The sequence below is a fragment of the Amphiura filiformis genome, chromosome 18 (genome assembly GCF_039555335.1).
Source record: "Amphiura filiformis chromosome 18, Afil_fr2py, whole genome shotgun sequence".
NCBI lineage: Eukaryota > Metazoa > Echinodermata > Ophiuroidea > Amphilepidida > Amphiuridae > Amphiura > Amphiura filiformis.
In genome coordinates, this window is record NC_092645.1 from 49,672,771 (window position 1) to 49,785,695 (window position 112,925).

The window sequence follows — 112,925 nt, forward strand, 5'->3', positions numbered from 1 at the left end:
TTAACAGAAGGTTTTCTCCAAATTCGTTTCCTAATGATATTGGCCCACACTAATTAAAACACCCAGTACCAGTTCTTAGCATCCAGAAGCAGCTATTTTCACAATTACATGTTACTCATTTCGGCAACAAATGGACGGTTAGGGACCGTTCACAAACACTTATAAGGGGGGCCTGATGCAATTTTTTTCGGCCCCCCTTTACAGACCTCAAAATTTTCAGGCCCCCCCCCCCCCTTTTTTGACATGGAAATTATGGGTCAACCCCATAAAAAGCATATAAACTTAATTTTTCCAGGAAAATTTGTGGTCATTTTTCAGGCCCCTTAGCGGGGTCAAAAACTTTTAGGGCCCCCTTTTGCATCAGGCCCCCCTTACAAGTGTTTGTGAACGGTCCCTTAATTCTGGCCGCTATAATATAATGTGAGGGACTTTGGGGGTATGGTCACTTGCGTTTAACTAACCATGCTAACTGTTAAGTGACCATGCATATACCCCAAAGTCACTTGCATTTATTATGGAGAGCAGCATTAACCATCCATTTGACAAATGCATTGGCAGCTGCATTAGCCATATGACATTGTTGATAATATGGACAAGTAGTGATAGCATACTACATTATAGCTGCATGATCTTCTAAATAGGCACAATTTCACGACTTTGCCTGACACGTAAGGGACTGTTCACAAACACTTGTAAGGGGGGCCTGATGCAAAAAAAAATTCATCGCGAACATTTTTCGGCCCCCCCTTTACAGACCCCAAAAATGTCAGCCCCAATACATTTAAATTTTATTAAAAGGTTTTGAAAAAAATATATATATTTTAAGAACATTTCTGTGTTTGCTGGGTTCAAATATTTTAACGTAATGTTATTTAAGTATTGACACAATATTTGGCACAAATGTTTACAAAAATAGTTTACAATAACATTTTTTGAAAACATTTACAAATATTCTTGTAGTGTGTTTTCATACAAAACGTTTTAAAACGTTATCATGGTTATCATGACCTTTATATAACCCGACATTTTAATGTTATTAAAACGTTTTTACCTAAACAATTGCTTCACCACGTCTCTGGAATACTCTGCCAACCCACATTAAACTAAGTACATCTTTAACACAGTTTAAAAGTTTTTTAAAAACTCACTTAATGAAAGAAGCATTTTACTGATGTGCATCACCATATTTTGTTCACCTATTGATTGTTGTTCATGTGTAGATTAAGTTGTAATGAAAATTTATTTTTATTTTGTAGTTTAAGTTAATCTTTGTATCGCGCCTTGAGCGCCATTGATTTGGTGCAGATGTGCGCATTAGAAATTCACATTATTATTATTATTTATTAAACCAAAAGCCAAAATATAACTTATTTAAAACGTTTTTAAAACGTTTTTGTGTTTACTAGGATGTTTGTTTATGGCAAATTTCAATACAATTCTTCGCTCAGGGTGTTTTTATTTGATTAAAATCCTCGTTTAGGGTTAGGTTGACAAATTTTCATCATCATAGCTTAAGGTCATTCTAGAAGCATAATTTCCTAGAGGTGTGCTATAGTATACAAAATTTTGCACTGATTACAAAAATAAATATATGAATACTGCTAATTGTGCAGAAAATTATCAAATTACGTGAGTTAAGTAACAAAGTACCAAATTGGAATAACTCAAAACAATAAGTACCAGTGACTTAATAATATGAATATGAGTTACATCAACTTACATGTTGAGTTACAATAACTCAACTAATTGGTTCTTTGAACCTTGTTTATTTCTAAGTTCCCTGAACTTTAATTCAGAAGTTGGCATTACTTAAAAGGTTGACGCAACGACTTACATCAACTTTCTAAGTAATGCCAACAAAGTTGATTAGTTGACGGAACTTTTGAGCTTTTCAGCATTTCTTAAGTTCCGATAACTAAAATGAATTTTGTTTTGGTCACTTTTACACTATTTTTAAATTGCCCAAACTTACTCCTTTTGAATTGCGCCAACAAGGCGAACAAGTCATTTCTATGAGTGTAACGAATGTCCAAATCTCCGCCAACTGCTCATTTTATGAGTATTTATCATCAATGTTTCAACATCGGATTTCGGGCAAACAAATAATACTTTTCAGTTGGCCTAGCCAGGCCAGGCCAGGCCAGGCCAGGCCCATGTTTTGTATATACCCGTTTATGTGAGATCATCCAAAGTATTATGCAAGATCAGGCCTGAGCCAGAGAAAAATTCAAATATTACAGTTCACATGCAAAGGCTTTTAGAGATGAGAGAAAAATTACAATATGCTCATAACTATATCTGGAAGTGTGAAACTGAATTACAAGATTACAAGTGTTTACATGGTAATTTTGTTTTGTAGTGCATCATCTTGTGTACCTTTTTCTCCAGTAAAAATAAAAGTATCGGAAAATGAACTGTGTGCCCCTGCACTGATCAGCAGATTACAGATAAATGTATATAAGCTCCCTAAACACTGCAGGCACTGGTTATACTAATTGTGTATTTAGTAGATTTAGAACCATTCATCTATACAAATTACAATTCCATAATGGTACCATGATATTTCTGGTGCTCATTTACTCTCAAATAATTATTTACCGGTGCAATTCTGACTGGGTATCAACAGATCAGTTTCAGATGAGCAATACATGAAGCATGCTGATTTTGGAGGAAAATCCAAAATATCTATCACAATCAGGATGCATAGTAGTATTTAGACCTGCATTGTATATACTCGGATTGTGTAGATACTGCAACCTGGAATAACAATTATTGCAAGCAACTATCATCATAATGAATTATTTGTCTCAAATCATTGGCTCAAGTGTGGATGGAAAAACAGCATTCTCTTAAGATATTATTGGCATTAATAAAAGTTTGCAACATTTTTCATGGAATTTAATTGAACAGTGGGCAGGCAGCCTGTGCTTGTATGTTTGTTCGCTGTTTGGACGTTTTCATTTCCAGTGGTGCTCCAAAGTTTGGAGGACCACTGGAAATGACAAATCACTACATATAAATTATTTTTAATTGGCATTTTGTAAGCGATTCAATGCATGATTTTGAGAAGAAATGTTCCGCTTTAAGTTGGCACCAAAAAAACCAAAACAAAACAAAACAAAAAAACACCTAAGAAATCTACAGATCCTTTCACTGAAAAAGGGTGAATTTTTCAAGTTTGCATAATTTTGGGGCCCTCTCCATAATAAAATAAGAAGCTATAAGAGGATTGTCCAAGCAGTATCATTGATTGTAAAAGTATTAAAAGCATCTTTCTTTAAGGGATCTGGAATGAGTGTTTTGAGCGTTTGGACAGTATTTTTAGGGGACATGAGAGCACCTCAGACGTATCGAATTGCATTCTGAAAACGAAGCATGTATATCTGATATCAAATAATTTTTCATTTTTGGAATATCACGATATAATACAAATTTTATGACAAATTACAAAAAAATTGCTATTTTTCAAATTTTTGATATATAACAGTCTTCGAAGTAAATTTTATAAATCTAATGATATATTCTTAAAATGTATGTAGCTGGGAGGAAAAAGCCGACGATCAATTGAAAATTTTGACCTTTCATATTGAAGATATGGATTTTTTTCCCCAAAGCCCTAATTATTTTTGGTGTTTTGGGGAAAAAATCCATATCTGCAATAAGAAAGGTCAAATTTTTCAATTGATCGTCGGCTTTTCATCCCACCTACATACACTTTAAGTATAAATCATCAGATTTATAAAGTTTACTTCAAGTACTGTTAAATATCAAAAATATCAATTTTAATGATTTGCCATAAAATGTGTATTACATTGCGAATTATCTAAAAATCAAAATTATTTGATATCAGAAGGACATTCTTCGTATTCAGAATGCAATTCGATATGTCTGATGTGCTCTAATGTCCCACAATAAATACTGTCCAAACGTTCATACCCCAGCTCTTAAGAAGATGATAACCTTTCCAGAATGCATGTCAGCTGCATTTTTTTTATTTGTATAGATTATGAATCATATTAAAAAAGATGAGGTTTGCTACTTACTCTACTCTCGCAGATAGTGTTATTGTTTATATTTTGTGTATTTACTAGTAGTCTCACCTCTATTCTCTGAAATGTTAATATTTCTCGTTCCACTAAATAATTGGCTTGGAAACTGCAATCATGATTCTATCAATCATCAAGGCCTATTTTATAAGTAAACTTTTTTAAAAGCTCACAAAAGAAAAGCTGCCCTATAATTCACCATCTTTAATTTGGGGCCAAACTTAACTTGAGCCAAAAATGCTGTCATCATAAATATAATATGACCAGATTGCCTTAAAGCTGACATTCCCCTTAATTTCTCACCATGTATCAAGAAGACTATTGCGACTCTGACTGGAGATGATTTTAAAATACTGCGATGCATGTGCATACCTATATACAAACATAATTAATTAATTGGATTTGATACAGCTACATAATGCTTTACAAATCTGTTTCGTAGGGCCACGGGGCATCACAGTGAGGCCCTCACTCGTCAGAAGCACATAACCGGATGAGGTAAGGGACGCGCCATTTGATACTAAGGGGGGGGTTAGGAAGTTAGGGTCGGGGAAGAAAAAATTTTCGCCGCCGAAGGCGGCTGAAGTTTTTTTTTTTTTCGCTGCCGAAGGCGGCAAGTTTTTTTTTTTATTTCATACATTATACACAGTTAGGTGGGGAAGGTTTTTTTTTTTTTTTAGTGTTGGTGGGGAAAGTTTTTTTTTGCTCATGTAGTGGGTGAAGTTTTTTTTTTTGAAAAACTTCCTACCCCCACCCTGAGAATCTAATGGTGCGTCCCTAATCACAAAAATATACACACTGCCTAGCTATCATGGTGTCACATGATACAACTTAAAATTAAAAGGATTGCATAAAGTTACATAACAATAACAATAACCAGTGTACTAGACCATCATATTTTGAATGGATATACTTAACATAATATTTTGAATTGTCATACTTGACATTGCAGACAACTTAATATGACGAGTCAATACTCAATATAATAGATGGCCATAAAAAACACTTGACTGGCAATTTGGCACTTCAGATAATATGATGCCCATTCATGGGAATTATAGAGAGTCTGTAACATTAACAGTCACTTAATCAATAACGTCAAACATATAAATTAGGCTCAACGCATGCGGATCAGATCTGGTCAATATTCAGTTTTTTTGTAGTAGGGTGATTAACCATTGAGAATGCTGATAACAACAAACAGATGAATGTAATAATAGAAAATGCAATCAGTATGCCAGAAATCACATTTATAAATTTTAGTATTTAGATCTGTAAAATTTATGAAACATGCATACCCACAAAAACTACATCAGTTGTATTAGGCCCATCACAATTGATTCTTAGTTTCCTGTTTCATGGTTGAAAACAAGGGATGAGGTGACTTTTAATTATTAATTATCGTCTAATTTCTTTATTTTAAAACACATGGTCGTCAATCCATTTTGATCAGGAACATGTATTTAATTATTTTACAAGTAGCAAATGGAAGTCATTAAAAGTTATTTTAAAAGAGAAAATCCCAAATAAAAATAAAATAATTAAATATTTTGTAATTCTCTACTTTGGACGCGGGCGGAAAACAGGAAACTAAGAATTAATTGCAAAGGGCCTTATGTCTTTCAGCATGTTCAGTGGTATGATTGCCTAAAACTACATGTGGAGTGATAAACATGACATCCATCTGTGGATGGATGTTCAACCTGAAAAGCTCTAAAACTTCACTACAAAAGACTTCTATTAGGCCTATGCAAAAATAAATAATTGCCTGCATTATGCAAGTTCATAATATATAAAATAGTGTAGTAATTTTCAGTCCATAGTAGGCTACATAAATTTCAATCATGGCTTGTAGATAGTAGATCAGTCCCTCACTGCTCATGCCCTATTTATTATAATCATCTTTTAGGCCGTGTACTGAAAAGTCACAGCTACAACATGCATGACCAGTGAGAGTTGGTGTGTGGCATATGGAACATAATAGTATAAAGAAGTAACTATTTGTCCTTGTAAAAGTTAAATATGAGCATATTGGTTTGGGAGCTTTATTTACTTAGTCATTGCCCCAAATCACTACAATACACCAGGAAAAACATCATTTCTTTAATCTGACAAGCTAATATTGCATGGGTGATTGGTCAACAAAAGATCCCATCTTTCCCATATATGGAAAAGATGGGATCTTTTGTTGACATATATGTCCTGTGTTAAAGGGTTTTTGTTAGCTGTCCAGTGACTAAGTATTAAGTGTGCAATTTAACTAGTACCTGCACGTAATGCATTTTGCACAATTTTTCACATTTCCCCACCCCTCAGATACCCACTGCGTATGAACAAACAAGTCGCCCTTTTCGCTTCTGCTTTGGACACCCGACACTTTGTATTTACTTTACAGCAGCAATCATTTGTACAATAAGAACCAAAACTTGTCACGAAGAGCTTCAATTGGGCCTTAATTTCACCAACTTTCGACTTTTCAAAACTATAATTGTATACAATAATAGTACCCAAACAGCCCACCAAATGACTTCAATTGGGCCTCCATTTCACCAACTTTCGACTTTTCAAAACTATAATTGTATACAATAATAGTACCCAAACGGTCCACCAAATGACTTCAATTGGGCCTCCATTTCACCAACTTTCGGCTTTTTACAACTATAATTGTATACAATAATAGTACCCAAACGGTCCACCAAATGGCTTCAATTGGGCCTCCATTTCACCAACTTTCGGCTTTTTACAACTATAATTGTATACAATAATAGTACCCAAACGGTCCACCAAATGGCTTCAATTGGGCCTCCATTTCACTAACTTTCGGCTTTTTACAACTATAATTGTATACAATAATAGTACCCAAACGGTCCACCAAATGGCTTCAATTGGGCCTCCATTTCACTAACTTTCGGCTTTTTACAACTATAATTGTATACAATAATAGTACCCAAACAGTCCACCAAATGGCTTCAATTGGGCCTCCATTTCACTAACTTTCGGCTTTTTACAACTATAATTGTATACAATAATAGTACCCAAACGGTCCACCAAATGGCTTCAATTGGCCTTCATTTTACGAAAGTTTCTCACTTCTGTTTTCACTCAGACACCCCCTGCGTCGTGCAAACGTAACGCGATGGCCGCTTCAAGCGAATTTGTTTCCTTTAGATACACTACTCCTCCCCCTGTCACGCCCTTAACTTCAAATGCTGGATCCGCGTCTGTCCGTAATAGCCCTAATAAAAACTCTGCCCAATGATACCGTCTTATGTGCGCTGCTGTAACGTCTTTGAACCCATTGTATTAAAATGTCATATCAACGACGGCTCTTACATAAAAATATTATTACATAAACTCAGTTCTCAGTCCCCCTATCTGTGATAGCTCTTACCTTAGTTTCATTATATGGCAATTGTGGGCATTGAAGACAATGTTCCGTTGCATTTCTGGGTTCACTCCACGGCTCTGGTTCCTGAGGAGGAGCCCACCTGAGGTCTCCCACAGGAGGTGCTGCGTATGGTATGCCAAGGAACGCACGGGCCTCGTCCAAGTAGATGCCATGTACTGTACCGTACGCGGTGTCCACTGCAGGCTGAATATTCGACTGACTATCCACTCTCTCCTGAAGATGGTCATTTTTATCACTTTTGAAAAGTGTTGCTCCTGATTTTCGTAAACCATTATCAGCAGATATTGGCTTGTTCATGTTTAGTACTATACATATAATAACATAGGTTATCAACTCGAAGTACATGTTGCCTTTTGGTTGGTTTGCACCCAAATGCGCACACCTAAATGGGAATTTATACTCCACCGCTGACGGGCGATTGATATGGTATTTGACCAGCGAGGTAGCACGATTTTCAAAACGGCGTTCTAACCCCGGGGGTCACTGCCATTATGGCCTGTACACCATCCGCGATAATCAACTTTTGAAAAGCACCCTAAACAAGGATTTAACCCTTGGCTAAAATGACACCCTAAACAGGGATTTCATTCCTAACATCAAATTTCATACCCTAAATTTCATTTCCGCGTATTTAGCAATTGCAATTTTGCTACCCTTTTTTTCAATTTTTCCTGTTCTTGACACCCTAAACGCGATACGCGCGTATCGTGCCTACCCACGAAAAACTACCCTTTTTACGCGTTTTCATTATCGCGGATGGTGTACAGGCCACAATGGGAGTGAACCCCCCGGGGTTCTAACTCATTGGCTACAAACCAATCGCTCGCCGCTCAGCAGTACAAATTCAGTTTTACCGGCTCTTCGCGCTGACCTAGCATGACCATGATGGTGACAATTTTTGTGTATAATTATCTTTTGGTCATATTGAAATTGCCTTGAACTTCAATAGTCATGCATGCATTGATACAATCTGTTCTTGGACAATTCACTTTTGTTTACCCTGCCAGCGCACAAGTAGAGAAACTCACTCGGAATCAAAATATAGCTGGAAAAGCCTGGAATGCATGGACAACTCCAGTCTTAAAATTCTTCCATTGGCTATACCCATTGAGATTGAGGACAGAATTATTCAGAATATAAAACTAACGTTTGTTCATCGGTTATCTGGGGATGGGGGTCTTCCTTTTGTCAAAAGTACCCCTAAAAGCGCCCAGCTAGTGCCAATTTGGATGCTTTTTGTTTTGGGTGTTTTTGTGCGAAATTGGTAATAATGGGTTGCAGAAACAGCAAGCAGTAGGTATAGAGAAAGTTAGCATCCCAAAGTCTGCGTGGCACATCCCCGTTCACAATTTTTCGAAGAATCTCAAGACACTGCCTAATATTATATTTGTCTGATCGGAGACCGGTTTGATTTATTAACACTATGGACCACGAGAGCCTCATCCCAATGACATAGTCCAATAATCTCAATTACATAATCATAGTGCAAAATTTGACCTCAAGTTGCAGAGTATGAGTTTTTGTACCCAAATCATCAAAGGTCATTCAATGAATGTACAAATGTATTTGGGGTTTACGAACTGTTCCCTGATAGATGAGCATGTTGTGGATCCTAGTGCTTGTTAAACAAACACCTCGTACATTTATTGTTCCGCAGGAACACATTAGAGAATGAATTTGGAGAAAACCTTCTGATGATTGCAAACACTCGCTGAGCAGCAAGACCTTCCCTCTAAGCTTTTAATCCGATAAGCTGATTATCTATTTGTTTTCATGAATTGGAAGACATTCTTTGATGTATTACTGAGCTCAATCATCTGAAATTACTGGAGCGTAAGCCACTCAGGCTGGTGGCTCAGCATAGTATTTTATTAACAGAAGGTTTTCTCCAAATTCGTTTCCTAATGATATTGGCCCACACTAATTAAAACACCCAGTACCAGTTCTTAGCATCCAGAAGCAGCTATTTTCACAATTACATGTTACTCATTTCGGCAACAAATGGACGGTTAGGGACCGTTCACAAACACTTGTAAGGGGGGGGCCTGATGCAATTTTTTCGGCCCCCCCCCCCCTTTACAGACCTCAAAATTTTCAGGCCCCCCTTTTTGACATGGAAATTATGGGTCAACCCCATAAAAAGCATATAAACTTAATTTTTCCAGGAAAATTTGTGGTCATTTTTTCAGGCCCCTTAGCGGGGTCAAAAACTTTTAGGGCCCCCTTTTGCATCAGGCCCCCCTTACAAGTGTTTGTGAACGGTCCCTTAATTCTGGCCGCTATAATATAATGTGAGGGACTTTGGGGGTATGGTCACTTGCGTTTAACTAACCATGCTAACTGTTAAGTGACCATGCATATACCCCAAAGTCACTTGCATTTATTATGGAGAGCAGCATTAACCATCCATTTGACAAATGCATTGGCAGCTGCATTAGCCATATGACATTGTTGATAATATGGACAAGTAGTGATAGCATACTACATTATAGCTGCATGATCTTCTAAATAGGCACAATTTCACGACTTTGCCTGACACGTAAGGGACTGTTCACAAACACTTGTAAGGGGGGCCTGATGCAAAAAAAATTCATCGCGAACATTTTTCGGCCCCCCCCCCCTTTACAGACCCCAAAAATGTCAGCCCCAATACATTTAAATGTTATTAAAAGGTTTTGAAAAAAATATATATATTTTAAGAACATTTCTGTGTTTGCTGGGTTCAAATATTTTAACGTAATGTTATTTAAGTATTGACACAATATTTGGCACAAATGTTTACAAAAATAGTTTACAATAACATTTTTTGAAAACATTTACAAATATTCTTGTAGTGTGTTTTCATACAAAACGTTTTAAAACGTTATCATGGTTATCATGACCTTTATATAACCCGACATTTTAATGTTATTAAAACGTTTTACCTAAACAATTGCTTCACCACGTCTCTGGAATACTCTGCCAACCCACATTAAACTAAGTACATCTTTAACACAGTTTAAAAGTTTTTAAAACTCACTTAATGAAAGAAGCATTTTACTGATGTGCATCACCATATTTTGTTCACCTATTGATTGTTGTTCATGTGTAGATTAAGTTGTAATGAAAATTTATTTTTATTTTGTAGTTTAAGTTAATCTTTGTATCGCGCCTTGAGCGCCATTGATTTGGTGGAGATGTGCGCATTAGAAATTCACATTATTATTATTATTTATTAAACCAAAAGCCAAAATATAACTTATTTAAAACGTTTTTAAAACGTTTTTGTGTTTGCTGGGATGTTTGTTTATGGCAAATTTCAATACAATTCTTCGCTCAGGGTGTTTTTATTTGATTAAAATCCTCGTTTAGGGTTAGGTTGACAAATTTTCATCATCATAGCTTAAGGTCATTCTTAAATTTCAATTCACGCGAATGCTTACAACTTTTATACATAAATGCCGGGGGGGGCAAAAGTTACCGCTCCCAGAAACGATTGTAGCGAGTGCGCTTAAATCTTCTTCCGCGGTACCCAATTTCATCCCAAAACTTGCACTCTGTAGACCTGTAATCCAAGAACAACCCGTTATTTGGCTGTGTGAATCTCATACTAGGCCAGTTATCATTCGTATCATAAGGTGGCCATAAAGGAAAGTCCTTAGTCTCTGCTCTTCAGTCGTCATCATCAGGATTTCCCGTATGCGCAAAATTAGTCCAGTAGTAAATCATGCTCTCAGTTAGTCTCTCTTCAGTCGCATTATATGTGTAGTTTTGTAAGATCGCGTTGTTATACCTGAACAAAGAGTCCCCATTATGGCAAGAGTAATCAACACAGAAATCCAGACTTGAAAAATTTTGTGGCAGAGGATTATCGTAAATGTAGTGGTAAACTGGAATATTAGAGGACTTTACTATACCGGATACAAATCGGCTGGAACATACAGCAGAACAATCGGTCAACAAAACACCGAGAGTGTCGCGGTTATCACCTCTTATAAACGGAGGGTACTGTTTGGCGATTTTGGCGGCCTTTACAGCGGGAAAAAAATCTAGTATATGTCGTAAATATGTATGCAAATTCAGTGGTTTTTGGTTCATAAGAAATGCAAACAACCGTGCATCATCTCGGTTAACTCCAATAATTATCGGTTTACGTTGAAATTGCTTCGTTTCAAATGCATCCATAAGCTGCATAGGCACTATATCACCATCTACAACTGGACTCCATCGTTGGAAATATTGTAGAGGGCTTTCTTCAGCAACATTTCCTATGTCACTATACATCATTAAACTCTGAGTACGTATTATATCTTGAACAGGGAGTTTTCTGAGACACGCCGGACTAGCCATTATACAACCTGCGTATCGAGCAAACTTCTTCCCGAAACGAGGCGCGTCTGCATCAGCTTCACGGAACGTGCTAGAGAAGTATGCTAGTCATGATTGCTTGGTGAAAGAGATTATCGCTGAGTGGGGAGATTAAATGTATTGCTATCATCTCTGATGCAGATGATGGTCCCATCAATGTGACCTGTAAACGGATGAGAGCAAATAAGATGGGTGATACTGAAAATTTAACAATAACCACGATAAACTTCAGGTACAATATGGGTACATCAAGGAATCGTGGTTGCGGTATGTCGACGATACTCTCATGATTGACACGTACTGCTTTCTTGGACTTGAAGATCAACCTACCGCATCGACTTTAAAGCCATATTGTAAGGGAACAAACCAAAAGATCGATGACGTCCTATAAACGTAACTGGTTTCGTTTCTCAGCAGACCCCCTCCCTCCCTGCCAGAAACGTAATAAAGAAATGTTGAGAATTTTGACATAATAATAATGACACATTCTTCTGACCGATGTTTTTGTACAAACGTAATCGAGTATTTTTACCCCCTCCCCCCTAAACGAAACTAGTTTCGTTTATAGGACGTCATCGATCTTTTGGTTTGTTCCCTAACATTTCCATAAAAATATATTAGGATTTCTTTTACATAAAATATTAGCTTTTACTGTCAGATATGTCCACTTTTAATTTTGAGCCGAACAAATAGGTTAAAGCAAAGAAAATTGGAATTTACTACCGGCGCAAATGCGTGTTACTCCTGCGGTTGTAATACGGTACGATCCTTTGTGTGTGTATTACCGTCCCGCGCGCCATGTACGTACCGTGTTATGAACATCGCATATACGTGTTCAACTAATATTTTCATCGTAATAATAAAACGTCTTATTAAGACGGTTTATTCAAAATCTCGGATTTTGACAAAACTACGGCACCTAAAGTCTTGATTTTTGCAGGGTATCTTTGTTTACTAAACTACATTACAATTGTGTAAAAAAACAGTATTTTAAAAGTTTTTAAGGGCGTCCTCCTCAGCAAATGTTACAATATGGCTTTAAATTCTTCACCACCTGTAATTTCATCCTGATCCCCCCGCCTCAACTTTCTATTATTATTGTCAATGTTACCTTGCTAGGGTCACCTCCAAATGCGGCAATGTTATTCTGTACAAATCTCAGAGCAGCTTGCTGATCTAGAATGGCAAAATTACCGAGCATTGTGTCTTCCCCTGTGTATAAAAAGCCCAGAGCGCCTACAAAACAAAACACACACAAAAAAAGAAATCATTACGTATAGACGAATCCAATTTAACTCATTCCTACACCTCAATGGCAGCCATAACTGGGACCCCCCTTAGGTCTATTCCACCTAAAATGTGAAATGATGTGGTCTTGGCGGCCGGGGATATTAAGCTGCATTCCATCACCCGTGTTACACGTAGACAACAGAATGATGAAAGTTTACAACACAAGACAATTCAACATAGATTTTTAAGCGGATTTAATACACCCAATTGGGCAGTAACAACACCAGTTTTGTGCAGACGGGACCCAGTAATGGCCGACTGAATTCTGACCATCACTTGGCTTGTTGGATTCGTCTATAGGGTAAACAAATTTTCTACGTATAACACGGGTGATGGATTGCGGTGTAATGTCCTCGCCAAGGCTGCATCATTTCACATTAAGGGGGCTGTGATGGGACCCATCCCCTATGGCTGAAGTGTAGGAATGCGTGAAATTGTATTTGTCTATTATACTATATAGTACATTTGGCAATTTCTGCATTCTATATTGTACCAATCTACAAATACCATAAAACCTCGTCTACAAGCATATAAAATACTTTTGATGAAAGCTAAATTAACCCAGGCGTCATCCATCGACAATATTATAACATTATGCAGTTTGAGCACATGAATTACCGATACAAGCATACAAACAAGTACTATTGTAAGACCAATCTATTGTATTGGCATATTTAGTTTTCATCAAATACACTCTATATGCTTGTAGACGAGGTTTTACGGTATGTCACATGGCAGCTATTGCAGACTCTTGAATTAAACCCTCGAATTTATTGTACATCAAGTAATAACTTGGATAAAGAGTTACACTTCAACACCAGGCCTTGCCGTCTAGATTTTAAAGGCGAGGTGGTCAATCGCTCGCTAGCATGATGTTAGGCGAGTGGTCAAAGCAGTCTCTAGTAGTAGAATGTGGTCGAATCACACTCTAGGTCTGAAAGATCATTCATGTTGAATGTATACCCTCTCTATCGTTTTCATGAATATGTAATAAATACATTGAAAGTGCTGAAACTTGAATGTAAATTGGGTGATCATGGTGATACGCAGCGAGCGATATTTAGTGTCTATGACGAGTGGAAAATCGCTCACTAGAAATTGAGTTTGGGCAACACTATAATTTTTTTCGCTCACCTGGAACGTTTTCACTAGATCGACGAGCGTTTTCAGCAGATTGTGAGGCTGTGAGGATATCTTGTCTACAATCGAGATACTCCTTTCTGATGACGTCATGTGATTGACAGTATGACGTTATAAGGTTTTGCGATGTAGCCCCCCCGGCATCAGCAGATTGTCCCAAATAGGATCTATGTCTAGTCCTTGGTCACGGTTCAGTCTTAGTTTTTCAGTCCTTTTTATGTGTATAGCTTCAAGAACTCTCCGGAAAAATTCTTATGACGTCATACTATCAATCACATGACGTCATCAGAAAGGAATATCAGGAGGGTGAAAGTGCATAGGAACAATGACGGAAACTACGTCACGCTATTGTTCGACCTAGGCTACATATTTTTTTAACGCATGCGTGTTTGTCAATACAGCTTTAGTCTCCTCCACCTTCGCAACACGGTACGTGGAGTGTCTGGAATCACACTGACGGCGGAAGAGAATACTAGCTGGTCAGACAATTTAATTCTATCAAGCATATAATACCTGAACAATCACCGTCATTTGATTGATTTACTACAGAATATATTGTATATTTAAAATGTAATTTTAGTATTGTAAACCTGTTAACTTATATATTTGTGTACTAAAGTATAAGGACACGTGAATAAAATCATGTAGAAGACAAAATGGCCGCTAATCCGCCTATTGCCTAGACCTAGGATACATATTTCGAATGAGGGCAGCAGACTAGGATGCCTATCCCTTTGTCTATTATTCCTGGGAATATCCCGATTGTAGACAAGATATCATCACAGCATCACCATTTGCTGAAGACGCTAGTCGCTCTAGTAAAAACGTTCCAGGTGAGCGCAAAATAATGTAGTGTTGAAGCGTAACTCTTTATCCAATATTTATCTACCACTACGTATGAATATACACTCGTATACCATGTATACATAAGAACTTTCTGCCAAAACTACACCGAATTGCCCTTAAACCACATTTAGTTTATTGTTACCTATGCGAAAATTTGGTGCAACTGTCACTGCAGAAGAATTTGCTATAAATCGTCCGTCGAATTTTGGTACTGAGTTAGAATTCTGGATAAAAAATCCCCCATATAGCATGACGATAACGGGATACTTTGTCGTAGGGTTGGCGTCTAGTGGCGTATAGATATTGACGTACAAGCAATCTTCACTCATCTGAAAACAAAGTTGCATCAATTAAAACGAAATAAAAAAACAATAATTAGCTGATTAAACTGGTCGGACACTCTGATATTAAACTCGAGGGGTAGTGCGGTATCGATCATTACGACATGCCAGCATTCGGGGTTTCAGTGTGGACATGCACTAGGATCCACAACATGCTCATCTACCATGGGCATAGTTCTTTAACCCCAATACATTTATACATTTATTAAATGACCTTTGAAAATTTGGGTACAAAAACTCTGCAACTTAAGGTCAAATTTTTCACTATGATTGTTTAATTGAAGTTATTGTTGTCATTGGGATAAGGCCATTGTGGTCCATAGAGATAGACTGCTACAAAATGTTAAAAATGCATTTTTCGGGAAAAGAATGAAAATTGGCATAAATGTGGCTTTTGATGTGCTGAACATATCTATAAAATAAATTACCGAGTTGGACAACTTTTCGTTGGAATGTATGAATTCCCCTTCATACACTCTTAGATAGTGAGAACCAATCAGAACACACGTTAGTAAATAGCTAGCCGTGCATAAATATCATGAATATTGTATAGACCTTTTTCTGATGACGTCACCTAATCGATATTAGGGTCTCAGATGTAAACATACAACACGTGCGTTTCCCACATGCCTACAATATGAAAACACCAAATATTGCGTATTTTCTCCTTTATTTTGTCATCAGACCCATTCCATGTCAACTCCAGGGATGTGCACCGCAGCACCTCTTAATTTTTTTTTCATTTTTCTGTGTGATCCCAGTGGGCACAGGTTAGGATTTCGACGTTGTATCAACGTTGATACAACGTCGAAATCTAACCTAACCTGATTTCAACCCGATTTCAACCTAGAGATTGGTTGAAATTAGGTTGAAATTTCGACGTTGAATCAACGTTCATACATACATGCTATGTAACGGCGCGCGTGATTGGTCGAGAGCCGGGCATAAACAGCGTTTATGCCCGGTGGCCCAGATGTGCGATCACGGGGTAGGGAAAACGAAGGAAATTTACGGTTTTTAATGATGTTACTTGGCATTTTTTGTTATTATTTTGATGAAATAAGAAGCACAAAATGTTCTGGTATGTATGAACGGGGTCAAGCGGCCCGAGGGCATAAACAACCGTTTAGTCATGAAAATATATGAATGAACCCCTAATTGAAATCGGGTTGAAATCGGGTTGAAATCTTTTTGCAAATACAACGTGATTTCAACGTCGAAATTTCAACGTGATCTCAACGTGATTTCAACGTCGGGTGTGCCCACTGGGATGGTAGATATTGATGAGAAAGTAAAATCCCGAAAATTTGAGCTTCATACTCCATTTCGTTTTCCCGTGGCATCAATTTGAAATTTAGGGGGGTCAGCGTAAAAAATGTGTTGCAACGCGAAAGACGACGTTTGGAGGTCCATAAATGTATAAAGGGAACCATTTACAACTTTGAAAAGTATGTATCCTGGGGTACTTATTTGTGTAGAATTCAAATCTGGCATCAGAAAACTTGTACCTCCTTTACCATGTTTACTTTAAAAGATATAGGGCCCTCAAAATGCAACTCCAAAAGTAAAAATAATTTTATAGTCCATTTTTTTGCCAGTCAGAGCCCTTTGGTAGGACATTACTCTTATCCAATATTGAGCCTATTAGAATACTTTTAGCTGAGATATTACCCATGCAAAACCCCAATTGTTCATTTTTTGTACATTTTGACCCCCCTGAAAAGCAATGTCAGACAATTTGATCCACCATCAACTTCAGGTATGTTGAAAATATGTCCTTGGACAACATTTCTGAGAGATATTGGCTTGGGGTCTCGATGGCTTCAACACATTAGTTAGGTTTGCCTACTCCATAGAGTTGTACACATTTTTGATTTCGCATGTATAATGACTTATGTACAACTCTATGGAGAATGGAGAAGGGAACTGTATTATACTGGTTACCTTTGTATCAGATTGTTTTGATACCACAAAATACAAAAGATACGGAAAAACCGTCATGCTATTTGAAAATTAATCTTTGTTTTGTTTCACATTTTTGTTTACTTTTTACACCGTCACGAACTAAACGCGTACTTAGTGCGAGCTGGCAATTCCGCGCCAGGACGCCTAGCCTGGCGCAAAGTTGATCGCGCGCGCAGCACGGTATTTCCGTTTGGGTGCTGATGACTCGAATGCTGGACCCCAATATCGATTGATTGGTGACGTCTGAGAAAAAGGTGCTTTCGGACGCGTTCATTTTTCTTGCGGGTGGATGCATTTACATTTGCTTGCATTTTTCAACATTTTTAGTGACAATTTTGTTATAAAAATAGCTCGTGTATGAAATGTGAGATTTAGCTCCTTTTGGACCAAAAACCAATCTTGTATTTTTATTATTTTTTCTTCGCATGTAGGAGGTTAAAGAGATTTGCAATTATTTTTTTAAAGATATAAACCAAACATTTGTTAAAACTATTCTAGTGGTCTAATGTTATTAGATTAGCAAGGTTCCTGTTACTCTTAGGAATCATCTTCAAATGAATTTCACACAAAGCAATTTTTTGAGCTTTTGGAACCAAACTCTTCATAATTATACAATGCCACATATCAACGACGGCTTTTGCATAAAATATACATAAATTCAGTTCTCAGTCCCACCTGTCTTTGATACAGCTCTTACCTTAGTTTCATTATATGGCAATTGTGGGCATTGAAGACAATGTTCCGTTGCATTTCTGGGTTCACTCCACGGCTCTGGTTCCCGCGGAGGAGCCCACCTGAGGTCTCCCACAGGAGGTGCTGCGTACGGTATGGCAAGGAACGCTCGGGCCTCGTCTAAGTAGATGCCATGTACTGTACCGTACGTGGTGTCCACCACAGGCTGACCATTCGACTGACCATCCACTCTCTCGTGAAGATGGTCATTTTTATCATCTTCGGCAAATGCTGGCTTGTTTAATAATACTATTCCTACAATCGCATATGTTATCAACTCAAAATACCTGTTGCATGTTGGTTGGTTTGTACCCATGTTCTACTTCAGGAGTGGAGATACATCAAATGCACATACCTAAATGGGAATTTATACTCCACCGCCCCGCCTGGCCTTCTCACTGAGAACATATAATATACAAATCTTCCAAGGCAACGAGAATTAAAACATGACCACGATGGCAATTCTATGTATTACTGTTATTAAATATATACTATTATTATATGTTGATCATATTCAATATAGTGATTGATCTTGAACTGCTGAGAGTTCATACATTGATATGATTTGTTCTTGGGAAAAGTCTCTTTTGTTTGCTAAGTACTCTTTTTGCAAAACCTGCTTTCTTGTTGCCCTACAAGTAGAACAAGAAAGAATTAGAAGGAGCCTATAATACACTGAGAACTTTACAGTGTTGTGAGTAAGACATAAAAACTGATTGGAATCAGCAATTTTCTCTGGTTATTTCTCAGAACCATGACAACTAAAGAGAGGTAGTAATACAGATCAGAGGTGGGTGGACAGGATATGAAGACACATGACTAAAAAATAATTCGAGAAGCAAAAAAAAAATAATAAAAATAAAAAAATAAGAAAAAAAAAATATATCACCATCCCCAGAGCCCAGAAGCCTCGAACCGAGGCTACACTTTGTGCTGTTCAATCAAATTATATTTGATTTTGAAGGACCCATGATAATGTCACAGTGCACTTATGGGTCCTAATTATGTTCAGAATGGATTAACCATGTACCAATGTCTATGAGAAATTCAAAAAAAGAGAAATTTCTAGACCCCCTACAGAATTGTAGGGCCCCCTAGAGTGGTTCAGCCACAAATGGCGCTTAAAATCGGCAAATTTTGACCCCTTATAACTTTAGGTGTACACCAGATATGAATTTCTAGTCTTTTGCATCTGAAAGAATGCAGTCTAACGTTACCAGGAATATAAGATTTGTTTTGTATTTTTTGTGTTTTGATACTAAGTTGACGCTTTCAAAAATGCCAATTTTTGACTAACATACAGGTTAGGGGTACAAAATGCCAATTTTAATATGCCATTTTTTCTATTTTTATCACTAATTATATTCAGAATGGATTAACCATGTGCCAATATCTATGAGCAATACAAAAGAAGATAAATTTCTAGACCCCCTACATAATTTTAGGCCCCCCTAAAGTGATTCAGCCACAAATGGCGCTTAAAATCAGCATATTTTGACCCCTAATAACTTTAGGTGTACACCAGATATGAATTTCTAGTCTTTTGCATCTGAAAGAATGCAGTCTAACGTTACCAGGAATATAAGATTTGTTTTGTATTGTTTGTGTTTTGATACTAAGTTGACGCTTTCAAAAATGCCAATTTTTGACCAACGTACAGGTTACGGGTACAAAATGCCAATTTTTAAATGCCTTTTTTTTTCTATTTTTGATCATTCTATAGCAAATTGTTTTATTTACAATGTTATTTCAAGTTGCTCTTGAGTCAAATGATAAGAAAAAACTCATTTCTAATTCTCTATACGGATTTTCAAGGGGGTCAAAATGGTGCTTCCTGGCAACGATGCACTTGCAAATTACAGGTAATCATCATGATCATGGTAATGAAATACCCATTTCACTGTGCTAATGTTTCTATTTTTTTTAGTTTTATTGCAATTTCTTTACCATGTTACTTTCTCTACTTACTTACGTAAAGAATAGATGTCAGAATAAATAAGAAAATTGCAATTCATACTGTAAAACAGAGAAAAAAGAGCACACTGATATCATGGAAATGGGTACATCGATCATAACCTCAGCCTGTACTTTGCATGTGCATCGTTTCCAGGAAGTGCCTTTTGACCCCCTTAAAAATTCATACAGAGGATTTAAAGTAGTTATTTCTTATTATTTGACTCAAAGAGCAACTTGAAATATCAGGATAAAGACAATTTGCTATAAAATGTTCAAAAATATTTTAAAAAGTCACACTAAAATTGGAATTTTTACGCTAGGCAAAAATGACTATTTTTGAAAGCATCAACTTAATGTCAAAACACAAAAATTACAAAACAAATCTTATGTTCCTAGTAACGTTAGACTGCATTCTTTCAGATGCAAAAGACTAGAAATTCATATCTGGTGTACACCTAAAGTTATTAGGGGTCAAAATTTGCCGATTTTAAGGCGCCATTTGTGGCTGAACCACTTTGGGGGGGGCCTAAAATTCTGTAGGGGTCTAGAAATTTCACTTCTTTTGTATTGCTCATAGACATTGGCACATGGTTAATCCATTCTGAATATAATTAGTGATCAAAAATAGAAAAAAGGGCATATTAAAATTGGCATTTTGTCCGCGTAACATGTAAGTTAGTCAAAAATTGGCATTTTTGAAAGCGTCAACTTAGTATCAAAACACAAAAAATACAAAACAAATCCTATGTTCCTAGTAACGTTAGACTACATTCTTTTAGATGCAAAAGACTAGAAATTCATATCTGGTGTACACCTAAAGTTATTAGGGGTCAAAATTTGCTTATTTTAAGCGCCATTTGAGACTGAACCACTTTAGGGGGGGCCTAAAATTCTGTAGGGGGTCTAGAAATTTATCTTCTTTTGTATTGCTCATAGACCACATTGGCACATGCTTAATCCATTCTGAATATAATTAGGACCTATAAGTGCACTGTGACATTATCATGGGTCCTTCAAACTCATACTGCAGTTACTGTCCGTTTTCCTATACACAATCATACTGCAGTTACTGTCCGTTTTCCTATACACAATACACAGTGCTCTCACCATTGACGTGTGACCTCAACAAATGATGTATGTTGGGAGAATGGACACTTGCCTAGTTAACATCACTGTGTGAAAAATAACCAGCCAATATTTTATTTATTCTCCAAAACTTCTAGCAAATATATTTCTCTAACATGACCTAAAATTACAGCTAGGTTAGATGTTCAGAAATGGTCGTACTTTTGTAAAATATGAGTGAGGGCAAGGCATAGCTAGCCAACTCCCCGTGTTAATTGAATGGAGATTTGACCGAAAATATTGGTATCGGACCGCTCACTTCTGAAGGATGCCACAAAAAATCGGTAAAAGCTACATTTAAATTATTCTAAATAGGTTCTAGAAAATAAAGTTTTGTAACATGTCCTAAATTTTTAGCTAATTTAGATGTTTGGAGAGGGTCGTACTTTTGTGTTTTAGGAAGGATATGTAAACGACAGATAACGCCAAAAATATGAAGAAATTATTTCCAAACTGTGTTAAGTCAACAATCATTATGTTGCTCATTTTGAAGAATGCTGGTTAACAAAAAGCAGTTCTTTGTGTCATTTCGTGAACAATGGTACACATACCATTGTTTCCTTTCGTTTCCTTTATAATCGGTTACCCAACTGAAGCTGTAATACCAGCTTTATTGCGATGTCGCACATTGAAAACAGACACTTGTACACAACCAGAGAAGATCTGATTTAATCAGTTGAGCTGCTTCAATGAGTGTTATCTTGGTTTAAAAGCTTTTAATGGGGTTTAAGTCCTGCAAAGGTCGAGATGAATTCTACTGTAGACATGACTGCATCATGTACACAGTGCTCTCACCATTGACGCGTGACCTCTACAAATGATGTATGTTGGAAGAATGGGCACTTGCCTAGTTAACATCACTGTGTGAAAAATAACCAGCCAATATCTAACTTATTCTCCAAACTTCTAGCAAATATATTTCTCTAACATGACCTAAAATTACAGCTAGGTTAGATGTTCAGAAATAGTCGCACTTTTGTAAAATATGAGTGAGGGCAAGGCATAGCTAGCCAACTCCCCGTGTTAATTGAATGGAGATTTGACCGACAATATTGGTATCGGACCGCTCACTTCTGAAGGATGCCACAAAAAAACGGTACAATCTACATTTAAACTATTCTCTGGCAATCATCATGATGAGTTTCTTATATAGTATGCCGAAATTGGGTACTGTAGGTGATTGACAAAGGGTCGCACTTTTGTGTTTTAGGAAGGATATGTAAACGACAGATAACACCAAAAATATGAAGAAATTATTTCCAAACCGTGTTAAGTCAACAATCATTATGTTGCTCATTTTCAAGAATGCTGGTTAACAAAAAGCAGGCCATTGTCTCATTTCGTGAACAAAGGTCTACATACCATTGTTTCCTTGCGTTTCCTTTATAATCGGTTGCCCAACTGAAGCTGTATTATAGCAGCTCATTGCTATATCGCACATATAAAACAGACACATGTGCACAGCCAGAGAAGATCCAATTTAGTCAGTTGAGCTGTTTCAATGAGTGTTATCTTGGTTTAATAGCTTTTAATGGGGTTTAAGTCCTGCAAAGGTCGAGGTGAATTCTACTGTAGACATGACTGCATCATGAATCAAAAATAATTTGATTGAACAGTACAAAGTGCTGATTTTGACCCCCCTGAAATCCAAACGAAATTCAGAAATCTATCTTTTTTGGCATTACTCATTTCAGACACAACCAGTGAGTGACAACATTCACCAAGAGGGTCACAACTGATTCAATTAAGAAGAAAATGCCCCTCAAAGAGAGCACTTTGTCATTTGGACATCTTAAATTCCCAATTTTGGTCAAGGTCGCCAAACATTGACGGCCCGTCATTCGCAAACGAAATGGAATTTGAATTTTTTTCTTGTGACCTCACCTAGGGATCCATGAAAAGTAACTTTGAGCCAAAGGAGAGCAAAATCCAAGAGGGTGGGTGTACACTCAGTCTGTTTTGGCATGGACTGACTCTATATCATGTATATCATTCACCGACTGCGTTTGTTTGTTTTTTTTGTTGCTTTTGTTACTAAATAAGACATTCACGATCCTTTGACATAAAGTCGTTCCAATGATCACACATAATTTATTATCGTACTTCCTTCTATATAAACACCTTTTACGCGGAAATTATTTGCCTACAAATATTTAAAAATCAAAACAAGAATCATCAGTAACAGTTTTAAAACCTTCAATTTATTATTTTTTCAGTGACGAACATTACCATCCGTCGTGTCAGGTGAGACTGTCCCAGTTCCACTATCAAGACTCTCTCACACTGGGAGTGCGGAAGAGCACTGAAGGACTGGGTATGGAAAGACACACATCTCAGTAAAATTAATAGTATGTAAACTTATCGTACTTTTTTGGTTCACTTGAGCGTTAAGTTTTTCTTATTGAACTTATGACACGCAGTGCAATGAGTCTTATATTCAATCGCTGCCTTTACGCATTTTTTTAAATCAAAAAGTGAAATAGAAAAGTGCCAATGGTTTATATAAATTACAGTTTCATGTTACGATCATGTTACAGATACTATCCTATAGGGCTGTTGTCGACAATATTGTCGACAAAGCAATTTTCCCGACTGTCGACAAGCATGGATCAATTTATTGTTGATAAAAAACTAATCACTAAAATAAATAAATAAAATAAAATATGTAGTATATGTAAATAAGCGACGCACAATGTAGTCTCTGAACTTAATATTTTGACTACTGATCATGCTGATGTATTACTTTGTCGACAACTTGTCGACGTCGGATCTTAGGATCTGACAATTGTCGACAATGAAAATACTACTTGACAACAACCCTACTATCCAACAACAATATCATATTCATGGAAATAGGTAGCCGTTGGAACATAAATTATTCATGGAGCAGCTATCTTATGTACGGTTTGGCTGCACCAACGATCCTGGTAATGACATTCCTACGCATATAACCATTGATCTCGCCATATTTCATACCATTGTTCGAAATCTATCTTTCACTATAGACCACAAGAGCCTCATCTCAATGGCATAGTCCAATAACCTCAATTACATAATCATAGTGCAAAATTTGACCTCAAGTTGCAGAGTATGAGTTTTTGTACCCAAATCTACAAAGGTCATTCAATGAATGTACAAATGTATTGGGTTTAAAGAACTGTGCCCTGATAGATGAGCATGTTGCGGATCCTAGTGTTTAACCAACTGTAATAAGCCTAAACTGTCATAGGTTCCTATACTAAACACACCACATAATCAACATCGACATGGCGGCTGCAAAAACACCGGTCACACTAACACTAAATGAAAATCTGCCGTGCTCCATTTGTTTCGAGCTTCCTAAAGACCCTGAAAAGTTAGACTGTACACACGTCTTTTGTATGTCTTGTCTCGTTGACTACACAGGGACCAGATCAAGTATTGAATGTCCAAAATGCATTAATGCAGTTCAGAAAATTCGCATGATGGAACTCTCAAGTAATATCAGAGAAAGTGTTGCAAAGGGAACTGTTGTCGGGCAGCAGCTGGAAGCGTTGGCATCAGAGGTACAGTCGGCAATGGATAGGAGCTGCAGAAAGTTGACGATCATCTGAGTAGAGTTGTAGCAGCAGCTCAAAGGCGAAGTTTTGAGATTAAAGAGATGATCCAAGATCGTGGCAAGATTCAGGTAGAGACTGTTCAAAGACAAATTGGTGCGATTAAACTTCAGAAGAAACGATTAGATAGTGCACGTAATGTCCTAGATAAACTCGTCAACAATGATACGGGTCAGCTTTGGATGCTGCAACACTCCTCTCTCATAAGCAGTATGGAGGAGATAACATTTGATGTTGAGAAGCCAACTGATCCAACTCTGGAGGATCTTTGTTTTCATGCAGCTGCTTTAGACAACCAAGCATGGTTCGGTTGCGTTGGAATCCATGTACGTAGCTTGTCCTTAGAAGCGGAATTTGGAATGGATATATTCAAGAAAGCACAGTCAGTGGCGCATTCCAAACATGGTATTCTAGCGGTCGTTGACAATAAAACCAATGAAGTACTTGCATTTCGGGAGGTTAAGGGCACGTATGAGTATCAGTTCAGTTTCGATGGCGTGGACAGACCAGTAAGTGTGGCCTCGCTTGAAGATGGGAGATTTCTAGTGGCTGAATCTATCACCACTGGGGCCAACATCAAGGTATTCTCCCTATAGGTCAGTGCATAGAAGCATTGCCTAATATCAAAGGTAACAGGCTTGCGGTGTGTGGATCATCCGACGGCGAGAATGTAGTTGTTGGAAACACGAAAACTAAAACACTCGAGATTTATCAGCAAGCGGGGAATTTGATCAAAACGCACACATTAACTTATGAACCCACCGACGCAATCTGCACCAACGGCAAAGATATTGCCTTTGCCAACTTCAAAGCGAACAAGGTTTGTATCTTAGACTTTGAGTCCGGAGAAGAGAGATTAACGCTGAGCATCCAAAGGCCGTTAGGTATAACCTTTGACACACAATCCGGAAGTGTTTTCGTTAGCAGCAGTGATGGATCAGTAGGTCAGTATTGCAGCACAACTGGACGGTTGGTGACGCGTCTTGTGAGTGGATTACGCAATCCATTCGCGATAACTTTTGTGCAGGAAAATAAAGTAGCAGTTGCCGATGTGGAATCTGTCAAACTGTACACTGTTGAATAAAACAGTTCCAGGAATCACGTGATCTTTTCTCCATCTATCCCACAATGCGTTATTTTAGGGCGTAGTTGTGGCTGGAAAATTTTTATGTCCGTGTTCAAATGTCGGTTTTCATGCACCGTTTTCAACTCAATACGCGGCGTCCTGGAACAGAATTCTGGGATGTGTGGCAAAAGGTCGATAGGAGTACATATGAAGACCTGAGCGCAAAAAGACCGTAAGTCCACTTGGCCCCTTAACATGTATAGGCCTACACTAAAGTTACGTATAGTTTCTTAGGGTTTTATAATGTTTAATAAATGTTCCCGGGTAAAAACATCATGAAAGGTTGTGAAAGATTTGTTTTGGCCCCTGAACATGTATAAAACATTACCAAACTATACGAAACTGTATACGCAACTTTAGTGTATACATGTTGAGGGGCCAAGTGGTCTTCATATTATGATCCGAGTTGTCTACTATATTTATCATTGTGTTTTCTCATAGTGACGAATTGAAGAATAATATAAACTGCCCATTTAATTGTATTTTCATGATTATTCCAACGAGGGGCAAAGTTATCATTTGATTCAGGACCTTAAGGTTAGACTAGGTATTACTGGTCGAAGCAGCCCAAAAAAATTAATTTTCATAATCTAAATCAATATAATATTGAAAAATAACACTTTGATGTTTTGCAAAAGTTCATTGTACAAATCATATACTTTGAAAACTTGCTTGATTTATTGTTGTTAATGAGTTATGTACGTTTTACAAAAGTGTTGTTCTTTCAGCACTCTTTACAACATAACTCAAGAACCACATGACCTACAAAAGTATATCTGTGATATTTGAATTCTTCTACACACTCTCTATGAAATGATCAATGCACTTTTTCCCAAAGCTCTCTACCATTCGCAAGATGCTGTGAACTACTAAATCGCAACAGTTTAAAATAGTTGCTAACCTTAAGACCCTTGACAGAGTTCGTACTTACTCCCCATTCCAGAAAAATACAGCACTAATTTTTTGGGATTCAAAAAATATTATCAAATTCTGCCAAATGAAACATAGCCCAATCCTTATCATTCATTTACTACTAACTGGAGATAAAAGAAAAACTTCACTATTTTACTAATATTTTGAAAAAAGAGCCAAATACATGCATTTCGGCATGTTTTTTGACAATCGAGTCACAAAAAACAAAGACTTGGAACAAGTCTAAGCATTCAAAAATGTCGAAATTTTGCTCTAATTTTCAGTTGTTTGTGTTACTTTCATTAAATGATTGGTTATAAGAATGAAACATGTCTTTTCCAAAAATTAGAATGTATAAATTCAAATCAGACTTCGTACAGGTTTTAGACTTGATTGCTACAGTAGGTGAAAAACAACCTAAAAATGCATATTTTCGCCTTATTTGGCCAAATAGTGAAATTTAACTTTTATTGCCGGTATGCTAGTTAGTACTAAATGAATAATTAGGATTGGGCTGTGTTTCATTTGGCAGAAGTTGATAATATTTTAATCTCAAAAACCTGAGTGCAGTATTTTACTGGAATATGGAGTAGAGACTTATGATATTTTTTTATTTGAATTGATGTGTTTAAGAATGAGAATAAAGGTATTGTTTTTAGCCGCTGTCATACATCTGTCGTCTTATATAGCACGTAGCACGGGCATTAATTTAAGTAGAACAATAAGGCGAGGTCGTCATGTTTTAATACATTTATTTTCTTGACTGATCTTACCCCTAATTTCTAACACGATACATACGTTTTAGTTCCAATTTTTCCCACAAATTAATTGGTTGAATATTGAGCTTTGACCTTTATTTTAACTCGGGTCTGAATAACGGATATTGAGCTTTGACCTTTATTTTAACTCGGGTCTGAATAACGGATATTGAGCTTTGACCTTTATTTTAACTCGGTCTGAATAACGGATTAGGATTAGGCCAAGTAAAATAAAAAACATGTTTCACGTCCGGGTTTTTGAAAAAAAGGAGGAAGAGGGGGCTTTTTATTTTTTATTTTTATCGCAAAATCGGTGTAAATACCCATAATTAGAGCTGTTTTAGCATAAACAATAATGCCTGGAAAAAGGAGGCCTCTTTTTATTTGTTGTTTTGAGAGATAGGCCCCCTCTAACTATCACGAAACCTTATAAAAGTGTTTCTTGTATATTAGCAAGGCTATAGAATAATAGAAAGCATCTCTACTTCCTAGACATATTTTTTGAAAAGTTATAACTGAATTTCAAAAAATAAAAATAAAATTGAAGAAACCTCTAAAAAGGAAGCGGGAGGGGACGTGAAACATGTTTATTTTTTTTATTTGGCCTTATGTATTTCATATGGCAATTTAAAACATAATTGAAATCTATTTTGTAGGAGTATAACGTCATAAAAAACTGTTTACATTGTATCAACACGTACACACAGTCAAGTTCACATAAGAAACAAGTCAATGAAGCATATTTATTTATTTGAGAATTCATTACATGTACCAAAAATATACGAATATTAGATCAATAAAATTGGAATACAGTATATACTTTCTAAAAATAAGCAATCGTCACCTTTTTGTCCCGAAAGGAAACAGGTTCTGTTCAAAAAACCCAACAGACCAATTTAGAACCACTTTGAAGAACCTTTAATGGTTCTTTGAAGAACATAAGGAAGAATTTTATAAATCTAATGATATGTACTTAAAGTGTATGTAGCTGTGATGAAAAGCCGGCGTTCAGTTGAAAATTTTGACCTTTCATGTTGAAGATATACATTTTTGCCCCAAAATACCTATTTTTTTAATGTTTTGGGGAAAAACCTATATCCAATATCAAAGGTCACAATTTTCAACTGATCGTCGGCTTTTCATCCCAGCTACATACACTTTAAGTACATATCATTATATTTGCAAAGTTTACTTCGAGGACTGTTAAATATCAATTTTGAATCATTTGCAATAAAATGTGTATTATATCGCGAATATCAAAAAATCTAAATTATTTGATATCAGAAGGACATTCTTCGTATTCAGAATGCAATTCGATGTGCGCTCATGTCCCACAAAAAATCACCGCTAATAAGTGATTTTGGTTTGCTACAATTATTTGGTGAGCATCGGCAATTGCCTTTTCAAAATCACAGAACTATTACAAAATAATTATGGAAAATGTCTCATCAAACAACATGTTTTGATGAGCGGTCGGGTTTAGGCGGGATTTTTGAGATTGATAAAAATTATGATACCAAAATATTCAGAAGATAAACGTTGCCACGAACACAACGTGGTAATTCATTGTTCATACATACATACTCACGATATAACGACGTTTCTGATTGGATTTGCGCCCTTTTTAGCTGGTCATAAATACCGTTTAGCGTTGACTCCAGGCCGTTGACCTCATGAGCCGAGCTGCTTCCTGCAAGTAGGCCTACTCATTTTCTTCCAATTTATGCATGATGCAGTCATGTCTACAGTAGAATTCATCTCGACCTTTGCAGGACTTAACCCCATTAAAAGCTATTAAACCAAGATAACACTCATTGAAACAGCTCAACTGATTAAATCGGATCTTCTCTGGTTGTGCACAAGTGACTGTTTTCATGTGCGATATCACAATAAAGCTGGTATTCATAGCTTCAGTTGGGTAACCGATTACAAAGGAAACGAAAGGAAACAATGTTATGTGTGGCTTTGTTCACGAAATCAGACAATGTCGTGCTTTTTGTAAACCAGCATTCTTGAAAATGAGCAACATAATGATTTTTGACTTAACACGGTTTAGAAATAATTTCTTCATATTTTTGGTGTTATCTGTCGTTTACATGTCCTTCCTAAAACACAAAAGTACGACCTCTCCAAACACCTAAATTAGCTAAAAATTTAGGACATGTTACAAAACTTTATTTTCTAGAACCTATTTAGAATAATTTAAATGTAGCTTTTACCGGTTTTTTTGTTGCATCCTTCAGAAGTGAGCGGTCCGATACCAATATTTTCGGTCAAATCTCCATTCAAATAACACGGGGAGTTGGCTAGCTATGCCTTGCCCTCACTCATATTTTACAAAAGTACGACCATTTCTGAACATCTAACCTAGCTGTAATTTTAGGTCATGTTAGAGAAATATATTTGCTAGAAGTTTTGGAGAATAAATAAAATATTGGCTGGTTATTTTTCACACAGTGATTTTAACTATGCAAGGGTCCATTCTCCCAACATACATCATTTGTAGGGTCACGCGTCAATGGTGAGAGCACTGTGTATTGTGTATAGGAAAACGGACAGTAACTGCAGTATGGAAGGAAAACGGTATGGAAATGTTATTTAAACTTGTAAACCCTTATTATTTTCATCTGTATTGAATTGCTAAGAATGTTGGGTATGTATGAACGGGGTTCGATTCATAGGATTTCGGGCATGATCGCTGTTTATGCAGCGATAAACAGCGATCATGCCCTCAATCCTATGAATGAACCCCTAATTCATAATGTGGCAATCAATTGTTAAACGAATAAAGTGTGAATCTTAGAATGGTTAAGTTTGATTGTTACCGCAACAATGGTTTTGATGCTATTTATTTTAAAAAGAAGTATTTATATAAAGGTGGTATATATTTATGTTATTCAGATAAAAATTTGATAAAATAAAACTACAATAAAACCAACTTATTCTTGTGGCCTATTCAAACATATCTCAAATCTTCCTTGATATATTTGTAAACTGTTTTCAACTGTTCGTGTACAATTCTGTTCCTGTCTTACCTAATGCAATACCGTAAAACTCGATAGTTAGCACATGTGCTTACTATCGAGCGCTTTTTAAGCGGCTTTTAAAACATGCAAACATGCATGTCCATCCACAAAAGTGTAAAAGGTTTTGAGCAAATCGTCAATACGAACAAGTGAACCTGCAAATATGTGTATCAACCCCATTAGCTCACTTGAAAAAGCGCCGGATTTAGGTGCAATTTCATGTTTTCAAAAGCGCTCGATAGTAAGCACATATGCTAACTATCGACTTTTTACGGTATCTGCATTCTGATATATACTCAAACAAACTTTTCTGCTTTTGAGAATGATGAGTTACACTTTGATCAGCTCGTAATCGGCGGGCCTTATAGCATCGCGGATTAATATCTACAGCCCTACAATGTATTTTTATTTCGAGAATTGTCTTGTGACATCTTACCAGAAGCATCTCAAATTATTCATTCTTAGTCCAATACCCCGGTCCAATACGTTGTTTATTTTCTTTAAGAAGCACAATAGAGACCACCAGACGGGTCAACTATGACTCTTTAAATGTGCGTCTACTTTTCGGCGTAGTGATAAAAGCCTAACAATTCCCACCAATTACGAGCTGATCAAACTGTACAAATTATCGCCCTTTTTTTAAAAAATATAATGGTAACTTTCTTAGACCCACCTTTCGGGGCTAGACAATCTTACGGCTATATAAAAAGAACATACTAAAGCAATAATTTACATTAATTTCAAATTTATACATTTAGCAAATTGTACGCTAATAAAAATGTTTGACCACGCACACTCTTAGAAAAAAGGTTCCAAGAACTTAAAAAAGGTTCTTAAGCTGCTTGCTGTGTATAATGTAAAACCTTAAATAGTTCTACAAAGAGCTAAAAAGGTTCTTCAAAGGCCAGAAAGAACCATACACGATAAATGATCATGTAAATTCCAGAAAAAATATTTTGGAGTTCTTGCAATTTCCTAAAACCCTTAGAACCGATTTTTCTAAGAGTGGTGAAAATAACGTTATAAACCAGTATTATTCACTGTCCGTTGAAAAGGCTGGTTGTGTGTCAGTATCCATCCAGCTCAACGTTGAATATTGTATGCACACCGATGTGTGGGGTGCAGGGTAAGGCCTACGTCTGGCCCAACCCCAAAGATCCACGGTTCGCTATAGGTATGTGGGACGGGGTGGATGTTTGTGTCTATGCAGTGGTCTAATGAAACATGTCTCAAATCTTGCTTAACGGTGTTCTATAGATGAGTTGACTTCTGACGTCAATGCCTGGCAGTGTGCGCACGCATCATCACAATTTCCTTTATTTTTTGCCTGGCAGTATGCGCGCGCATCATATTTTGTTTAGGGCTCGTGTTTTTAAAACTCCCGCCACATCACAATGAGGCTATTGAACATGAACAGTGCACAGTGCAGTGGTTACATGGGGTTCACTCAAGCATATCGATATACCAGTCCCTTGCCTTTGTTGATAAACATTGAGGTCAACTACCAAACTTGCTCCTGACCTGTTATCGGTTAGTGATAGTACCAATTGTTTCGTATCGACTCTTTTGTTTTCGGCAGTTGTGTAGAAGACCTGTTTCCTGTAGGAAGACAAGCAAAGAATATGATTATGAATACAAGAGCGTCTTCTATAAACCATATACTCTAAGAAATAAAGGTTCTAGATAGAGCCTTTTTGTCCTCTCATGAGAACCCTCCCTCTTGAACCTCTAAAAAATGTTCTTTAATTTTGGAGAAACCTTAAAGGTTCTCTAAAGAACCGAAACGGTTCTGTAACACATTTTTGTGGCCATTTTCGATGGTTTTTGAACCATTTTTTGGTTCTTTAGAGAACCTTTAAGGGTTCTCCTGAGAGGACAACTGTAGAACCTTTTTAGAACCATTATTTATTAGTGTGTACATCCAACAACCACACAGATTCACCACCGGCGGACATAATGACATACAATATTATACGTGCTCATGTCAGCATGCCACATACACAAACTTGCACACCCCTCTGCAAACGCCCCCCCTATAATACGCACCCTCATACACCCCATAATGTATACCTTTGCTAATATGATGTGTTTTACTCGGGATTTCCAATGAATATTATTTTCAATTGTGCCAGTACAGTGCGTTTTCCTGAGCCGGGATTTACAAAGAATATCATTCTTTTCCATTGTGCCGGGATTTCCAAAGAATATTACAACTTCAATATTGCCTTTTTTTTAAGTGTGCTAGTATAGTGCGTTTTCCTGACCCGGGATTTCCAAAGGATATTGCTATTGGTGCTAGTATTCACTACTTGCAAGGTTCTGTCATTATGTACTATGTGCAAGGAGAGCCCCGAACTGACATTACATGAAAGGAATAATTACATAACTTTACACACAATGTAATATGACTGGTTCGATTCTCATTCGTGTGTGCTGCCAGTTCGAGGCTCCCCTCGCACATTGTGCATAATGGCGGAACCATGCAAGTAGTGAATAGTACGTTTTCCTGACCTGGGATTTCCAAAGAATATTGCTATTTTCAAGTGTGCTAGTATAGTACGTTTTTCTGACCTGGGATTTCCAAGAATATTGCTATTTTCAAGTGTGCCAGTATAGTGCGTTTTCCTGACCTGGGATTTCCAAAGAATATTGCTATTTTCAAGTGTGCTAGTATCGTCTTCCTGACCCTGGACTTAAGAATATTGCTATTTTCAAGTGTGCCAGTATAGTGCGTATTCCTGACCCAGGATTACCAAAGAATATTGCTATTTTCAAGTGTGCCAGTATAGTACGTTTTCCTGACCCGGGATTTCCAAGAATATTGCTATTTTCAAGTGTGCTAGCATAGCACGTTTTCCTGACCTGATGGGATTTCCAAGAATATTGTTTTTTTCAAGTGTGCTAGTATAGTACGTTTTGCTGACCTGGGATTTTCAAGAATATTGCTATTTTCAAATGTGCTAGTATAGTACATTTTCCTGACCCAGGATTACCAAAGAATATTGCTATTTTCAAGTGTGCTAGATATAGTGTGTTTTCCTGACCTGGGATTTCCAAGAATATTGATATTTTCAAGTGTGCCAGTATAGTGCGTTTTCCTGACCTGGGATTCCAAAGAATATTGCTATTTTCGAGTGTGCTAGTATAGTGTGTTTTTCCTGACCCGGGATTTCCAAGAATATTGCTATTTTCAAGTGTGCTAGTATAGTACGTTTTCCTGACCTGGGATTCCAAAGAATATTGCTATTTTCAAGTGTGCTAGTATAGTGCGTTTTCCTGACCTGGGATTGTCAAGAATATTACTATTTTCAAGTGTGCTAGTATAGTACGTTTTGCTGACCTGGGATTTTCAAGAATATTGCTATTTTCAAATGTGCTAGTACAGTACATTTTCCTGACCCAGGATTACCAAATAATATTGCTATTTTCAAGTGTGCTAGTATAGTACGTTTTTCCTGAATTGGAATTTCCAAGAATATTGCTATTTTCAAGTGTGCTAGTATAGTACGTTTTTCCTGACCTGAGATTTCCTAGAATATTGCTATTTTCAAGTGTGCTAGTATAGTGCGTTTTCCTGACCTGGGATTTCCAAAGAATATTGCTATTTTCAAGTGTGCTAGTACCGGTATAGTGCGTTTTCCTGACCCGGGATTTCATAGAATATTGCTATTTTCAAGTGTGCTAGTATAGTACGTTTTCCTGACCCGGGATTTCCAAGAATATTGCTATTTTCAAGTGTGCTAGTATAGTGCGTTTTTCTGACCTGGGATTTCCAAGAATATTGCTATTTTCAAGTGTGCCAGTAGGCCTATAGTGCGTTTTCCTGACCTTGGACTTCCTAAGAATTTTGCCATTTTCAAGTGTGCTAGTATAGTGTGTTTTTCCTGACCCGGGATTTCCAAAGAATATTGCTATTTTCAAGTGTGCTAGTACCGGTATAGTGCGTTTTCCTGACCCGGGATTTCCAAGAAATTGCTATTTTCAAGTGTGCTAGTATAGTACATTTTCCTGACCCAGGATTACCAAATAATATTGCTATTTTCAAGTGTGCTAGTATAGTACGTTTTTCCTGACTTGGAATTTCCAAGAATATTGCTATTTTCAAGTGTGCTAGTATAGTACGTTTTTCCTGACCTGAGATTTCCTAGAATATTGCTATTTTCAAGTGTGCTAGTATAGTACGTTTTTCCTGACTTGGAATTTCCAAGAATATTGCTATTTTCAAGTGTGCTAGTATAGTACGTTTTCCTGACCTGGGATTTCCAAAGAATATTGCTATTTTCAAGTGTGCTAGTATAGTACGTTTTCCTGACATGGGATTTCCTAGAATATTGCTATTTTCAAGTGTGCTAGTATAGTACGTTTTCCTGACCCTGGACTTCCTAAGAATATTGCTATTTTCAAGTGTGCTAGTAAAGTGTGTGTTTCCTGACCCGGGATTTCCAAAGAATATTACTACTTTCAATTGTGCCGATACAGTGCGTTTTTTATCCGATCCACCCCCTCCGTCCCTGAAAATCCCTTTGCCCTTCATTTCCCCTCCCCCGCAAAATATTCTGTGCCGACGTCGATCTAAAGGAAGAACTTACCCTATTTACGACGAGAAATAATATTCCGTATACCATACAAATAACAGCAAACCCATAGAACGTAACTACAGCACCGTTAGACCTGACCATAAGCCCGGCACACACACTGCCTATAACATTGCCTAGGCCGCTGTAAGCGCCAGAGATAATCCCTTGCATAGTGGCGAGGTACTCTCGGCAGACCGCCCCGGTGAGGTAGGTAGTGATGGGATTCCAGGTGAGGGCAAACGCAGCACCTATATGAATAAGATCAAGAGAACTTCAGTTTGTTTGGTGAATTTTTGAGTTTGATGCCATACTGATGATCCCAGGGGAAAAATCATTTATAAGCATTTATAAGCATCGTGTGCAGTGCTTTTTGGAAGCTGGAACATCTGTGGAACGCAAATCAAACGCAGCACCTATATGAATAAGATCAAGAGAACTTCAGTTTGTTTGGTGAATTTTTGAGTTTGATGCCATACTGATGATCCCAGGGGAAAATCATTTATAAGCATTTATAAGCATCGTGTGCAGTGCTTTTTGGAAGCTGGAACATCTGTGGAACGCAAATCAAACGCAGCACCTATATGAATAAGAAGAAGAGAACTTCAGTTTGTTTGGTGAATTTTTGAGTTTGATGCCATACTGATGATCCCAGGGGAAAAATCATTTATAAGCATTTATAAGCATCGTGTGCAGTGCTTTTTGGAAGCTGGAACATCTGTGGAACGCAAATCAAACGCAGCACCTATATGAATAAGATCAAGAGAACTTCAGTTTGTTTGGTGAGTTTTTGAGTTTGATGCCATACTGATGATCCCAGGGGAAAAATCATTTATAAGCATTTATAAGCATCGTGTGCAGTGCTTTTTGGAAGCTGGAACATCTGTGGAACGCAAATCAAACGCAGCACCTATATGAATAAGATCAAGAGAACTTCAGTTTGTTTGGTGAGTTTTTGAGTTTGATGCCATACTGATGATCCCAGGGGAAAATCATTTATAAGCATTTATAAGCATCGTGTGCAGTGCTTTTTGGAAGCTGGAACATCTGTGGAACGCAAATCAAACGCAGCACCTATATGAATAAGAAGAAGAGAACTTCAGTTTGTTTGGTGAATTTTTGAGTTTGATGCCATACTGATGATCCCAGGGGAAAAATCATTTATAAGCATTTATAAGCATCGTGTGCAGTGCTTTTTGGAAGCTGGAACATCTGTGGAACGCAAATCAAACGCAGCACCTATATGAATAAGATCAAGAGAACTTCAGTTTGTTTGGTGAGTTTTTGAGTTTGATGCCATACTGATGATCCCAGGGGAAAAATCATTTATAAGCATTTATAAGCATGTGCAGTGCTTTTTGGAAGCTGGAACATCTGTGGAACGCAAATCAAACGCAGCACCTATATGAATAAGATCAAGAGAACTTCAGTTTGTTTGGTGAGTTTTTGAGTTTGATGCCATACTGATGGTCCCAGGGGAAAAATCATTTATAAGCATTTACAAGCATCGTGCGCAGTGCTTTTCGGAAGCTGGAACATCTGTGGAACGCAAATCAAACGCAGCACCTATATGAATAAGATCAAGAGAACTTCACTTTGTTTGGTGAATTTTTGAGTTTGATGCCATACTGATGATCCCAGGGGAAAAATCATTTATAAGCATTTATAAGCATCGTGTGCAGTGCTTTTTGGAAGCTGGAACATCTGTGGAGAAATCCCCAATTATCCATCTCTGCAACAGTGAAATTAATCCACACTAAACTGCGTAGCCATTCTCCTATGTGATTGTGGATCTGAGTGTCTTTATGACATGAAGGGAAAACTCATCGCTTTTGTTACCCCCTCTTTCACGATTATGCTAAATATTAAACGGAGAGGTCACGTCTCAAATACATGCAGCAGAATTATAACCAACCAACACTGAGCCTCTAATTCACTGCGTAAAGAATCGCCAACAGAGATTCCTGGGGCACATTCTTAGTCGTCCACCAGCCGAAGAGGAGCCTGCTAGAAGATAATGCTCTCTACCAACCCAGCAAAAGAAGACCGGGACGTCCACGCCCCTATTATATAACCTACATTCAAAGTATGCTAAGGTGATGAATGAAAGTATTTTAAGGGGGTCGATCTTTTGTGCGTAATTATAGAGGGCCAGGGGATTCACTCTATCATTAAAAAAAGTCAATTTAAAAGTCAAAGAGCCCTATAGGAATAAAAACTGCAGTGTAATTCACGCCAGATACAATTTCTTTATACCACAAAAATTAATTTTTGTAATCGATCAAAAAACAAACGTTTTATATCAATTTTAAATTTGGCCTGAATCCGTAAATATGGTACCTCTCGCCCTTTTTTAGGTCAAGGCTATTTTTACCATTATGCAGCGAACCATTGTTGAAGCTATTTCACATACATTTACAAAACATTCTAAAGAAAGAATGAGGACATATAGTGTTGAAATATCTTTTGTTGATTTCGAATGATAATGTCATGAAGTCAAATTTTAAGGTCAAATTCCTAAAACCAAACCAAAACATTGCGACGCAGATAATTCCCAACTTACGCAATTTCATCATCACATCAGTGTCTTTATTATTTGTTTAAAACCTTTCCCAAACGTTCGTGCTATTTATGCATAAAACGGCTGATCTATCTTTACAAAACGCGTCTTTTTTTAGTAAACGAAAGGCTAAAGATGGCATTATGAGATTTATCTTTTAACATTATACTCATCCGCTCAACTGCCACGGTGGCCGAGTGGTAAAGCGCTAGACGCGTAATCGAAGGAAGTTTAGAATCGCTGGTTCGAATCCCAACGAAGCCTGTGGAAACTTTTTTTTTCTTCAAAATTCATGATCGCATTCCGAAATGAGTCACTTGTCGGTAAATCATGTATCGTATCCTTAAGGTCTTTTTGAAGCAGAATAGAGAGCCGCACTTGCCATCAATGTACGTACAGGACGATGAGAGACGAAACATGACCAGGCCACATATGAGGCTGATTTGATACGGTGCAACTTTATTTTCCCTCCCGATTTCCCTCGAAAGTATTTTTCCAGAGCGCGCACGGTATCCCTCCCCTGCCTAACCGCTATTCGCCGTCGAAGTGATGACGTAACAGGAATAATTACCATAGCATATATGAATACAATTTTTGAATAGATCACCCTGCACTACAACGTTCACGCGGTATACATTAGTATCTTTGAAAAGAGCGGTATACATGTATTCAATCTATGATTGCAGACATACACATGTGACGAGTACAACGTGCTTGTAGTACATGGCGATGATTCAAAAATTGTATTCATCTATTATTAAGGTAGTAATCCGATTAATACATAACTTCGACAGCGAATAGCGATAAAAAAAAATACTAGTTTGCGTCTGACGTCTCCTTGTCAATCAAACTCAGAAACAATACAATTTGTCGTGATGATTGACATTTCTGAATGCAGCGGTAAACAGCGTGTGCCCTATGGTTAAATTTGCACCTTCAAGCATAAAGTTTTAAAATCAATATTCTTCATGTTTTTGTAGAAAACTATAAACTTACCGTGAAATATTTCGATGATCACCACCCAATGTGGTTTTTCCATCAAAGCATAACCAACAAATATAAAGCAATAGAGCCATATGCCCATGAGTACCAAACATGCGTGACCTTTTGACCTTGTGAATATCGGGAGGTAGAATGATATAGCAACTTCAGATATGCCGAATGATAACAAGGCAAAAATGTAGAATATGTTGCTTGCACCTGTGAAGATAGAAATTAGCAAAATCATTTCTTTTTTCTTCATTAAAAATAAAGCCTAACATAAAGGCTCTAACTGTGTGGACTGCTTAAAGCACAAAATGGTTATTACTAAAGGCTATAGAACCTGGCTGGAGTAAATTTGCCCAAAAATGTTGTTGCTCGAAACTTTTGAAAGAACATTGTGGCTTTTGTGTACAGTTGTGTAAACTTACTGAACATTTTCCTCAGGACTGTTGTTGATAAATAAGTAAAGAGATTTCATACTTCTAGTCCAATAAAACAGTACTCACTGTGGACGTTTCGAAGTCTTGCAGACTTCTTTTCCAACACTGATGTTGTTGTGATGATCTTTTGATGATGATATTGCCCCTCGTCCCTGTTCATGATGTTGTCTTGCTTCCTGATCTGAATTGCCTCCTGAACAGGGACGAGGGGCAATACAATCTTACTCACGCATTTGACGATCTTCTTGGTAAACCAACTGGCAACCGCGTTGCTAAGCAACCTGTAACATCAGCGGTGAACAGAAGATCATCACAACAACATCAGTGTTGAATAAAAAATCCCTTTAAAAAGGGATGCGTCTGGTCCAGAGAGAAGATTGGGTGCGTTGTGGGCATGGAAACAGACTTGAAGAATCAGGAATCAAATACTAGTAGGGCCTATAATATGTACTCTCATGGCGTTTTATTAGTCGACATATAAAAATAATTGTAGTTAGTGGTAATTAAATATAAAAATGATAAGAAAGTTTTGATATCTTTTCAATTATAGTGGTATTAGAGATATAAGATGCACTTGAGTTATGTCTGAACAATTATTAAAAAAAGACTTAAGTGAATGTGCAAATTGTATTTGTCTAACTGATTGTATACTGTTTGAATAGTTTAGTAGGCCTAAACTGTTTGAATAGTAATATAGCAGCGACAGGTGTTTTCTCTAATTTGATAGATACTTTTGACACCATTGACCCCATATGACCTTTGACCAAGGATGACCTCTGATTGATGACCTCTGACCTTGGATGACAATTAATTAATTCATTCATTCGTTAATTAATTAATTAATTAATTAATTAATTAATTAATTAATTAATTAATTAATTAATTAATTAATTTTTTAATTTATCAGTTTTCAGTTAAAACTGAAAACTCTTTCTGTCACCATTTATTAAGTTATTAAGGGTTAACATATTTTTAAACCAATCCCTGTCACAAAATATGGCCACAAAAATTGTTGTGTACTTGAGGGCAACACAACAATATATTTTTTGGCCTAGTTTCATATCGCCAGATGGAGAAAGTTCACTGACATCGACCTAGGCCATGTAACGCATGCTGCCGTCTCTGTCTCAGACACTGTATGTATATCTTCAGCTGAGTTATAACAGATAACTTCTAGAATGTGTCACTGGAACTCACTGGGGATTTAGTTCAGACACTATATCAGCGTCAGGTCCCGTGGGACCAGACGCGAAAAGAAGTCTGCAAGACTTCGAAACGTCCACAGTGAGTACTGTTTTATTGGACTAGAAGTATGAAATCTCTTCACTTAGTTGTGTAAACTGTCATAAGTACAGGAAAGTGTTGATAATAACGTCGACTTTCCTGATTACGGGGATCCACAAACTTAATTCGGCAAACCAGAAATGAATTATGTGATATTTTTTAAGTTGGCGATGTGTACATTGTGTGTGTTGTGTGGGGATGGGGTGGGTTTGGGGTATGTCTCTCGCTAGAAAACGGTGGTATGTCGGTACACGTTTATCATGCAATGTGTCTGTGCTTGCATTAACCTGTCAGCGAACCAGATACACTGCAATATTCTAGGAAATCCCAGGTCAGGAAAACGTACTATACTAGCACACTTGAAAATAGCAATATTTTGGGTATTTTATTTTCAATTTAATGTTTTTTACCCAACACATGGTTTGTTTATACATGTAGAACCATCGTTGGATAACCGTTATAACAGGTGCAACAAAAAGTAACCCACTTACCTAAGTTTTCAAGGTGCCACAGGAGAAATGTGTTTATACATCCGTTACAGATTGCTAACATAAATGCGGTAAATAAGACGGTGCCATATTTGATGGTTAGTAATACATCCAGTACTTCGCGGAAGTGATAGCTGTGACCACTACTTTCGTACTGAAAATAATATAGAAATGTCATATGATTAAAACTGATTTTACATTTAGGGAAACTAAATTGTTCTTTATGCCAGATAGGCATTTGCACGATAAAACTGCATTATAGTGACCATGATGACGAGGGATCATGACTATCTAGCAGTGGCGGCGGAAGCAGCATTAACATTTAGGTAGCAGATTTTGGACCGGATTTACTGGCGCGCCAAAAATTGTTTATTTTAGCCCAAAATGAAGGATAATTTTTGCTATTTGCTGGACCAGAGCAATTTTACCATCTTTTGGCTCAAAACATATGGTGTTTCTCGGGATAAAGTGACAGTTACACAGGCAGTGGCGGCGCCAGGAATTTTTTTTTCGGGGGGCATTAGGGGGCAAAGTGAATTTCAGGGGGCAAAATCAACAAAGTTTGCGCAAAATTACCGTAAAAAGTGGAAATTTTCGTAATTTTGGGTTTTTCTGGGGGAAACAGGGGGGCAAGAGTTCTGACTGGGGGGCATTTGCCCCCCATGCCCCCCGTGGCGCCGCCACTGTTATAACACAGGACAATGTTTGTCAATTTATTCTCGGTAGATGCAGCATTTTTGTTAAGTGTTTCTTTTCTTAGGATTTGTAGGGGGAACCGTCCTTCCTAAAAAATAGGACGTTTTCGATTTCCACGGCGGATGGTTCTGCGACGGTAAAACACCAAACGTTACCGTTGTCGCCACGACGGTTGTCAGACTCTTCGCATGTTGTAGAATTTGGACGACGACGTATTACAACGTCGACGACGCACTACAACGTTTGGTGTTTTACCGTCGCAGAACCATCCGTCGTGGAAAACGGAAACTCCCTATTATACCGTACTCGGCGAATCTATCATTCGGTTTTACCGTACCATACAATATAAACTGAGCTCAAAAAGAAACTTATAATTTTTTACAACGCGTGAATCACAAGGTCATATCTTAAAACACTGTCAATCAAAATGAACCAAAATTACACCTTAATACTCTACTCAAAACACATGTCAGTAACCAAGCAGTTGTCCAACTGACACAACAGCAAAATGCACTGTCATGGGACAGCTTCCTGGACTTCCTCCACTTTCACAGCCCAACATTTGGCACCCAGCACAAAAAATCTGTGAGAATGCACACAAGATCATTGCACAGATGATAAAACGGTGCTGCTTTCTGCTTTTCATACACTTTTTCATGAAACAGGGCTGGGCTGTGAATGTATTCCAGGAAGCTGTTCCATGTTAGTGCATTTTGCTGTTGTGTCAGTTGGATAACTGCGTGGTTACTGACATGTGTTAAGAGTAGAGTATTGAAGTAAACCTGTGTGTAATTTTGGTAGAATTTGGTAGACAGGATTTCAAGATATGACCTTGTGAAAAATTATAAGTTTCTTTTTGAGCTCAGTTTATTTAACCATTGTCCATATCATTAGGGAGTTGTCGACTTCCACGACGGATGGTTCTGCGACGGTAAAACACCAAACGTTGTCGTCGTCGACTTTGTAATGCGTCGCCGTCTAAATTCTATAACACACGAAGAGTTTGACAACCGTTGTAGCGACGACGACAACGTTTGGTGTTTTTATCGTCGCAGAACCATCCGTCGTGTAAATCGAAAACTCCCTAATACTTAAAGCCGAGTAAACCTTCTGTTGACTAAAAGCAGTCCCAAGAAACATCATGATGTTTCTTGGGACTGCTTTTAGTCAACAGAAGGTTTACTGCAGTTCTAGAATGCCTTGCCAACTATTATTAAATTATAAAATTTTATTTTTATTTTTTGGCTTACTTAAAAGTTATCGTTGTATGATTATTTTCTATATCATTTTATCGCGTGTATGTTTAGTATTATTTCTGATGAAGATATATGAAGAATTAAAAAAAAAAAAACCTACCTTAAAATTAATAGAACAAACTATAGCAACCGCACAGGCCATTACACCAGCAAAAATGACAAAGGCGACTTTGTAGTCGGTAAATTTGACGTCAATCCCGCAAATAGTTATTATCGCGGTAGAGAAGGCAAGAATACACAGTATGATGATAGAGCTGCAAATATCATAATAATAATAACAACAAAATTAAATATTTTGGACAAATAAGGCCTACTACTAATTAATTTTGGTTACTAGAAGTTGACATGTTCTTTCAATTGATTTCGTGCTGAAAATTTTGACTTTCATCGCTTGGAGGGGCGCAGAATCAATGTTGAATTAGTCAATTTGGCGCCCCCACCTAAGGGTGGCGCCCGGGGCACGTTTCCCTTCCCCTAGTTACGCCACTGACATGTATGAGCCTCGGGGTAGCTTTTCCTAATGGCGTTCCAAAAAATACTTGCCTCCCCTCCCGTTTGGCCTGCCAAAATTCGCCCAGGCCCTATCTTTGTCCCGCCTTCTTCCTCCCCCGCACATGCCAAATATTCGGGATCCCAATTTGCAATGGTCTTGATATTAAATGGGCCTATATTGCGAGCGCATCGAGCAGCAAAAAATGCATATCTAAGCATTTTCGTACCTTTTTCCTAAGCCTTAAGGGATCCAAAATGAGCGTTTATTGCGTTTCGACAGTATTTTTTGTGGGACATGAGAGCACCTCAGACCTATCGAATTGCATTCTGAATACGAAGCATGTCTTTCTGATATCAAATAATTTTCATTTTTTGAAAATCACAATATAATACAAATTTTATGACAAATTATAAAAATTTGATATTTTTCAAATTTTGATATATAACAGTCCTCGAAGTAAATTATATAAATCTAATGATATATTCTTAAAGTGTATGTAGCAGGGAGGAAAAGCCGACGGTCAATTGAAAATTTTGACCTTTCATATTGAAGATATGGATTTTTTCCCAAAAAGACCTAATTTTTTTGCTGTTTTGGAAAAAAAATCCATATCTTCAATACGAAAAGTCAACATTTTCAATTGATCGTCGGCTTTTCATCCCACCTACATACACTTTAAGTATAAATCATCAGATTTATAAAGTTTACTTCAAGTACTGTTAAATATCAAAAATATCAATTTTAATGATTTGCCATAAAATGTGTATTAAATTGCGAATTTCAAAAATCAAAATTATTTGATATCAGAATGACATTCTTCATATTCAGAATGCAATTCGATATGTCTGATGTGCTCTAATGTCCCAAAATAAATACTATCCAAACGTTCATACCCCAGCCCTTAAAGGCGTCCCATGAATGTGTGCCAATAATTGCTTGCCCCTCCCCCTCGGCTTGCCAAAAATGTTACCCATTGCACTGCCCCTTGAGCCATATTGTACGATTTCCGTCAACTTTGAATTTTGTCATGCTTTGCTCAAAATGCTGAAATAATAATTATTATAATAACTGTCAGGAAAGGTTTCTATCTATTTTAGGCCGTGTAAAATTAATATTTTGGTTCTCGTCCCCTCCCTCCTCAATTTCTGGGATTTGTCAGATTTTTTTTGATTTTTTAGATTTTTCAATTTTTTAGACTTTGGAATGATTTATGAAATCTTCATACATATAAATAAGTTTATTAGAGAACAAGCTTCACTTCCAAGTCTTTTTGTGGTACTCTAGGGGGTTTATCCCTCAGAATCTCACATTTGAAAAAAAAAAAAAGGGCCCCATCGATTCCTCGATCACTGTTGGAAAAAAAAAAAAAAACTGACAAAGCTAATTTTACATTGGAAAAAAAAAAACACCTCCCTCCTCATCAATTCATGAAAATCCTCTGGACGAGAACCAAAACATTAATTTTATACGGCCTTAAGCCGAAATAACAAAGTAAAGCGAAAGAAGCCACATTGGCTATTTGGCTGTTTAAGGTGGTATACTACACCCTTGATAAATTTGTGACTATTTTTGCATTTTGATCTTACTATAACGCCGGTCGTGCGGGGCTCACAACTGGGTTACGGGAATTAATTGCAAAGTACAATTAAGTAGACAAAAATACACGCAAGTATTTTTACGTTAAAACTCAAAGCTCCTTTTAATGTTGTAACTCTTAAGTTTCGGCACGCAGGCCTATGCAGTACGTTTTCTCTAAGTATTACTGATATACTATGATATCTCGATGCTGATATTCACCTGAATATCATGAATCGGTAAGGCTATCGAGAGCTACTCTCTCGGTTAAGACCAACGGTCTGAATCCAGTCTAGGATGTGACTGACTCTTCTTGAGTTTGGGACCTCTATTTATCTGATTTTGGAGGCTGCCACGTCAGCAGAAATGTTGGTTACGAAACCATTACTCAGCAGAAATTAGGGTTATGAAATTTGATGACGTAGCTGATAAATTAAATACGTCCAAAACAATTTAATACATCTTCATAATTAATATTCACCTGTCATTTAGGGGAGAACTTGTTTACCAAATCGTGAATATTCGTCCTTCACAACAAGTTATATAAATTCATGAATAGACCGATTCCTGATATCACCCGTAGATTATCTTGTTAAATTGTATGAACCATTAACACACATTAACATGGCTTATCCGTTTGAATTGCCCTAAATCGGGTTACTATCGTTGCTCTATTATTATGAACACGGAAACTCTGGTAGAAAATATGTACCTATTATTAGGTGTTTTTAACCAAAATTGTAAACATCTATTTCCGTGAGAAAATCCATGATCTAAATGAAAATAACTTGGGACTGAAGAATTTGTTGGCCTAATTTGTTTTGTGATAAATTATGATAAATTTAACGAACTGGCAATGAACTTCCCGTTACATTACAAATACAACAAATTTGGATTATTCCATTTTAACTTAGATTAAAGTTGAGAAATGTGTAGTACCCAAATGCTGTAAAGAGCACTATAATATTCATTTTTATTTGTTTTTGTTGTTGTTTTTCTTACTTACAATATAACGTAGCCGACAACTCCAAAAGCCCGTTGCCACGCGTAGCCTTCGCGTTGTACACCTCGCCCAAGACTATCCAATGTGGCCACATCAACGAAACTAATGCTCGGAGCCTGCAAAGTAGAAATATCGATCAATATTTTCTTATTTATAACAAAATTCCATCAAAATTCCGGCATTGCAACAAAATTACCAGAACATTTCATACCCAGCTATATTCATAGTCAGAGGGTGGGAATATAAAATAAAAATTTCGAGGGCAGAGAAAGTGGGGAAAGGACTCCTTGCCGGGGGGGGGGGGTTCTCCCTAAGAAATAGTGTAGGGATGTTCAAAGGTTTTGAGGTGCATTTTCATCGTTTTTGGTATACCAATGGGGTGGTTTTGAAGTTGTTTCGGGTACATTAATGACCCCTTATTTATTAATGACCCCTTATAAATATTGATGATATAATGATGGGTCACCATTTCAATTAAAATGGTATATAGATGGGTTGGTTAACTGATACAAGCGAGGTATAATAGTGATCGGGTGTTTTTTTGCACTACGCAGGTATAGAGATGGTCAACATTCTGAAGTCTACTTTTAGCACCCCGTACAAATATTTTCCAAGAGCCCCCCCGGGCTCCTTGCCCCTTTTCTTTTCCTTTGCCTTCCCGATTTTCATTTTCATTTTTTGTCATGCAGGGGGCACTTTTCATTTCATATTTTGTCACGGGGCACTTTGCCTCCCCCTTCCATCGCTGGCTACACTACTGACACAACACACACAAAGCAAGGAATAGATCATTACAAAATTGAATAAATAAAATAAATTGGGTTGCATTGCCACCACAATATTTCTTATGTACGGTTCTGCATAATATATTTGAATTTAATGAACCCAATAATTATTATGACGTGATTTACCACCAAAGTGACTGGCCCGTAAAATTACCTATTATCATTAAAACTGGGTTGTTTACCATATCAAACGAGGCGAAAACTTTACATTGCTGTAATATTGCTATCACAATAGTGACTTTGCCTTTTATATAATTCAGGACAGTAGGTTTATACTTGTCATGTTTGTTACAAAGGGTACATGTACCAGGGTTTTTTTTACTTTAATAACTTTCCACTTTACTTATATATCGTCGAACTTTAATTACGTAATTGGTAACATTTAGTAGGCCTATACGTAATTCAGGGCAGTGTCTTGGATTGCTAGAACAAGAAGTTATTCTTTTAATTATGTTTGACTTGCATATAACGTACGTTACGAAATAAGTTACACCAGTAGGCCTAAGGGATGTCTCTAAACAACCCGATAGTTTAAGGGTAGACGAGGTATTGTTGGTCGAAGCAACCTAAAAATCGATTTTCATTATCTAGATCAATATATTATTGAAAAATAACACCTTGATGTTTTGCAAAAGTTCATTCTACAAATCGTTTACTTTGCAAACTTACTTAATTTATTGTTGTTAATGAGTTATGTACGTTTTACAAAAGTGTTGTTGTTTAAGCCCTCTTTACAACGTAACTCAAGAACAGCAGCACCTATAAAAGTATATCTGTGATATTTTAATTCTTTTACACACTCGCTATGAATTGAGCAATGCAGTTTTTGCCAAAGCTCACTACCATTCGTAAGATGCTGTGAACTACCAAATCACAACAGTTTAAAATAATTAATAACCTTAATGATGTCTTTCGTCAGAAGGTTAACGCTAACCCCTCCCCATCACGTAAAGTGTGAAACGTTGAAAATCCAACCTGAAAGATCAACTCTGACCGATACTTTAGTAGTTTTTTATCAAACGTATAATCGGACTTTTTGACACCCCTCCGAAGGACTTTCGTTTACAGGACATCATCGAACTTTAGGTTTGTTCCTTAAGCGTTCTCAAATTTTCAATGTTGAGTTGTGTTATACGCCCTTGATAAATTTTTTCATGAAGAGATCCAGAATATTGTATACACTGCAAATGTTCCCGAACACGTGACGCCTCTCAGACGCGTCCGAGGTGTTCATAATTGTCTCTTTAGAATACTAGTGTATTTGAAAATATGATAAGCCTTGCACATTAGTGTTCTTTTAGTATATTGTAGAACACATAGTATTGATCAGACGTGTCACAAATGTTCTGAATGATTATATTGAATACTGGTGTTCAAAAATGGAACGCATGAGCAGATAGAGGCGTTGGAGAGATGCGACGTGTCAGCGAGAAATACACGGTGCTCCTTTGAAGGAGGGATATAAGTAACAACAACAACAACAACAACAATGGCGATGCAACGTGCAAACGCTTCCGGGAAACGCTATAACAAACTGTCTTTTCCAAGACAAATGGGATGATAGTGAGAGTAAATTCGAAGGATTTAGAGAAGAATGAAATTCAGGGCAACTTTGGGAGCGACTCGAGCATATCTGTTGACAGCGATGAACAAGCATAGGAGAGACACAAGCGGGTGACTATGGCCGAGCGATTTTAATCGCATTAAAATGCGTTGCGCTGTCAGCCGGGAGATACGATCGGCGAGGGTTCGAACCTTGGGCTTGCCTTAGGTGAAAACTCTCTGATTTCATCGGAATTCTTCGGAACACCGCCATTATCTTGTTTATACTACCATGCATTTGTTTATTGTCGAGTAATGAGATTTTGAAAATGTATAAATAAAGGTTGAACACCAGCATTCTGAAAATCAATGTTTGAACACGTGTCATGTGTTAAAAAACCGTTACATTTCTTTCATGTGTCCGAGGTGTTCATAGATAGTAATTTTGAACACCAGAGTTTAAAGGATTAGAACATGTTACACTAGTGTTCTGAGGTAATAACACCTGTGTTCTATACATTAACACTAGTGTTCTCTAAATAAGTTGAACACGTGTCATGTGTTAAAAAACCGTTACATTAATGAACGCGTTCCATGTGTTCTGGCCAATTTACAGTGTAGGCCTACTATTGCTATTATTATCGAATATTCCAGAACATTTTTGATAAAATATCGTCTTTTTACACCTATAAATCCAATACGGTACTTGTAGGGAGTGTTTGTAACAACTCTCTTCAATTACAATGGGCATGTTGGGCTATTCCGTTTAAAATCCATACACCCCCTATGGAAGACATGACCTTAACCACCCACACAGGGAGTGTATATTTTAAATGGAATCATGCACCCATTCAGGTCACCCCCATTTGAAATTCACACCCCCTGTATAAGGGATTAAGGTCGTCACGACTTCCACAGGGGGTGTATGGATTTCAACTGATATAGTCCACTATATTATATTTCTACCCTTTTAGAATACTAGCAGTCACCCGTCTTTCGCGGTCACCATCTTTCGCGGTCACTGTCTTTTGCGGTACTGATATTTTATATAACTTTTTTTAATGTTCTATTTAATGTGATTAGTGAGATTTAGAATTCCAATTGAGAAGGTCAGGTACAATTTCAATGTTTGAGTTATTTATTTTATTTTACCATGGGGTGCATCCCATTTAGAAAGTTAGGGTGCATCCCATTTTTAAAGTTGTGGTGCAATTTCACCGGATGCAGCGCAATTTGAAGTGCAGTCTCAGAACAATCAAAATAAATTTACAATTTTGTAGGACACTTATGTTGCACCCCATTTTGAAAGTTGTGGTGCAATTTCACCTGATGCAGCGCAATTTGAAGTGCAGTCTCAGAACAATCAAAATAAATTTACAATTTTGTAGGACACTTACGTTCAACATAGGGCTAAATATTTTGCACAGACACAGATTTATACCTGTCAGCTACTCCTGTATGAGTGACCCAATATCAGACAAATCCTCTCCAACCGAGGGTCTGAGCCCGGGGTCTGAGGAAGGTTTATAATAAATTATTGTACAGTCCCTTAGTTGAATAAATGTAGGCATTCAAGACATCCAAATGCTTAGCCTTACCAGAATTGCACCTGCATTGCTGAAAATCACCCGGAAATCACCCATTTTTTTTTCTTAACCATCTGTTCCTATTGGTCGCAGGATTTGTTGCTGCATGGCAAAAATAAAGTTTATTCCAAAGCCTATATCATATATAGTTTACCGTGCTCGGTAAACCAATACATCATTTCATTTTACACATACAATGGTTACTAGACCTATAGTTCGAAAAGAGCTTCGAAAGTTAAAAGTTCACCTCTATTTAGCCTATTTCCTTTTATTCCACGCACAAACAGCTCCATTCAGCATGTAAATTGTGTTCAGATCGAAACGTGTATACTTATTTTTGTGTATATTTGTGTAGGTGTAATTTGAAAGCATGTTGGTATGTAAAAATGCAAAGATTATATTGTTAGAATCACTCAAGTTTTAAAAACCCAATGCAGTTCCATGCACATGCATGATAATACGGGCAGGTCCAAACTATTTCACAATCCAAAATAAAAATTTTAGGGGCTGTGCAATAATAATATGCACCCCGGGATGGTGAATTCTTAAAATGGTCTTGTCAAAAATCGCATGCCCCCTCCCCTCCTTTTGACATATAGCATTTGTATTATATCACGAATTTCACAAAATCAAAATTATTTGATATCAAAAGACCATTCCTCGTATACAGAGTGCTGGTGTGTCTGATCACATCATCTGTTGTGCTCTAGTCTCAGGCCCCACAAAGAATACTGTGCAAAGGTGGGTGACCGACCCCTTAAAATATTTGAAACAAAATGACTATCAACTGCTCAAACACATGTATTGATCAAATGAAGTCAATGTACTAATCCTTGGTAGTAAGCCTACTCAGAGATGATCACGTAATATTAACTGCTAATCTGGATTATGTAGTGTAATTATGCTGATTACGGGACAAAATAAGCTGGTAACTAGCAGGGTTGTTAATTTTTTTAATTTATTTTTTTATTTAAATCGGATTTTTAAAATATTTAAATCGATTTTTTTGATTTTTTTTATTCCAAGAACTGCTTTAACCCCATGATAAAGTCAAAAGAGTACCAGTGGAATGCTAGTCATATGCACAATCCTACCAGGTATTTACAAAATCGGCGTGATTTAAGTCAAACAACCCTGGTAACTAGCCGAGCGATGAAAGAAAAATTGATGCGAAAACCTATAAGGATTTCTTAATATCATTATCGTTTCAGTTCTATGAACATTTTAAATCTGTGAAGAAATTAAATATATTGCATAGTTCCGCACTTTAGAAGGGTACAAAATTCCCGTGTTTCCCTCTGTAAAATGTTATTTTCACTCAAGCACGAATCACATGTTTTTATTTAAATCAACCTCATATTTACTATAAAAAAAAGAATAAAAACAGCGACACTCAACACGCGATATTCAAAATTCCCGAGCTCCGACTGTCTAGGGCAATGACGTCATGGTTGTTTGTGCTCAATTGTTGTCAGCCTTCATTGTATTACTGGAACGTCATTGCACCAGACAATTTCGAAGCCCGGGAATTTTGAATATCGCATGTTGAAAGACTGGTTGTTTTTATTCGTTTTTATGGTCAATATGAGTTTGTTTTGAATAAAACCATGTGATTCGTGCTAGATAATTACTTTTCTAACATATAAGACATAATGTTGTGATTGCCGGAGATTTCCTTTATTGTGTTCAGCTTAGCCTACAAACTTACGATCGCACACATTGTTCCTAGTGGGAAAAAGATAACACGTTCTGCTGTGTCAAAGTGACTCATCTGTCAAAAGTTTAGAAAAAATAACAAAAAAATACACAAAACCTAGAACGATTCAAGGTCAAAATTTTGACTAGAACCGGCCGTGTGAAAGCTTTAGCGTGTTGGTATTATATAATTTTTCTCGAAGTAAAGTATTCAAACTTCGTCCTTTACCATGTTTATAAATAAATCATTACGTTTCACTACCTGGAGAGAATTGATCAAAAATTGAATTCTCTCTGAGGTTCGTATCTCTTAATGAGTTGACCAGACCACAAGGATGTTATTATAGTTAGAGGCAGTATATAACACAAAATGAGTTACATAAAAGTGACCTTGTGTGGTATTTAGTTCCCAGGAAGTGAGTTTTGCCTAAAGCAATTTGTGGTTAAATGTTGACCCCTCACTACAAGAGATATTACCGTCGATTTGTTGAAAAAGGAAGTGAGACATGATCAAATCTCTCCAGGTAACAAAACGTAATGTAAATTATACCCTTTTATAATTACCTGCATCATGTCGGCAAAGGCAGCAAGAATAAATGCAGAAATAAAGGCATTTCTTAGACTAATACTGTTGAACAACCAGCTTCCGTCCTGCGCCATCCTCCTTGTAACATCACTATCTTCATCATCACCAACCAGTACATCGCCGTCCCACACTCCCATAATTGTTCTTTGCGCTCTATCCTTCACGCCTGTTTTTGTCCTGTTTAAATCACTTGACAGCGCTGGAATGACCTTTGAACTATTAGTCTCATATTTACAATCGTTTATCAATTTGGCAGTGATATTTGGCAATATAACTTTCTGTAGAAATAAGTGTCTTGTTAATGTATCTGGAGCTGGCGTATCAACTGCAAGAGCTTTGCAATCAAGATAAACATTTACATTTTCACTGTGAAGAATTGTCTCCAATCTTTCAATGGCTGTATCACAGTCTGCTATTGTAGGGGGAGGTACAACCGCAACTAGAAGAGCAAATAATACCCATAATGTAGAGCACAATATGGCACTGACCCTTCTCATATGATACTTATCCGCAAACCACCCAACAAGGGGAGTAACAACACTACTTAAAGCAGGTCGAATTCCGCATACCATGCCCAGCTGAGCGGCATCTAACCCCAGTTGTTTCGAGTAAAGTGTAAAATAGGGCAAAGTACCGGCAACGCTACCATGAACTAAAAAATTGAGTAGTTTATAAGGAGCCATATCCTCATCCATATGTACTAAGTCCTCCATCGCGTCTGATATTGTAGAACCCCGCTTAAGTCGCGGTTTTGAGCGGGGACGGTCCGTTTCTCCAAATACGGATTCGTCACTTTGCGAGTCTTCCATATCTTCTATGGCACGACTATACGCTTGTAACATGCGTACGCGTCGGGATTTGGTCGTGTTATCTACGTACTCATCATCGGGTTCATCGCTGGTGCTGGTGTTAGATGTGACAGGCTCGGCCATCATTGTGTGTTTGTGAATAATTGTTACTGGGAAGAAAATGGGTTATATTATGTTACACTGAACAATTCCTCCAATTAATGTTAATTGTTGATGATGTCATTTTTATTATAGATGAATATTAAGTTCACCTTCATCAGTAAAACCTGCAGGATAACATCTCGGCCATCATTGTGTGTTTGTGAATAATTGTTACTGGGAAGAAAATGGGTTATATTATGTTACACTGAACAATTCCTCCAATTAATGTTAATTGTTGATGATGTCATTTTTATTATAGATGAATATTAAGTTCACCTTCATCAGTAAAACCTGCAGGATAACATGTCCAATATTAATCTTCATTGAATTCTTATCAACATCAATGCTCATGAATACTGAAGTTCTTGTTCGTAGGCACTCACTCTATAGAATTAGAATTTTCAAGTGCGTTCCACGATTTTGTCCAACACTTACTCTTCTATTAATAGCAATCCCTGCGTGAGATCTTCTTGAGGAAAATCAACAGACTGTATCTTGAACATGAAAATCAGCATATTGGATCTTGAACATGTTGAATGCTGCTTATGTTGTTTCAGACCGAAGATGTTGCGAGCTGATCATGATCAGTGATGATGGTGAATTTCTTACGTGACATCATTTTGGTTATTTTGAAACCAGCTTAAAGAGGTACCAGCACATCTGGATTTATTCATAAAATGTTACACAAGCTTAGCATTTTATAGCATAACATAATCCATGATAATAAAATTGTCCAACTCGCCAAGGTCCTGACCATCTAAAAGAACATAGGTGATATGTAAAGACAAGGTTACTTGCCCAAATCCTATAGTATAAACATTTAGTAATTGTTGGTATTTAGTTCCTGTATAAACCTGCCAGTTGACCAGGCCAACGATGGTGGACCTTTAAGCATATAAAAAGCCAGCGATAAAGTTGTCCTCAAATCTCCGTATCCGACTATGTTATGATGACGGTATCGATGACCACTAGTGCCCACGGATTCTAAATGTTCAAAACTGAACAAACATGACACCCACCACATGTACATGTAGTAAGTTCCGAATTCAGTGAAGTGTTGACAAATGCTATCATTATAACCACAAAAGTATCATTTGAATCATTTTGATTCAAATTAAAAGTATACATCCATGTATTGAAATTCCAGTTCCGGTGCTTTATTCTTCTCCAAATTACAGGCAGTATTCACCGTCGTCTGCTATGCTAGCAACGCCCCTGCACTTTAAAGTATCAAAATGGCAAATACGGCCTACATTATATACCAAAGCAGACTGCAGTTTTATGAAATGAAATCTACGATGACACCATAGAATGTATGTTGACACATACCATAATAAAGATGCTCGACATTGACTCATTTAACAGTCACATGTACGTGTTTATTCTGGTGTGGTCTACCGTTCATGGACATTTTGTGTGACAGCTTGAAAACACTAGGATCCAAAACATTCTCATCTATTAGTGCACAGTTCTTTAACCCCAATACATTTATACATTCATTGAATGACCTTTGAAAATTTGGGTACAAAAACTCATACTCTGCAACTTGAGGTCAAATTTTGCACTATGGTTGTTTAATTGAGGTAATTGAACTATGTCATTGGGATGAGGCCATTGTGGTCCATAGTGAAAGAATTTCAGCTGCAGTTGACCATGACTTGTGAAATGTCACTATTTTCTTTACCTTTTTGAACAGTGTTGCCATATTGATTGTTACTGTAGTGTAAGGGACGCACCATTGGACTTCGAAGTTTCCCACCAACACTAAAAAAAATTTCCCCACCTTACTTACTCACGGTGTATAAATGCATGAAAACAAAAACTAAAAACTTGCCGCCTTTAGCGAAAAAAGAAAATTGCTTCCTACCCCCACCCCCTTGAAGTCTAATGATGCGTCCCTAATTTCTGTCTGCCGAATACAATTGCACGATGTCGTTAGGGGCTGCGCAATAATTATGAACCAGGGGGGGTAAAATTGGAAGGACAAAGATTTTTTTGGCCAGCCGAAGGGGGGGGCGGGGGGGGGAGCAATTTGTACACACTTACTGGGCAACTTATAACACGCTTTAAAAAGGCGTATAAAAACAGTACAGAAACGTTCAAATATGCACAAATTTCCGGCTCGCTACGTTACCATTAAAAGTTTGCAAATTGAGAACCCAAATATTTGGAATGTGCAAGGGGGGGGGGCAAATATTTTTTTGGTATGCCGAGAGTAGGGAGAGCAATTCTTGGCAGGCCGAGCAATTTTGGCACGAAATTTTACCCCCCCCCCCCTACGTTCATAATTATTGCACAGCCCCTAATCACAGGTTTCAGACAATGGTATAAAATCTCAACTTCAAGTCCGCAACCGAAGTCACAACCGAATCCGCAATTAGGTTATGCATATTATAGTGGTCCTACAGGTTTCAGACAATGATATAAAATCTCAACTTCAAGTAAGTTAAGTTGTGGGATCATTAAATATTCCCTATCATGTAAATAGTTATATCCAGTCGTGCAATGATGCCGGCTACATCACCGTGCCCATTATTATTGAAAAATGAAATGCACTTGAACTGTAAAATTTCTAACCATTTCGTCCATTCGTTGGCAAAATAATACAGATAGCGGTACATTATACTTTAGAATGCGCCTAGTGGGCGGAATAACGTCACGTATGGCAACCCTGTTCGTACTATTAAAGTTGACACTTCTATTCAAAATCATTGATCCCAATCAATTATTGGTAAACCATTCACCCATAAGAATTATTATTATTATCCAGCAAAGCTGAATGAATATGAACCTAATTGACACAAAACACGACGAGACGAAGTACGTTCCACAACTTTGTGGAGTATAGTATTTATTGTAGGCGACGAAAAAAAGAAACCCTGTTCTACGGGCGGACGGACCTTTCAACTAGGGTCGGTCGGTCGGCCTTTTTTTTTTTTTTTCTTTTTTTTTTTTGGAAAAAAAAAAAAAAATCACCAAAATCTGTAAATAATTTGCAATTTGAGAAAATACAAAAAAAAAAATTCTGTTCCTGAAATTTCCGAAATTTGGGTCGGCATTCATTTGTACAGGAATTTTTCCCCCGATTTGTTCAAAATCTGGGTCGGTCGGGCCCGTAGAACAGGGTTTTCTTTTTTCGTCGCCTTCGCGCCTAACAGGTATTTATCAGGCAATACGCTAGTGAACAGCGCCCTTTGTTATAAAGCGTGGATACCATGTAATTAAATATTAGCCCGCAAAATCGTTCACACAAATTTTCCAGGAAATAATCGGGGTTTTTTTTGTATCTTAATAAAAGTGAGCTACAGACTTGATAATTTCAGACAAGTATATAGAACAAAAGTACACTTTATCATGTCTTGAATTTAAATTTTAAAAATTATGTTAAAATTTCGATTTATGATGTGTAGGCCTATCTTAGTACATTTTTCGTATTTTTACAGTCACGATTAACAAATCTGGAAACTAACGGTTACAGTCATATCAAACGTTTCCAGGATGCGATGATATTTATGATAATAGTCACTACCGCAAACGATATTAGCACAAAATTAATTATTCTTTATTTTGGGGCGAAAACCGGATGAAAAAACAGTGAAACCAAATATCATCAACAGAGACGAGGAGGCCCACTTCCTTAGTCACGTGTATGACCCTCTCCTGGCTGATAAAACACCCTCTCAGTCGGGATACGTCCAACCGAAAGTAAGGATCTATACAACCATCATTCTGATGATGCCTACCGACCATAGGCGAAACCGTCAATAGTGAGTTCAATTTTGATTTTGTTCCAATGAAATCTTTTATAATATTTATCAACAAACCTGATGATTTTGTTTTTGTTTTTTTGTGAATAGTTTTGGTAGCTTGTTTTCATCAATATCTTGAAGTCTTTTAAAGTACTTGGCACGAATATTATTTTGGGTAGAGGCAATAGTTTGCCATCCAAGATCACCCCTCTTCAGCAACGTTTCTTGGTGCTTTTAGAATAGTTCGAGCCATGGTATTGAATATTTTCGAGTTTCTCTATCATTGTGCTATGCTACCAATTACAAAATCATATACGCTGGCGAAGTTATGTAATAATCGGTACCTCTGCATTAAACCATATCATGCTGAAACTCGCACCTGTAAGATTGGTATCTTTGAAAAGACCAGTATTGTATTCTATCTACGATTGCAGACATCCACAGGTGCCGAGTTCAACCTGCTTGTAGCTCCGTGCTTGTAGTGCAGCGCGATATATTCAAAATGGTTTTCACCTATTGCTATGGTAGTTAATCCGATTAATCACGTAACTTTGCTAGCGTATAGACAGAGAGTTGATATTCTTGAGAGGGCACTCTATTCACGTGGTTTCTTTTCCAACGCTAAAAGATCACGAATTTTGGTGGTTTGCAAATGAAAAGTGTCCGCACTATCGATTGATTACGTAACTGTTATGAATAATGTATTAGGTTTTCAATGCAATCGCCTCGACCCATCAATACATATTATCTGTATTTATCAAAGTACTTGGAATAGCAATCTGGTGAGTTCACTGAACTACGCCCTAATACTGATGGAGTTTTAATGGCGTTTAATGGCGCTAATCCTCTCCATACACAGATGAACAAATACAATAGGAGAAGGTCAACACATATGACCTCCTATATGACATGTTATATGAGATGTACAACAACCTGAATATCATAAAGATCAGTGTTCGTTTGTGCATATGAACTGCATATTTACAATACTAAATATTAGTCGTTATATATTATGCCAAATATTGGTATTATGACAACACGGTATATGCATTGTATATAAAACAACTAATAGATCCTGCTATCATGGCGTCAGGTCATTGGTTCATCATATCCCGTATGTTTCTTAAAATTCATTCATATTTGAGACAAATTTCTGTGCCCATTTTATAGGCGTACAGGTGGATCCGGTTTTTTGGTCATTTTCATTTCTTTTTGATGAAAGAATTAAGGTTTTCCACTGCACGGAGGCCACTATGTGATACTAATTTAATGCTATTTGTAAATGAATGCGGATTCCCGGTTGTTGTTTTTCCAGTGTGACAACTGTCCACCCATCCAGACAACATCATAACATAATAAAACGTCTGTATTTGTACGATGAGTAAATATTAAACTGAACTTTGCCTTGGAACATTGTGTAAGACGGTGTAAGATTTTGTGGGCGCCCTCAACATTATTATCCTCTTTGTATCCGTTAAATGACATGGCATAGACTGTGAATTCTATGAAGACTACTTATACATAGGGTCATATCCATGGACACAAGTAACGATAATTGACAACACGATACGCGACTGTATTTAGGGGCTAAGCACTAATAATTAATAATGCCGAGTAGGGCCTACTCCTGGGCGACTCGTGTGGGCAAGGACGGTGACCAAATGAGTCCCAAATTTCACCGGGGGGTGGGGGGCACTCAAGTATGATAGTGTAGGCCTAAACGCATGACTTTTTTTTTTTTTTTCTAAAACGAGTTTTACCCTACCAGCAAATTTAGGATCAATAGGCGTAAGCTAACTTAATACACTAAAGGAAGTTTTGGATGAGAAAACGGACATTTTGATGAGAAACGGCTTAATGACGCAAAGACAGTTGTGGTAACACCATGGTCGCAGACATGCAAAAAAGCTCAAAAACAGATAGTAATGAAACCAGTTTTTATTTTCCATGCTCTAGCGAATTCACAGAGAAGGTGTTTCTAGTACAATACAGCGTCGGACTCTAGCTGAGAGCGTAGCCTAAGTCCAAACGGACTCCAAGAAGGGCTCTCCATACACAAATGAACAAACACAAAGGAAGGCAGTCTCCTCCGTGACCAGCTTGATTTCGATGGAGCGAAAACAAATTGGCTGCAGAGGAGACGGGTAATTTTGCCATGCAAATGAGGTGAGTGTCATCCCCCTGGTATAGACCCAGAGAAGATGAGAATAGACTATTCTCATCTTCTCTGCAGTAGAGGCTATTGAAATCATCTTGGTCGATCTATTAGTGCATGTAATCCGCGGTGAGCTGAACTACGCCCTGAAAGCGATTTTAGCTCTACGCAGATGAGATGAACAAATACAATAGGAGAAAGTCAACACATAATAGAGGCCCTGCATGAAATTATCGATTGGCTCCAAACAAAGGATTTGTACCGGTGTCCTTCACCGTAGTTATGGCGGAGTACAGTCCATTCAATCAAATGTTGTCATCAACCTGTTTGATCGCAATGCAGGGTTATGTGTGTGGGACGAACTGTCACGGTAGATTGCAATCATGCTTTTGTTGAATGCATTTGAGTAGTCCGCCATATTTACGGGATGATACGTCACCCACGTCACATGCAAGGCCTCTATACGCTGCCGAAGTTACGTAATAATCGGATTAACTACCATAGCAATAGGTGAAAACAATTTTTGAATATACCACGCTGCACTGATACGTTCACGCGGTACCTCTTCATTGAACCATATCATGCTGATTACTTGCACCTGTAAGATTAGTATCTTTGAAAAGACCAGTATTGTATTCAATCTATGATTGCAGACATACACAGGCGATGAGTGTAACCTGCTTGTAGTGCAGCGCGATACGTTCAAAATTGTTTTCACGTATTACTATGGTAATTAATCCGAATAATTACGTAACTTCGCCAGCGTATTGAAATCATCTTGGTCGATAATCCGCGGTACGCCCTGAAGTGATTTTAGCTCTACGCAGATGAGATGAACAAATACAATAGGAGAAAGCCAACACATAATTATGATCTGTGTGCTTCAGGCCTATTCATTCGCCAGCTACTGCGGTAAAATTATGGGCGAAAATGAAAGAAAATTTACCCATCTGAAGTTGGAATTGATAGCATGTATTATTATTATAGGGGTAGTATTAAACAGACCAATATATGCTGATAATGGTTTAAGGAAATCCGGAGGAAAACTTTCCCAAGATTATCAAATGATAGTGCCATCGTATTCTCAGCTTTTGGTGGACACCTTGTACGGTACAGTACATGGGATCTACTTTGAGGAGGCCCGTGCGTTCCTTGGTATACCATACGCAGCACCTCCTGTGGGAGACCTCAGGTGGGCTCCTCCGCAGGAACCAGAGCCGTGGAGTGAACCCAGAAATGCAACGGAACATTGTCTTCAATGCCCACAATTGCCATATAATGAAGCTAAGGTAAGTTTTAATCACATTTGAAAGAATTTTACTTAAAGTAAACTTCAGTGATCCCAGCGAAAGTGTAAAAAATAATAAAAATGTTTATAAATTGCTTAAGGGTAGACGAGGTATTGTTGGTCGAAGCAACCTAAAAATCGATTGGCATTATCTAGATCAATATATTATTGAAAATTAACACCTTGATGTTTTGCAAAAGTTCATTCTACAAATAGTATACTTTGCAAACTTGCTTAATTTATTGTTGTTAATGAGTTATGTACGTTTTACAAAAGTGTTGTTGTTTCGGCCCTCTTTACAACGTAACTCAAGAACCGCTGCACCTATAAAAGTACATCTGTGATATTTTAATTCTTCTACACGCTCGCTATGAATTAAGCAATGTAGTTTTTGCCAAAGCTCACCACCATTCGCAAGATGCTGTGAACTACCAAATCACAACAGTTTAAAATAATTAATAACCTTAAGGGATATAGAATGAGCGTTTATGGCGTTTCGACAGTATTTTTTGTGGGACATGAGAGCACCTCAGACGTATCGAATTGCATTCTGAATACGAAGAATGTCCTTCTGATATCAAATAATTTTGATTTTTTTTAAATTCACGATATAATAATACAAATTTTATGACAAATTATTAAAATTTGATATTTTTCAAATTTTTGATATATCCTCGAAATAAATTTTATAAATCTAATGATATATTCTTAAAGTGTATGTAGCTGGGAGGAAAAGCCGACGATCAATTGAAAATTTTGACCTTTTATATTGAAGATATGGAATTTTTAAACCAAAAAGACCTATTTTTTGTGGTGTTTTGGAAAAAATCCATATCTTCAATACGAAAGGTCACAATTTTCAATTGATCGTCGGCTTTTCATCCCACCTACATATATACACTTTAAGTATAAATCATCAGATTTATAAAGTTTACTTCAAGTACTGTTAAATATCAAAAATATCAATTTTAATGATTTGCCATAAAATGTGTATTACATTGCGAATTTCAAAAAATCAAAATTATTTGATATCAGAAGGACATTCTTCGTATTCAGAATGCAATTCGATATGTCTTATGTGCTCTAATGTCCCACAATAAATACTGTCCAAACGTTCATACCCCATCCCTTAAAAGTGAAGGTTAAGTCATTATTGTCATTTGGTATTTTTGAAATGAAAAATTTGGCAAAAAACGAAGACAACAACAATATTGACGAAGTTGAAGCCCCATTCAAATACATGTAGCTGATTTATATGCTGTCAGTATATAAATTATAGATTCATATTTGTTAGCACATTTTTGACAAAGACCACGAAACCTAAATCTGAATTCCGGATTCACTGTTTTAAATGCATCATATGGGCGTGGGGTGGGGGCAGGTACTCCACCAATCGGAGTCAGGATTTGACAAATTTTTATAGAAATATTACCAAAAAACTCAAAAAGTATTAAAAGACCAATGCCCCTAAATCCGCCCAGTCGGATGACTTACTACGCCATAGTGGCTGCAGCCACGTTATACGAGGCTTATTCTACATCCATCATCACATATCTATGTCAGAGGATGATTTAAAGAAGCCCCATCATGCACTGCGAAAGTGTTATCACTAGAGTTTCTACTGCCACTTTACTTTTCAAATCCCACCGAACTCTGTGCAAAACATGTTGTTTTAGAATTGTGCTTGTGTCATTATTACTTGGTCGATTTCAGAACAAAAGTGATGTGTGTTTAAAGGATAATTCACACCTTCTGTAGATAACATTAAATGTGAAATCGACCAGCATCTTCACAGCGTTTTTTATGCAAATATAACTGTACAAATTCAAATTTAACCATGCACTTATATGCAGCATAGCAAAGCAGCGGTGTCATGTTACTCACACTGCTCGCCTGCTGCACAGTAAAGCCAGTGGGGTGGTGGGTAGTGCTTAAATCATCCTCTGTATCTATGTTATACATACCAGGATATTGAAATTACCCATGATTATACTATTAAATCTAAGCTACAAAATAAGCGTTATTTGATGAAAATGTGATTTTTGTTGTTTCGATAAAAATGTTGGTTAAAGCGAATACAGATTTGGTACGTCGGAAACGATTAAAAACTGAAGCCAAAAGTTTAGAAAGCATCATATTGTAGCTTTGGACTTCAATACAAAATAAAACATAAGAAAACATCGAAGGGTTCAACAGACACACAAATGTTAGTGAAATTATCCGAATTTCGACTAAACCAATTAATTAGACACCACACAATTTAACTCTTGATCTTTTTGCTTATAACTCAAGAATGACACTTCACAAGTAGGCATAGTTTTTTTTCTGAATCCTTATATCTAAGGGATACTTTGGTAAGATATGAGCAATTTGGATAACATTTTCCCGCAATCGTGAAAATTAATTAACTTGACCCTATATTTCATAAAGATATGTTTAGCACATCAAAAGTCATGCACATTTGTGCCAATTTGTATGTTTTTCCAGACAAAAATGCAGTTCTGGAGCACCATGTCATCCCGCGCTTTAATTTCACAGTTTGCGACCTGTTTAATCGGTCAATTAATGTTTCTTCATTTCTTTTTTAATTGATGCAACTTTGATTATTTCAGATGAGTGAAGATTGCTTGTACGTCAATATCTATACGCCACTAGACGCCAACCCTACGTCAAAGTACCCCGTTATCGTCATCCTGCACGGGGGAATTTTTATAATGAATTCAAACTCAGTACCAAAATTCGACGGACGATTTATAGCAAATTTTTCTGCAGTGACCGTTATACCAAACTTCCGCATAGGTAACGAAAACTAAATGTTTCTTTATATACGCTGATGTAGTTTTAGGGGACAATTCGGTGAAGAGTTGGCAATATGTGACCGTTCACGGCGAATGAGCCGTAAATTCCTCCTCCGGTCAATTTTGTTTTATTTCGTGTTTAAAAATAAACATCATAAACTTAAAAATGGTATATCATTTGACTTCAAACGATATCCAGAAGCGGGGTTATGGTTTGTTAAACTTTGCTCCTTCAACAAAATTATAGCTTTTACGTTTTTACATGTGTCTCTTTTTCCACATTGCTGGCAATAAATATCAAACAGTCATAATTGGCGGTCATTTCAAATCATCCCCAAGTCAACGAGGTTTAAGAAAGTTCTCTCATTGTTAATTGTTGGTTATGCATACCTGTACAAAATACAATGCATGGTAACCCACCACTTGAACAGGATTTAGCAAAAGCAAACAAAGACCAGAGCTATTAAAAGTTCTATAGCCATCTAAGGTAGAAGCTTATTATCCACTTCAACAATAGGATTATTGATTAGTTTTTGACTATCAAAATGAGACGGATGTCGGGCCAACAAGTTACCGATGAATACGACCTTCGTACACATTTTACACCATAACTCAGAATACAATTTAGGGAATTTACGGCTCATTTGTGCTGCCGGGTTACATATTTACAATTCTAGGAATAGTGCAAAAAGGCCTCGTCTACAATAGCTGCCAGGTGTCATATTTGTAGATGTGTACAATATAGAATGCAGCAATTGTCAAAATGTCTATAGGGCCGCTATTGCAGATAGGACCTTCTTGCACTTACTCCTCGACTGAATTACAGACAGCACCTCGGTTGGCTGATCACATGGGCACATTAACCATCTGTCAATACAGTCATTGGAGCACAGAACAACACCAAGAACTGCAACCAAGATGAAAACGACGAAGACAAAATGCGAAGACGAAGAGGAAGATGATGATGATGATGATAGTAATGATGATGATGATGGTAATGATGATGATGATGATAGTGATGATGATGATGATGATGATGATGATAGTGATGATGATGATGATAATGAATACAATGACGACGTCGACGACGATGATGATGATGATAGTGATGATGATGATGATGATAGTGATGATGATGATGATGATGATAGTGAAGATGATGATGATGATGATGATTATGATGACGATGATGATGATGATGATGATAATGATGATGATGAACACAATGACGACGACGACGATGATGATGATGATAGTGATGATGATGATGATGATGATGATGATGATAGTGATGATGATGATGATAGTGATGATGATGATGATAGTGATGATGATGATAGTGATGATGATGATGATAATGAACACAATGACGACGTCGACGACGATGATGATGATGATAGTGATGATGATGATGATAGTGATGATGATGATGATGATAATGATGATGATGATGATGATAATGAAGAAAATGACGACGACGATGATGATGATAATGATGATGATGATGATGATATGATGATGACGACGATGATGATAAAAAGACATACGAATCTAAAAGAGGCTTAAGGGCTGGGGTATGAACGTTTGGACAGTATTTATTTTGGGACATTAGAGCACATCAGACATATCGAATTGCATTCTGAATACGAAGAATGTCATTCTGATATCAAATAATTTTGATTTTTGAAATTCGCAATTTAATACACATTTTATGGCAAATCATTAAAAATTGATATTTTTGATATTTAACAGTACTTGAAGTAAACTTTATAAATCTGATGATTTATACTTAAAGTGTATGTAGGTGGGATGAAAAGCCGACGATCAATTGAAAATGTTGACCTTTCGTATTGAAGATATGGATTTTTTTCTCAAAACACCAAAAAAATTAGGTCTTTTTGGGAAAAAATCCATATCTTCAATATGAAAGGTCAAAATTTTCAATTGACCGTCGGCTTTTTCCTCCTGCTACATACACTTTAAGAATATATCATTAGATTTATATAATTCACTTCGAGGACTGTATGTTATATATCAAAATTTTAAAATATCAAATTTTTATAATTTGTCATAAAATTTGTATTATATTGTGATTTTAAAAAATGAAAATTATTTGATATCAGAAAGACATGCTTCGTATTCAGAATGCAATTCGATAGGTCTGAGGTGCTCTCATGACCCACAAAAAATACTGTCGAAACGCAATAAACGATCATTTTGGATCCCTTAAAAGAGTTGACATGTAGGCTATAATATTTCGGTGAAAGCAACGGCCGTCACCGTTTTCCTGGGATTGTTTTTTGACACGTTCGCACTTTGTAAAACCATGGTAAAACTAATTTCAAGTACATGTAATTTGTTTGCCCCATTTAGCGTAACAATTTCTTGTGCTTTTTTTTCAGGTGCTCTGGGATTTTTATACACTGGAGATGACACAATACTCGGTAATTTTGCCATTCTAGATCAGCAAGCTGTTCTGAGATTTGTACAGAAAAATATTGCCGCATTTGGAGGTGACCCTGGCAAGGTAACATCTCTTAATAGTAATTACGGCGTGTCCGTCCGTCCGTCCGTCCGTCCCTCTGTCCGCGCGCTATCGCGTGCGAGCGGCTCACTTACGCGTGTGCGCTATCGCTTAGTTCGCAGAGTAGGCCTACCAACGGGCGCAACCAGAAAGCATTACAGTGTGGCTAATTGTGCAGGTGCATCTGATCAGATCAATAGGCCTATTTTCAACACACACGTGCAGAGGCCTATTACTCAGAACATGACTATTTCCAGGGGTTTTTTTTTGGTGGGGGGGCTCATGTGGTAGCAGGACAGGGCTTGGAAGAGGCGAACGATGGGTTTTCAGATTACGGCCAAGTAAGCGTCACAGCTACAAAACTACTAAGTTGATTATTGAGATACGTATATAGTTAGTTTAAAAGGTCAGGGCAGGTAGGCCTATAATGGGTAACGGGTGTTGCGTAATTAGAGAAAGTCCTATCACGAGAACCACCCAACCCGAGAACCGCGAAATCTAGTTAACAATATTAATAGAAAGTTGAGGCGGGGGGAAAAATCTATCTTACTATAAATAGGGGAATGTTGTATGTATGTATCTATCTATGTGGGCACATAAAGGCTCCGTCAGTTTCGATCCAAATGTCGCGAAATTCTTACGGGAGATCGATGAATATACGGGAACGTGTTTAAACTTTATTTGGTTGAAAACGGTCAAGAATTGGCTGCAAAAACAGTGAAAATATGGGTAAAACGGGGGTTTTGTTATGAAAATCGGTTGTCAGCCTACGCGTCACTGCAGCTGGCAGACAGCGCGTCGGCGCCGCGTGCGTAATGCGCACTACGCCAATTCGCGCGTAAACGGCGCAGAGCCACGCGACTAGCGAGCCAGAGACCAGTGGACATGATAATACGGAAAGAAGGAAAAATAAAGGACAATAAAAAAAAACCTTTAAAAGGGTTAAGCAGCGTCAAAGGAAATCTTTGAAATTTTGGAATCTGTGATGAATTTTTTTGTAAGGGGGGGGGTAGATGTTTTACTGTTGTATTTTATTACTTTTTCTTATTCAATGGGTGCGTCTTGTAAAGAATTCACGTAATTTGATTGGTTTTCTGGTGTATAATATCTCACAATAGTTGATAGTGATATTCGTCAGGGCGAGCGCCACCACGCAACGGCGGCACGCTTGTTGCTCCTCAATGATCGCGCGATAATGCGTTCGCGTAATACACGTGCGAGAACCAAGAACGCGATTCGGCGGCTTAGATGTTCGTGATGGTTTCGTTCATTTAAAACAATGGGGATGTCCTCACAAAAGTAACTTTATTTTTTCTAAAAAAGGGCAGTTTTTCTCGCAAAATTACATTAAAACTGAATAAGAATGAGAATAAATGATAGGATTTTGTCTTTTGCCTATCAATATCGTGTCATAATGGATGGGCTGGCCAATATTTTATCGTAGTGGATACCGGCTGCGCCGGCATCCACTACTCAAAATATTGGCCAGCCCATCCATTATGACACGATATTGATAGGCAAAAGACAAAATCCTATCATTTATTCTCTAATTAAACAATTTTGGAACTCAACATGTCCGATGTTTAGGATCTTAATACTGTCATATGATTATTCTTTGTGTTTATGTGTTAACTTCATGTAGCGGGTAATAGGCCAACGGGTTAAAGTAACTAAATGAAACGGGAACGAAACAAAGAAGGAAAGGAACTAATCAGGAAATGTAAGAAAAAAATAAGCTAAAATAATAAGAACAGAATTAAATAAAAAACATGAAAACGGGAAATAAAAAAAAAAAAGCTAAAAGGAAATGTAAGAAAGAACAGATTTAGAAAATAATGGGAACGGGGTTAAATAAATAAATAACATGGAAACGGGAAATCACAAGCTAAGCAGAAGAAACTAATAAAGAAAATGTAAGAAGAGACAGATTTAGATAAATAAAATGTACCTTTTCAATGATTCTACCTGTTCTGTAATTCTTCCTGTTATAGTGAACGCTCCCGTTTACTCATCTAGCTGGTTTATATAAATCTGTCTCTTCTTACATTTTCTTTTTTTAGTTTCTTCTGCTTAGCTTGTCATGCTTGTGATTTTCCGTTTCCATGTTATTTATTTATTTAACCCCGTTCCCACCTGTTCTCATTATTTTAGCTTCTTTTTTTCTTATATTTCCTGATTAGTTTCTTTCCTTCTTTTTTGTTGTTGTTTTGTTCCCGTTTCACTTTAACCCGTTGGCCTATAACTACTGGTACCTTTTTTGTCCTCATTTTAATTGTATTTATCATTATAGTACCGCTTCATGTTGTTTATATATCTTTTCCCCGTATTTATTACGTCTTCTCTTAGCGTGTCTGCGGACGTGCAAGCGTTATCATAATCCCGTGACCCGTCCATGTAGGCCTACCTTTTTGTCATTTATTTTTCTTTCTTTCCGTATTATCATGTCCACAGGTCTCTGGCTCGCAAGTCGCGTGGCTCTGCGCCGTTTACGCGAGCATTGGCGTAGTGCGCATCGTATCGTAGCGTTAGCGTATCGTAGCGTAGCGTATCGTAGCGTAGCGGCTACCATGACTATCCTACAGTTGGAAAATCATCATACAGGTGGTCTCACCTTAGTTAACCTCTACTTACACTGTCAATACATACTACAAACCGGCCAACCCTTGCACAGACTGTTAAAAAGACAAACTATGCTTATTCTCTTTCTCAGTCATGTACTGCAATGCAAATCAAACTCATAACAAAATACAGCATGTGCATGCGCCTAACCTGTAATATTCTAGGCTCATTTGAGCTCGATTATCGTAATGTATTTTGAATGGTGTATCAACGAAAGTTGAGGAATATCACCTAATCGTATGCAAGCCATTTCAGTGAAATTAAATAGGGAAGCATCGCCTGCGGGCGCTGCTTCAAAAAGGTATATGGACGGGTCACGGGATTATGATAACAGGTGAACAGATAAATAAAATGTACCTTTTCATTGATTCTACCTGTTCAGTAAATTTTTCTCTTATAGTGAACGCTCCCATCTAGCGGGGACCCGCGCGAAGCGCGGGTATCCCGCTAGTCTTACTATAAATAGGGAAATGTTGTATCTATCTATCTATGTGAGCCTATAAAGGCTCCGTCAGTTTCGATCCAAATGTCGCCAAATTCATACGGGAGATCGATGAATATACGGGAACGTGTTTAAACTTTATTTGGTTGAAAACGGTCAAGAATTGGCCTCAAAATCAGTGAAAATGTGGTACGTTGTTATGCTGGGTAAACAAAAAAGGGAGTCAGTTGTCAAGCTAGCCCGTGCGAGTCGTACGGGCGTATCTAATGCCAAGCCGCTCGCGTAGCGCAGCGATAGCGCGCGGGTAACGCAGCACTACGCCATGTCGCGCGTAAACGACGCAGAGTCGCGCAATGAATGATAATACGGGTGAACGACCCCAGACAAACGAGAACCTAGACCAATGACTTTGACTCGCGTAGTGAAGCCGACACTGCTTAGCAACGAATTTGACAAGGACGCATACCCGGACGCAAACAAGCAGACATGTTCGCGTCTATGGAACATGTTGCATTTGACGCGGCGAAAACGGCGCAGTAATCACGCAAACGAGCGCGTCAAACATGTATGCGATATTTCTCCGCGCCTAGTAACCCCGTCAATCCGTCAATATCACCTTGGATACGGGGCTTCACCTCCCGCTGTGGTAAAGGATGGGCAGTAATAGGTCTAGGTGGTATGTCTATGTGAACGACCGACCGTAGGCGTAATAAATACGGGGAAAAAGATGTGTGTTAAAAAGTACAAACAACATGAAGATGAGGTAGGCCTACTGTAATTAAAAACGAAAACAAAATGAGGACAAACAGGTAGGCCTACGAGTATGTGGGTTAGCCTATAGTTAGTCACAGTAAGAAAATGAAAACGGGAATAAAATAGGCTAAAGAAGGAAAGAATAATAAAATCTAATAAAATTAGATGATTTAAATAAAAAAAGCTATTAAACTGAGGACAGAACTAAATAAATAACATGAAAACGGGAAATCACAAGCTAAGCAGCAAATAAAAAATGAAGTCAACAGGAAATGTAAGAAAGGACAGATTTAGAAAATAATGGGAACGGGATTGAGTAAATAAAAAACATGGTAACGGAAATTTGCAAGCTTAGCAGCAAAATGTTTTTAAAAAATGGAACAAAATTGGCCCATGTAGAAGAAACTAAAAAGAAAGAAAGAAGCTAAAATGGAAACTTAGGCTTAAAGGAAATCTCCGGCAATCACAACATTATTCCTTATATGTTAGAAAAATAATTATCAAGCACAAATCACATGGTTTTATTTAAAACAAACTCATAGTGACCATAAAAACGAATAAAAACATCCGTTTCTCAACACGCGATATTCAAAATTCCCGGGCGCCGAGTGCAATGACGTCCCAGTAATACAATGAAGGCTGACGACAATTGAACACAAATAACCATTACGTCATTGCACTTAGACAATTTCGGCGCGGGAATTTTGAATATCGCGTGTTGAGAGCCGACTGGTTTTATTCGTTTTTATGGTCAATATGAGTTTGTTTTAAATAAAACAATGTGATTCGTGCTTGATAATTATTTTTCTAACATATAAGGCATAATGTTATGATTGCCGGAGTCCCCCTTTAACGAGGGTCAGACTCAGATAAATGAAATTGACCTTTTCAATGATTCTACCTGTTCAGTAATTCCTCCCGTTTTAGTGAACGCTCCCATTTACTCACCTAGCGGGGACCCGCTAGTCTATATAAATAAAAGGAAGTCGCTAAATCTTGTGCGCGAATAGACTCAGAGATGATTTCACTTTCAGCTCTGATTTATTCGTACATTGATCGGGTACATATTGCCATTAAACCATCTGAGGTTCATTTTGCAAAAATTGATGGTAACTAAGAGAATAACATAAAAACTGTCGTGTTGCTATGCAAAATCGCATGCAGTGGCATTGTGGGTAATAAGGACAGTGTGAACCGCGTAAGAGTGTTTGCATTAAAAAACCATACGCAGAGCAACATTGCCCTGTTTTCTGCCAACTGCGAGGTGGCCAAGAAATGATTCAGGCTATCTAGATGCACAACATCGCGTACTTTAAGAATGATCTTACGAGCTTTTCGCCCCTACGCAGAGCTACGCACCCCGTTTTCCGCCACTGCACCGAAGTTGGCAGCCAAGAGATTAAGGCTACGTCGCGTGAATTTTATTATTTACTAGCGGGATACCCGCGCTTCGCGCGGGTCCCCGCTAGATGAGTAAATGGGAGCGATCACTAAAACAGGAGGAATTACTGAAAAGTAGAATCATTGAAAAAGTAAATTTTATTTTTCTAAACCTGTCCCTTCTGGCAGTTCCATTTAGCTTCTTTCTTTCTTTTCAGTTTCTTCTACATGGGCCTAGTTTGTTCCCATTTAAAAAAATTGCTATTTAGTTTGTGATTTTCCGTTTCCATGTTATTTATTTATTTAGGCCTAACCGCATTCCCATTATGTTCCAAATCTGTCCTTTCTTACGTTTCCCTTTTAGTTTCTTTTTTATGCTGCTTAGCTTGTGATTTCCCGTTTCAATGTTATTTATTTAATTCTGTTCTCATTATTTTAGCTTCTTTTTTCTTATATTTCCTGATTAATTTTAATCTAATTTTAGCTTTTTTTTTCGTACGTTTGCTGATTAGTGTCTTTCTTTCCTTCTTTATTTTGCTCCCGTTTCATTTAGTTACTGTAACCTTTTCAGTTTCTTCTACAAAGATCTATTTTGTTCCAATATATGCTGTTATTTTCCGTTTCCATGTTATTTATTTATTGATGTTATTTATAATTTTATAAATCTACCCTTTCTTACGTTTATCCTTTTAGCTTTGGCTTTTTTTCTACATATTTTGTTCCCAGTTTTCATATTTCCTGCTTAGCGTGTGATTTCCCATTTGCATTTAATTATGTTCTCATTATTTTAGCTTCCTTTTTTCATGAATTATTTTTCTCTGGCACGGAAAGTTGGCCTATGCATATGCGCCCCGTGCGTGCGAGTCACATCCCTTGTACGCCAACGCACTAACGCCAACGCACTGCAAGCTAGTTACGGTACGCGCTACCACTGAGTTTCGACCACTGTGGTTTCGACCATAGACATACCACCTAGACCTATGACTGCCCATCCCTTACCACAGCGGGAGGTGAAGCCCCGTATCCAAGGTGATATTGACGGATTGACGGGGTTACTAGGCGCGGAGAAATGTCGCATACATGATTGACGCGCTCGTTTGCGTGATTACTGCGCTGTTATCGCCCGCGTCAAATGCAACATGTTCCTTAGACGCGAACATGTCTGCTTGTTTGCGTCCGGGTATGCGTCCTTGTCTAAGTCGTTGCTAAGCAGTGCCAGCTTCACTACGCGAGTCAAAGTTATTGGTCTAGGTTCTCGTTTGTCTGGGGTTTCGACCATATACATACCACCTAGACCTGTAACTGCCCATCCCTAACCATGGCAGTAGGTGAAGCCCATGTCTATGGGTGAAGCCACGTATCCAAGGTGATTTTGGTCGGGTGGTCGGACGCGGAGAAATAAGCGAACATGTCTGCTTTCATAGGCCTAGAATAAATAATGAAATTGTACACTGACTGCCTCCACCTCGGGTCTCCTGATTCACGCGTCGTAGCCTTAATCTCTTGGCTGCCAACCTCGATGCAGTGGCGGAAAATGGGGCGCGTAGCTCTGCGTAGGGGCGAAAAGCTCGTAAGATCATTAATAAATTATGCGTTGTTGCACATCTAGATAGCCTGAATCATTTCTTGGCCACCTCGCAGTTGGCAGAAAACTGGGCAATGTTGCTCTGCGTATTGTTTTTGAATGTAAATATTTATACTACGCGATTCACACTGTCCTTATTACCCACAATGCCACTGCATGCGATTTTGCATAGCAACACAGCAGTTTTTTATGTTATTCTCTTAGTTACCATCAATTTGTGCAAAAACGAATGTCCGATGGAAAAATGGCAATATGTACCCGATCAATAAACCACTTAATCAAAGTCGAAAGTCTAGGCAATTCGGAGAACACTCGCGCACAAGATGGGCAATCTTCCTTTTATTTATATAGATTCCAGGCCTATGAATCGTCGTTTAGTTTTACAGCCAAATTCATACGGGAGATTAAGGAATATACCGGGAACGCATTGCACTTTATTTGGTTGAAAACTGTCAAGACCAAAAATTGGCCTCAAAATCAGTGAAAATATGGTTAAAACCGGGGTTTTTTTCCCGGGATTTTTTGTTGTCAAAACCCCAGACAAACGAGAACCTAGACCAATAACTTTGACTCGCGTAGTGAAGCCGACACTGCTTAGCAACGAATTTGACAAGGACGCATACCCGGACGCAAACAAGCAGACATGTTCGCGTCTAACATGTTGCATTTGACGCGGTGGCGATAACGGCGCAGTAATCACGCACGCGAGCGCGTCAAACATGTATGCGATATTTCTCCGCGCCTAGTAACCCCGTCAATCCGTCAATATCACCTTGGATACGGGGCTTCACCTCCCGCTGTGGTAAAGGATGGGCAGTAATTAGGTCTAGGTGGTATGTCTATGGTCAAAACTCAGTGGTAGCGCGTACCGTAACTAACTGGCAGCAGCGCGTTGGCGTTAGTACGTCGGCGTACTGAGCAATGTGACGCGCACGTACGGGGTGCATAATATGCACAGACCAACTTTCCGTGCCAGAGCCAGAGAAATAGAAAAGAAAAGAAAGGAAGACAAAACTGAAAAGGTAGGCCTATAATGGATGGGTCGGGTTGTGGATTATATGCATGGTACTGGATTCGATTAAGAGATTACCCGCCAAGATGATAAAAAATCGTGAGGATACGAGAGGAAAGATAAATAAATAAATAAATAACTCATGTAAAAAAACTAAAATAATGAGAATAGAATTAAATAGATAAAATTCAAACGGGAAATCACAAGCTAAGCAGGAAATATGAAAAATGGGAATAAAACGTAGAAAAAAGCCAAAACTAAAAGGAGAAATGTAAGAAATGGTAGATTTATAAAATAATGCATGGAAACGGGGCTCAATAAATGAATAACATGGAAACGGAAATCACAAGCTAAGCAGCATGGGAACAAAATAGACCTATGCAAAAGAAACTGAAGAGAAAGAAAGGAGATAAATGAATTTAAAAAAAGAAAAAAAAAAGAAGAAGACAAAAAAGATACGGGTAGGCCTATTATACGGGTTATGGTTACAGTAACTAAATGAAACGGGAGCAAACCATTAAGAGGGAAAGAAAGAAACTAATCAGGAAAATTAAGGGGAAAAAAAGAAGTTAAAATTAGAAACTAATCAGGAAAAATAAGAAACATAAATAACAACTGAAGGAAACGGGAAATCACAAGCTAAGCAGCTAATAAAAATGAAGCTATAAAGGGAAACGTATAAGAAAGGATAGATTTAGAAAATAATGGGAATGGGGTTAGGCCTAGATAGATAAATAACATGGAAACGGAAAATCCCCGGGGGAAAATCACAAGCTAAATAGCATTTTGTTTTAATGGAAACAAACCACACCACTCCACGCCATACATAAATTCTCCCAGTCACATTTCCCCAATATGAAATTTTTAAAAAGTAAAATTTTAATTTTAATTCTTTTAAAGTTTGGCAGAGGCGGGGTTCGAACTCACGTCTCACCGCTTTGGCTAATATCACGTATACCATACGTCCAGCGCCTTAGACCGCTCGACCACGAAGAACTTGATAGTGTCATCGTGAAAATTTATACATATAATCTTACTATAAATACCTAGCGGGGACCCGCGCGTAGCGCGGGTGTCCCGCTAGTCTTACTATAAATAGGGGAATGTTGTATCTATGTATCCCTGGAGTTCAACCCGCCACGCACTAATGACCAAAACGCCAGCAATACCGAATCGCGCAAACGTAAACGTAACATCGTATGGTACAACCCCCTTCAGCAAGCATGTATCCACTAATGTGGGTCGAAAATTCCTTAATCTCATTGACAAGCATTTTCCCAAAGGTCACGTTCTCCACAAACTATTCAACCGCAACAATGTCAAAGTTAGCTACTGCTGCATGAACAACATGTTAAGGATCATCAAAACCCACAATGAGTCTATCATCAAAAAACCTGAGGACGATACAACCAAACCCACAAAAACATGCAACTGTAGAAAACCCAAAGAGTGCCCACTAATGGGAAACTGCCTTGTCAAATCCATCATCTACAAAGCAACCGTCACCACAGATAATGATTTGAAATCATACATCGGATTATGCGAAACCAACTTCAAAAACCGCTGGAACAATCACAAGTCATCATTCAAACTTGAACATAAAAGGAAAGAAACTGCACTTAGTAAATACATTTGGGACTTAAAAGACAAGAAAGTAAAATTCAGCATAAAGTGGTCAATACAAAAGAAAACCAACTCATACACCAATGTTTCTAAAAGGTGCCATCTCTGCTTATGGGAAAAGTATTTTATCATCACTGCGGACAAATCCACTGCATTAAATTCTAAATCGGAACTCATCAGCAAATGTAGACATGCCAACAAGTTTCTCTTGAACAATGTTTCCTAATTATAATTTTATGTTTATATTAAAAACGTTAAACATGTTTAAGGAGAATTAAAATATATATGTAAGCGACACCGTAAGCGACACGCAAGAAAGCGACCAGAGCGTTAAACATGTTTAAGGAAAAACGCAAGCGAGCGTATAAAAATCATGCGCGTTAAACATGTTTAAGCTACGCGATAAACGCATGACTCTAAGTTTGTTCTACATTTCTCTCATTCACCTGAGGAGCCTTCGGGCGAAACGAATCGTAGTGAAAATGGAGTAAATTTGTTTCTTTTAATGTTATGTACACGCTCTCCTTCACAGGATCGAGCACTCTATTTAATGAAAGAAGAAACACAACTTTATATCTATGTATCTATGTATCTATGTATGTATCACTATAAAGGCTCCGTCAGTTTCGATCCAAATGTCGCCAAATTCACACGGGAAATCGAGGAATAGACGACAATGTGTTTAAAGTTTATTTGGTTGAAAACGGTCAAGTATTGGCCTCAAAATAAGTAAAAAAGTGAGTTTTTCGGGCAAATTTATAGCGGTAGTTTGTTTACGGCCAGTGCCAACCAACGCGTCCACATGTCTATCATAAACCGCGCCGTTAGCGCGTCGGCGTACACGACGCGAGCCGCTTGACTTGCACGCACGGGTGCGGCGTGCGCATAGCCAACTTGCGAACGGGGTTATGGTGATACGGGATAATGGGATAACGGGATTAGGCCTACGAAGACATAAATATCGTAAGGGTACGGGAGGGGAAAAAGAAAAGAAAGAAGGACACAAAATGGTGGTAGGCCTATACGGGTACGGGGTTGTGGTTTAGGGTACGGGATGGGGTTACTAGATTACCAAGATGATTCGGAAGGAATGAGGAATTTTCAATGAGTCTACCTGTACAGTAATTACTCCTGTTTGAGTGAACGCTTCCATTTACTCATCTAGCGGGAACCCGCGCGAAGCGCGGGTGTCCCGCTAGTCTTACTATAAATAGGGAAATGTTGTATCTATCTATCTATGTATGTATCATGAACGGGAGATCGATGAATATACGGGAACGTGTTTAAACTTTATTTGGTTGAAAACGGTCAAGAATTGGCCTCAAAATCAGTGAAAATGTGGTACGTTGCTATGCTGGGTAAACAAAAAGGAGTCAGTTGTCAAGCTAGCCCGTGCGAGTCGTACGGGCGTATCTAATGCCAAGCCGCTCGCGTAGCGCAGCGATAGCGCGCGGGTAACGCAGCACTACGCCATGTCGCAGTAAACGACGCAGAGTCGCGCAATGAATGATAATACGGGTGAACGACCGACCGTAGGCGTAATAAATACGGGGAAAAGATGTGTGTTAAAAAGTACAAACAACATGAAGAGGTAGGCCTACTGTGATTAAAAAAGAAAACAAAATGAGGACAAACAAGTAGGCCTACGAGTATGTGGGTTAGCCTATAGTTAGTCACAGTAAGAAAATGAAAACGGGAATAAAATAGGCTAAAGAAGGAAAGAATAATAAAATCTAATAAAATTAGATGATTTAAATTAAAAAAAGCTATTAAACTTAGGACAGAACTAAATAAATAACATGAAAACGGGAAATCACAAGCTAAGCAGCAAATAAAAATGAAGTCAACAGGAAATGTAAGAAAGGACAGATTTAGAAAATAATGGGAACGGGATTGAGTAAATAAAAAACATGGTAACGGAAATTTGCAAGCTTAGCAGCAAAATGTTTTTAAAAAATGGAACAAAATTGGCCCATGTAGAAAAAAAAAAAAAGAAAGAAAGAAGCTAAAATGGAAACTTAGGCTTAACGAGGGTCAGACTCAGACAAATGAAATTTACCTTTTCAATGATTCTACCTGTTCAGTAATTCCTCCCGTTTTAGTGAACGCTCCCATTTACTCACCTAGCGGGGACCCGCGCGTAGCGCGGGTGTCCCGCTAGTCTTACTATAAATAGGGGAATGTTGTATCTATCTATCTACTAGCGGGATACCCGCGCTTCGCGCGGGTCCCCGCTAGATGAGTAAATGGGGGCGTTCACTATAACCAATGATAACAGGAAGAATTACTGAACAGGTAGAATCATCGAAAAGGTACATTTTTATTAATGATATCTAAATCTGTCTCTTCTTACATTTTCTTTTTAGTTTCTTCTGCTTAGGCTTAGCTTGTGATTTTCCGTTTCCATGTTATTTATTTATTTAACCCATTCCCATTATTTTCTAAATCTGTTCTTTCTTACATTTCCTTTTAGCATCTTTTTTTTTATTTGCTGCTTGATTTCACGTTTCCATGTTTTTTACTTAATTCTATTCTCATTATTTTAGCTTCCTTTTTTCTTACATTTCCTGATTAGTTTCTTTGCTTCTTTATTTCTTTCCCGTTTCATTTAGTTACTTTAACCCGTTGGCCTAATTACTCGTACCTTTTTGTCCTCATTTTAATTTAATTTTTCTTTATAGTACCGCTTCATGTTGTTTATACAACACACATCTTTTTCCCGTATTTATTACGTCCTTTCATAGCGTGTCTGCGGACGTGTTCACCCGGTATCCCGTGACCCGTCCATGTACCTTTTTGTCCTTTATTTTTTTTCCGTATTGTCATGTCCACTGGTCTCTGGCTCGCAAGTCCCGTGGCTCTGCGCCGTTTACGCGCGCATTGGCGTAATGCGCATTACGCACGCGGCGCCGACGCGCTGCCGGCCAGCTGCAGTGACGCGTAGTCTGGTAACCGATTTTCATAACAAAAACCCCGTGTTTACCCATATTTTCACTGTTTTTGCAGCCAATTCTTGACCGTTTTCAACCAAATAAATTTTAAACACGTTCCCGTATATTCATCGATCTCCCGTATGAATTTGGCGACATTTGGATCGAAACTGACGGAGCCTTTATAGGCATACATAGATAGATAGATACATAGATACATACATACAACATTCCCCTATTTATAGTAAGATGTATCTATGTATGTATCGCTATAAAGGCTCCGTCAGTTTCGATCCAAATGTCGCCAAATTCATACGGGAGATCGATGAATATACGGGAACGTGTTTAAACTTTATTTGGTTGAAAACGGTCAAGAATTGGCTCCAAAAACAGTGAAAATGTGGTACGTTGCTATGCTGGGTAAACAAAAAAGGGAGTCAGTTGTCAAGCTAGCCCGTGCGCGTCGTACGGGCGTATCTAATGCCAAGCCGCTCGCGTAGCGCAGCGATAGCGAGCGGGTAACGCAGCACTACGCCATGTCGCGCGTAAACGACGCAGAGTCGCGCAATGAATGATAATACGGGTGAACGACCGACCGTAGGCGTAATAAATACGGGGAAAAGATGTGTGTTAAAAAGTACAAACAACATGAAGAGGTAGGCCTACTGTAATTAAAAAAGAAAACAAAATGAGGACAAACAGGTAGGCCTACGAGTATGTGGGTTAGCCTATAGTAAGAAAATGAAAACGGGAATAAAATAGGCTTAAGAAGGAAAGAATAATAAAATCTAATAAAATTAGATGATTTAAATAAAAAAAAGCTATTAAACTGAGGACAGAACTAAATAAATAACATGAAAACGGGAAATCACAAGCTAAGCAAAAAAAAAAAAATGAAGTCAACAGGGAAATGTAAGAAAGGACAGATTTAGAAAATAATGGGAACGGGATTGAGTAAATAAAAAACATGGTAACGGAAATTTGCAAGCTTAGCAGCAAAATGTTTTTAAAAAATGGAACAAAATTGGCCCATGTAGAAGAAACTAAAAAGAAACTTAGGCTTAACGAGGGTCAGACTCAGATAAATGAAATTTACCTTTTCAATGATTCTACCTGTTCAGTAATTCCTCCCGTTTTAGTGAACGCTCCCATTTACTCACCTAGCGGGGACCCGCGCGTAGCGCGGGTGTCCCGCTAGTGTTAATAAATCGCAACTTCATTACTGCATCATATTTTGGAATTTTATCTGCTTAAAACATTAATGTGTATTATAATAAAGCTACCATTATTTATATTGTTGAATTCTCAAGCGCATAGAGACAATTAATACGAGGGTCCTATGAATAGGCCTACATACACAATACATAAAATCGATTTTGATATCGGCCATGTGCTCTGCTGTGCATGTGGTTTCCCGCAGTGGCGGAAGTTGTATTACGAAGTGCATCCGAACTCCATTTTGAAGCAAATGATTTTGACAAGGCATTGGATTGTTCCAGTTTGCATCCTAAATCCACATTAGACCCCTAATTTTATTTACAAAATCAAAAGATTAGATTATCATAACAACAAAATGGTAATCTTTTGTCGGGTCTAATGTGAAAATTACATTAAAAAAATACAGTTTTTACAGAATTAATTTTCACTTAATTCCAAAAAAAAAATGGCGTATATAAGATTTAAATAAATTATCTACCTTCTATACTAGATCAATTGTGACGCAAGTTGTTATCAAAAATTGTTGTGATAGATGTACAGTTAATATTCATATATTCCATTACCTATCTGATGGTACAGTTTTTACACAGAAAATATTTATTTGAAAAACCTGCCACTCGGCTTTTTTCCGGAAAGGTCACAGGGTCGCCGTGACCTGTGCAATAATTACAATTAAAATTTTTCTTATTCTAACAGCAAGCGTTTCTAGAATATATTATGGCGAAATGTGGTGTAGAAACAAACTAGGCCCGTGCAGAAGTAACTGAAAAGAAAATGGAAATGCAAGAAGGGACAGGTTTAGAAAAATAAAATTGACCTTTCAATGATTCTACCTTTTCAGTACTTCCTCCTGTTTTAGTGATCGCTCCCATTTACTCATCTAGCGGGGACCCGCGCGAAGCGCGGGTATCCCGCTAGTATACTATTAAAGAGGAACTTGCCGATAATCGATACTTTGAAGAGGAACTGATCGATTCATCGGTATCATCTCGGAGATTAATTATAAATTAATAAATAGATAAATAAGTTCTAGCATTTCCAGATGAATGGTAAACAGTTAGGACGCTGGACAACCGATTGTTATTGTTCTGCAAGGCTCACTCAGTCATTTAATAAGGCAATACAAACGATCGAATTTGGTATTCAAATGAACAAAATTTTGAGTTACACCTTTTCAGTGTAAAATTTTTTTCTCGGCCAAATGAAAAGCAATAATTTTCATTTTTTCAGTAAATGTCAGGAAAAACTGTAATGCTTGATACTGTATTTTTTTTCCAAATCTTAGTGTTAAACTTAGTCGTGAAATTCAGTCATTTAGTGTAAGATTTTCGATTTTGATAGGCTTCAACTCTGCCCGTGAGCCTTTTTTTGGATCAACCTTTTAGCTTTTCAAAGTAATATAGTTCGCTAAAGAAGGATTTTTCCCAACTTTCTAACGCACATCACCGTGAGCGATATATCATAGTTTTGTCAGAATTTCCGTTTTGATTCCATAATTTTTGACTACCAGCTGAAAAAAATTAAAAATCCACGAGTGAAATACTAGCATTGTGGATCGATATCTCTGGGTGCCCGGCCTGGATACAGTTTTGCCAGAACTTCAATATAGCAAAGAAATTACCTAGTGTTTCGGTATAGTGCCTTTTGTTTGTGTTTGTTTGAAATTGCTTAAACCCACCGAAAGTCATAATGAAGCAGCCAAAACAATACAAGGTTAAACACGGAAGTTTATAACAACCTATTATAATGACCTAAAGGAAAAATCATTTATGGTAACAATGAGCCTTGCATTGTAAGTCATGGTTAAAATGTGTTGAGTACCCACCCCACCCCATAGGCCTACATAATATTACATACCGGTACCTTATAATATTTATATAGCACGGCTATAGCTATACATTTAGAAAGTAGGTCCTATAGCGCTAAATTATGACAAATAGGCCTACACAAACCCGAACGCAAGTCTGAAGGGTGTAATGAAAATGCCAACCCGCGATGGGGGGGGGTCATTCAAAATTCACCTGGAGATAGGAGGGACAGAAAATTAAAATCCTCTCTAATAACACGCGAATTTTTCTAGGTTTGGACAGTGGATTTTCCCATGGACCTCATCCTAGGTAAATAAATAAACAAACAAACAAACAAACAAACAAAATGGTTTTCATAATCATGGAATCCATAGCCCCTATAAATTGAAATTGCAGGCTATCACGGGAGCAAATTTCCAAAATCCACCTCATTTACCAGAATTGGGGATTTGGGCTACCAAATCGCTGGTCAGGCAATCCTGGTTTTCAATGGAAAAGGGACCTGGGTTGACAACAATTGAAATATCGATTATTTCTCCTGGTTGCTCTCGAGGTAAAGTACTAAGTTTGACATTTTCGGAGCATAAAGGGAAAAGGGTAAAATAAAAACGGAAATTCTGACAAAACTATAATATATAGACCCACACGATGTGCTTTACAGAGGTGGGAAATATCTTTCTTTAGCAAACTATATTAGTTTGAGACGCTAAAAATGAATTCTGTAAAAAGCTCACGGGCGAACTAAAGGCCTATAAAAATCAAAAATATCACACTAAAAGACACAATTTGATGCTTAATTTTAACACCAGGATTTTAAAAAAAAATGTTCATCCAAGCACTATGTTTTTATTTGACATTACTGAAGGAAAAAAAAAATTGCTTTATATTTGACCGAGAAAATAAATTTCATAGCAAAAAGGTGTATCTCGGAATTGTGTTGATTTAAACATGTATCGATCGACTTTTAGCGCGACTAAGCAGAACAAAAGATCGGTTGTCCTGCGTTTAGACTGTAAATAGATAGATAAATTAATAAATACAAATAATTATTTGGATTTATTCGGTAGATCAACCAATGGTGGCCCCGCTATTGCAGGCCTACGGTTCGTTGCTTCGTTGCTACAGACAAGCTACGCGTATACTATACGCGCATGTTCAAATACGAGGGCGCAATTTCGTATTACTTTGTAAAATTGGGCTATTCCATTTCAAATCCACACTACCCATGTGGAAGATTTAGCTAGAGTCTACCACAGAGAGAGTAAAATTTTTGAATGGAATAGACAATTGGGTAACTTCCATTTGAAATACTCACTCCAGTTGTGGAAGATATCGGTAACGCCATAATGCAGGGGGAGTATGGGTTTCAAAATGATTAACTCTGACCATTTACATTTGAAATTCATACTCCCCTGTGGAAGATATTTCCAAAATCTTCCACAGGGGTAGTGTAAATTTTAAATGGAATAGCCCATTGTATCACCGTTTGCAATGGTAGGCCTACTGTTACCGCTACACAGATGATTTTCGAAAAATGGTCCAAGTGATCTAATATTTTGAAAGTGATATTAGTTTATCCGTTCGTGGTGACTTTCGATGGAGAGTGGGCATTATGCGGCATGGTAACCGCAACCGCTATAATAATAAATCAACTGCATTCGTTTATGACTTTCGGAAACTTCTTTTGTGATGACTTTCCGGAGATTTTAAATTCAAGGTAGGCCTAGGCATATATTGGAAAGTAATTTGAGTTTATTCGTTTGTCATGTTGTGATGAATTTCGATGGGGAGTGTGGGGCATTATTAGCAGATTAGCATGGTATAAAACCGCAACCGCTAAATATCCGTGGCGTAGATTTCTTTTTGACATTGGGGGAGGGATGAAAACATTTCTTGAAGTAGGCATATTAATAGTGAATCCGTCATCTTTTGGCAACATTAACAATGGCGTAGATTTCTCTTGACATGGCATGGGGGATGGGTCCGTTTAAATCAATTTTTTACAATAGGCCTACAGTGAAGCCAGCATCTTGGCGACAGAATAGTTTATGGCAAGCTAATTTAGGCCTACTGGTGAATTATATTGTGCAAAAGTGGAACAAATTCGCACGAAGGCCGCAAAAATTGGCACTTTTTAGTTTGGCCAAAAATGAGGTTAATTTTGTCAGAAACCCACATCTATTATTATACATGTACATGTGTCAATTTGGGGTGATTGTACGGACCATTGACCGTATCAAAATATGCGGGGGGGTATCCCCACCACACCACACCGGAATTTACGCCTATGTAACTCAACCTTCTTGAAACTCAATGTTGCTATATAGACATGAAACAGAAACACATAAAAGAAAGAACGAACGAAAGAAAGAAAGAAAGAAACCCACATACATGCGTCAAGAAAGAAAGGGAGGGAAAGCAAGAAAGAAAGGAAGGGAAAGCAAGAAAGAAAGGGAAAGGGAGGGAAAGCAAGAAAGAAAGGGAGGGAAAACAAGAAAGAAAGGGAGGGAAAGCAAGAAAGAAAGAACGGGAAAGCAAGAAAGAAAGGGAGGGAAAGCAAGAAAGAAAGAACGGGAAAGCAAGAAAGAAAGGGAGGGAAAGCAAGAAAGAAAGGGAGGGAAAGCAAGAAAGAAAGGGAGGGAAAGCAAGAAAGAAAGTGAGGGAAAGCAAGAAAGAAAGTGAGGGAAAGCAAGAAAAAAAGAACGGGAAAGCAAGAGAAAGGGAGGGAAGGCAAGAAAGAAAGAACGGGAAAGCAAGAAAGAAAGGGAGGGAAAGCAAGAAAGAAAGAACGGGAAAGCAAGAAAGAAAGAACGGGAAAGAAAGAAAGAAAGAACGGGTAAGCAAGAAAGAAAGAAAGAACGGGAAAGCAAGAAAGAAAGAACGGGAAAACCAGAAAGAAAGAACGGGAAAGCAAGAACGAAAGAACGGGAAAGCAAGAAAGAAAGAACGCTAAGGAAGTCGTTTGCAAAGTAGAGGCAATAAATGGTAGGCCTACCACATCACTAAATCGCTCCCGTTTACTAACCGCTCTTACTCATCTAGCGGAGGCCCGCGCGAAACGCGGGTACCCGCTAGTTAGAATGAAATGACAGCTAGTGGCGAAGAGGGCGTAATTGATAAATTGATGCGATCATGGGCCACAGTGGGAGACATCGGAACGCAATACATGACAAACCTTATATAAGATAATCAAATTGCTATTCAGTTGATCTGAAGTCAAACTTAAGCAGCACGTGTCATTCATGAGAGTGTCGTCGACATACCGCTACCACGATTCCTTGGTGGGCCCACGTTTTACCAACAATTATTATCTGAAGTTATCGTGGCTATTTTTCAATATTCAGTATCATCCATCTATTTTTCTCTCATCCGTTTACAGGTCACGTTGATGGGACCATCATCTGCAGCAGAGATGGTAGCAATACATTTAATCTCCCCAATCAGCGATAATCTCTTTCACCAAGCCATCATGACTAGCATATACTTCTCTAGCCCGTTCCGTGAAGCTGATGCAGATGCGCCTCTTTTCGGCAAGAAGTTTGCTCGATACGCAGGTTGTATAATGGCTAGTCCGGCGTGTCTCAGAAAACTCCCCGTTCAAGATATAATACGTACTCAGAGTTTGATGATGTATAGTGACATAGGAAGTGTTGCTGGAGAAAGTCCTCTACAAGATTTCCAACGATGGAGTCCAGTTGTAGATGGTGATACGGTGCCTATGCAGCTTCAGGATGCCTTTGAAACGAAGCAATTTCAACGTAAACCGATGATTATTGGAGTCACCCGTGATGACGCACGAGTTTATGCATTTGTTATCAGCAATGAACCACTGGATTTGCCTTCATATTTACGAATTATTCTAGAGTATTTTCCCGCTATAAATGCCGCCAAAATCGCCAAACAGTACCCTCCGTTTATAGGAGCTGATAACCGCGACACTCTCGCTGTTTTGATGACCGATTTCACTGCTGTATGTACCAGCCGATTTGTAAGCGGTATAGTAAAGTCCTCTAATATTCCAGTTTACCACTACATTTACGATAATCCTCTACCACAAAAATTTAGTTATAATTTCTGTATCGGTTACTCCTGTCATGATGAGGACTATTTGTTCAGGTACAATAACGCTATCTTACAGAACTACACATCTAATACGACTGAAGAAAGACTAGCTGAGAGCATGATTTACTACTGGACTAATTTTGCGCATACGGGAAATCCTGGTAAAGACGACTGGAGAACAGAGACTAAGGATTTTCCTTCGTGGCCAGCTTATGATACGAATGATAACTGGCCTAGTATGAGGTTCACACAGCCAGATAATGGCGTATTCTTAGATTATAGGTCTACAGAGTGCAAGTTTTGGGATGAAATTGGGTACTCCATGAAGAGTTCGATAAATCTTTCCAAAGACAAATCTCGATGTTAGCACCACACTATAACTCTTTCCAATGTTGGTATCGACTGCAGACAACATGTTTCAATTATTTTGAAAAACTATTTTAAAAAATCAGAATTGTTTATTCTCATAAACGATATTTGGAATCAGCATATAAAATGCATTAAAATGAGTACAAACAAGCCTAGTGTTGGTTCAGTGGTTCTTAAGAGAGCTCTTGATAAAGACCCTGAAACTATGGTCTTGAAATTAATATTGACCTTTAAATTAATATTTTATACCTCGCTTTACCACTCCTTCCTACGCCATACATAAATTCTCCCGGCCACATTTCCCTAATATGTAATTTAAAAAAAGAAGTAAATTAAATGGGCAGAGGTGGGGCTCGAACCCACGCCGCGCCGCTATTATGGATACAGCACCGGGCTACTTCAAGCGCCTTAGCCCGCTCGGCTACATGATTTGTTGATAGCCATCTTGAAACTTATTTGAACATACCACGTGATAAACAAAGACAGAAAACGTACCATATGTTGGAATTTTATCTGATTAAAAACAATAATGTGTATTATAATAGAGCTACCATTATTTATATTGTTGAATTCTGAATTTTCAAGCGCATACAGGTAATTAACACGAGGGGCATATGTATACACAAATCGATTTTGATTTCGGCCACGTGCTCTGCCCCAGATAACATGGCGATATTGGTCCGATGGTGGCCCAATTTATTTCAATAATGGCCCAATATCATTTGCTCATGGGCCCAAGATTGGGCTTGGGCTAAATAGTGGGCCTATACAATTTGGAGGACATCGCGTCGGTTGCGAGGTATGGAGCCCAGTCAGCCTATCATTTTTCTTGTAAGACGGTCTGAATTTGTGCAATTTATAGGTTTCTTTCAGATATTAAAAGATTACCGTAGATTCCCATAAAGACGAAACAGTAATCTTTAGTCGGGAGTCGGGACCTACGTAAAATTTACATAAAATTTTCACCATCATTTCAGTGTTAATTTTGACTAAATTCAGAAAATATTTTGGCGTATATAAAATTGAAATACAATTCTCTGCCTCCTAAACCACATAAATTTTAGCACGATTGGGTATCACGAATCTTCATATATGATGTGCAGTTAATATTCATAATTATATTCTTTTATACATAGGATGCTTCAGTTTTAACACAAAAAATATTTCATTGAAAACCCTCCCACTTGGCGATTTCAAAAAGGTAACCACGCTTCCCTAGAATGTGCAATAAATTAGCATTAAAAATTTTCTTATTTTAGCAGCATTCTAGAAACACTTAGCGTATGGCGAGTACTGCTGTAGGATGAACAAGCATATGTTGCGGATGGTGCAATGACCAACTTTGACCAACTCATCACGCCCTCTATGGTGGTTCCTGTATCCAACCCCTGTATTTCCTGTATCAAAGCGCCAATTTTTGAGAGCTTCGCGCGAAGTTATTCCCCGTTTGCACCGTATTTAACCAGTTTAGCTTCAATATGGCAAAGGGTTTCTCGCGTTTCGCGCGCATTTGGGCACGTGAGGGCACGGTGGCCCAGTGGTTACGGCCTTGGACTCATAATCTGAGAGCTTGCACGACGTGCGTGGGTTCGATTCCCCGTCCCACCACCGTGTTGCGCCCTTGGGCAAGGCGCTTTGCCTCGCTTGCCTCACCCCACCCAGGTGCAATGGGAAGCTGTTAGGGGTAGTCACAGTCGTTGTACTGATGGACCCTGCGCCACTTGTAGGCTGCAAACGTGGTTCCGACATATTCTAATGACGGCGGAATAAATGTAAAGCGCTTAGAGGCTGTTTACGGCATAAAGCGCTATATAAATGTCTACATTTATTTTTTTTTAATTTATTTGTGTCGGCCAAAAGGTGGTGGATTCACTATCATCATCATCATCATCAGTCGGCTGCGGAGCAAGCGACTACAAACTCCAACTATTGCGATCTTAGGCAAGCGAAACAATTTTGTTTGGCTGCATTTTCCCTTCAGTATCTCCCAGTATGTGCTGGACATACTGTAAGTACACTGTGCGCGGCCGTCCCGGTTTCCTCTTCCCATGTGGTGGAATATAAAGGGCATATTCTTTCACAGGCTCGCCATCTGCAAGACGCAGAATATGGCCGAGAAATTTGAGTTGATGAATCTTGACTCTGGCAACAAGTAGAGTGGTGTTGGTTAGATTGTAGATGGTTTCATTTGGAGTCCGATCCACACGCTTGGGTTGGGATTCCGAAAGGTGGTTTAAACCTAGGTTTAGCTAAACCCAGGTTTAAACCTAGGTTTAAACCTAAGTTGCGTTTCCCGTAGCTGGTTTAAGTTAAACCTGGGTCTAAAGCTGAGTACTAAAGTCGCAAAAGCCGGGTTTAACTTAAACTTGGCAGGGGGTAGGTTTAAGTCCAGGTTTAAGTGCATTTATCTGCATGCCAATCACGGAAGCCTGCTTGTTACGGAAGCGGACCACTGCACTTCGTGGCATTTGCAACTGGAAAATTGTGCCACAGAACCAATTTTTGGAAGTCATAATAAAAGGATTATGTTCCATAATGAATAGAGAAGAGTTGCGACCAGAGTTTGAAAGCGGAGGTGATCGGCCAAGCTTGTACACAGCTGTAATCATGGACATGGCAGTAGCAGTGCAATACACGGCAGTGGCAGTGCAATGTACACGGCAGTGACAGTCATATCGACACCCGGTACGTCGCTACTCACGGCACAGTGTAATAGCATAGGGACGCGTCATGACAGTGAAGGTAAGAAACGTCGGCTTATCATACATATTAATACTGTTTTATACCACTTAAAAGCCCCTATATAATTATGATAATCTTCACTCATTATTGGTGACGATTTTAGGCTGTGGTATTGTTTTTAGTCGATTAGGAATCGATTAGGCTAGGCTTAACAAATTACATGTAGGCCTAGGCCTAAATACCCTAGCCGAGGCTTTGTGGATTTTTATCAGCAAACGAAGCTCGGACAAATCTTTTTTCAATATTCCCTTATTTCTCGAAGTCCGGGCTTTTTTACAAAAAAAAAACTGCATAATTATCAGTACCGGTACCTACTAGATAGACATTTTCCGTAGGCAGATGTTCTTCAAGATGTAGGGATTTTGTTCATGATTATAGGCCGGGCTTCAAGTACAACAATAAGCTTGGTAATGGAACATCCTAGACCCTGGCCTAGCCTTAAGTTATACCAGTCTGTACCATTTCATAGGGCATATATGTGTTGACAGGCCCTATGCCCGGGGCCCTATGATTACAGGCTGGCTAGGCTTGGACTCGGGCTGTTCCAGGCTTATTATTGAACTTTAAGCTCCGCTAATTGATTATTTTAATATGAAATCTACGTTTGTTATTTTGTCTGACTCGTGCTAGGGTATTTATCAGGGTATTGTGAAAGTTTGGTCAAACAGGCATATTATCAGGTAGGCCTATATGCCTATATAAAATAGACTGCTCATCATTCCTGTGACTGATTAATTTTATAGAATTCTCAGTGCTCACTGAAGTATGATTTTGAGATACCATCATAATCATGTAGGCCTAAATATTACTAAGTAAATTTTTATACATTATTGAATTGCAAATTTTTGTATGAAACTGCAACTGATTAACTGTGACAAATAAAATGTTATGCTTTTTTTTCCGTTTACAGGTCAAACTGTCAATGTCATATCAAGAGGAATGTTTTCTAATCAGAGTGATAGGCCTACGGATGATTCCCATGCACCATAACTTCAGGTGATTTTGGTAAGAATAAAGCACTGTGTTTTTTTTGTGTGTGTTTTTTTTTTGGATTAAAAAACATCACAAAGTTCTACAAATGAAACATATCTCAATCGTAATCATTCATTTGTTCACTATTATACAAAAAGCGAATAAATCAAAGACTGAAACAAGTCTTAGCATTCAAAATCATGAGTAGGCCTAGGCCATATATGCCGCAATTTTGCTCTAATTTTCACTTTTTTGTGAAATAAAATGCATAATGCATACATTGAAATTAGACTTCGTACAAATCTTTAGACTTGATGTCACAAATACTTAGTAGTGAAATTTCAAATTTGAGAGTGTGCAGGTGTGTGTGTGGGGGGGGGGGGGAGGCTTTCAATCAAGTCACCCACCTTTAAAGACAAGATTTGAATGTAGGTCTAATTTATATTTTAACTATAAGTGTCTATTTTTTTCTTTCTTACATTACAGAACTTCAACAATCTACATGATGAAGTAACCGTGATCCCCGGCTGATACCCACTGGCCGTCAAAGTTTGGACTACAGGATCGATGAGCAGTACAATCACAAGTGTCTAACACAGAAAACTTTTTACTTTGCTGAATGTCATAGGCCTTTAAGGCCAATTACAATTGATCCTTAGTTTCCTGTTTCCCTCGCGCGTCCAAAATCAAGAATGGAAAAATATTTAATTATTTTATTTTTATTTAGGTATTTTCATCTTTTAATTGACTTTTTAATTACTTTTATTTGCTAATATCTGTTTTTGATCATCTCAACTTTGATTATGAATATAAACCAAGAACATTGTAGGGTCTATACTAATGTTAATGTAAAAAAATCCATTAAAAAGGTAAAATAATTAAATCCGTAGTCTTAGTCAAAATGACCAAATGGACTGTTGATAATAGTCACGACCACATTTTCAAAATAAAGAAAGTAATAGATAATTAATAATTAATAGATAATTAATAATTAATAATTAAAAGTCGCCTCGTCCTTTATTTTCAAACTTGAAACAGGAAACTAGGAATTAATTGTGAAGGGCCTAAGCCTAATAGTGTAACACAAACATGATAACATATGAGACTTTTGGTATCCATATTTATTACTCCGGAATTCTAGTTTCAACACTATTCAATGAAAATGAAGACAAAGATAGGTAATTAAGTTTTATACGTTGCACGTTTCACACACTATAGTAATTTTAATTATTAATTTTTAATTTAATTTTTAATTACAAAATTATTAATTCCGTTCTAAGACTTAAAAGTCTTAGAACGGAATTAATAATTTTGTCCTTACGTAAGGGTCTACTAATAGGCCTATTCAGTATCGAAGTTACGTAATGTTACTATGTCAACGGGATCACGCGCCAGAGTAATGAACCACGATCGAAATGATCGAAAAGTATATGGCACTCGAAGGCATACCAAAGTAGCGTGATCCGGTAACCAAGAGAATTACGTAACCACTTCGATGCTGAATTGCTTCATTACTTTTCCTGTATGAAACAAACATGGGCATCAATCCTGGAGGGGGACATAATAATAATATCAAATGTCCGAGTAGGCCTATGTCCCCTCACATTTTGGTAACTTAATCTAAAAGTCACAAATAAATGTTTGGTTTTTTGTTGTTGTTATTGTTGGTTTTGTGAGTTGGCAACCTAATTAACGAACAAAAATAGTACCAGGGTAGTAGCCGTTTTGAGATCTGCATTAAAATAACCAAAAATAATGTAGTCCACCAAATGACGTCAAAATTTGGACTTCATTTTGCTCTTTTTTTTTTCAATTTCTGAAGGGGCATATCCCTCTCATATGTGCAGCGCTGACATACCTTTTCACATCCGTGCCGGCCCTTCCTCCATTTTCAGAACGTCTCGACGCCCATGACATGACATGACAGTATGCCTAACATAATCTTAACAACAAACGTCTATGTTACTGTACATGAAACGAATTCAATCATTTCTAGTTTTATTTAATGTACAAGGTGGTTAAAAAATGGAAATTACTTCCTCACTATTTGAAGTGATGGATTATGTATCATGTATAATATTATGATAATAAAATAAAATATGCTACATATTTTGCACTTTTTATTATTATTTTTGTTTTAATATTCGTAATTATAGCTATTTTATGCCTGCTGTCCGTAAAAGAGAAAACCGTGATGCCCCCACGATCGTTGTAACCAACGGAATCAACGGAGGGTATTTAGTAAATGGCGGAAATTTCCAAACGGCGTGCCACTTTGAATGCCCCTCACAGCTTGCCAAAAATTGCTTGCCCCTTTCCCGGGGGGGGGGGCACTCAACACAAATGACCATACGGATATGCTCCCCCGGAAAGACCCCCCTTTTTGGGTTTCGCAGCTCCGAAAGACCCCCTATATTTGACCAAAATACAGCTCCGAAAGACCCTTGATTTTGATAATTTCAGCTCTAAAAGACCCAAAAATTGCTCATTCCTCATATTTCTTGTTTTTTCAGCCAATTTTCAACCAAAAAGCCAAGAAAGACCCTTGATTTTGACTTTTCGCAGCTCCAAAAGACCCCAGTTTACTTGTTCACAGCCCTGTTCGCAGCTCCGAAAGACCCCTTTTACCGGTATGCCATCAGCTCCCAAAGACCCACCACCTCAAAATTCCGGGGAGCATACCCACCAAATTTTTTGATGTGCCCCCCAGGGCCCCTTTTAGCCAGCTAAAATTGTTTGTCTCGCTCCCCCCTCCCACCCCTTGGCCTTTTGCCCCTATTACCATGTCAAATTTGTGGGAAACCAATTTGCATTTTTTGTTCATACTCTTTGCCGGATAAGCCTTTTTTTAAAGTGTTTTATTAAAAGGTGCCCCGTAAATGTGTGCAAAAATAGCTGGGTAAAATGTGCTTGCACTTCTTTTGGCTTGCCAAAACAGCCCCCCCCCCCTCATTTTACCCTCCCCAGGCTTCTTAATTATTGCACCGGTAGGCCTACTATATGTGCAAAATCAAGAAATGAAATTTAGAAAATTACCATTTCAGCTTAATCACTGTTAGGCCTATAGGCCTAAATACAATGATAGGGCCCTACAACGTGAGTGTTGTTAAAAAACCTGCAGAAATTCGCTAGTAAATTAAAACTGAGCTTTCGTGGAATCTAGATCTCCGTATTTGGTTTGAAAAAATTTCATCAATAAACTCAGAAACATGAAAAGATAACAACTCTAGGCCTCACTACCCGCTGTTTATTCACAATTTCCTACGCAATATGCCTATTATAGCCTTCCAAATAAATTGGAACATCATACCCATGCACAAAGTTCCGTGTATATGCATAATAGAATACACCACAGTTAGTACTATTCGGCTACGAAACCAGGTCTAAGTTTAAACCTAGGTTTAAACCCAGGTCTAACTAGTCCGAGCTTTCGGAATCGTAAAATAACTTAAACCTAGGTTTAGACTTAAGCCGGGACTAGTTAGACCCAGGTTTAAGTTAGCACCGGCTTAAGTTAAACCACCTTTCGGAATCCCAACCCAATGATGATTAACATGACTCTGTATATAGCAAGATGTTGCAAAGGCATTGATCTTGTTTTCCATGTCCTTGGTGATTTCCCATGACTCGCACCCGTACAGAAAGACAGCAACGCAAGTTGTCCCAAACAGCTTGATTTTTGTTTCGATTGGCAGGGATGGGATTCTCCAAAGGCGTTCCAGTTTCCAGAAAGCTGTCCAGGCTCTACTGCTTTTCTTCTTTTTAGGTCTCCAACACTAGAGCCCTTCTTGTAGTACTTGAAGTCTGTGACATGGTTGGTACTATATACCATAGACTTCAAGTGCTGACTGGGCATTAGAGTTTGCAGCCGAGTCATATATTCTGTCTTAGGTTTGCTGATGACAAGGCCTAGCTTTGCTGCTGCAGTTAATGCAGTCCTATAGTAAGCTGTAACTGCATGGGCCCGGGCTGTGGATCAGCAAAATCCAGGTCATCCTAGCAGGATACCTACCTGCTTGACCGACGTGGGTATGTAACAATTCCAGCGTCAATTCCGGAAGTTGATTTCTTCAGAAGGTATATAATCTACCAGGATAATGAACAGGAATGGTGCCAACACATCACCCTGAAGCACTCTTGGAAAGGCTCTGAGGTACTCCCATCTACCATAACGGCACTATTGGAGTCCTTGTAGAGCACCTGGATGGCATTGACCACGGCCTTTGGTATTCCATAATTCCGCAGCACTGAAAACATGACGGACTTGTTGATGGAGTCGAAGGCTTATTTTGAAGTCCACAAAAGTGACTGTCAAGGGAAGTTGGTACTCTTTGAAGCCTTCCATTATACTTCAAGAAATATTTTCCAACAACATCCCATGTCAAACAGAAAATCTATGCAACTTCTGACAAATTTGCTGTATGTGCATAGCTCTTTGATACACACCATTCGTAAGTATTATTCGATAATAAGTATGTATGACAGAAAGCAGAAGGGCAGCCGATTGGCTACCTTCCCGGGGAACCACTCAAATATGACAGTGTATGCATGCGTGACCAAATTTTTTTCAAACACCCCCTAAACGAGTTTTACCCTACCAGCAAATTTAGCCCCGTAATAAGGTAATTTAATATAGAATTTACCCCCTAATGAGTTTTTGGCTAGTACAAAATGCAACAAATGTACCCCTTTTGGACTCATAATTTACCAAAAATTTGAAAAGGTACCCTAACAAGTTGTTCAGATTCAGAAAACTACCCTTATTCTTGAAAATCAGTGTTTTTTATACCCTAAATGCGTCACGCGCGTAACTTGCCTTGCCTAAAAAAACACCCCTTTTACTTGTTTTTTTGGTAACGCATGCGTGCAGACCATTTATGTGAGTGCCCCCCCCCGACTACATTTTTTACATGATGATTCGGCCATCTATCTTGTATTAAATTCGAAGATATATGCCTTACTATTTATATTTTTCATACTAGCGTATAGTAGACAACGCGTTAGGCCTACTGAGGTTGGTTGTTTAAAATAAAAACAATATAGGCCTACATGCAAGTCGAGTAGTTCAGCATAGCCTTGAAAAATGAATTCAAAAATAGCTGCGAAAAGACAATATTGCTCAAAGACAATGTTCAAGGTTGTGTTACAAAGAAAGAATGTTGCTCTAAAAACAAAAGCTCTCGAAAGAGAGCAGGGCCTGAAGAATGGGGGAAATTATGGGATAAAAAGTAACAATGTGTTAAGTATGAAATTGGTGACGGGCTGTCCCTAATGTTTAATCCCCCCAAATTTGGAAAAGTATACAAAAAGTCCAAAAATTTAAGAATTTGGGAGCGTAGCGAGCCAAAAAATCAGGGGTTTTACGATTTTTTGGACAAAAAAGGTCCAAATTTTAGGAAGAAAGTCCACTTTTCACAAAATTTGGGAAAAAAGGTCCACTTTTTCAAAATCAGCACCCCCCAAATGAAATCCTGCGTACGGGCCTGCCTAACCCAATAACCCTAACCGTAATGTAACAATGACCAACAGTAACCTTAATGTATTGCCCAACTGCCCAACTGCCCAACAGCAACGTCAATGTAAAACAGAGGGCGCTATTTACTGCCGTATATTCAGTCTCGGACTTATTAGTAGGCCCATATTACGAGTATGGATTCAGTCGCATACAGCCTGAATATTAGCGAGACCAGGTTGGGCTTCAAACATGTAAAACCTTGTGTAACTCAAGGTGAATATTTTGCACGCCTAAAAAAACTTTTGTGCCCATCATTCCCATAGCTTGTGCCCATAGTGAGCTAAGACTCCATAATAATTTATGTTCGCAGTTATTTGTACGCATTTTAACTTAAAAAGTCAAATTTTCCTGAATATCTTAGTGACAGAAGGAATTTTGTTTCTTTATTTCACAGATCGAAAATACTTTCTTCATACATGATGTGTTTTTCATGGATTTTTAACCTTTTCCCAAAGAAGATGAGTCTGGTTGAAATTAAACAAAATGATAATTGTTAAAATTTTCAAAAGCGGCACACTTTTGATTTTAAGCTGAATGAGTGAAACACGAACTCAACATGCGAATGGAATGATCTTGATGTAGACCTTGAATGTGTACGCCTAAAATTAAATGTCCATACAGCCGTTGAAGGCCCATTCTCTGTTAAAGCGTCCAAGTTTGGTCTCAGGAATGATAAAATGCCAACCACAAAGAATTCATAAAATTCATTCAGAATTGTAAACTTTAATAGTTTAAGAACACAAAACAATGCATGGGTGATTTTTCAACAATACTTTATTTTTAAGCAATATTACTTGTACGTATTGGGGGTAACGTATCAGTGGTAACGTATCTGTGAAACCCTTTCCCATCTTTGTCTTAATCGTGCAAGTGTAAAAACTGACCGACTTAATACCCATACTTGATCAGTCATTACCCAATGTACTAAAGTCTGGTATGATATTTGGCTTCATTTATCACAGCGTTTTTTCCGAGGGGAGTAGAATTTAGGTAACGTATCTGTGAAGGCATGAACGTAACGTCAGGACTTTTTGCCATTAATAGACCTGATTTTTTTTACTTTGAAACCATTATGTTTTGTTCCATATATATAATATAACTATGGAGACTGCTTGATCCATCACATATGAGAACATTCATCTAGCCATTTATTTTCACAGATTATTATCCATTAGAAATATGGTAACGTATCTGTGAACAATATTGGCGACATAGTCTGAAAGACCTGTTGGAAAAATTTAATAATCTGTGTTGTGATGATTTATACTTTATAATTAGGGCATGATACCAGCTAATGAAAAGTACCTATAATCCATTATATGCGCGCATGTTTAGAGAGCAGGGACACATTATACAGAACACACCTTGGCTGGCGACATGGAGGAAAACAGTGGACATGCATAATCAGCTCTATTGTTTTATTCTTTCTAGGCATGTTACAACCTCTAGCCTCACACATTTTAAAAAGCAACTCCTAAGTATAAGTTATATTAATAAAACTTATTTCTTTCTGGCGAAACAAGTCTGAATACGACTTGAAACTCTGGGCGACACATATTTGGCATTTTGAACGCTTTATCGGAGAATGTGCCTGAAGACTTAACACGGAAGCAAACGGCAAGTTACTCTCTAAATGTGAAAGAGTGAAAAATCACTCAAAAAGAGTGAAATCTCACTCTTTCAAAGAGCCATCTGAGTGACAACTCTTTTAGAGTGAAGCTCACTCTCAAGAAAGAGTGAAAAAATTCACTCCGGAAAAGAGTGAATCAGAAAAGAGCATTTATTTATTTATTTATTCATTTAGGCCTATTTTATATACAAGAATATCACAGCAGTTCATAACAGCTACTATGTGCTTTAAGGGGGGTCGATCTTTTGTGCGTAATTATAGAGGGCCAGGGGATTCACTCTATCATTAAAAAAATTATTTGAAGGAGTCAAAGAGCCCTAGGAATAAAAAAATTAGCGTAATTCACGCCAGATATAATTTCTTTATACGACAAAAATTAATTTTTGTAATCGATCAAAAAACGAACGTTTTATATCAATTTTAAATTTAGCCTGAATCCGTAAATATGGTACCTCTCGCCCTTTTTTTTTGAGTCAAGGCTATTTTTACCATTATGCAGCGAACCATTGTTGAAGCTATTTCACATACATGTACAAAACATTCTAGAGAAAGATTGAGGACATATAGTGTTGAAATATCTTTTGTTGAATTCGAATGATAATGTCATGAAGTCGTAAATTTTAAGGTCAAATTCCTAAAATCAAAACAAAACATTGCGACGCAGATAATTCCCGACTTACGCAATTTCATCATCACATCAGTGTCTTTATTATTTGTTTGAAACCTTTCCCAAACGTTCGTGCTATTTATGCATAAAACGGCTAATCTATCTTTACAAAACGCGTCTTTTTTTAGTAAACAAAAGGCTAAAGATGGTATTATGAGATTTATCTTTTATCATTACACTCCATCGCTCAACTGCCACGGTGGCCGAGTGGTAAAAGCGCTATAGACGCGTAATCGAAGGAAGTTTAGAATCGCTGGTTCGAGTCCCAACGAAGCCTGTGGAAACTTTTTTTTTCTTCAAAATTCATGATCGCATTCCGAAATGAGTCACTTGTCGGTAAATCATGTATCGTATCCTTAAATTGTTGTGAGGCTAGGCCCCAGGTTAGGGTAGGGTCCAGTCTAGGAATATTGAACTGGTCTAAAGCTTAAGCACATACACAATGCTTTTGTCTAACACACGCGTCACGTCACGTCACGTCACGTCACGTCACGTCACGTCACGTCACGTCACGTCGCGTCGCGTCACGTCACGTCACGTTGATATCTTCTTAAAAGTTACAAACAAGTCATACGGATCAGTTCACGATTTCGTTTAGTTTTTCCCGGGGTGTTTCCGCATCGAACCCGTCATTATCCCAGGCCCACAGTGAAATGGTTATCGGCGTGGCGATTGCTGACGGCCGCACACCACCAAATAAGCCCCATCGAAATGCACGTAAAGGGCAAACAGATTCGCGATTTTACCTTCCATGAATTTCCAGACACGATCATTTATTTAAAAAATTACTTTTTTCTATGGCAAAATATTTACTTGTATTTGTATGAAAAAATATTCCTTATTAATTTTACTTGGCCTATACAAATGTAGGTCCTACCAGCTTTAAACCACGATGAGTAGGTCAAAGGTCAAATTAGGGTCATGGTCACACAACATTAATGGGGGTGGTCAGTGATTATTGTGACCAAGCCTGGTCAAAATCCGATGTAGTATACGGGTGCTAGACTCATTTTGAAATGTTGCCAGAAAGAAGAAAAATGACCTTTGACCCCTTATTTGTGTACATCCTATATGAAGCATGAGTAGGGGATTCTTCTAAAATATTTTGGTGGAAATCGGCTTAATCGTCTAGAAGCTTTAGTATTTTGTGTGAAAAAAATCACATTTTCAACTATATAATCAAGGTCAAAGGTCACATTGGGGTACAAACCATAAATGGGAGTGGTCAGTGGTCATTCTGACCAAGTTTGGTTAAAATCCAACTTAGTATATGGATGTTATAGCGATTTGAAATGTTGCCAGAAGAAAGAAATGCGGGTGAAAGAAAGCATTTGGCAACATTTGTTGCCAAATGCAAAAAGGGAGCAAAAGACAACCGAGACGAGAGCAAATATCCCCTACTGCGAATTATATTTACACCGCCATCAAAGAAGACCAAATAATACCGCATCATATACCTCACAGATTCTGCAAAAATGGCTAACGTGTTTTATAAGTCTGAAACACGCGAATGAGGTAGCTTATTTTGTTTTGATAGGCCATTTTCACGTGTGTTTCAGTGGGAGCATTATTTAGTGGTGTGCGCACTGTACGTAGCCTCCGTCGCAGGCTACTCGTGTTTTTATCACACTCATAGTTTGAGAAAAGCGAAAACGCACCGCCTGTAAAAGAGGCTACACTAAACTAGGATACGGGCTGTGGTTTAAAAGTAGTTCCAGGGAGCACACCACTAAATCAATGCGCCATTTGTGCAACCCTACTGAGTTCCGGTAAAATACAGAAAGTTTTTGAGGTATAATGGGCTGCTCTTTGGACTAATAATCAGAAAGAGTAGCGAATTATAGCTTAAATAAAAGTGTAAAGCCTGTGCATGAATTTGAATCACTAAAAAAGTCGCATTTTTATAATTATCGAGAAAATAGGTCCGCGTATTAAAAAATGTGCAGAAACGGGTTTACAGTCATGAGAGCATGTCAAAAACAGTGAGGGCGCTGTTTAGCGGCTCCTACCGGGAAAACGAGACGGAAGACTACCCATATATTGAAACATATGTTAAACTTTCATCGATTTGCAATCGACTGGTTATCCTTAAATTTCTCAGAATGTGCCGAAAAGGCCTCAAAACGAGCAAATAAAACTGGTGTTTTTACACGTATTTCAATGGGACAATTATTTAGTGGTGTGCGCCCTCCAGCAATCCCGATTATTTTATTCATTGAAGCTTTGCTGTGCTTTGCGGCATTGATGAAAAGCTGGAATTCCATGGACTATTTCACGGACTATTTATCACGTAGGGAGATAAGGGTAATTGTGGAGTTAATAATTTATTATGAACTTTTGATAACATTTCAACGTGACGCGACGTGACGTGACGTGACGTGACGTGACGTGACGTGACGTGACGTGACGCGTGTGTTAGACAAAAGCCCATACACAATGTGTCGAACTTCAGTGTGGGATGAATGATGAAAAACTATGGATTTAGTGAAGCTAATAGTCAAACTGTTCAATGGTGAGTACACTTAGGTGTAGGACATAACACTTGGCAAATACCATGTTTACGGTCACAGTCTGGAGAAGCGTGATGCGGCGTAACCTATACCGGTACATAAGCTTACATATGCGTACATGTAAACCGGCACTGGGCCGGTAACAAACTGCTCACATATGACTTAAGCTTACTGCCGCCGTTGTCTCCAGACCAAGTGTATACTTGCTACGAGTTATGACCTACACATAAATGTAATCACTATTGAGTATGCTGTCTATTTCTTCATCAAATCCGCTTTCTTTTCGCCATTCATTCACACACTGTTCGCCATTTTGTTACACAAGTTCAACAAACATCGGCCGATTTTCGGCGCTTCTGATTGGCTGACAGTTCACTCCAAGAAAGAGTGAGATTTTGCGCCACTTTTGAGCGAGTGAGGCTCACTCGAAATCGCGAGTGAAATTATGTGTAATGTTTTCACTCTTTTAGAGCTAAAACCCACTCTTTTAGAGCTAACTTAAATTCACTCTTAAATTCAGAGTGGTTTTTCACTCTTTTACATTTAGAGAGTAGAGGTTACCGCTTCGGTCTGTTTCTACAAAAAAATCTACCCGCTTCGTCAACGGCAAAAACCTACTCCAACCAGGTTTCCGTTGGCGTTGAAAAAGCCTTGCGAAAAGGCATTGGAGGCTGTTTCCACAGGAGTGTTCAGTTCAGGTTGTTCAGTTCCCCCGAATCAGGGGCTATTTTAGGCGAAAAAAGTCACTGCACGTTGGCAAGCATTGGTGGCGGAAGCATCAAAATTTAGAGGTGCAAACATGTTTTGTGCCGGTTTGACTTTAACCCCCATTGAAGGTGTGAAATTCGGTATTTTGGGCCAATGGGCGCGAAACGCGCAAAATTGTACAATTTTACCCTATTTTTGGCCGAAAACACAGCACTTTTTGGACAAAAGGGAAGATTCACAGGGCAAATATTGCTTTAATTTTTCTTTTATTAGGATGTTTAGGGGAAAGTCCCCTGCCCCCCCCCCCCGCTTCTGCTGCCTATGCTCGAGATTTTTAAATATCACGCGTTAAAGGCTCTCATTTTGGTGACATATTTGTGACATCACGTACTTCTATTAGGCAGGCCAGCCACATATCATGACCTCGCGTAGACGTCTAGTTTTAGGTCTGGTTTTAGGCGTACCAGTCAGGTGGGGCGGCAACATTTTCAAATTGACCCGCTAATACGCTACTAACATTAGTTTACCGAGATAAATACGCGCGAAGCGCACGAAAATTTGTAAGTTTAAGGGGGTACTACACCCCTGCCCAATTTTGTGCCTATTTTTGCAGTTTTCTCAAAAATTATAGCGCATTTAATACAAGTAAGATATGTATATTAGGGCCTATAGGGGCAAGGACTACAACTACTGCACTGAAAATTCAGCAACTCAAGGTAAGAAGTTATTGATTTATTGATCAAATACTGGTTTTCCCTCATTTTTGACTGTAACTCCACAACTGTTGTCTGTGCTGAAATAAAATTTCCAGTGCAGTAGTTGTGGTCCTTGCCCCTATAATATCTTACTTGTCACCAATGCGCGATAATTTGTGAGAAAAATGCATAAATAGGCACAAAATTTGGCAGGGGTGTAGTATACCCCCTTAATGTTAAAATGAGTCAAATGTGGATAATTATTGTGGCCTAAAACCTGACCAAAGAAAGATGCACATTACAGCTTTTGGTTAATTTTGTCTTGGTATTTGGAGCCCGGGGGATGTCTACAATCCATTAACACAATGTGGTGAAGACATACCCTACAATTCATGACGCGATTAGCGCTCGAAACTTCCCACATTATAATACTAAATTTTAATATGGCAATAATGAGGGCAAATTGTCACACTAAGTTTTCCATAATTATGGTGAATGTTTGTCATAAATGGGCCCAAAAGAAGAGGTGCACTGATCCACTGTACTATATGTTTTATCGATTTTGTCCCGATATTGAGCCGGAGGTGTTATCAATTTGCCTCATTCAAGTCTGCGTCCTTGCTTTTTGACTTTCGTCGGGCCATCGGGCCAAGGGGAGCACAATAATATTTCCAAGTCGACACAATGACCTGCTTCATGGACGAAAATTACTTTACCGGGACAAATGCGCGCAAAGCACGCGCAAATGGTAAATACACTAAAGGGAGCGCACTATACTAAATAATCGCCCCCATTGAAATACACGTAAAAGGGCACATTTTTGCTCGTTTTGAAGCCTTTTGGGCATGTTGGGCAATATCTCCAATATGATATTTGATAATAACCAGTCGATTACAAATCGATGAAAGTTTTACATTATGTTGCAAAGTGCATGGGTAGTCTTTCATCTCGTTTTCCCGGCACGAGCCCGAAAACAAAACCCTCACTGTTTTGGGCTTGAACTCAAGGCTGGAAACCTGTTTCTGCCCACTTTTTAATTAGCGGACCGATTTTCTAGATAATTGTACAAATGCGACTTTGGCAATGGCGATTCAAATTCATGCATAGGCTTTACACCTTTATTTAGGCAATAACACGCCACTCTCTCTCTCTCTCTCTCTCTCTCTCTCTCTCTCTCTCTGGTTATTAGTCCAAAGAGCAGTCCAAAATACCTCAAAACAGTTTTTTTACAAGGGTTACACGAATGGTGCGTTGAGTTAGCGGTGTGCTCTTTAAAATGGGTTTAAAAATTTGGACAATTGTCATGATTCTGGCCTCAAACAGGAACATAATAAGATGCTGAAGCATTAACATGGAGAGGGAAGGACGAGCATAATTTGTGTCGATTCTACTGGGACATTTTCGTGAAAAATGTTCAATTTCAGACTATTTTAGCTCAACATGAAGATGGCGACTGGTATTTGATGGACCAGCAGTGTGCGCAAAGCGTGCAAAATTTAGCAAGTTTACTTTATTTTGGCCCAATCTGATTAGGATTTGGACGTTTTTAACGTTTTCCCCCGAATGACCGATAAAAGTGGGGAGCATGGCCCGCTGCCCCCCCATTTGGGCACGCCACTGCTTCCGATTGCTCCATGAGCCACTCTTCAGTGAATTAAGACTCACCAGCATTGATCACCAGCAAACCTGATATTATGAAGGTAGGGCTTAAAATTCTAAAATAGGTTTCACTAACTGCCTGGACCACAATAATTCAGAATTCTGACAATAATTATGGTTGCTTTAGTTAACTGACCCATCTGTCGTGAATGACAGCTTGACAAACTGAGAATAGGGTACAGGACACAATTCAAGAACATTCCCATTCATAAGACCAACCATGCCTATGATCTTGATGATGAGACGTGGTTCGTGCGCATGACCAATATGGCGCATTTTTGTGATCGCTCCAGCAAAAACTTTGTTTTTATCTTAACTTGTGTGGTTTTCTCCACTCAATCGTCATCCCCTTGGTGTTAACCATCTTTACCAAGCCTTGCCGTGGACTTGACGTATTTAGATCATCCCACCATTTCCGTTGAATCAATCCCCAACTTAGGTCTCCTGCTACCTAAAATAGACTGCCGAATTTGGAAGCTTTTCAATCACCCACTGTTAGCGATCGATCGGTGCCAGACAGGGTCTAATTCTGCATAAAACCGGGCAACGTTATTTCTATAGATCTGCTGCGCATTCAAATTGCATTGTATTGCATCGTAATTTCATTTGTGTCTATGCTAATTATGTTTACACAACATGAACTCACGTGTTTTCAAGCAAATTCGCCGATAATAGGTGATCAAAAGCGATCGGAATGTTACAAAAGTACAGATCGCATTCAGCTTACTTCATATGAGATGATCTTTGGAAAAATACGGCATAATTTGTCTTGGTGTTTGCGGAATGCCATGCAGTAAAATATTAATACGTTGCGGCAATTCATGATTGACAACTAACAATCGGCGTGTCCTTCGTATCCTCCACTGTCAATTTCTTATCCACTCACTAATCCTCACAAAAGCTTTGTGTTGATTATGTATATGTGGAGGCAAATTGCAATAAGTACAATGAAATAATGAGTAGGGCGGGCTCCGAGGCGGGTTTCTTCTTCATCTTACGTAACAGTATTGTTCTCCAAAAAAAACCGGAAGCTTGTCGTTTGGAGCTCTAGCTGAAATACAGCAAAATAAGTAAGATATTAAAGGTAAACCTGTATTTTAGCTAGAGTATCTCGAGCTAATCGGTGCTGCAAAACAGGTAGGGCACTATTGTTGCCAATGTTTATGTTTGGAGAGAGAGACTGTATCCCTGTCTATACCAACCCTTGTTACCAATCCTGCCATCCTTCATCCTCCATCTTGATGTGCTCCCTGTATGTTCACCCTCCATCCTTCACCTGTACACCCTCCATCCTACAAGCTCCTACAGCCAACCAACCTGTGCTGTGACTGTGTGTGTGTTGTGATTGATTGATCGATAGCCTTATGTTTACATGCCAATTGCCATGCCTGTACTGTAGTAATAACATTAATATGGACAATGTGTATAATTATGTATGAAACTCTCATGCTGATCTTAATCTTGATCATCTTGATGTATTGATAACGGTCCAACGGACATGTTGAACATGATGAAAATGTCATCCGCCATGTTGTTAATCGTATATAGACTCGCCTTACGTATTATCCTGGGCCTCCTGTTAACCATCCTGAAGGCAGGTGACATCGAGAGTAATCCAGGCCCAAGGTTACCCAAGTACCCATGTGATGAATGCAGAAGAGCATGCACTGACTATAAAGGTGCAAAAGCAAGTATCTTATGCGAAGAATGTAACACCTGGTTCCATGCTGACTGCATTAAAATGTCTGAAGACATGTTCTCCTGCATGGGCAGATCTGACTTACCATGGGAGTGCACTAACTGCGGGTTGCCAAATATATCAGCCACCTTGTTTGACTCCACCATTGGAGATTGTAGTTTCGACTCATCAGCCTCTGGAGATGTGTTTGACCGCAGTAAGCGTAGTTCAACAGGCAGCTGTAGTTCCTCAGAGCCAGGATCTCCATTTGCTCAATCGTCTCCGGCTAAACCATCTGCCAAAGCAAACAACACTGGTTCTAACCTTCGTACCCTCACCATCAACTTCCAAAGTTTGTACGGTAAGAAAGAGGCGTTTTGGAGCCTTGTAGATGCCACCAAACCAGATATTATATACGGTTGCGAAACCTGGTTGAAACCTGACATGAGCCAATGAGAAATCTTTCCACCAGGCTACAACTTGTACAGAAAAGACCGTAAAAATGGCTGGGGAGGAGTACTGCTTGGTGTCCATTCTAGCTTAATCAGCCAACAACTCCAGATTAAGTCTGAAGCAGAGTTTGTAGGTGCCAAAATCACCAGTGGTAAACAAACTATCATTATTGGTGCACTATATCGCCCCCCTAGCAGCAAGCAGCCATACATGAATGTCTTGAACCAAGTCATCGAGGAAATTTGTGTTTCCAACCCAGGTGTGGCAGTATGGATTGCAGGCGATGCCAATCTACCCGACATCGATTGGGCTACAGATCGAGTCGTCGGCCACCAGTATCCACTCGAATTAAATGAATCCTTTCTGCAGATGTTGGCTCGTACTGGAATGGAACAACTCGTTGACTTCCCAACCCGTAATGAAAGTATACTCGATATCATCATTACCAATCGACCTTCTCTAATCAACCGCTGTGATGGGTTGCCAGCGTTGGGCGACCACGACATCGTGTATGCTGATTGGAATGCTCAGGCAAGCAGAGTGAAACCATCCCGTCACAAGATCTTCCTGTGGAATCGTGCTGATTTTGACCTGATTCGCCAGGAAACCAAGGAATGGGCAGACAAATTTGTCTCTCGCAACTAATACGCAGCGAACCTGGTGCAAGTAGAAGACTGGGGGCCATTATCAAAGCCAAGCGTTGCGATCAAGCTGGTATTGCTCCTTTAAAGGAAGGTAATCATCTCTTCAGTGACCCTAAGACCAAGGCCAATCTGCTGAATCGCCAATTTGCATCAGTCTTCACCAAGGATGATACATCAACTCTACCTGACCTTGGACCCAGCAATCATCCACCAATGAATGGTATCCAGATCACCAATCAAGGCATTGTCACTACTGAAGAACCTTAATCCACACAAGGCTTCTGGTCCTGACGGTGTGCCTGCCAGACTTCTAAAGGAAACTGCGGAAGAGATTGCTCCAGCCATCAGCCTCCTCTACCAAGCATCCCTCGACCAAGGATCTGTTCCATCCTCGTGGAAGAAAGCACTGGTAGTTCCCATATTCAAGAAGGGCAGCCGATCGTCACCAGCAAATTATAGACCAATATCCCTCACCGCCATACTGTGTAAACTATGCGAGCATGTGGTCCATAGTGCAATTATCAACCATCTGTCTGAACAGAAGATCCTGTCCGATGCACAGCATGTATTCAGAAAGAGAAGATCATGCGACACTCAACTAATCCTGACCATAGACGATCTGGCCAAGGGGATTGACGATAAAGGGCAAACTGACATGATATTGCTCGACTTTGCTAAAGCCTTTGATAAGGTTTCACATAGGCTTCTCCTGCACAAGCTCCAACACTACGGCATACGTGGACCTACTCTTCAATGGGTTACGGACTTCCTCAGCCACCGTACACAACAAGTCCTGGTAGATGGTCAAATCAGCACCCAAGCCAACGTGTCTTCAGGCGTACCACAAGGCAGCGTCCTGGGACCGTTGCTCTTCTTGGCATTCATCAATGGCCTCCCAGACTGCGTAAAGAGCTCAACAACACGCCTATGGCAAGTATATTGCACAATAGAACAGAAAAACCTGGTTTTTCGTCGATAAACCTGGTTTTTCAATCGAAAAACCTGGTTTTTCGATCGAAAAACCAGGTTTTTCAAATCGAAAAACCAGGTTTTTCAAATCGAAAAACCAGGTTTATCAATTCGATTGTCAGAGTTTTTGATAAACTTGGTTTTTCGGCTGATAAACCAGGTTTATCAAAACTATGACAATCCAATCGATAAACTTGGTTTTTCGATTTGATAAACCTGGTTTTCAATCGAAAAACCAGGTTTTCGAATTTGATTGTCATAGTTTTTGAGAAACCAGGTTTATCGGCCGAGAAACCTGGTTTTTCACTGATAAACTTGGTTTTTCAATTCGATTGTCATAGTTTTTATTGATAAACCTGGTTTTTCAATCAAAAAAACAGGTTTTTCGAATTCGATTGTCATAGTTTTTGAAAAACCAGGTTTATCGACCGAGAAACCTGGTTTTTCGCCGATAAACTTGGTTTTTCAATTCGATTGTCATAGGTTTTTTTTATAAACCTGGTTTTTCAATCTAAAAACCGGGTTTTTCGAATTTGATTGTCATAGTTTTTGATAAACCAAGTTTATCGACCGAGAAACCTGGTTTTTCCCTGATAAACTTGGTTTTTTAATTCGATTGTCATAGTTTTTTTGATAAACCTGGTTTTCAATCGAAAACCAGGTTTTCAAATTCGATTGTCATAGTTTTGAAAAACCAGGTTTATCGACCGAGAAACCTGGTTTTTCGCCGATAAACCTGGTTTTTCAATTCGATTGTCATAGTTTTTTGATAAACCTGGTTTTCAATCGAAAAACCAGGTTTTTCGAATTCGATTGTCATAGTTTTTGATTAACCTGGTTTATCAACAAAAAAACTATGACAATCGAATACTATACGCTTGCACTCCCCGATTGCACTTAGGCTAGATCCTCCAGGCCTCGAATACCGGTACTCACGCGCGGCCGCTTCACTGTGTTGTGCAGGGCCTGGACTGGAGCAAACAACGTTCGAAAATATGAATATTGAGTAGATTTTGATTATGTCATTGATTTCAGAGACGGGGAATATAAAAACAACATACGCTTATGAAGCCGAGTGGATTTGCTGCTTTATTGTGGTTTGTACGCTACATAGGCCTACAAGGAGCTTGAAAACAAACTGTCGAGTACCACAACTTCGTACACGCATCGATTCCCCCTGGTACTGTACACTCCATGCCAGCCATTTAGTGATAAATCATGATGTGCTTCCAGGTTTTTAACATGATATTGGTAGGATGGATGTGGAATCTTCAAGGGGTATATGTAAGAGAAGGGAAGGGAGGAGGTGAGGGAAGAAAAAGGGAAGGAAAAAGGGAAAGAGAAGGGAAAGGAGAGGAAGAGGAGGGAAAGGGAAAGAAAGAAAGAGGGAGGGAGAAGAAAAAGGGGGAGAAGGGAGATTTAAGTTACCCAAAAAATTTCGGCTCACGCACTACGCGCGCTCGTTATTTACCAAAACAAATAGACTCGCGTGCTACGCACACGCGATATTGCGATAAAAAAATAGGGACGATAACGACGTTTTAGGGACGATAAAGACGTTTGCCCCTCGGACTGACAATGCTGGCTACGCGCCTGTTTGTGTATCTATACAGCACCCAAACCGGCTTCACAGATTCGGCGAGCAGGGCGCTCTATCCTTTCTACCTCGTTGATCACACCTAGCCTGAGTCCCTTGGCCCCGACCTCGAAACAATTCAAAATGGCGGAATAAAATGGCCTGCAAGCACAACCCGATGACCGTGCGTAAGCAGTTGAAGGACTGGTGGATCAAGTCTAGATCACACCATGCCCGCGCGCCATGAAGTGTGTCGCCATTACTAATGGTTTGGAAATTCCGGTTTTTCGAGGAGCATTCGATTGTCATTCATTGTAGTTTTTGATAAACCTGGTTTTCGAATTCGATTGTCATAGTTTTTGAAAAACCAGGTTTATCGACCGAGAAACCTGGTTTTCGAATTCGATTGTCGTAGTTTTTGAAAAACCAGGTTTATCGACCGAGAAACCTGGTTTTTCGTCGATAAACTTGGTTTTTCAAATCGATTGTCATAGGTTTTTTGATAACCCTGGTTTTTCAATCGAAAAACCAGGTTTTCGAATTCGATTGTCATAGTTTTTGAAAAACCAGGTTTATCGACCGAGAAACCTGGTTTCTCGCCGATAAACTTGGTTTTTCAAATCGATTGTCATAGTTTTTTTGATAAACCTGGTTTTTCAATCGAAAAACCAGGTTTTCAAATTCGATTGTCATAGTTTTTGATAAACCAGGTTTATCGACCGATAAACCTGGTTTTTCGCCGATAAACTTGGTTTTTCAAATCGATTGTCATAGTTTTTTGATAAACCTGGTTTTTTATCGAAAACCAGGTTTTTCAAATTCGATTGTCATAGTTTTTGATAAACCAAGTTTATCGACCGAGAAACCTGGTTTATTAAAAACTATGACAATCAAATTCAAAAACCTGGTTTTTCATTTGAAAACCAGGTTTATCAGTGAAAAACCAAGTTTATCGGCGAAAAACCAGGTTTCTCGGCCGAAAAACCTGGTTTTTCAACGAAAAAACAGGATTTTCGATCGAAAAACCAGGTTTATCTACGAAAAAACAGGTTTTTCTGTTCTATTGTGCAATATACTTGCCATACACGCCTGTTTGCCGATGACACTGCACTGTACAAGAGGATATCATCCCATCATGATGCTTCCTTACTGCAAGAAGATCTCAATGCTTTGGAAAAGTGGGAAAACACATGGCTCATGCAATTTCATCCAGCCAAATGACAGGTGGTGCGTGTTACTAAAAAGCGACAACCAATCTCCTACAGCATCCATGTTATCACTCTTGAAGAAGTGTCATCTGCCAAATATCTTGGTCTCCACATAGACAACAAGCTGAGTTTCAATGACCATGTAGACATTACCACCAAAAAAGCAAATTCCGCCCGTGCTTTCCTCCAGCGCAACTTTTATCATAGCAGTCGCAGGATTAAGGAGGCTACATACACGACTTATGTAAGACCCACTGCTGAGTATGCAGCTGCAATATGGGACCCTCACACTCAAAGAAACATCAAGAAAGTGGAACAAGTCCAGCGAAACAGTGCCAGATACGTTACCAACACCTATGACCGCAGATCAAGTGTTACCCCCTGCTGAGTGAGCTCCAGTGGCCTTCTCTACAAAGTAGACGTCGCCAAAGCCGGCTAACCATGCTCTACAGGATTCACTCTGATCTGGTTGACATCAGTTGGAAAGATCACATCACTGAAGCAACATCTAATACCAGAGGTCATGACTCCCGTATCTGGACTCCATATTGCAGCTCGCAAGTGTTCCTCTCTTCCTTCTTCCCACGCACAAGTAGGGATTGGAATTCCTTAAAGAAGGATCCAGCAGCCTTCCCAGCACTCGATGCCTTCAAGATGGCATTGAGGGACGGCTCCATCTAGATAGCAGACAGCATCAAATTTTTAATCAGCACTTCACTGTACATATTTTGCACCTGAGATCTCTTGTCTGCGTCATATGTCTGCGCACCTACCACTCTGCAGTGAGTAATCTTCTTTTCAAGAAGCCTTCACTACAACTGGAAGAAGAAGAAGATTGTACTTTCATTTGGCAAATGAACTGTCATCAAGACTCTCTCCGAATTTCAGAAAACACCGATGAAGACCTTCCACTATGGTGACCGAGTGATGATCTTCTTAGGGCTGGGAAATCCAGGTGCGTCCACTGAATGGACTCACAATTCCAGTGCATATCTTATCACCTTTAAAACCCTATAGAACTACGAAGAGGGAGGTTGTACCACCCCACCCCCCCACCAAGATTTTTTTATCCGTAATGAAAAAACGCACACGTTTCCGCCCAAACGACCTAAGCTAATCGTAGATACATCCTTTGCGAACATTTTGGTGATAAAATTTTCACCTCAGCACCTTACTGAGGACCGGCCATCAAAGATGACCATAGGGGTGGGGGGGGGGGAGGCCCCAATGATTTTCATATCGCTCTTGTGAAATTATTTCAAGAGCTACTGATTTTTTACTTGTAAGTTAGGTGAAAATAGTAATTTTCTTTTATATTTAGCAGAAAATTTGGTGAAAATTGCGTTTTTGTAGAATTTTTAGCGGAAAATCAATTTTGCAATACTTTTGTACATAGCCAGAATTTCCCAAATTTGCACGGGCGCCCTCACAGTATGACGTGATAGCGACATTATGTGGGGAATGTTTGTACCCTATTTTGGTATCACTGAATAAAGGAGACCCATAGCTATACATTAGTACCAAATAAAACGGTATATTACGTTTATAATTGAAAATTAAGGGTGGGTCGCAACAACCCCCCCCTCTTCGTAGTTCGTGTTACAACTCAGTAGTTCTAGGGTTAACTTATATAGGTAAAACTTGTCTCGGTCCTCTTTCTAAGTGTATAGAAGGTGACAAAGTGTGGACCTGATTATGTCATCTGGCATCAATTTTAGATTAAGAATAAAGATTCTGGGACCCCATCTAGAAGACATCCTAGAATACCCAAATGTTAATGGATTTTGTGTTGAAAACATATTCATCAGAGTTGTTATATTTTGTAGCTATCTCATCGTTCTTGTTTGGTTCTTTATTCATTATCTTTGACAATCTCCTTGACAATGATTCTCCTAGCAAACGTTTTTGGAGTTATTGCAAGTCCAGGTCAGGTAAATCTCCAATCCCTGATAGTGTTCACCATAATGGCACTTCTGGTACCACTTCGGCTGAGATTGCCGATATTTTTTGTAATTTCTTTTCCGAATGCTTCAATGACTCCAATATTTCTGACATTCCATCTCTCCATTATGACATTTCTTCCTTTAACTCTCTTTGCAGTTGTTCCAGCGATGACATCCACCCCTTAATCTCCAAGCTTAACAACAACTCAGCCGCTGGGATTGATGGAATCAGAAGCCTCATGTTGAAACATACTGTGGTTACTGTCTCGCCTATTCTTTCTGATATTTTCAACTTGAGTCTTATAACTGGCCGTATTCCGGATGCATGGAAACTGTCTCGAGTGATCCCTGTTTTCAAGTATGGGGATCCTCACGCTGCCTCTAACTACAGACCTATCTCTTTGCAACCAATTTGCAGTATAAGCTTCTGGAAAAGGTTATTCGTAGTCAAGTTTTGCAGCATCTCATCAACAATAATATTCTCACTAACAGACAGTTTGGTTTCTTACCCAAGTCTTCCACCACGGATGCACTCTCAACTGCTCTCTATGAATGGTACAATCACCTTGAGGATCGCAAAAGCATCGCCATGGCTCTTTTGACCTATCCAAAGCCTTTGACCGCGTCCCCCACAGCCCTCTGCTCCATAAACTCAGAGCTGTTGGTATTTCCGGTCCACTCCTCTCTTGGTTCAGGTCTTACCTGTCCAACAGGTCCCAGTTGGTTGCTATCCGTGGTGTGGACTCACAATCTGTTCCTGTGCTTTCTGGAGTTCCCCAGTGCTCTGTCCTGGGGCCTCTGTTGTATCTTGTCTATGTTAATGACTTGTGTCTTTCTTCCTTTTCTTTAAACAGTTCTCTTGTTCTTTATGCAGACGATACTACTCTCTTCAAGCCTATCTCTGCTCCTGATGACTTGGTTGATTTCCAATCCGACATTGATTCCATCCATTCTTGGTTCTCCCTTAATCACCTTTCTGTCAATTCCTCCAAAACAAAAGTCATGGACATTTCCACTAAGAAGGACCCTTTTCCGGATCTCAATCTCACTCTTAACAGCCTGCCTATTGAACGTGTGTCATCTGCGAAATTTCTTGGTGTCTGGCTGTCTGACAAGCTTTCCTGGAATCTTCACATTGATAACATATGCAGAAAAGCTCGCAAAATCATCGGCTTCATTCATAGATCTTTCCATTCAGCCCCCTTCAGCATCCGTCGTTCTTTGTACTTGGCCTTGGTTCGCCCCATTCTGGAGTATGGTTGTACTAACTTGGCATCCCCTGAACATAACCCTTACCAACCATCTTGAGTCTACCCAAAGATTCGCCTGTCGTGTCATTCTTCAGTCTTGGAATCTCTACCATGAGGACCTTCTATTGGATTCCGACCTGCCTCTTCTTAGTAAGCGTCGTGATGTTGCTTCTCTGTGTCACTTATTTAAAATCTTTGCCAATCTTTGTTCTTCTCCCAACCCTTTCCAGCCTCATCCCAGACCTGGTCTACGAAACCTCAATTCCCGCGCTGTTCAAGTTCCTTTCCGCCGGCTTTCATTGTCCCAGAGATCATTTTATCCGTTTGCCTCCTCCATCTGGAATTATCTCCCTGAAGCTATTGTCAATGCTTCTTCCCTCCAGGCCTTCAAATTGGCCATCCAGGCCCACCTCCTCTAACCAGTTCACATAATTTATGTTTTGTTTTATTTTATTCTGTATTGATTATAAATTATGTATTTTCTAGTAATGTTTCTGATTTTAATGTAAGGGCATAATCCTTCAACTTATTGTGTAATCAATATTGGATCTGCCTGGCCTTGTGCCAAATGTTATAAATAAATAAATAAATAAATAAATTATCAATGCCACCAGCACGTATCATCAGTGGTGACGTCAGCAAGTCTTTTGGACCTTGGATGATCTTCAAGGACCAGTGT

At 38.4% G+C, this 112,925-nt stretch overlaps 3 protein-coding genes and 1 long non-coding RNA gene across 4 annotated transcripts; 2 read left to right on the forward strand and 2 right to left on the reverse strand.

Moving 5' to 3' along the window:
- Positions 1-11,854: 11,854 nt before the first annotated feature.
- Positions 11,855-18,432, reverse strand: LOC140139204 (pyrethroid hydrolase Ces2a-like). The gene is made up of 4 exons (XM_072160985.1): positions 18,082-18,432; positions 15,221-15,407; positions 12,914-13,038; positions 11,855-11,965 (listed from the first exon to the last, which is right to left on the reverse strand). The coding sequence occupies exons 1-4, from the start codon at positions 18,430-18,432 to the stop codon at positions 11,855-11,857; spliced, it is 774 nt and encodes a 257-aa protein (XP_072017086.1).
- An 11,928-nt stretch (positions 18,433-30,360) lies between these two features.
- On the reverse strand, positions 30,361-53,199 carry LOC140138766 (major facilitator superfamily domain-containing protein 6-like). Its single transcript, XM_072160532.1, has 7 exons — positions 52,141-53,199; positions 45,972-46,084; positions 42,998-43,151; positions 40,949-41,099; positions 38,746-38,949; positions 35,205-35,440; positions 30,361-32,214 (listed from the first exon to the last, which is right to left on the reverse strand). Exons 1-7 carry the CDS (start codon positions 53,095-53,097, stop codon positions 32,140-32,142), a joined length of 1,890 nt encoding a protein of 629 aa, XP_072016633.1. The 5' UTR covers positions 53,098-53,199; the 3' UTR covers positions 30,361-32,139.
- A 6,881-nt stretch (positions 53,200-60,080) lies between these two features.
- LOC140139206 (crystal protein-like) lies at positions 60,081-85,425 on the forward strand. The gene is made up of 4 exons (XM_072160986.1): positions 60,081-60,305; positions 62,917-63,103; positions 65,505-65,629; positions 84,376-85,425. The coding sequence occupies exons 1-4, from the start codon at positions 60,081-60,083 to the stop codon at positions 85,423-85,425; spliced, it is 1,587 nt and encodes a 528-aa protein (XP_072017087.1).
- A 2,700-nt stretch (positions 85,426-88,125) lies between these two features.
- On the forward strand, positions 88,126-89,669 carry LOC140139498 (uncharacterized). The gene is made up of 3 exons (XR_011857146.1): positions 88,126-88,169; positions 89,080-89,174; positions 89,628-89,669. It is a non-coding gene; the product is annotated as an uncharacterized lncRNA (long non-coding RNA).
- The last annotated feature ends 23,256 nt before the right edge of the window (positions 89,670-112,925 follow it).

Coding starts and splice junctions, on each gene's coding strand:
- LOC140139204 (XM_072160985.1), bottom strand. CDS start 18,432: ATGGGTACAAACCAACCAACATGCAACAGGTATTTTGAGTTGATAACA. Junction 15,408..18,081: donor TGCCATATAATGAAACTAAG/GTAAGAGCTGTA, acceptor CTTTGTTTTCAG/ATGAGTGAAGATTGCTTGTA. Junction 11,966..12,913: donor TTGGAGGTGACCCTAGCAAG/GTAACATTGACA, acceptor ATCCGTTTACAG/GTCACATTGATGGGACCATC.
- LOC140138766 (XM_072160532.1), bottom strand. CDS start 53,097: ATGATGGCCGAGCCTGTCACATCTAACACCAGCACCAGCGATGAACCC. Junction 46,085..52,140: donor CCTTTGCCGACATGATGCAG/GTAATTATAAAA, acceptor TCTACTTTGCAG/GCTCCGAGCATTAGTTTCGT. Junction 32,215..35,204: donor TATTTCTCGTCGTAAATAGG/GTAAGTTCTTCC, acceptor GTCTTCCTACAG/GAAACAGGTCTTCTACACAA.
- LOC140139206 (XM_072160986.1), top strand. CDS start 60,081: ATGATAGTGCCATCGTATTCTCAGCTTTTGGTGGACACCTTGTACGGT. Junction 60,306..62,916: donor TGCCATATAATGAAGCTAAG/GTAAGTTTTAAT, acceptor TGATTATTTCAG/ATGAGTGAAGATTGCTTGTA. Junction 63,104..65,504: donor TATACCAAACTTCCGCATAG/GTAACGAAAACT, acceptor CTTTTTTTTCAG/GTGCTCTGGGATTTTTATAC.